This window comes from Symphodus melops (assembly GCF_947650265.1).
Source record: "Symphodus melops genome assembly, chromosome: 3".
Classification (NCBI taxonomy): domain Eukaryota; kingdom Metazoa; phylum Chordata; class Actinopteri; order Labriformes; family Labridae; genus Symphodus; species Symphodus melops.
The window spans coordinates 18841418-18985596 of record NC_136693.1 but is presented as its reverse complement, the minus strand read 5'-3'; the positions used below and the strand labels follow the sequence as shown (position 1 = coordinate 18985596).

Genomic DNA, 144179 nt, shown 5'->3' with positions numbered 1-144179 from the left:
GTTCAGCTTGTCTAAACATGTGTCGCTCATAGGGAATGTTCTTCTGAGGTGTAAAGTATGTGTTTAATTTGTCTACCGCTTCATCCTCTGCACCCTCCAAAGTGAAGAATATGTCCTGAACATCGGGTCCTGCTTAATGCAGCAATAAAGCCCTTTTCCTTGCAGCTTCACGCACTCCCGAAGCAGCTAAATAGAGTTTAAAACTATTTATCCACTTCTCCCAGCGAACTCCAATGTTAGCTGACTCACTCAGCACATCAAAGGGACCGACAGCCGGTAAACTTAGCGCCATGCTAGCTTCGTTCGTTCGTCCTCTTTTCTTCCCCACAGATCAAACTTCGTACACCATCAACAGTTCGTGCACATTACAGCATACCATTTTAAATCCTCGTCGCCATTTGTAGTGTTTTGACCGATATTAATGTTGCATTCACATTATATCCAATTACTCACACCGGGAGTATTTCACATGCTCCTTTATTCTCTTACATCCGGTATAACACCTCACGTCCGCTTGACGTCATCACGTATGTAAGCTGGGTTACTGATGGGTTGAATAATATAACTGTCCCTAAAGCTGAATCTATCAACAGACTGGAAAATACTAATGCAGCATAATCACGGCCGTGGTTCTATTCTGACAGACACACTGAGACTCTGTGCAGGCTGAGAAATAGACGTTTATTGATTGGAGGTAGAGCCCTTATATACAGTACAACAGATGTCACAAATTCCTTCCCACTTTAGATACTTCTGTACATGGCATGCAGAAACACATGACCTTTGCTCTTTGAATGTCATTCCTATATTTGAGGAACACTTCAACATTGAACTGTCTACTGAGGCAGAACCTTATACTTTCATGATACCTCATATATCGTGTTCCTTCTTCAAATATGGTCATAGCTTCTCTGAATAGATCATAGTCTGCTCACAGCAAAGTCTTCTCTACAAGATGTATCCAAACTGAACGTATCAACAGAAATTCGTACTATCAGTTACTATACACTACACCCGTAGAGCAGAAATCCTTCGTGCACTGTGCTTTAATGCTTACATGTGAAAACTGTGCAGGCTCAGTTGTTTAAGCTCTGTGCTTTAATGATTACATTTGAAAACTATTGTGCTTTTGTATTATGACTGTGTGAATGATGGCACATAAAAGATGCTTAAATTTTTTTGTAATTCTCTTTTCTCTCTCTCTCACACACACACTCTTTAATACTTACATGCAGTTAAGGCAGAGGCAGCATTGTATTTACAACTTGTGCAAAAATAAAAAAACATTGTAAATAGTGCAATAAATGCTAAATAGAGTGTATGGTGCATGATAAGCACTTGCAGACAAAAGTTTGTGAAGATGTGATGTGGACTGAACCCACTGGGCGGTCTGTGCACATCAGCAGATGCATGATGTCCATGATGATATGGGGAATGGTCCTGTGGCTGTGACATAAGGTCTCTCAACATGGACAACCCCTTAGAAATGGAGCTATGTATGTTCTTCATCTCACTTGTAAGCTTGTCCAGTTGCTGTCTATTGTTCTTCTCTGCCTCCTTGGCCAACTCCAACATTATTCGTTTGATTCGAAGGTCCTCTTCCACAGCCGGATCGGAGTGCAGCTTTCATTTGAGCTTCTCTCTCCTGTGATCATCAAGCCTTGCCTGATCATGGGACAAAACACAGATGTTCAAACTCAGTAACACTTCACTCATTCATGTGAGGCTCAACATCCACAATACCATGTAATGTTGCCGATTTCATACACAGTTGAAACCATACACAACTGAGCATTAGCAAAAGTAGGACTGAAAAGTTAGCTTAACGGAAATTAAGACCCATTGGCACACACAGTTTTTAATATTGCAATTTGATTATAACAGCGATGTGCAGCAGCACTTTCTCACACACACACACACACACACACACACACACACACACACACACACACACACACACACACACACACACACACCAAGCCAATGAGGTGTAAATACTTACTTGGAGCATGTTTCGTCTGGTGTTCACCACCTCGAAAGACAACCCGTTGTTGTTATCTGTATCATCTGAACTCTCTGGGGTCTCGGACAAAGGTGTTGAACTGCGGCTATTGGCGGCAATTTCATCTTCATCGTCGGCCGTCTCCAGCCCGGCTGCGATGGTCTCAGTGGCCGGTGACCCTCCCCAAATATGCTGGCACAGTTCACAGTAAATGAACACGACCTGCCCTTGGCCACTTCTCTTTCCCGTGTCCACCGCTTTCCTGTACTTGGTCCGAACCGCCTTCAATTTGGACGTGATTTGGGCCTTAGATGTGGCCTCCCCGCCGCTGTGGAAAGTCATCCTTTCCGCCCTGGGGAAACTGTTTTACGAAGTCTTCATGGATGTCTTTGTACTTCGACTGACATGACTCCAAGTCAACGTTTTCCTGGCATTTCGTGGTCTTGTAGTTGAGGGTTACACGGAGGAGCAATTCTACTTCTTCGTCCGTCCAAACAAAACCACGGGAAGCCAGAGTTGCAGTTGCCATTTTTGCTGCTATGTGAAATGAAGAAGAAATGTGCGTACATCCTTTTCTGGTGGCCTGAGGAGGATGTTGTGGTACTGTGGTTGCACTGGTGGGTGTCGCGTTGTAAAGCGCCACTGCCCACTACTGGCCGGCCTGAGAACTACATCGTTAGCTGGGGGGGGGGGGGGGGGGGGGGGTCTAAACATTCACAACAATAACATGAGAAAACTCCCACTGTCCCTCGTGCTCTGGTCTGCTCTAACCAGGTGAAAGCCATCCAGAGTTACAAGCGTGTCCGGAGTGAGTTCATTCAGCCACGTCTCCGTGAACATCATGATGCTGGACTCGCGGTATTTCCTCTGTCAGATCTTACATTCCCCATAATTAAAGTACCGTTTTTTCTTTTCCCAGCACTTCACGGCTCTGCATCCTCGTCTCTTCCTCCGAAGTTCTGCAGGGATGTCCGATCTATCTGCTGGATGTATCAGAGGCTTGCGCAGCACGATAAGTTGTTTGCGGGTGTAAACAATGGAGCCGTGACTGAATAGGCCTCTGTAGGAAGTTTTTAAAAGTCCACAGAAAAGGAAAAACAGCAACAAAATTTAAAAAAAAAAATGTATGTCCATGTTTGTTGTTAGAAGATGGAGTTACAAGAAAAGTAAAATCAGTAGTGTTTTCCTCATAAAAAAAGCAATTTTCCAATTCTTTATTCACCATGCCTAACTGTAAAATATCTACAGTTCAGCAAGTAGGATTTCAGTGCATTAATCTTTGACTTGAAGCAAACATGGGCTATCTCTCTGAGGAAGGAGCTCTTCTCTAGATTACTTGTCATTCATCCAATAAATAGTTTAAAATGCTTATTTTTAACATGCAACTATAGCAGAAAACTCCTAATTCTCAAATCCAGAACAATTGTACCATTCATGCCTCTATCCAAACTGACAACAGAGGAAGTACAACACAGGAAAGCCTCTAGAGAGGAGGAAATAATGTGAAAAATAAACAGCTTTATGTCCGATCGGACACAGGTCCTAATTAAAGTTGATTTAAAGTAATCAACAACGACATGGACAGTTGCTCTTGAAAGTTATAATCAGCAACAAAACCGCCCTGAATGTCCTCATTTGTGTAATCAACAATGACATGACTGGTGACTTGTTGAGACCGCGAGACTGGGCCAATTTTGAGAACCACAACACTTTAAATTATTAAATATTATGGCTTCACTTTTGGGGAGTGTTTGTGCTGTCAGATTGTATTATGTCTATGTTTCATCCTTGCAAGGAGATGCAATTGAGTATCTGATATAATACGCTAACTTGTAATCTGTTAACGCAAGCTTGGATTATTGCCCACTTTTCTTAGTAATATTAGCAATATTTTACAGACATGTTTACATGATTTCAACAATTCCCAATGTGATGGTCGCAACCCCTATTTGGCACTAAAAAAATTACAGGCTGGCTGTGAGAAAAAAAGATACATTTAAATTTCATATTTTTTTGTCTTCACTTAATTTGTTGCTTAACAAATAATTGTATAAATGGATAATGTGTTTGCACTTCATTGTCATTGGAATACTTTCACGTGGTGATTACAATTATGGTAATCATACATGCATTCACATAACTTTGGGTGGCACCTTGACACTTTGTTTCTGCCTTCCTAAGATTGAAGAGGATAACTACTTCTCAGCAGGGCAGAAAATAACATCACTTTTATCAGAGAACACCTGTATGTGATGGAGAGTGATTTTGTCAGTGCCTGAGCTACATTATTTGAAAGACAATGAGTCAAAGAAACAGCACGATGCAGCAGATTGGTTTAATTAAAATTGGCATTGGGATTTCAGTTATCTCGCTCCTTTGTGGACAATTTATCTGTCTCTCAAATACAGCATCGACTGCAATAAAGAGTTTTTGGCGTAAACCCATAATTTTAAACCGTGTGTGTGCAGTAGTGCATTAGAAAGTGTAACATTTGTCTTCGTTGAAGTTTCAGGTTTAAAATTAAGTTCCCTGTCAGCTCTCACTCCTTCAAGGTAATATTTTTGGTGGCGCTTGGGGCTTATTAAACCTTGGGGTTTGACAAGAGGACGAGGTATGCATATATCAAAAATGGGATTGGGGTGTTTGTGTGCGGTTGTATGTATGTGTAAGAACTCCATTGGGATAAATTGAGAGCAGCTGAAGGCATAATTGCATGGTGAACATTTGCAATAGAGAGCTAATTTGTCACATGCAATAGGAAAGCTTCTGTCTCCTGGCCGGGTGGCCTTATTATGCTGATAAAGCCCCTCATTGCAACGCTGAATCAGCTACCTTTGGTCCAGGTGTTTCCCAATTATAAAAAATGTATTTGATTTGCTTGACTTCAATTGCTTTGGTGAAAGGAAATACACTTTTAACAAATATTTTGTCAACTCTAAGTCTAAGTCCTTATTTTTTATTCTGGCCAAGTTTTCATCTCCGAATGGATCTTTCTTGCTTTCATAAACTATTTTTCGGCTTTTATTTTTATACAGTATTGTAGTATTGACCCACAAATGAGACAGAGAGACGTTAACTGGGGGAACTGTACCTTTAAGAGAGAGTTGTTATGTTTGATGGGTTCCGGTTAGCAGGGCATTACGTTTTTTTGTTGTTGTTTATTTGGAAATATTTTATTTGTAAACATATACAACCCATCACATATAACATAACTTTTCTTAAACCAAAGGGTATAGGCTGAAGCTCCAGGCTTATTAGCGCCTATCCCTCTCAAAATATTCAAAACAGTCAGACAGTGCTCAATGCTCTTCTAACAAACACTTGAAACAAGTCATAGAAGTTGATTTCAGAACTTATCTATGAAAGTAACATATTATTTCTTAGGAGCGTTTTGAATCCACTTATTGTTTGAATCAATTTGAGATCTGTATGCAAACAATTCCATAAATTCACTCCTCTTACTGCTATAGTTCTACATCTAACATTTGTTCTTACTTTGCGTTTTTTAAACAAACACGTTCCTTTTAGCTCATACTTACAGTCACGTTTTTCAAACACTCAAAACCTTATCAGGCAACATATTATAATATTATTTATACATTGTCAGTATAACCTTATAATCCACTAAATCATGAAATTGTTTTTTTAGTTTAATTTTAGGAAAAAATCGTTCGTGTGATCCCTATATTGTGATCTTGTGATAATTCGTATTGCTCTCTTTTGTAAAATAAAAAACGGTCAAAAACGTTTTGACCTCACTCGCTGTACAGTGTAAGGAATGAAGAAAAGTGGAGAATAAAGTGATTCAACGCATCTCCGTCTCGTATCCTCTGTCACAACCCGGCTCATAGAAAGTGACAAACAACAGATGACAATCAGTTTTGCCACAGAAAATGAACAATTTATTAACAAAAACGTGCCAATTAACCAAAATGACCAAAGTTATGAGGTGTGTTAATCTGTATAATCAGTAGTGAGAATGTGGGTGTATGAAAGGGTTATGTGGTGGAAGATGTTGAAGTGTACTAACAAAGAAAACTAAATCATGAACAAGCATCGGTCCAGCTGAGAGATCAGAGAGAGTGTGAATGAAGGCTGCAGCAGGTCTTTGTAGGCCAGAGTGGACCAGACCCAGGTGCCTCTGATCCTGCTGATGAGGACAGCCAGGACACACCTCCTGCAACAGACGGCAACCTGACAGAGACCAGTGGCCATGGCCAGGGTCACACACAGTATTACACATTTTTCCAATTTGTTGTGGGGACCAACATATTCGCTGCCTAGTTATGTTTAGAGACATTTTTTTCTAGTGAATAAATAGCTGTATTGATTTAAAGCATGAGTCATCAAGGCGATAAGTGTGGATGTTTGCAGCTTGCAAAGTGCACATGCACCAAATGAACCACGGTTCACATCCTGAGTCCTGTTTATTTCAAGTGCACTCATCAAAAGCACTTTTTATTTTTATTTTACAGGCGCTATTTTGGCTGCATTTGGAGCGGAAACGATTTGATGCAAATTTGCGACAATAGGCATCAAGGGGTTAAATTTGACAGATAAAATGATTTAACTTGTTGGACTAGCCAATAATATCTATTAATCAAAAGCTGTTACATTTTCTGTGCCACACAGGGTCAAAATTTTAAGACAGGATTGTAACAACAATCAAATTGTCTAATTTGAATTGAGAGGTTCTCGGTTTAGCTGATGTCAAAAAATGTGACCTGTGTAACTACTGTGTTTAGAAATAGAGGATGTAAGTATGGGATTTTTTGGGGAGGGACAGCTTTCAAACACGACAATTTAGTATATCATTATATTCTGAAATTAAAAAAATGACCAAAATTCTGTCAAATCTAACAGATCTCTGACAATTGTACATTTAAATTGAAAAGTGAGCTGGCGGAGATCACAGCCGCCCGGGGCTACCTGGTTGAACCTGCCAGTGGCTCATGCTTGTTTTAAATTAAAGGGATTCTTCACCCGTTTGCATTAAGCTTTGCATCATTAGAAAACATGATAGTATAGTTGAATCGTCGTTAATCCAGCCTTTATTTTGCCCTGAGACGAGAACATTATGTTTTTCTTTGCCTGAAAGTTTTTTTAAGGCTGGCAGGGAAGAACCGCATGATGGTTCATCATGTTTTCCACCCCCTGAAGCTCCAGACCGATCACAGATCAGTGGGTTAGACCTCACGGCCAGAATCGAAACTTAACGTCTAATCAAATGTTGGTGGCTATCTCTACGTGCCTCAACGACGAGCAGAGGCGAGACGTCCTCAACACATCCTTCAGAATCTCTTAAGTGAACTGGAAACGTCAGCCAAAGCCCGCGGGATTTAACGGCCATCTGTCTGTAGAGTGACTTCTTCCATTTTCTTTCTATTACTGATGTGGCATGCATAGTGGCCTTCAGTTTGTTCCAGCATCATCACAATGCTCTTCCCTGTTAATACGTAATGCTAACGGTGTGCTCAATGTTTTGTAGATAAGTTGCCTAACAGTCTACTGCCACTTTCTGAATTTTGTCATGCAAGGAGAGCGACTGAGCAAAGACCGTCATGTCTCGATAGTAGTACAAATTTATAAACTGTACTTGGACAGAGGCAAGTATTTTGACGGTGTTCAGGTGAGCAGGCATTGTTCCGCTTCATCTTTTGACGACACCAAAGCAGCTGCAGCCATCAATGGAATCTGAAATGCCATACGTTTTTGTGCAAATTCCCTGCTCCGCGATGCTGTCTGGCTGTCACGAGGTTGTGATTAAACACACCCCAAGGACTATGACGTCATCGACATGCGCACCCGACCTGCTCAAAAACATGAATCACACAATTTGTGTGTGAATAGGCAGGTTAACATTGATAACAGCTTACTTGTACTTATACGTTACATGCCAACTTTGCTGCTTTACTGATGGCGACTGTCACTGTGTCATTAGAAATAGTCAAGTTTTAAAACATATTATTCTGGAGCAAACTAGTTTACATTGGCTGTGCAGCCCACAGCCAATGTAAACATTGCATCGCGTCAAAATCTCTAAGACAACTACCATAGACAATGAACCAATAAGGGACTGGGGAAAAACACAGACTAAATCAGGGGTGGGCAATTATTTTTTACAAGGGGCCACATGAGAAACTCACATTTTGTCAGAGGGCCGCACCAACAATAACTTAAACTCTGCTCAACGTTCTCTTAATGTAAAATACAAAATGATATATTTTGAACAGCTGGTACTGGCAATCGGAAGACTAAAAACAGTCTGTAAATATTTGTAGAAATAGACTTTGTTATATTGTGGCGTACAGGTCAAATAAGAAAATGCTGCTATAGATGTAATAAACAAAAAAAAGTGAAATGTCGTGACATTTATTTATAACTTTGTTATCTTCACAAGCAAAGAAAAACTTTATAACAAGTCCAAACAATAACTTTGGTTATTTTTCATCTCATTCATTCACTTCAGTGAGAATAATCCAGTACATCTTTATCCAGTCTCTTAGTCTTTAGTCTTGTACACATTGGTCATTAATTACCTGTTTATTTTTAGTTCATTGTTATTATTTAATGTAAAATTGTGAGCACAGGCTACCAAAAATAAATCAAACTGAGAATGTTTGTGCACAAAGAAGACAAGCATCTTCTGAAAATTATTATAGTCATAGTCGGCCGCTTTGTCCTTAAGCTGAAACTCCAAGTTTGCAGCGATGTCCTCAACCCGCCTCCTCACAGTGCGTTAGGAGAGTGGCACGTTGTCAAGTGCTCCTTTTTCTCCGTCAGTGCAAAAGAGTCCAATTAACACTCCTTAATAAACTCTCCGTCAGAAAAGGCCTTACTGTTTCCGGCGACTCGTCCTGACGGCTGCATCTCTGGCTGTGTAACGTTTTGTAAAAACCCCATGTTAGGTTTGCAGCTTTGCTAGCAACGTAGTTTACCTTCAATCGCACGTGCACTGCGTCCGTCCATACGGAAGTAATACGAACATAGCGCCTTTCAAAATAAAAGCGTCAGCGTTGTATTGCATGCACGGCTTAAATATACAGTAAATATTAATTTATTATTGGCATCGCGTGGGCCAGACAGGGATGCACAACGGGCCGGGTGTGGCCCGCGGGCCGTAGTTTGCCCAGGTCTGGACTAAATAGACGGTTAATTGGACACAGGTGAGACGAACGAGACAGGTGAGGACAATCTGGGTAATGTTGAGTTAAACTCTATGCCAGCAGTTCAACTCCCTGAGTTGGTTGATGCAGATAAGAAGACTCCGGAGACAACAGTGTAGATACACAAGCTTTAATGTCGCAGTTTGCAAAGTGCGGAGATCACTCTTACAGAGATTACATCTGTTCAGCACAAATCCCAGAGAGATCTGCCTCTCACAGTTTCTCTATCTACCTTTGTACCTTTTTGTCTATCCCACCCTGTCTCTTCCTGTTACCATTTATGGATTTTGTTTTACTCCCTTTAAGATAACTATGACCTTCTTTGGGATTGACCTGGACACAGTGATTTTCCACTTCTATCTTCTAGCTGTCTCATCTACACCTGGAATGTTGAACCGAAACCTCATCTTTCGGTGACCTTCCACAACTGTGCCCTTAGTACATGCTTCTAAATATGCTTCAGTAATCAGACAGGAGGGAAAGAAAAGGAACAACGAGCACAGGACCAGACCACTAGAGGGCAAGTACAAAGTAAAACTCAACACTGACAACACCACCAAAACCAGATGTACAAAATAAAACAGGAAACACTAAAGATTAGACTTAAAACACAACACAGGAAATAAACTTACAGGCAACAGGGAAACACACTATAGACTATAGTAAACACAAGACTACGAAACATTAAAACACAAGGGAAACAACAGAGCACTAAGGAAAACATGAAAACTAAAACAAGACGAAACACAGAAACAAAACAAAACCATGACATTTTTGGCAAGTGGTGAAAACGTACTACTTGTCCATTCCTTGTTTGGATTAAAGAACCCAGTACTAAATAATAATTAATCATTTTGAAAGAAAAACTAATGAAGTACGTTCAGAAGTTTTACTGAATCTCCAAACTAGTTACCTGATAGCTTCGAAGCACTAGCTCTGGTGGGTTGTGTCAATCTGGTGTTCAGTGGGAGAGGCCTGCCACGCACGAGTTGTATTTGATTCAAATAAGTTTAAAATATGTTATGTGCTTTTTCTTGGTCAAGAAGGTACCAAATTTAAAAAAAAATTCACAGTTCTCCTACAAATTTGACCCAAATTTACTACAGATTCATGTTTGAAAGGGTGATCCCTTTAAACCATGCAAGGCTAAGTACACATGGCCAGTGCAGTGAAACTGCAAATGGCTCATTAAATCAGTTATAGTATACAATTGTTAACCTTCAGCTAAAGTTGGAGATAAACTAAGGTGCCTTCAACAGACTGAACAATTGTAACTGCTGCACTGACTTGAGCATTAACAACTTTTCTCTGGTGGATGTACTCCACTTAGTGTAGATCGTTGAAATATTTATTTTTCTTCTTCAGACAGCTACTGTCTGAAAAACGACACATCAATTTAAAATCACCCCAAAATGTGTTGTTTTATGTATACGTCTTTTTAAAAAAACGTGTTTGCTTGTAGAAAGGGGGTTGTAATGCAATAGAGCAGGAAGTGGATGATCCTGTGTACAGTCCTTTGTTTACAAATGTCTGATGTACAGCATTAGCAATTTGCTTAGTGCTGATGCTGAGTGTGTCGGTAATCTAAAAATGAACAATCACAGTGACACTCTCCTCAGTCTCATTGTATAACTGCCTTGCCTTTTGTTAGAGCTGCAAAGTAACAGGACAAATCATTTATTGAGAATTATCTGCTCAATCATATGCTGGGGAGAGAGTAGGGAAAGAGAGTACGAGTAAGTGTGGCCAATAATCGACATTTTCATCAAAGGACCATGGTAAAAGAGATGTTATGTTTCTGAGCAACACACAAAGCATGCACAAACACTCACTAACAAACACTCACAGGTCCGACCAAGAGTGGGAGATGCTTTTTCTCATGCTGACTTATGTTTTCTCTGATCCCTCATAGTCCTCCATATTTCAGTTACTAACTACAAAACATCTCTAAAGCTCCCTACAGAGGCCTACGCCTCCAGTCTCACAGGGATCACTCAATACTATATTCTCAGTTTAGAGCTTGTGTTCTACAAATTCCCCTCTCTTGCTCTTATTTTTGTTGTAATTGAAATAGAACTTAGTTTTAATTAACATGTAAAGTAGAAAAGATCTGGTATCTAACCTTAGAGGGTTAAATGCTTGATCACAAAAGTGCACATTAGTATTAAAAAAATAAAAAAGCTAACATGCTTGCAGGTGAGTTAACAAACTGAAACCGACAAAATAGTTCCCCTGCTGACATTGTCCACTTGTCCACATCACCCCATTCTTCACTCCACTCATGTTGATCCTCAATAGATCAGTTTTAGATAGCCCTCTGCATGTCTCAGTCACTCACCAGCAGACTGCTTGACATTGTATGCTCCTTGCTGAAGCCAAAGTCAGGTTAAGATAACACACTTCATTAGTATTCATGTGTAGGAGAGCTCAACAGAGCTGAGAGGTTCTGTACATTTGGCTAAATCTGAACTCAAAATAATAATGTTGAAAAAACCTGAGACCTCATCTTTCTGTGGCCTCCCACAACTGTGCCCTTAGTACATGCTAAGTACATGCTAAGGGCACAGAGTGTGACCGCTCTGTTCCGTCCTTAGACACGGTACACTTCCTCAGCTTTGGCACACTTCGGAGAGTTGTGCTTGGGCATAGTACACTTTAACTCAGCTCAATTCAACTTAGCTTTATTTACATAGCACCTTTCATATATAAAACATGCAGCCCAAAGTGCTTCACAGAAGAAAATACAGAACAGAATGTTAATTATTTGTATTGACATTAAATAAAATGAGATTAAAAATAATAATAATACATGAGTTACGGATGAGATGTCAATATTAATGCCTTTCAAGATGACTTGACTTGTAGGACGATGAACATGTTGAGTGAGGTTAAAAGATGCCAATAGATAAATAAAGTCCAGGGCCCTGATTTTAAAGGGGTTGTTTACATGACACAGTAAAAACGAGTACAGGTTGTTCTGATCTGAAAAGCAAGGCTAAGTACTCAAAGGTTTGAAAGTTACCAAAAGAGCATGAGGTGCAGTTAAATCAACTCGAGAAAAAATTGTTGATCCCACCTCCTTATTTGTTTAGTCACTTTAACTTTGTACCCTCACTTTAACTTTGTATTTTTAATCTGCACTCTGTTTATATTGTTAATACTGTAATCTAGCTACCTCATAGTAATTTTGCTACTTGCACTACTTGCACTATTGCACACTACCTCACTTTAACTTCGTATTTTAATCTGCACTCTGTTTATATTGTTAATACTGTAATTTATCTACCTCATAGTAATTTATCCACATTCTACCTCAAAGCGAAACACTCACAAGTGCCTTGTCTGTCGATTGTCTGATGTTCGTTATTTGTTGTCCAAATGTCTTTAGTTAAGTTATTTGTTGTCTGTTGTTCGTTATTTGTTGTCCAAATGTCTTTAGTTAAGTTATATTGTTGTACAGTATTGCTAGTTTTTTTTTTTTTTTTCTTAGTGCTCTTTTATGCACTGCAGGTTTGCACTGGGGGGGGGGAATGCAATTTCATCTGTGCTGTATGTTTAACATGTGGCATATTTGACAAATAAAGAACCTTGAACCTTGAACCTTGAAAATAAAAAAAATAAAATCAGGAGGGGAGGTCTCTGACAAGGTGGCAGACGCGGTTGAAGAAAGCCAGGCTTCAGTTAAAGATAAATAGCTATGTCTAGTCCAGTAATAAAATCGTGTATTAAAAAAAAGTCATCCTAGAAAAGGATATTATGTTTGAAAGTGCCAACTTAACCGCCTCAGGTGGCCTGACCGTCAGCGCTATTTGGATGAGGTTGCCATCATTTGTGATAATAGTGTCAATAGTGACTGTAAATTGCCAGGGATAGAGAAGGAGGGGCAAGGGGTGCCAACCTGGCCAGGAGGACCAAGTGTCAGGAGCCCAGACTGTTAGGGTGAACGTCTATCTAAAAGAAGGACACCTGTTCCAGAAGACATTCAAATTGTCAATAAAGCCCATATTATGTGCTGTACAAGAGGACAGCAGCCAAGAGTGAAGACTGAGAAGTTGGCTAAAACAACCAGCTCCACGTCCTAAAGTTGGAATGGGACTGGGGATAAAGACAGACTTCCCACTGTGGGGTGGGGTGACATTAGCATAACAGCATTAAAGAAGTGCACGTTCTTATGACTGACTTTCGGAAGAGGGCTGAGAATTCAATAACTTCGGCGGCTTTTGGAGACGTGGAGTTGCCTGGAAGACAGTACCTTCAGCAGCCAAAGCATGGGTGGTCACACCGGTGATGAATGAAGCTGATCCTGTGACGATTCTTTGAGGTTGCCCTGGAGTCCACAGTGTAGGACCAGTTCCTGGGGACAATGTGTGGTGGTGGACAGGGCATCGGTCTTTGGAGGTAAGAGCTGCTCAGATGACATGGGAGGCATGCCTGCTTCAGAGCAACGTCTGACGGCCTCCTTAAGCATCCTGCGGCGGGAGGAGGGGGTCATTGTCCTGGTGGATTGGGACCATTTTGGGACCTATAGTGCCTCTTTATCTGTCTGAGATTTCAAATCTGACGGCAAGGATGAAGCAGTGCTTGATGACGGGTTGTATATAGCAGGAGGGGTCATTTTCGGTTGGCCATCACCAGAGACAAATGCATAGCGGTTGGTGACATCCAGGCGAGCTGGTGAAGAGACATTTGCTGGGCCACAGGCCACTACTTTAGACCAGGATGCCTTTTGGTTTGGGGTTGAACAGGAGGAAGGCCGAGGACAAGTAGACTGGTCCCAGATGAACGTATCATGGAGTGCAGAGCTCAGGGTCAGTAGTAAATCTTTCTTCTGGAGTTTATCTGAGAGCCGTCAAATGCCTTCCTTAAGGTTGGTGACATTTATGTTGGCTTTTTCAAGGAGAATACAGTCTTTAAAGGGCATGATGAAATTGTTTTTAGCAATTATTGCCTGTCGGCTCATGTGTTAAGCAACCACGGGAGAGCTACAAGTCCTCATCTAAAGTGGTGAATCCACTGTGCTTGTGCTTCATGCACCAGCATAAACAAGGTTCCTGTTCATGACTTGTGTTCCGCTCTTTTAGAAAAAACTAAAAGGATACCCTTCTTCCATGCTTTCACTGGCTGTGAAGTTGTTTCAGCATTCCGTGGAAAAGGGAAGAAGTCTGCTTGGCAAACCTGGGATGTACAGTATGTGATGAGGCTTCCAATGTCTTCAGCAAACTCAGCCAGTACCCACCTGTAGTGGATAATGGTGACCTGAAGATCTTGGAGAGGTTTGTGGTTATGATGTATGACAGATCCAGTACAGCTGAGGGTGTTGATTATGCAAGGTTAGACATGTTTGCTTGGAAGCTGAGACCATAAGAAGCCCATTCCTCCAACCCGAGCTGCACTGAAGCAGCATGTTAAGCGAGCGTCAACCACAAACATAGTGTCCTGCCGATTGGGCATGGGCTAAGAAAGGAGATATGTGGGAGATAATTTGGACAGAGCTCCCACCCATTGCAGAGAGTTGCCAACAGACCAAGTGTGGTTGCAAGTTGAAATGCTGTGGTCGCTGCAAATGCTACAAGTTTGGTTTGACCTGCACAGCACTGTGTAGCTGTAGATGTGAGGTTTAGAGGTGCAGTGAACCCATCAAGGTAGCTAAGACAACAGGTAACAAACAAGTTTAGGTCTAGTGCCTACATGAACATCCAATAATAGAGCAAACTGATGGTGGCTATGATATGTGCACATTTACCTTAATTATTATGATTTTGGGACTGATATAAATATTTTTTGTAATAGGGAAGCCAGTGAGTGAGTCTATGGTCCCTTATTTGGATTATATGTATTTATAAATGCATGATTCGACACCAACATTTCTCAAATCGGACAAGTTTTTGAGTTTTTATTGTAAAGTGCGATATTTATGTACACCCAATGGCGGACATCTTGGAAAATGGCCACCATCTCAAATTTTTAGGTGGCTAACGGGTTTTATCAAAAGACCACTTTCTAAGGAGTATGTGTGCAAATTTTGATGCTTCTTTCCGGAAGTGAAGGATTGTTGCAGCTATCTGCCCTACTATAAGGACCAAAAGGTGCTAGTGCATTTTGAGGGAGTACAGGGGGGAGGGGGTGGGTGAACATGGAGAACGGAGAGGATGCTACTTTCAAAATCATGCTCGTTTTCGAAAATTACCAACCCTGCCTTTAAATTCTAAAGTATGCTCAACAATCTGCCCTTATATTCATGTTAGCATAACTTTGAATATCAAATCAAATCAAATAAACTTTATTAATCCGGAACTTCGTTGCAGGGAAAGCGCCAGAACAGAAACACAAGACACAACCCACACCATTCACACATTAAAATTCTGATGGTCATGAAGTCCCTAAAAAATAGCTTAAAAACAATAATAAATTAAAAGCAATGGTAGATTAAGAACAATAGGTCAAAAAGTGATCACATTCAGCCATTTAACAGGCGGATGGATGTGGGGAGGAAGCTGGAGCTGGCCCTCTTTTTCCTCAGTGGGAGCGCCCTGTACCTGCACCCTGAAGGCAGCAGAGTGTAGTGAGGGTGCAGGGTGTGTGAAGGGTCAGTGGAGATCTGGGTGCCTTTGCTCAGGACTCTGGTGTTGTAGATGTTAGTGAGTGACTGCTGTTCCTGGCCAATGAATTTGCTGCTTATTTTGATGATTTTACTAAGAGTGTTGCGGTGAGTGAGAGTGAGTGAACCAAACCAGACAGTGATATTATAGAAGCAGTGACTTTGGCATGTCAAATAATGGATTGTTCTCTAATTTTGATCTCCAGTTGTAAATTCATATGCCCGTGTTGCATTATTAAATTTCCTAATTTCAAATTAAATTAAACCTGTCTGGATTATCATCAGTCTGAACGTGAGTAAAGGTGAATTGAAAGGCTATATGGCTGTCAGCACAATGCAGAGACTTAAACTCAAGCAGCAGTTCAGTATCAGACACACGCCATGGGCTTCTTTTGACCGCAATCTATTAAAGCAAACCTACCAACATGACTGTCAGTGAAATCAATGCCTGAAGAGGAGATTACATTGGGATATAAGGTACAGGAACAATGGTTTTCATGTGAAGGTATTGGGATTTGGACTGACTGGTGTAATGAAAAGACTGAGTAAGATAACGCCCAGCTGTTGTGATGATCTTGTGGCGATCCGCCAGGAGGAAATACCTTTTCCCGTCGGCTCCACCCCTGTGACGCGTTCCTCTATGGCCAATTAGCTCCTAGTAATAAAAGTGAGACGTACACACCAAGATGGGGCGTCCGTAAATCCCGGTTACCGGTGTTGTAGTCCGCGGCTGCCCCAGCCTTAGAGAAAAAGTTTGTGTAAAGTCATTCCCAGAGTTTCGGGTTCATGCTCCTGGTTCTGCAATCGTGCCTCCTTTCTGGCTGGAACTAAGGGAAGGGAGAGTCGCTGAGGCGGGACGGATCCCTGGTTTCTGGAGGTAACTTCGACCTGTCGGAGTCCTTTCTGTTTCTTTATTTTGATTCGCTGGCCGTCACGCCGAAGATCTTAATGTGGGTTAAGAAGAGCGAGAGCTCACTCGGGTTTTTTTTTGTTGTTATTAGGGAAGGTGCAGTCAAAGATTGACTCACTCACAAGAGAGCCCGCTCTTGTTTTTTTTGTTGAAACTAACATTTTGAAGAACTGTGAAAAGACACTGACTTTGAGTTATTTTTGCTGGACTTGAGACATTGTTCCTTTAATACATTTCTGTTTATTCTCCATCTCATGTCTTTGTGTGAAATTCTTGTGTTTGTGTGTATTGTTGATTTTGTTAATATGGAGTTATGTCTAGTTCTACAAAACTAGAGGATAGCTTTGTGGTGGTTGAAAAAAAAATTATATAGAAACAAACTTGTTTGTTGTCGGTTGAGATACCGGCTGGCACCCCAACAAAAAAAAAGACCCCTTAAAACCGCTACAATCTGTGTGATTAAGAGCTTTCCAAAACTCAATAGAACTAACATGTTATATAGAAATGCTTATTGCCTGGAGGTTTTTGTAAAAGCCTGTCTGTTGAATGTGTGTGGGTAGGGGTGCTGGATGGATGGGTGTATTCTCATCTCACAGCAGAAAGCTTAGTGTCCTGGCTTTTTATGTCTTTCACAATGTATGTTGAACATTGAAAGGTGTGGGTGTAAAATGAAAAAATAAAAATCTATTCTCTGACACTAGGATTACAATCTCATCTTCAGATTGTAAAAGTAAATCTATTATATTCACTTTCCCCATCAGAGGGGCTATAAGTTGCTTCCAAAAATACTGCATTTGTAGCCATCAAGCGAACTGCAGCCTAATGATTTATATATAGCTACAAGTTACCTATATGTGACTTCTTACATGTATAAATTGTTGTTTTTATCACCCACTAATAAACAAATGTTTTCATTGTTTCATTTCAATGTTTTCATTCATTCATTCAGGAACACCAGTCTTCCTGTCTGAACTTACACTGAGCTCCATTTCAATCAGGAGAGACTTCATAGAGAATGAACAATTATTTATTAACAATGAAATGTGCAAAGTCTTTTGGGGGCTAGACTCCATCATGACGACTTCATGAGCTCTAAGGGGTAATGAGGCCAACGCAGGATAGGATGCCCCCTATGGAGTCTAGACACTGGTGGTGGTGAAGAGGATGGAGGCTGAGAAGAGGAGTGGGTTTCAGCCTGGGCCTGGACTCTGCTGAGCTGGATGGAGGGGACTGGGGTGGAGGAGGGTTGTGGCGTATGCCTGAAGCAACAGAATGGCTGTGGAAGAGAGAGAGTTTTTAAACTGTTGACAGCAAGCCATTGATTGGTAGAGAAAGTTCGTTGCAGAGTCTGGTTGGTTAATTCCGGGATGATACACACCCAAGATCAGCTGCTCACCAGAGAGAGAGATAGAGGTGGTAGTAGTAGGGGGTGTGGTTTAAGAATGAATGTAGAGGTTAATGAATGAATAACACCAGTCTTCCTGTCTGAACTTACGCTGAGCTCCATTTCAATCAGGAGAGACGTAATAGAGAATGAACAATTATTTATTAATTAAAAGTCTTTTGGGGGCTAGACTCCATCATGACGACTTCATGAGCTCTGAGGGGTAATGAGGCCGACGCAGGATAGGATGCCCCCCAAAATAAAGTGAGAAAGACAAAGGTAGAATCATTATTATAGGTTTTATAGGTTTTAAGGCTGTCTGGAGTCTGCGGGAAACAATTTTTATGAGTTAGATGATGAACTGTGATTAATTGTTAAATACGATTAGAGAATATTCACCCTGTGTAGTTATGGTATGGTGACTTACCTAATCATGCGCCAGTCTAGGTTATTCAACTGACGTGGCTTTGCATGACCCTTTAAGCTGCCCTATAGTCGAGTGGCATGCATGTTAGGCTCACCGGCCACAGACATGTAGCCCGGCACGGCTACTGTACCTGACCTATAGCCATCTGGCCTGGCGTGTAATGGATCTGACAGGCCCAACACGTGGCCAGCATGACTGCTAATCTGCCCTGTAATCATGTGACCTGCATGTAGGATTCAGCGACCACTGACGTGGCCCGGCACAAAAACAAGGATTGACCAGCCGCCATCCGGCCTGTGCATCTTGGTCTGTTGACCTACACGTGGCCTTGAAGACTGCTAGCCGCCCTTAGTCATGTGGCCCGGCACGTAGGATTCGGCGACCCCGGACGTGTGGCCTGGCATGACTCTTAAGCCAACCCTGTAGCCATCTGGCCCGGCGTATCTGGGGTCTGCCGAGACCTGATACGTGGCCAGCATGACTACGAAGCTGTCCTGTGGTCAGCTTGGTAGCCCGGCATGTTGGGTTCGGGGACCACAGACATGTGGCCCGGCATGACTCTCTAATGGTCTGACATAGTAGCCATCTGGCCTGGTGTGAAGGGTTGGGTTTTTTTTCCCAATACCCGACACATGGCCAGCACGACTGTGAAAAGAAAAAAAACACTGCAAAGGTGACTCCCGTGATTTAGAAGGAAATTAGGATTTGACATCAATAGAGAACCAACAATTCACCACCACCAGTTGTATGTTTCCTTACCAGTATTAAAGGTTTTCAAGATCTTTGGTTCGTGAGAACAGAGTTGATGTCTAGGCGAATGTAGGAATTGAAGGCAGAAGAAGACCATCGTCCAAGTTGCTGGAGTGAGGATGACGTCAGGCCTTGATTGGCCGCAGTTGTAGCAGCACCTATTCTGAAAGAATGCCCTGAATAATGCTGCGGGGGCAAATTACATCTGAGGAGTACTTGCTTAAGGTGGAGAGTAAACCAAGATTTAGATAGAGATAAGTTACATGGTGTAATGAAAAGAGGATAAGTTGGGTTACACTGAGGCCTTGTTAGGATGTAATTAATCATGGCTTTAACCGGACAAAATTGGGTGTCAGTGCGAGCTATGATGATAGAGCAGGCACCTCTGTTGATTTAAGATTAAGGATTTAATGACTAGCTTGAAAAGTCAAATCGGAAAAAGTAATGTGGAGGCTGGGGACGAAAGACTGAGATGGTGTAGTAAATTCGCCTATTCTGAGGAACCTGTAAAAAGCCAATAGAAAAACAGCCTCCAGCAGGGTGTCGACCTGGGGTGAAAAACAACAGTTTCTTAAAACTGAAAGCATACAATGGCGTATAGAAAGAGTTATAGGTCGTCGTTGATTTGGAACCGGAGGAAAATCTTTGGAAATGCCTTTAAGAAATGTTTTAATAGCAGGATTGGAGAATAAGCTAGGAAATGAGGGGTCTTTACATCTTATGTTAAATTGAATTCCTGCTACCTCTGATGTACTGAGGTTTTAAATGTCTGACATCTGTACAAGAACAAATGAAAGCACACATGGTTTTAACGGATACCGGAAAAATAGGAATGCACATTGAAACACAAAACTATATTCCAAGCAAAATCATATGTTTTCAGTGTGGACGAAGCTAAACCTTTCCCCATGTAATTTCTGGCTGAATCTAAAAGTTGCTGCATGCAAAACTGATTTAGAAGATTGATAGCTGGTGAAAGGGAGGCACCCGAATGGGTATTAGGTTGGCTTCTGGGCAGAGGATCCAAAATTTCTGAAATATGAAACGGGATTTGTGATGGTGAAATTGTGTTTAATAGATGACCAGGTAATGCTCCTCATGAAAGGCACGATATCGGATGCAGAGGAGCGCCCTCTGTTAATGATGCTGACTACAACTTGATTGTCACATGACACAGATATGCGTTTCCGTTTCCAGTAGTGACCCCATACATGACAAGCGACTGCGATGGGGTAAATTTCATACAGCACAGATGACGATTTTAAACCTGAAAACGAGTGGGGCCAGTTACCAGCGAAACGTTGACCTTGAAAGAATCCCCCAAAACCTACAGATGGAGCTGCATTCGTGAAAAAAGACAAAGAATCGGAGGAAAGCACCATGTCATCATAGAAGAAAGTGATGCCATTCCAATTATCTAACAGGTGCGACAAGAACCTCAGGTCGGAGCGGCATCCTTCATCTAGGCAATCATGCAGATTAGGTACTGAGGAGGCCATGTCCAATAAACACAAAATAAAAGAGTGACCCTGAGGAATGACACGCATGGCATAATTGAGATGCCCGAGGAGGGAGAGCAGTTGCCTTTTGGTAATGGTTTTTTCCGTGCAGTGTGATTTTGAGATTTCTGATCCGCTGCAATTTCACGAGAAGAAGTAATGCTTTCATGCTGAGAAATTCTAAACAGGTGTCGGGCCCTAAAGTTTTCTACTCCGAGAGGGGAACACCGAGAGACTGAAAACAATTTTTTTAAATTTGTTTAAAGAGGACCCTGATCCATCGTGGGGAGGATCTACCACGAGGAAATCGTCGAGCAAGTGAAAAACGTAGGGGATCCTGATTTTGTTCAAAAGGATCCAGCAAAGTGCTCCGGATATCTGATGAAAATGCTCGGACTACTCCTGCACCCGAAAGTCAGGCACACTCCGAAATAATAATTATTCTCCCACCTGATGCCGAAGAGAGGCCAATGACTTGGATGAATGGGCACGATTTTAAATGCGTCTGTGATGTCTGCTTTGGAAAGCCAGGAGCCCTGCCCGGACATTTTTATTAGTTTTATTGCGTTATCCACTGATACGTAATGGAGAGAGAAAAGCTCTGGGGGTATGAGACCATTAACACTGGCAAAAGGGCCGGAACGTGGTGCGGACAGATCAAAGATGAGTCTTTTCTTCCTGGAGTATTTTCTCGTGGCTACGCCCATCGGGCTGGTGCGAAACACGGGAAAAGGAGAGGATTTTTTAGGACCTATGACGTATCCTTTCTCGACTTCTTTTTTTTACATCACAACTGTCACCTTTGAGCACCTGACAAAGTTGTTGAAAAGTGAAAACGGCAAATGATTCCATTTATTAAGACTGCTTTTCCTTTAACAATCTAAGCATTAACCCAAATACCAAAGAAAAAAAGAAGTCTGTCTTGGTCACCTTAATTGAATCAGTAATAATGTTAAGTGAGTGTCCTCATGTCCTTCTATGCTGTTTTTTATATTGTTGCTTGTTTTACTTGTGCGTTCATATTTCTTAGTTCAGTCTTTAGTGTTTCCTGAGTTTTAAGTTGTAGTTCTGGTCTTCAGTGTTTCATGTTTTACTGTGTAGTTTTCAGTGTTCCCTGCCTGTCTGTGGCTGCGTCTCACTTCCCTTATTTGCATCGAGTGTCCTCCAAGTTGTCTCCTACACTTGTGTCTTAGTCCCGCCCACCAGAGATGCACGGAGGAAAAAAAGCCGAGGTGAGAGGACGGAGGAAAATAGTTTAAAGAGACATGAAACGTTGTTTCCTCGACAGCATCACATGACGACGACATCAGCTGATCACGTTCAGCTGTCAATCAGCCTAACAGCTGTTTATGTCCACACAAACACGCATTGTATTATTTCTAATCAAACACACGCACACTGTATTATTTCTAATCAAATACACACAGGTACTGTCACGACTGGACACAGGGAACTAGAGCTGCAGCTATCGAATATTTTAGTAATTGAGTATTCTATCGAATATCCCGTCGATTAATCGAGTAATCGAATAAGTCATACTTTTGCTTAATTAAGGTTTAACTCGTCTTGGGTCGTCCCTACAAACCTGCTTCTTTGCAGTTACCATGGAAACGCCTGCTTGTTACAGCCAACCACCTCTGCTCTACAGCTGCTGCTGATGCTCACCATATTACTGACAGGGTCCCAAATTCACTTTCTGATTCACTGGTCAAGGCGGCAAGTAAATTAAAAATACAGGCCAAACACGTTTTAATGGCTGAAATAACAAATACTGTTTTGTGTAGCCTACACATCTGTTACAGTACATTTAATTGAGAAAGCATTATATTCTGTTGAATCAATCACAGAATCAATCATTATGTCAGATAAGGAAATTGAGAAACTTTAAATATATATTTGCTAAATTATTATTCCACAAACAAGTTCTGTCTTGATTTAGCTTTGAAGACATTAGACATTTAATATTATCAGCCTGTATATTGTTAAAAGTGTATCACTGTCTGCTCCAGCAGCGCGCTCACAGACTACAGAGACCATAGACGCGTCTATGAAAGAGACTGTGAGAGGACGTTGCTATCGTTATGTCAGCTGCAAACACGGAGAGAGTGAACGGAGAAAAGCCGACCGTTTGACCGGATCACGTGTTCCCGACTGGGTCGTATGGATCACGGATCAACTGTGTTCTGACTAAAAGTTAAAAGGGGCACGCCGCGCTCGCGTGTGTGCGTGTTAGCGCTGAAAAGAGGAGCAGGTAGCTGCAGCTACATTAAACGTGTTTTATACTCATACCAAAGTTTTGATGACGAAAAAAAAAAAAACTTAACGAAGCCTCGAGGCAGCGAAAATTCCTCGATGAATTTTTGTAGTTGAATTATTCGAGTTATTCGAGGAATCGTTTCAGCTCTACAGGGAACCCAATAGCTAGTCGTCAGGCAGTTTCAATCCGTTTAATCAGTCCAATAGTCGATCCAAAAAGTCCAAAAATCCAGGGCAAAAGTACAATGACGGCGGGCAAAAAAAGGTGGTCAAAAAACTAACAAGGTTCAGATCAAAATAGCAAGACAGAATAAAGTGCTGGAACGCTGATACTATGAACGAGACGAACTGGCACAGAGTGAAGGGGAAGCAGACATGAAATACTGAACAAGAGTTAACTAGACACAGGTGAGACACATCAGGTAATCAGCAGGCAGGGAAACACTGGGGCATGCAGCCAACAGACCTGAAACAAGACACAGGGTAAGTAAGGAAACAGAAATAAACAGGACACTTAACCCGGGGATGTGACAGTTACAGTGTTTAGTCTTACCTGATAAGTTTACCTGATAAGAAACACCTGATAAGAAACACCTGAAGAACAACTTGCAGTCTACTCATAGCCAAAAGGACAATTTCTACTGACTACTTTTATAAACAGTGTTAGGAATACTGAAAATTATTGATTAGAATCTATCTTTGTGCCTAGTCTTTAACATACCAGTTATCTCAAATAGCTGGTGGCATGGCGCAAAGTACATCAGTAGGTTAAAACGTACGGTCACTCCATCTAACTTGAGTCCAGTTGTGGGTCAGCCGCAGTGTGAATCTAGCAATGTTCATAGCATGTTACATTTTGCCCTACTAAATGTTAGGTCTCTACAAGGCAGGTCATTTTTAATGAATGATTTTATTATTGAAGAGAATTTTGATGTTATGCTTTTATCTGAAACTTGGTTAAATGAGAGCAACAGTGCAGCAGCACTTGTTGAAACAGCTCCTCCACACTTTAATTTTATCAGTGAAATTAGAGAGTCGAGGAAAGGAGGTGGAGTAGCTGCTCTGTACGATAACAAGTACCAATGCAAACAGTTGTCATATGGGAAATTTTGCTCTTTTGAATATATTGCACTCCAGCTGAGCTTGCCCTGTTGTGCAATATTAGTCACTATCTACAGACCACCAAAGTATAACACAAACTTCTTTTACGACCTCAAAAAACTACTGTCTGCTGTGTGTATTGATTATGATGTGTAGAAGTTGTTGTTATAGTGGGTGATTTCAACATTCATTTTTACAATCCAAGAGATAACAGTGCAAAGGAACTTGTGAACATCTTGGAAAATTTCGATTTTTCCCAGCATGTAACAAATCCAACACATAACAAGGGACACACTCTGGACTTGGTTATTTCAAGAGGTCTTATGGTTTCTGATGTTGTGGTGAATGATGTCGCCATCTCTGATCACTATTGTGTTTCCTTTAAAGCTTCCATCTTAGCTGACTGCAGAGGAAGCAATACAGAACTGATCAGAAAACGTTGCATTGATGACAACACATGCACACTCTTCACTGAGGCATTCATTAACACACCAGCTCTGCACTCAGCTCCTGTCGAAGACCTTGTAGATAATTTCAGCACTAAAGTTCTAAATAATATTGATGCCGTTGCCCCAGTCAAGGCCAAAGCTGTCTGTGTAAAGAGAAAGCCCCATTGGAGGAATGGGACACTTGTTACAACAAAGAAAAAAGATTGTAGACAAGCTGAGCACAGGTGGTGAAAAGTAAACTCCAGGTTCATAATGACATCTTTAAAGAGACGCTCCGCTTGTATAACTTAGAACTAAAAAGGGCCAGACAGTCCTTCCTCTCTGAGATAATCTACAAGCACAACAACAATGCTTGGACTTTGTTTAGTGTCGTGGACAGACTGACCAACCGCTCAGCATCAGTTCCTGCTGAACTGTTATCTGTAAAGGCATGCAATGATTTTGCATCGCACTTCACCCAAAAAATTGAACAGATCAGACAGACAGTCACTCAGTCTACTACAGGCAGCCTGACTGTAACTCCTGTACAACCTAATGAAAACACTTTAGCTAACCTGACACATTTTCACCTTCTAGATCCTGTAGCATTAACAGACATAGTTCAACACCTCAGGTCCACTACATGCAGTCTTGACATTCTCCCAACAAGCTTTTAAAAAAATGTTTTTAACCGTGTTGCACCAGATGTATTGCAGATAATTAACAGCTCTCTTCAGACAGGCACTATTCCGAAGTTGCTGAAGACAGCAGTGATCAAACCCTCCCCTAAAAAGAGTAATCTGGATGCTTTATCAATTAATAACTACAGACCCATATCAAACTTGCCTTTCTTAGGTAAGATAATCAAAAAAGCAGTTTCTGTGCAATTTAACACTTTTATGGTACAAAATAAATACTTTAGTGTTTTCCAGGCTGGATTCAAGTCAAAGCACAGCACTGAGACTGCTCTTATCAAAGTGCTAAATGATATCTATTTGAGCAATGATGCATCTAAAGTCTCAGTTTTAGTGCTACTGTATCTTAATGCTGCATTTGATACGGTGGACCATAACATACTGCTGGACAGACTTTGAAAACTGGCTTGGAGTTTCTGGAACTGCTTTAAATTGGTTTAAATCTTACTTGCAGGACAGGGACTACACTGTGTCTGTTGGTAATTATGAATCTGAGCATGTGAAGATCACCTGTGGAGTTCCTCAAGGTTCCATCCTTGGGCCGCTTTTATTTAACATCTACATGCTCCCTCTTGTTCAGATCATGGAATATTATGTTTCCTATCATAATTATGCAGATGACACACAACTCTATATACCAGTGTCAACAAATGACCACAGTCCCTTGTATTCACTGAGCAAGTGCATCAACGAAATCATTGAGTGGATGTGTCAGAACTTTTTACAACTGAACCCAGAAAAGATTGTTTTTGGCCCCAAAGATGAAAGGTCAAAGGTCAGTGCTCGTCTTGAATCCATGTCCTTAAGAACAACAAATCAAGCCAGAAATCTTGGTGTGATTATGGACTCAGACCTGAAATTCAACAACCACTAAGATGGTAACAAAATCAAAATCAATATCAAAGGTTTTCTGACCAAACAGGATTCAGAGAAACTTGTTCATGCTTTTATTTTCAGCAGGCTGGATTATTGTAATGGTGTTTACAGGCCTTAGTAAAAAATCTGTCCGACACCTGCAGCTCATCCGAAACGCAGCAGCCAGAGTCCTCACCAACACAAAGAGGGTGGAGCACATTACACCTGTGCTTCAATCACTGCACTGGCTGCCTGTGTGTCAGAGGATCGACTTCAAAATCCTACACTGGTCTATAAAGCATTAAGTGGTCTTTGCCCAAAATACGTCATGTCAGATCTACTAGAATATAAAACATCCAGACCGCTCAGGTCCTCAGGAAGAGGTTTACTCAGTGTTCCCAGAGTCAGAAGCAAACAAGGTGAAGCAGCTTTGAGTTACTCCTCACCTGTGGAACAAACTCCCTGAACACCTGAGGACTGCTGCCACACTCAGCTCCTTTAAATCAGGCCTTAAAACTACATTATTCACTCAGGCTTTCCATTAGAAATATATAAGTAAGAATGTGTTACAGTAAGGCACACAGCCTTACTGTAACACATTCTTCCTTTTTTAATAGTTTTTAACATTTTCATCAAACTATCATCCTCATCATCAGACATTCAAACAGTCTGAGGGATGATGAACAGAACATGAAGTATGTATTGATTTGGTAGAAGTTATAGAGCTTCATATTTGGTTTTTAATCTTCACGTCAGACTCTTTTTAATCCCAGCTCATCACAGAGCGACTCTTTACAAACTCACTGATGTTCATCATCTGTTTAAATGTCTGACGCTCCGTTTAGCATCTTTTTAATGTCCGTCTTTTCTCCGGTATTAACCTCTGCTTTCTGTTTCACCAATTCTGATCCTGTTCAGCGTCCAATCAATAAGTGATATACCAGAAGGGGGCGTGTCTGTCAGTGAAAAGATGTCTGTGAAGTCGGCTCTCGTGTCTCCTTGATCCTCTCTCCTCCGTTTACTATCAGAGCTTCGGGACGATCCTCAACATGGCAGGCCTGGAACTACTTCCGGTTCGGCAGAGGAGCGAGGACCGAGGAGACTGCAAATAAGGGAAGTGAGACGCAGCCTGTGTTTTCCCTCCTGCCTCGATTACCCTGATTGTCCTCACCTGTCTTATTAGTCTCACCTGTGTCTGATTATCCCCGTCTATTTAAATTCTGTGTTTTCCTACCCTCTCATCGGTTCATTGTCTAATGTCAATACTACAAGTTGGCTGGTTCCCTGTGTTCTCTGCTCCCTGGATTTACACTCAACAAAAATATAAACGCAACACTTTTGTTTTTGCTCCCATTTGTCATGAGATGGACTCAAAGATCTAAAATTCATTCCAGATACACAATATTACCATTTCTCTCAAACATTGTTCACAAATCTGTCTAAATGTGTGATAGTGAGCACTTTTGCTTTGCTGAGATAATCCATCCCACCTCACAGGTGTGCCACATCAAGATGCTCATCAGACACCATGATTAGTGCACAGGTGTACCTTATACTGCCCACAATAAAAGGCCACTCTGAAATGTGCAGTTTTGTCTCACAGCAAAATGCCACAGATGGCGCAAGCATTGAGGGAGCGTGCAATTGGCATGCTGACAGCAGGAATGTCAACCAGATCTGTTGCTCGGGCATTGAATGTTCATTTCTCCACCATAAGCCGTCTCCAAAGGCGTTTCAGAGAATATGGCAGTACATCCAACCGGCCTCACAACCGCAGACCACGTGTAACCACACCAGCCCAGGACCTCCACATCCAGCAGGTTCACCTCCAAGATCGTCTGAGACCAGCTACTCAGACAGCTGCTGAAACAATTGGTTTGCATAACCAAAGAATTTCTGCACAAACTGTCAGAAACCGTCTCAGGGAAGCTCAACTGCATGCTCGTCGTCCTCATCGGGGTCTTAACCTGACTCCAGATCGTCGCCGTAACAGACTTGAGTGGGCAAATGCTCACATTCGATGGCGTCTGGCACGTTGGAGAGGTGTTCTCTTCACGGATGAATCTCGGTTTACATTGTTCAGGGCAGATGGCAGACAGCGTGTGTGGCGTCGTGTGGGTGAGCGCTTTGCTGATGTCAATGTTGTGGATCGAGTGGCCCATGGTGGTGGTGGGGTTATGGTATGGGCAGGCATCTGTTATGGACGAAGAACACAGGTGCATTTTATTGATGGCATTTTGAATGCACAGAGATACCGTGATGAGATCCTGAGGCCCATTGTTGTGCCATACATCCATGAACATCACCTCATGTTTCAGCAAGATAATGCACGGCCCCATGTTGCAAGGATCTGTACACAATTCTTGGAAGCTGAAAATGTCCCAGTTCTTGCATGGCCAGCATACTCACCGGACATGTCACCCATTGAGCATGTTTGGGATGTGCTTGACCGGCGTATACGACAGCGCGTACCAGTTCCCACTAATATCCAGCAACTTCGCACAGCCATTGAAGAGGAGTGGACCAACATTCCACAGGCCACAATTGACAATCTGATAAACTCTATGCGAAGAAGATGTGTTGCACTGCATGAGGCAAATGGTGGTCACACCAGATACTGACTGGTTCTGAGTCCCCAGACCCTCAATAAAGCAAAAACTGCACATTTCAGGGTGGCCTTTTATTGTGGACAGTCTAAGGTACACCTATGCACTAATCATGGTGTCTGATGAGCATCTTGATGTGGCACACCTGTGAGGTGGGATGGATTGTCTCAGCAAAGCAAAAGTGCTCACTATCACACATTTAGACAGATTTATGAACAATGTTTGAGAGAAATGGTAATATTGTGTATCTGGAATGAATTTTAGATCTTTGAGTCCATCTCATGACAAATGGGAGCAAAAACAAAAGTGTTGCGTTTATATTTTTGTTGAGTGTACTTTGTTTTTGTGCTCATGGTTTTTTCTCGTTTGGATTTTTTCTTTTAAGAAGAAAGTTTCTGTTTGTGTTTTTGCCTTTTAGTTTAAATAAATAATTTTCTGCACTTGGGTCCTCCTCCCTGACAAAACACAACTCAAATAAGTGTTCAAACTAAAACTTTGATATTGTCACACCCAGTTTGAGTCAGTGTTATCCGTCACACGACTCAGAGACAGTGGCTACGGTTACATGGACACAAATAATCGGAATAAAAACGCTGCATGTAAAAAATGTCAATCAGAACAGAATTAACACAATGCATATACATTCTCTACAGGAGATTTACAATCACACATTTGTAATAATATTTTATGTTGCTCATCATGAACTTATTTATTGATATTTATTTATTACACGTATTTAAAGCATTTTCTATGGCACATGTTTTTAAAGCAATCTTTCTCTCTGAGCAACAGCTACAGTTTAATTAATCTAAACAATACGATTATAACATACGATCACAAACAAAAAAACCACGCTGCTGAAATGGTTCAAATGTCTGAAAGGAGCGTATATTACAAAGTTTACATTATATTTAAACTGTGAGGAAAGAAATAAGTTCCATTTTCAGAGTGTAAAAGAAAACAAGGTTTAATGTTTTTACGGGTCATTTGTGATGATTATTGACAAAAACAGGCTGAGATGTCACTTCTTTTGAAGCTTCCAGCAGATATGACAGGTAGGACCAGTCTGCGCATGTCACAAGTGTTTTATTTTGATTAAATGCCGATGAATGAACGCGCACGGCATAATCTGATCATGTTATTTAGCATCCATGTTAACGGAATGCCCAATCGGAATGATTTCAATCAGATTAAAGAGATTCTGCACATGTAACTGCAGCGACTAATTGAAGTAATTTAATAAACACGATGCGGTGACACGAGGGATAAATAACGTGCGGAAGTCCTCGCTCAGCCTTGTGAGGTGAGAGGGTGAAATCCTAGTGACAATCCTGAACGCGTGAGGTGAAGACAGGTAAGATGAGCAGCAGGCAGACAGGAACGTGAAATGTAGGGTGGATCCTGAGAGCAGGAGGAAGTCTGAGGCGGATAGCAGAGGAGCTGCACCTGGAGACCACACCTGCTGCAAATCAAGACCAGGGGAAGGAGACACAGCAGGAGCAGACAGTCATGGGAAATTGTTGGGACAGACAACACACACAAGTAGGAGGGAACTAACAAAACCAAATCATGACAAGTTAAGCCACATGGAGGGTGGTGATTGCATTGATATGGCAGAATTTTAAAAGTCGCATGTTCCTAATTTCCTAAGCCAGTGAAAAACCTGCTCAAAACAAATACTTTCTTCAAAAACAACACCAACTGTCTTTGTTGGTGATATTGGAGATTTGGCATAAGTGATGGGTGGGCCCATAAGAGAGAAGTATGAATAAGGCTTGTTGACAACAAGTAGTTTAGAGTCAAAGTAATAGATCAAGGACGAGCTAGTGTTGTGGCAGATGTCCCACCTCTGGGACCTAATGAGGTAGGCTTCTTGTGGATGCTGTACTGTATGTGTTGTTTCAGGGTTCACAAACCTTTCTGCTTGTGACCCCCAAAATAGGGGGGCCACAGACTGGAGACCCCCACTGTCCCTGCGCGCTAGTTATATGCCTTAACCTCACGCACACACCCACACCTCTGAACTGCTTCTATAGTTATTCAAACAATAGAAAATTGAACAACATTGAAATATCACCAAGCTATTGTATTTAATTATTGTTAGTTTAGATTAACGAATATGGAAAAAAGAAAATGTTCTTTTATTTTATGAATTTAATAAATATGACATTTTTTGTTTACATTTGTTTGATTACGTTTTTGGATTGAACAACATATAATATCTTGAATATCATTAGATCAGCTTCATTAGATGAGAAGGTCATTAACTTTTCTCTTATTGTGATATATATGGCAGATGAAGGTTACAAAACTATTTTCAGGTTAAAGGCCAGATGTGACATACCTCACAACAATCATTTTGTAAATTGTTTTCTGAAAAGTTGTTCTTGAAATGTATTTAAGGACATTGTTGTTTGAGCATTAGAATTTTTAAATGGCTTGGATTTTACCTTTAGTAACAAATACAAGCGCTTGGCTTATTTTTCCTATGTGATGACCTGGCACATGGCCATCTTGGAAAAGCTGTCTTGGGAAACTGATTCACATGATCTGTCACATGACCCCTCCAGGATGTTCAATGTGTCACTTTGGTACTTTATTTGATAAACTGAACGATAAAGTTTGATAAGAAACTAAGAAACTCCAGAACATTTAAGGAGTATTTGACACCTGTGTCACTCTGGGTTCTTATGGGTTGCTAATTTGTTGTCAGTAGATAACTGATGGCTTCTGGAAGTTTCAATCCACATCGTTGCTATGTGGACTGTTTTTCTGCTTAGAGCCATAGCATGATGATAAGTGATTAATCAATACTACTCGGAGTACAAAAGCATTGCAAATGGACATCAGAATACTACTGACATGTGGTCTAGCTCCAATAGATTCTGCTTTTGTATGCAGACTGTATAAAAATGGATTATGCAAGATTTGTTTATTTTATTTTTCTTTATTTCTTTTAAAAATTTCTCATGCATTAAAGATTTGTGCAATGTAAGTAAAACAAAAAACATTGTCCTGCATTGATTTGGTGGGGGACCTTTTTTCCACAAGGCTATGAAGAGCCTCTGTATGGATGTGGAACATATAGGGGAGACTTCACCTGGACACAGTGATTTGACTAAGGACAAGCTCCTTACAATTTACAGAAAGGAGGCGGAGAGGTGATAACTATACACCAGTCTCACCTACAGGATATGTCAGAGGAGACTCCAGTCTGCAGTGTAATTCATACACGAATGACAAACCACAATATTGAAGAGTGTCATTACGGTTTTAGGATCGAATGAATCTTTGCATCACAACTGTTTACCCAGTTGATTTCTTTAAGATAAAAATCGTGCTAACTTGCATAAAGAGCAAAAAAGAGTGTGACCAATCCCAAATGCTCACTCAAAATGCATGTAGAGACGCATTTTAATATGAGTTGCCTGATCACCACAAGACACGAGAATGCAAGGGGTAAACAGGGCCTGGAAGATTGAGTTCAATCATATGCAACTTCTTCTTCATCAGATCTTTCATCAACTAAGGAGGATCTTCTGTTCAGTTTTTCGTAAAAACTACAAGTTGAAGTGTCCCTTTTTACTGCAGAGAAACCCCTTACAAAAGCGTTGTATTTTGAGTTTCAATGGACTGTTTTTTAAAGGCCATGTGACGCACATAAACTAAACGGTAAATAGCTATCATATATAATACACACTTTGCAATAAAGACTGTGTTTAATGTTTACAAATGTCAGACAGGATTAGACTTCAGAAGTCTTTTTGAAGACCTCTTTTGATGTGTTGTTTCTGTTTTTTTTTTTACATCTTTATTACCAATAAGTATGACCTCAAAGCTATGAATCATCACCTTTGTGACAGGCTCTTTATGAGCTTCAGAAAAGAGTGACATTTATGCAAGGCATCTGTGTTGTATTGTACATTAGACACATTCAAATGTGTCTGCCCTCTCAACAGTATGAAGTGGGATCTATTGTGATGCCTCGTTATGCCTGAGATTAGTTTGTGATGTTCATTCAAGTCATTATTTAAAAGGGCACACCAATGTGACCATAACTGAACCACATAATATGACTGCTTAGTTAAAAGGGGGAATACATATTTTCTACTTACCAATCTTCTATAGAGCAGTCATGTACCACTCTACCGGGTGAAGGTAAAGTTTCATTAAGGTATAACAGTTTACAATACTTTTATTAAGCTTAGAAAGCCCTTACAAATATAACCGTTTTCCTGAATAGGTGAAAATAATCCCCCCTTTTGAGTTTTTTGGTTTGGCTATCGGCCTATTGTATCATGGCTTCTTACAAAATACTATACAAGGTGTGTGTGCACCTTGTTTAGACCTGTATTCAGAACATAGAACATAAAAGTCACAGTCAACATGCACTTTCATGTCAGGCTTGTTATGGTGTTTTGTGGTAACGGAGCAGGCTATGTTTAGAGGAGAGATATAGGACCTGAAGTGCTTCCGGGCATGATGTTGGAGAAGACAGAAGACTACAGTGTCTTCAGCTAATACAGATGGGTTTTAAGCTAAAGGTCAGGCTTGGATCGACAAAAGGTCAAATTCTCTTTGAAAATGTTTGTAACAAAAATCTTGAATATTATAAAATAGTGAACCAGATCAGGACACTGAAGACATCACTGTACATGTATGACCACACGTTTGATGAGGAAATAATAAAGGAATAACTGAGGTAAATTATTTATATACCTTTTGTGAAATAGGACAGAGATTTGAATGAAGTGATGGTCAGAGTCTGTAGCCTAGAACCATGTTGGAGAATGTCACAGCACTTATGGCACAGAGATGGATGTTAATGTGACATTTCAACCAGTAAACACAGTTGGATGTTCTGACCTTCAACTTACGGACAACATGTCCTATATAATAGTCCTATAAGAGACAATAAATAAATGTCTGCCGTTATTAGCATGTCTTCACACTGTCTGTATTTTATGGAATCATAGTTTGCTTCAGTTGTACATTTAGTAATAGCATTACTATGTTAAATATGGCAACTTCTTGGATCTTGATGAAACTCTTTATTAACTGGATTAAACTTAAAATGCTATTTTGTTATTCAATTAAAAAGTAGAATCAAATCAGGACCAAAATACACAAAGTTTTTATAATGTATTTTTGCTTGTTCCAAGGATACTCAAGAGGCTATATGTACAACGCTTCACCCACAAATTGATTTACTGAAATTGTTATTGCCATTTGCTGCATAAAGTGAACCTGCAAAAGTGCTCATGTACAATCTTGATTATTCAGTCAATGATTGATGAGACTATTGTTTGAATGTTTTTCCTTTCTTGTGTTTTTTGTGCTTGTGTCAGTGCAGTGAGATGGACTGTAATTGTATGCTATCAGTACTGAGACCTAAGTGCTGTATCAGTTTTGCTAAAGTGTCTCTATTGTCGTGGCACCAATTTTATGCATAGCTTGTAAAAAAAGGTATCGTATAAGGAAACAAAACTCATGGGGGTTTCATGAATTATAAACTTTCATATTTAACTCTGTTGTAAAATCCTGATTTTACACGTCATTGTCCAAAAACCTTAGTCTCCGATAGCCAGCCTTTAGCAGGTTGACACTACATTTTGTCTCCTTCAGGCTAGTGGCAAACTTTGGCTGAGACACTCTGTTCCTGAGACAGCAACATAATGGTTTCTGACAGGGTGTGTGATTTCCTCAAAGACATTTAGATATGGCCCAGGTCTCCTAAGAGCTAAAGACAGGATTCAATAAGTAATGCCCCAGCAAGTCCCAGCACCTGGCGATCCCTGTCACCCTCTGGCTGACTGTAATCATTTGTGATAGCCCCCGTACGATAGCTGGCCTCCCAACAGCACATGTTTCACTCAGGCTTTTAGACGGGCATCAGAAGGCATTACCTCCACTGCAGTAGACGGGGGCCTACTGGCCTAGATGCGTGAAGCCAGGGTGAAAATAAGACATTAACTCTGTAAGCAGAACAAGAATGCTAAGCTGTTCTGTGTGGCAGCAGGGCCTATTATACAGAAATACCAAGGACTGTAAATCCACCAAAGCTCAGGATATATCAATCATAGCTATTCAGACATTTAATTGTTCAGATCTGAAATAATGTAGGCTGTAGATTACTGCATTACATGCTTAGGGATTACTTTGTGACAGCACTTGAATATGTGTTCATCCTTCTCTCCTGCCTGTATTCTAACTTATTCTCCTTTAATTAGTGGGAAACTGAAAGGCATATCACATTCTCTACGTTTAGTGCTATTGCATGGTAAATATGGCTGAAAGAATGAATGAATTGACTTTATTGTCCTCTTGGGGAAATTCTTTTCCACAGCACGACTTACTGCCAAACAGACCCGTCCCACCACAGAACATACACATACAAAACACTGAGTATAACGCAGCGTAAGACAGAGTGCGGTCTGTGCTGTTGCAGAGGAAGATGCGCCATAGAGGCTGTAATAGCTCAGCACTGGGGAGCTCGACTGTTTAATGAGCAGTCTTTCCTTTTCCAACACGATCAAATCAGAAGTTATTTTGATTTTCCCTCTTGACCTCTATTCCTCTCGGAAACAACAACGCAGCAGGTTTTTTTTGAAAAGGCTTTTGAAGAAGCAGAGACATTCAGGAAAGCTTTGAGAAGAGTGGATAATCGAAGATGCATAGGAGAAAAGAAAGCACTAGTATTGTGTTCTGACAAATGCAGTAGTAATAATGATAATAGCGCAAATATCTGCATAGACAGAAAGTGCCATTGGCAAAAATAACAATTATCAGTTCACAGAAATTTCCTTTTGATTGTGAAGTAAAAGTCATAGACCCAGAATGGAAGTCTAGGTTGATGTTTGACTCATATTGTACCTGTATTTTTCTTTTATTGTACACACATCTGTCTGAAAGTATTTGAAGAGAGCTAAGGGACTTGCTCACGACTGCTTTTCTGAAATAAGATCTGTGCTTCCCTGGTGATAGTCCAATGAATATAAATCCAACACCAGCAGAAGGTTAGCATAGCTTAGCACAAAGTCTTGAAACTATGTGAGTTCAAAAATGGTGTAGTGATTTTTTTTTTTTTTTTTTAAAGATTTATTTTTGGCCTTTTTGCCTTTATTGATAGAGTCAGAGGACAGTGGATAGAGTCGGAAGGGGGAGAGAGTGGGGAGAGACATGCGGGAAAGAGGCCACAGGTCGGACGCGAGCCCGGGCCGCCCGCGCGAGGAGCAAGGCCTCGCAACATGGTACGCGCGCGCACGCTGCCGCTGCGCTATCGGCGCCCCCCGTTCTTGATTTTGTGCTGGTTGCCTGCCAACTGTTTGAATTTTATAATATATTCATAGGGTGTTTTGTAAAGATTAAACAGATAATGGGCTGCTGTCAGGAGGATTTGTTATTTTGGAAGGGCTGACTGTTTGCATCTTTTTATTGTCTTTTTAATGAGACATGTTCACATTATACTTACTGTAGCTTTACGTTTAAAGGACACACATATGAGTTACATCCAAAAATGCTAAGAACACAAAATAATTTCCAATATTTCAAGTGTGCCCAGCAATACTAAAAATGCTAATAATTTAAGCTCAACTTTATTTTAAGTGAGAAGAAAGCATTTCAGCACTTTAAGAAAGTATGTTTTTTTTTAACGATAGCAGCTGTTCAGGGTTTAAAATCTGTGTCAGCAGCTGACTTAACAGGAACTCCTGTTTGAAACCGCTGAGATGTGCTCTCTTAGATGTGGCTGCAGTCACGACGCTTCATAGCATAGCAGCAGGGGGTGGCACCACAGGGGAAAAACACATTGGTTGTCTGGACCAAATCCACAATTTCCCAGTTTGGGATCAATAAAGTACATCTACCTATCTATCTTTCTATGTAACCACTTCATGTGCTGATAACATCACAATCACAGATCGCATGTGTTCTATCAAACTAATATTGGTGGTAAGGGAGGAGAAGTAAGTTAGGTTATGACATGTGGAAAGTTAAGTGAAGGGAGGCCAAAGCTGGTGACATTTTCATAACTAGACATTTCACTTACCAGACTCTAAATTTGTACCTACCTCTGTGGCAACGAGCAGAAGTTTTAGTGAGCTTTAAATACTTTTAGATAACACTTGTTTGTCCAGAACAGAAAGTACATTTTAAGAGTTTCTGTTGCCACATCCCTGGTCCTCTCACATGTTCCTGTTAGTGACACAGACCATTCACAGTCTCCTTTGCCTCTAAGTGGCTCCACTGGAGATTTTGTGGGGCTGGGTGTCACGCAACAAGAGCAGTTCTGAACAGTTGTTGAGGAAATTACAGCTCATAATTTATTTGACGTCATAACTTATATTCTATTGACTGATTTGGGCATTCAAAGTCTATTACTTCTCGTACCTTATGTAGAGATTTCATACAGTATGTATAATATCTATCTTGAGCTTTACATCTTAAACTGTTATTTTTTTAGACAGCAGGGAATAACCGACCTGTACACCAAATCAGTCACCTTTCCCCCCACTGGTAACAGGGAATGTAGGGATCTTGCAGTTATTCTTCAGATATATGGTACACTTTGTAAAAAAGGCAGGTTACTACCTGAGGACTGACAGGGGTGTAGAGATTCAGCTCAGCAGGACTGTGAGACAAAATGCTTTCATGACACCTGCTGGTGTAGTGTTCTTTCCAGACTCTATTCCATTCCGTCTCCCATCATCCATCCATCAAACCCAGCAGTAGATGCTCAGAGCATAGCCACTCTACATTTGTCAGTGCCCATCAGAAGTGGTAACATTCTCATTACATGCCTGCTGAACCATTTGAAGACTGAAATAAACTCTGGGAGTGTTTGAGAAAATGTCACAAAGGATCAAATGTGGCAGAGCATCTCAGCAAGATTTAGAAAAAAAGAAGAACAAGAAGAAGTAGAAGAAGAAAAACAGGAGGGATACATCAATACTTTTCAGTTGAATGCTTCACACCTGGTGTTGTGCTGTATGTCATGTTTGTTCCCCACTGATTCAAGAACTCCTTGTGAAAAGACAGCTGCCAAAACCAAGATTCTTAGGAGATATGGAAGAAGAAAAGCAAAGAGGAGAGGAAGAAGCTGAATGTTTGGCAGCACTTTGAGTCCAAGACAAATGTTCCCAGTGGGACAATAAAGTGTATCGTAGATAGCAAGAAAAAAAGCAATAAGTAACTAGGAGAGTCTTTTTTTAATTCCTTTGCCTGTTAATAAGACACAGAGGGTTAAAGCAAAGTGAAACACAGAATAAATAAAAAAGCAATTAGCCTCTTGTTTTTTATCAAGGTTCGGTTTCAACGCCAATTATGTATTTTAAGGCAAGCTCTTCAATTATTAAATGTGCAGAAACTGGTACAGATTGGGTGATTAGCAGGAATGAAGCAAACATTAAAACCATGCTTTTGACCAAATATCCACAACTGTTGATATAATAGCACTGCACGCTTGTTTTCTTTCTCATTTATTTATCACCATACCCAGACACGAAGGACACTTTCCCTACTGCAGAACTCTTGGTCATGATTATTTCCAGCAGCGGAATTTGTATTCTGATCATGATGTTTGATGTTCTGAAGTCTCAAGGTGTAAAGTGTAAAGCATGTGTGAACATCTGCGTGATACCATGGAAAAATGAGAGAATACATTTTTTCACTAAATCTACAATTTATCCAAAAATCATATTTTGAAATCCAAATCAAATGGGCATTAATGTTTTTCCTCCCAAAGGCTTGACAATAATAAAACATTTTGACCTGAAAAAAATGGAAACATTGCATGAGGTTTTTTTTTTTATCATCTTCACAATAAGTGAAGTCTCTACTTTGCTCTCTTCTTAAAGTCCCTATTTGATGTAATGTTCTTCTCACTATCATTACAACAAAATGGGGTTAAAAGCTGATAAAATCATAAAGTACCTTGATTTTTCCTTTCAAAGATCCACCATAAATAAAAAAGAAAAGAAAATGAAGATATCTTTCACATGAGGATTTGCAAACCATATAAATAACAAGGGTTTGGACGATGTACACTTTCCTCAAGGCTTCATCAGCAAAAAAACCATTCCTGGATTATTTTACATTTATCCTCAGCACAGTTTAGTGCATCTAGAATATAAAGCAGTGGGTTTTATGGCATACTATATGTTCTATAGCCTTTGTGTTCATTGTTAAATTTTGTCTGCCAATACTGGTAAGTTTATGTCCCATAATGTAATCTCTCAGTAAATCATATAATTGTAATTTGTTGTAAAAAGGAATAAACTGGGGGTTTTATCTTTGTGTATTCAAAAGTAGTTGGTTAATGAGTACACACTGACGTTGTGGTGTTTTTTTTCTGAAATTACCATATAACCTTTCAAACTGTATTTTTTTCTTTACCGTGTTTTAGCCATGTGTATTAAAACAAGGTTAAAGGTTGGCGACAGTGATGCTACGTCCTTTTTTTCTTGACTGTAACATTCTTATGTTGCCTGATCTGAGATTAAATGTCGACTATTAGTATATATTTAGTTCCACCAACCAGTGGATTCCACACTTACAGAATTGTTTAATTAATTACCTAGACAACCATGCTTATAAATTATCTTGTGTGTCTATGTGTTCATGTGTTCTTGAGTGATGATACACACATCACACACACAACACAACCAGAGTTCAGTCCAAGATTGCAAATTGCAAACGATTCAAACGCGTTGCTTCCTCTCTGCACTCATTGGTGGAACCGTTTGTCTTTGTTATCAATCTGTTGGTTCAGTGGATTCTCCTCCTCGTCTGTTTGTAAATAGCTGCGCTCCTGCTGCCCTGGAGACAGACACACACCGCTTACTCGATCCTCGCATGGATATTTCCTCGCTCGGACCTCTCTCTGCCCAATCCTAGACGCTGTGCGCAGCGTTCAGTTCTCAAAGAGCTCGAGAACACAGCAGATCCTAGTCGGTCCTATTCCTCTCTCTGTGTGTGTCAGTCACACAAGAATGGATCTACCTTCTTAGCAGAACACAAGTCTACCTCAGCAGTTTGCAAGTTTGGCTCTCGTTGAAGAGTGAACAAAAGCGGGAGGCTTCTTCCCTCCAGACGACATCCCCTCATCTCCGCGCATCAACTTGGCTGTCAGAAACCTTCACGATGATAGCAATCTGTCTACATTCACGCGTTCTGCTCCTGCTTTGTTTTGTCTCCTCTGCAACGTGCAATATGTTTGCCTTCACCGAAGAGCCCTCTGAGAGAGCCGGGAAGGCAGACGGGTATTGTAGTCGGATATTACGGGCTCAGAGCAATCGGAAGGAGGTCAACAACGAGTTTCGTCTCCGCGTTGAGGGAGATCCGGAGAGCTACCAGCCAGGGAGCACATATAGAGGTTGGTCTTCATGCGCGAGATTTACGCACACTGCGTTTGTTGGCACTGCACTTGTAATTTCCTTAAATAACTTAATGGTGGGCAATGCAAACTTTACACTAGTTTTAATCAACTTTACGAAGGAGGACTCCTTATTTAAATGCCATTAGAGTTAACTAAAGTTGGTTAAAAAGAGAAATCCTCCATACATATGGGGAAATGCACATTTTAAATGGTGGGAACAATTCCCTTTAGGCAGATGACAATTAAAATTAATCACTTTAAACTATTTTATCTTATCGTAATTCTCTTTCATTGGTTAAAATACATTATTAAAAGGCATACGTCCCCGGCTTATGGGAGTTTAAATGTAAAGTTAATGGATACTGTTAATGAACATACGCCATCTGCTCTCGTTGGCCAATTCCCCCAGGATAAACTAAAGCATAAATAGTCCAAGCATCCAAAGTCGAATAACTGCGGATGCAAAAGTAATAACAGTCCCATGGAATCCAAGTATTTCTAATTAAACCTTTCATCCAGTCTAAAAATAATTAATTTATCAGTATGAAATTTTGAAAGTACGACAGTTTCTGATCACATTGACACTTGCGGGGAATTGATTTTGATTTGAACATGAATAAATGTAAAATTATATTCTATTAGATTGCAAAATATATTAAGCATCTAAAAAAAAAAACCCAAAAAACAAATGACCAGGCTGCGACAGAAGCATTTAATCATGTTATCTCCATCTTTAAGAACAGGTGAAAAACTTCAGCAAAAAAACAAAAAAACTAATACACTTCAGAATACATTACCCTTTTTACAACATATGTTTGGTAAGGAGGGAGAATTCTTCCAATATCGATGTCTTTCACTAGATGCCTGTTCTCAATCTTGTTTGCTTCCGTAGTGACTCTGTTTGCATCCAGCCCCTACTACTTCAGAGGGTTTACTCTTATTGCCCTAAAGGAAGGTGCAGAAGGAGACAAGGATGAGGACTACACTGGACATTTTCAGGTAATGTAACAGCGACAAATATGAGCAATTGTAACCCCCCACTCACACACACATTAGTATGTTCTTTTTTTTCCCAATAAATGAACTCATCCTAATCTAGCCACACGCGACTTTACTGTTATATCACCCCTATCTTTCTGTTTGACAAGCACTGTGCAGGACTTGTGTGAAGAAGAGAGTGAACAAAATAATCAGATCATACAGAAGATGGGCAGGTTGGGGCTCTTAACACATTTTCTTTTGCACAGCCTTTCTGTCTTCACATGTCAGAGCATGAGTATTCTCACCTCTCCTCCTCTAATAGGCTTGATAGCATACAAGGAATACTCTCAGAACAGCTCCCACGGCCATGCTTTACAAGCCTGTGAACATGTGGGTGAAATTTGAGAAGTTATATCTATTTGTTTGTGCTCGTATGTACTGTATGTAGATGAATGTACAGGTGGATATCGTGAAATATTACAGGGAAGGTCCACCTGGAACAGGCCTATTGTAGGAAGTAGCCTACGTATAATATTAATATTTACATTTTGATTATAATATTAATATTATAAATTATTAACTGTTATGTTGTTGTAGCGATAACATTCACAGTTAATAACCTGGTTGCTGACCTAGTTTTTGCTTTACCTCACTTTCCTATTCACTTTTAAATCAATTAAGGACAATAAAACTTAAAATAACATAAGAAATTGCATACTCTAATTATCAAGTTTTATTACCATGAAGATGAGCATATCTATATGGTTCGGTTTTAGTTAGTAGCATTGTGGTGTGACTATGTTTCCTGCTGTGCTGAAGATTTACTGGGATGCCTTGAAGCACAGATGCAGAGGTGTTTAGGGTTTCACAAGCCATCTATCACAACAACAGCAGTCGAGTTTCATTAACCTTTAAATCTGAATATAAGTTGCACCAGTATATAAGACGCACGTTGTTTTTGTAGGTCTCTCAGAGAGAAAGAAGGATTAAACTTTCTTCTTGAGTCACGATTTCTGTCATGTTTAGTAAAGTCAACAATTTGCAGTTTTTCAGATCACTATGCCCTGCAAATGTTTATTTCATCTAAGTCAAGGCTGCAATTTGAAGACATTCATAGAGATTCCAGTGCCCAAGATCACATCCCTTTTCAGCAGACCTAAAAGGACTGGCAAACAAATTCACGGCCAGTCCTTACCATTACTTGAAAAATTTAAATTTTTCTGTAAACAATCTTGTCAGATCAGATTTATTTTCCTTTGCAATATCACTATATCAAGTACACACATATAACAAAAATTACTTTTAGTAAGTGTGGAATGTGGAAGAGTAAAGGCAATATACCATGATAAAATATATTCCTGATGAAAAAAGAATCCAAGTCAACCAAGACCTCAGCCTTTTTGCAGCCCTTCTCTTAAAGCTGTATTTTTACATAGATGCAGACCTTAAAAAGAAGAAGTTGCTTAATGGTTTTAACAGTGTCTGTAGAGATTTCCTTTCAGAATTGAACCTGTCAGTTTCAGTTCTTTCCCGCATAAAACCTTATCATTTTATCAAAGCGAAAGTATAATGTATTGGGAGGTTTACTGAAGCTTCCACTTTGCTGTGGCACTCTCAGTGAACCTGAACCTTGTATATGGGACAAAAACAAAAAAAGTCCTGTGCACCTCATACCTAGTTTCCCAGAGTAAACAACAAGGTTTTTCTCAGCTTTATTTGTCCTTGCAATTGATTTCACGCTGTTGTTCAGTGCCGGCCTTGAGCATGCACCTCAGCCATGTGGTGGTGTTTTGCATGGTGCGATGGTTTGCTAAACATCAGGAGCAAAGAGTGTAAAGCACCACATCATTTAGTCAGTCATGTTCAGTCACTTTCTTCCACACATGGAGGAGGCTAAGTGCAGTTGTACACAGAGAATCATAGATGTGTTTGATAGATGTTTGATCGCAGCCCTTAGATGTTAGCATCAGAAGTAAGAAGAATAAGTGTGTCATTAGTGAAACCTGCCTTTGATTCGTCTCCAGCCAGCTAAGGTCTCTTTCACAGCTGCAGATGATCACCTGTCTTCTTGAAAGCCCCATGTGACAGTGCAGTAAAAATAAACTGCTGTCCAAAGAGATATCCCTCTACCATCACTAGCGCAGTTAGTCTTTCATGATTTATATATTTTTTGTGATAAAACACAAACTAACACACATACAAAAACACAACCAAACACACCAATTCTTCATTTCTGAAAGAGCTCTGGGTGGGCGGGCTTCCGGGCATTGAGAGAAAAAAAAAAAAGAGAGAGAGAAAAAAAGCCGCAACCGAAGACGTCAGGCTTTATTTAACATACAGCTCATTTGAAATCTGCTGGTGTGCCCCATCCAAGCTGTCTCTGGACAGCTCTGCTCTTGATGAAAAGCACTTTTATTGAGCTTTTCTTGGGGAGGTCGGGTGCCACTGTGTGCATTTCTGTGTGTGTGTCTCGTTGTTGGTTGGAGATTAAAACAGATGGCAATAGTAGTACCGTCTGGCACGACATCACATCTTAGCAGGGAAAAGTGAGAGAACAAGAACAGGCAAATGGTTTGTCTGAGAATTGAAATCAGTGTCATTCGGGTGCGACATACTGTATGGCATGATTGTCAGTATAATAAGCAGGTCTACAGACTATCATTCCTCAAGGATGAATGGATATTAGAGCAACAAAATGGCTCTCACAAGTAACCTCTTTGCAAATCATGCGATTTGTATTCATCATTCCAGAGTCCCCATTTTATTCAGGACTGAGCAGCTGTGGTAGAGACAAGCTCTGACTCAGATACAACAAATTCTTGCACAGACGAAACTCTGTCTTTCCAATATAGACTCACAGTTTTTTCTTCCTTTCACACATATTGGCTGCTTTTGGTTGAACATTTATAAAACCTGAAATAGACACATATATTGACGACAGGTCGACAGGTCACTTTGCAGCAAATTGGGCACTTAACTTTTGCAGATGGTGTTAAATACATTTCCAGGAGACTTTGCTTTGCTGGTTAACATGTGTTGCAGTCAAGTCAGGCTGGCCACAGGATGCCTGTTAGAAACCATGGGAACATTAGGGAGGGGGGAGTAGTAATCTGCCAGTCCAAGATGGGCCGCACACATGCATAGCACTTCCACAAACACACAGGTCCCAGGCTCTCTTTCTCCCCTTCTGACTGATTCCAAACACACACACACACACACACACACACACACACACACACACACACACACACACACACACACACACACACACACACACACACACACACACACACAATCCACTTTCTGAGGGGGCTCATTCATAACATGGCATGACAAAGGAAATTCTCTGCTGACAGCTTTATGGAGTGAGAAAGTCCTCCGACTTTACTGCCCTGATGTCACTTCCTATCAAACAGATCCTTGGTCTCTGGGCAGTGAATATTAGCCTGCCGGCTGTGCTCCCTCATGCAACCAGCTCCAATCTTTTCCCATACAACTGAAATCAATGAGATGCTTAATGTCTCAGGTGTGTACTATATGTGAGTTCTGCATGCAGTTGTGCTTGTATTTGACTTTTTACCCTTTAGCTCCAGGTAAAAGCCACCTTGAACCAACAAAACTGATACACATTGTTGAAAGTGAAAGAACAGCACAATGTGTCACCTATTCACTAGTTTGGATTAATTGCTTTGCTGTTTGGTGTCAAATGCCTCAATCAGCTCTTTTTTGTACTTTAACACATGGACAGAAGCAAGACTTTTCACCAGGATTGGATGTAAGAAAATTCCAGTTACTAGCACTATGTGGCCAACAGTCACCTGACCTACCTTTCTTATTCAGACAAAGCTTCTTGCTCTTTAAAAGTTGCACTTGTAAGTCTTTTCATTAAGGTAACTTTAGTTAGATGATACATAAATAACTGTTAAATAATTTCCCTCTGACTTCAACTGTTTCAATTCAACATGAGCTTCAGTATCTAGAATAGAATTAAGAATATGTTTTAAAATCAGCAGCTGCATTCAATCAAATTCAATTTATTTAAGTGAATTGGTTATTGAAGTCAGATTTTTTATTTCACCATCAGTAAAAAAGTTTTCATCTGCAGAAAACCACAAATGATCTAAAACCGACAGCCTGCCCTTCTGTAACAGCATGCGAGGAAAGCTAGATTTAGCAACATTGTAGCATTGTTTTCATATGGAGTGTCCTAGCTGCCCACCAATGACACAGTGCAATTTGTCACACCACTTTTACACTGACTTGTATGGCGTTATTATTGTGCCACATTGGCGAGAGGCCGAGGAGACAGTTCTGAGAGCGCAGTGGCCCTCTGCGAGCACATATTTTCATTTTGAACAGCAAATGTATATCTGACCAAACCAAAAACATGATCTATGCACGCTCAACTCTTTGCACACGCTCTCTCAACCTCTGCTCCGTGTGCTCATGATCAGCTCTGCGCTCAACACAGCGTCTCTGTGCTCTCAACTTGCACCTTGCGCTCTCAACTTTCCTCCTGAGCTCGCTGGAGGTGGCACACCCTCATTAAAAATGAAGCCAGCAGAACCAGCCAATCAGAGTGGCTGTTTACATCCAATTGCGTAGCTTCCAACGGAACTGATGTAGTAGTTGACATATATATATATATATATATATATATATATATATATATATATATATATATATATATATATAGATATATATATATATATATATATACACACACACACACACATATATATATATATACAGTACATATATATAATATATGTACTGTATAATATATGTATGTATATATTGTATTAAATATATATTACACATATATTTAACATATATATGTTTTTATATATCTATGCTATCAACACCTGCTTTACCAATAAACACAACTTGCAGGAGATCAGTTCTGTTGGAAGCTATTAAACAGCCATTCAAAATTACTCTCCCCCCCATCTCTGATTGGCTGGTTCTGCTGGCTTCATTTTTAATGAGGATGTGCCACCTCGAGCAAGCGCAGGGGGCAAGTTGAGAGTGCAAGATGCATGTTGAGAGCACAGAGACGCTGTGTTGAGCGCAGAGCTGATCGTGAGCACACGGAGCAGAGGTTGAGAGAGCGTGTTGAGCGCGCATAGATCATGTTTTTGGTTTGGTCAGATATATATTTGCTGTTCAAAATGAAAGCATGTGCTCGCAAGAGAGCCACTGCGCTCTCAGAACTGTGTCCTCGGCCTCTCACCAATGTGGCACAATAATAACGTCATAGACTTGTTTTCTGTCGCTCACTAAGATGTACATGGAACGAGCACGGACACTCTATTTTCTCACTCAACAGGGCTGGTTAGCTTGTTTTATAACGAGGAGATAACATCACATGAAATGGAGAAACAAGAGAAAAACTTTATTTCGGGTTAGGGTTAAAACACTGCAGCTCGTGTACTGACTAGAACTAGGAAATGGGACCACATTACTCCTGTTTTGGCCTCTCTGCACTGGCCCCCTATAAAATCTAGAATATAATTTTAAATCCTTTTTCTCACTTACAAACCTCTACATTTAATGACAAGCTTCTGAGTGTTAAGATTTGCGTCAAACGCTTGTCAATACAGAGCACCACACATCCGTTTGTCCACCTTCAATACAAAAGCACTAGCTTTCATATTGTTTGAAGGGGAAAACAGTCACTGTAATTTTTAACTTAAAATTCCTTTATGTGTCTCAAATGTTAAATCCATGTAAGTTTCCATTGCTTATCAATTGCTTAATCTTTTTGAATTTGTTTTTGCTTTACAGATAATTGATGAGGAGGAAACACAGTATATGACCAACTGCCCCCCTGCTGTGACAGAAAGCACTCCTCGCAGACGCAGCAGCATCCAGGTGTTTTGGACTGCGCCCCCCAGTGGCTCTGGCTGCGTCCTGCTCAAGTATGTAGGAGACATAAGCACTAATTTAATATATAATATATTATATAAAGGCGGAGGTTTAACTCCCAAGAAACATTTCATTTTTGATAAAGACCGGTCCAGGCTTTTAACAAATAATCAGCACAATGACCTGTCGTTAAATGGAAGTTTACGTAAATGTGCTTTGTAAGGTGACTTTGAGTGCTTTACGTAAATGGTGCCATTAATTAAAATGTATTTTTATTTATTTCATTATCATTATTATTGTGAAAAGTTGTGATGGACAGTATCATAATCCAATCCAATTTTATTTGTTAAGCACTTTAAAACAACCACAGTTGACCAAAGTGCTTTAAAGAGGAATAAATAAAATTCATAACAGCTCACATTAAGTTAATGATAATGTATTAGTTTCAGCTACATTGTATTTAGCAGATGCTTTTATACAAAGCCATACTACACAAGCAAGGATATAGGAGAGAACAACGTCTAAGAACAGCTTTAAGTATGAGGCAATGCACAACATTGACAGCTGTTCTTGAGAGTTCTATTCAGCAACAAACCCATCCTAAAAACTTTCAAACAAAACCATCATTGTCAAATCAGACTTTTCATTGACAGAGCGTAGTGGGTGGGAAGGAGTGAAGATGTGGATGAGAGAGTTGAAGTTAGAAGGAGCCATAATTGTCACTGTTTTCTAAGCAAGCAGCAACATTTTAAGCTGTTATATACTAGGGAGGGAATTCAAAATAAAGGGATTGTAATCAATGAACACAATTTTACATCACTTATCTCTAAGATCTACCCAATCAAGGTCTGATTCACCAAGGATGTTTCACTTGTGATAAATTCCAGCCAGAAACACTGTCATCTAGAGTTGCAGCTCAGTTTGTTTGTGGAGAACAGCTGTCAGTAGTTATATTGAAATTTACTGTATTTTCCGGACTATAAGTCGCATCAGTTAAAAAATGCATCATGACGAGAAAAAACTAAACAAAACATTAGTCGCACCAGACTATAAGTCGCATTTTTATTTCACAAAATCCATGACAGAAAACAGACATTTAATCTGGAAATGCAAGTTATTCAACTACACAATAACAAACAGAACAACAGTCTAAATAGCTGCCCGTTATGTTTATGTAACACATTCACAGTTAGTCAGCTACACAATAAGGACATACAAACAATAGGCTAAATTAACATAACAAGCTAGCGAGTCCACTAAGCTCTCGATTCCACATCACTGAATCCATTTAAGGCTTCATCTTCAGTATAGCTTCTGAACAGCTCTGGAGAAAGATGGCGTCTCTTCTTCTGTGGAGCCATAGTTGTCACAACCCTAGAGCGCCCTCTCACGGCTGTAGATGGTAATGTTTACTCCTTGGTTCATGTCAGTCAGTGTGCATGTAGCCTATATTTTGATATATAAGTCACACCTGATGATAAGTCACTGGACCAGTCAAACGATAAAAAAAGTGTGACTTATAGTCTTGAAAATATGGTAATATTGAACATTATATTATATTACTTTTTTTGTTTGCAAAGACAACAAAGGAGCAGAGTTCTGCTGTTCAGTTAGAGGTACATTTCTCTCTTTGAATGTTATTCAAATAGAAGATGGTTTCTAACTGTCTCATGTGCACTCGTTAAGCAGTTGAAAAAGTTATACATTTTATAAATTTCAGACTATTCAATAGTTTTTTTGAAGTTGACTCACACTGAGCTAAGTTTAAGTGTTAATATTTTGATTTAAACTGACACTACTCCTTGGGATTTTGAGTTGTACTTTTATAACACATCAGTTCCAATATGTCCAAAACATTTTGATCCTTACCTGACTTCATAATAGTTTGTTTACTGTTATTAGTTATGCAGGTGATTGACGCCAACCAATTGTGCTGCTGTGATTCTTCTGAGCTTTCCTTGGATTCACATACAGTCATATTTAGTTGACAAATTATGGCAAGAAAACCTTTTGTTAGTCCAGTGCTGTGGGGAAATAAGATGGAACCTTGCTGGGGTAAATGCAACTTGCAAATCATTCTGATCAATACATTATTTCACTGTTTTAGTACAGCCTGTTACTTTGCTGCCTCTTCTACAGTTTTGTGGTTTTTACGGCGAGGTGATATGAGGTTGAATATCTTCGTACAGAAATGCATGTCATTATGTGACCTTCACCCTGCCAGAGTGTTACGAGTTTCTCTTTTCTGTGTTTCTGAGCTTTCCAATTCTCTTGTGTTTATCCTCCTTGAGTATCTTCATGACCTGCCTGAGCTTTCGTTGACTCTCTTGCACTGATGTGACATTGTGCTCCCTGCTCTCTCCAACTCCCTTCCCTTTTTAATCCATCTTTTCTTTGTTTTCATCTTCAGTGTGTGTCATAGTTTTCTCAAATCAGACAATGTTGTACTTCTTCACTTCTCATTGAATGCAGGATAGAATGTGATGATTTGAAAGTGCAGAGATGTGGATGTAATACCAGGGTGCAGACAACAGGTGAGGGAGGGAGACGTGTGAGAAGAAGACAGTTGAAAAGAGATTTCTCTGAAAGTCATGATTACAGGCTAGGAGTGTGTTCTTGAAAACTGTTCTTCCCCTTTCTGGCAGTCACAAAGATGCCAAGGTTTTCGTGTGCCTTGCTGCTGAAACACAAAAAATGTCTTCATAAGACTGTCGTGATGAAAAGGTACAATCCCTGTATCTCACTTTACAGTTCAGCATTTTAATATGAAAACTGTTTAGACGCGAAGACTTTTTACACTATTGAGTTATTTTACAGCCCTAACCATAATTGGTAGGTGGTAATACAAATACTACTCAGTCAACAAATATACACAGCAAAGAACAAACATTATAATGTGAAATAATATTATAGATTAGCCTAGCTTAGATAGGTAAATGTTATTACCACCACAGGCAGGGTTAATGTTTGCTTTTCATTTCATTTCAAATCCCAAAAGAACTGCCCGTTGGTCCGCCTGCCTGTAAAATATGCTGGTTATTTAAAAAACGACATCTGGTTTGGAAATTAGAAGTGTGTGTGTGGCTCAAGTACTGTATATACATATGTGTTTCTATAAGAAAGCTCCAGTGACTCAAATGATGTCTCGGGAATCTTGCTTCTTCCCAGTGGTTTGCTGCAGTGTAATTGACAGGCAGTCACCGTCTTTTAGATGGAAAGACTGAGCTTGGTGGTTTGGTGCATGATGATAGGGTCAGGCAAGGATGCTCATTCAAACTGCTGAACTCTCAGCACCGACTTTGAAAGTTTAATCATCGAGTCCAGTTTATTTTGGGCTTTCTTACATTATATGCCAGAATCATATCATGCCAAGGTTTCTTTCACTCTATTGCTGGTATCATACTTTGGGTTTGTGCAAATGTTTTCTACACATTGCAGCAATCAGAAACCAAGCTCCTCTAGAGGAAAATCTATGACACGGGTGCTGTTTAACAGAAAAACACAAGGTCCACAATGGTTTTAAGGTAGTTTGAGAACTTGGAAGAGAGGTATAAAATTAATGACAAGACTAAAAACTTCTCTTTAACAGGCAGAAATGTTCCGCAGTGACAGAACAGCCATCTACTAAACTGCGCTGGGCTTGAAAATGGGATAGGGTAATTGGATAAGATAAAAAATGGGATAAAGAAGGACATGTTAAATATAATAAATATATAAATAAAAATCATAAATACTACAAAAAATGCTCGCCAGAGCAGAGACAAGTAAAATTTGAATACATCCGAAAGGTGATCCTATCAGGGATGAGATTGAAAATTATTTGGACACGTCATCCACCCTTAAGGAGTCCCAGAACCTGTCCCTGGTAGACCCCCTCTGTTACTGAGTCTGTTCAGCATACATTCAAGATGCTGTTTCAGTCATTGCATTAACCAATTCTTTCATGTGGTGCCTGTGAGGTTTTCCAGTGTCTTAAAATAACTCGACAGGCTGTTATTGTACCCACCACGATCACACAGAATTCACCCTTGAATATGTTGGGTCTGAGATTGGTCCTCCAGTAAACACAGCACTGGATTAAAAGGAATTTGTGATTTAAACAAACTACTCAATATATGAATGACCTGAGCAAATGAACAAAGCTTTTTTTCAAAATCCATCCAAGCGGTTTTATCTTCTGTCGCACTCCAATATTTTGCTATTTTGGCCACACCGAAAGACAGATTATACAATCTTGGGTCGGTGAGGCTCAGCCCTCCCTTCTCCATATGCGCACTTAACTTTATTAGTTAAATTCTTGGCCTTTTCCCACTCCATAGAAAAGTCTGTATCATCAGACCGCTTAAAAATCATGGACGGCATTTTGATGGGCAACATCATACTAGTGTTATTAAACTGTGGTGCAATTACCATTTTTAGTTTCTTAACTTTTCCCAACAATGTGAGTTTGAGCTTCCCCCATTTATAAAGGTTTGTCTTAATTTTCTGAGAAGTAACGGGTCAAAATTCAACATTACTATGTCTCCTGTGTCCTGAGCAAGCTTAAGTCGCTTTAGGTATATACACTATTTTAAACCAATTCATAAAATTGGAGTTAAAGTCAAAGTGAGACATGGTAGTGAACAAAACAATGCCATTCCACCTTACCAAAGGCTTTCTCTGCATCAAGAGAAACGGCCACAATTGGAGTATTTTCAGATTGACTCAGCCACAGTAAGTAATAGCCTAACATTGTCAGTTGAGATCCTATTCATCATAAATCCCACTTGGTTAAGGTGGATGATGTTCAGCAACACCCATTGCAAACGTTTGGCCAAAATTTTAGTCAAAATTTTACAATCAAGATTTAGTAAGGTTATATGTCTAAAATTAGCAGGGTCTGTTGCATTAGGAATAAGAGAGCTCACAGGTTCATTAAAGGTGGAGCCAAATTGTCCCAGATCAAAAATCTTTTTACTATTAGGTCAAAAATAACTATGAAAGCTTTATGATATTCTACCCCGAGTCCGTCATAACCAGGTGACTTCCCATTTTTCATTGAGGAAATTGCCTTCCTTATTTCATCCTCTGACATAGTCTAGTACATCGACTTCCTCAGGTTGTAGCCTACATCTATTTTCGAGAGAAACTGTTATACGTCTTCTCGTGCAGTGTTGGAAGCTACAGAGGATATGCACAATCTTTCGTAGTATTGTTGAAAAACTATATTTATTTCTTTATTTGAGAAAAACTCTTTATCACCCTGATTTATAACTGGTATTATATTAGCAAGTTTTTTTACTTCATCAGTCTCGCCAGCAGTTTTCCAGTTTTTTCTCCTCCTTCATAAACACTCATTCTTAATCTGTAAAGAGCATATGGTCTGAAATAGCTATTGCATTCATAGCACAGTTAGCTACAATATCTATTAAAGAAGAGCTTATTACAAAAAAGTCCAGCCTGGAGTATGTTTTGTAAAAGTGCGAGAAAAAGGAGTAGTCACGCATAGTCGGATTAGTTAAACTCCATATGTCTCTTAGTCCTACAGAACATCACCACTCAACATAGAGCTCCTTAGTCAGGAGAAAAGGTCTGCATGAAGTCCTATCCAAGAAAGGATCCACAACTTCATTAAAGTCACCGGCAAGATCAATTTGGCCAGCAGTGTCTCCCAGTATCTTATTAACCTGATGATAAAAATTGGAATCTCCCTTGTTGAGGGTGTAAATATTACACACCACCTTCATCCCCTCTAGTATGGCCTCAACGCACACAATCCTTCCTCCTGTATCTTTAATATGCCTTGTAAGAATGAAGCTGATATTCTTAAAAATTAATTAAAATGAGTACACACACTCTAAGCAACCAGCATCCGAGTATTGAGACTCCTCCCCACCTCCTGCACATGGGATCTATCTCAGTTCAGATCCAAGCAAACAAACCTCTCCAGTGTTTACAACAGTGCACCTTGCTTTTTTACCTCAGTCTGCAGCTTTCCCGTGCCCATGCTCGTTGACAAACTTCTCAGTTGCTGCAGCGGTGTTAAAGCGTAAGCTTTTCCCTATGAAGTGCAGCATCACGTGAAAGCCTGTGTGTATCTTACATTAAGCTCATGCAATATGCGCATCACAGATGTAAAGGCTTTCCTTTTCTACGTCAGCTGCTTCGTTATTTCAGGAAACAGAGACAAACGCCCCCCCCCCCCAAAAAAAAACAACAACTTGCTTTTCTTTAGCTGCATTAATCACCTTGTCCCTTGCTGACTGCCTCAGAAAACGAATCAGAACTTGCCTCGTAGGCTGATCTGTGTGCGGCATCTGAGCTAGCTGCCTATGCACCCTCTCCATCTCAAACTTGTCGTCAATTTCAACACCAAGCTCTTTGGTTAGAATCTTTTGTACACAGTACAGGTAGTGTTCCGTTAAGCCTGGTTCACACGGCAGGATAATTACGCCGATTTTGGCCCCGATTCTCCCCTTCCGATAATCTTAAGGACGCCCCGATCATCATAAGATAATCTTATAAGATCATCCTGCCGTGTGTGGTGTGTTCAGAACGCTCTCGTCTCGTCGGAAGAATGTCGGGACCACTCCGATCTCAAATCGGGGATATTCAACATGTTGGATTGTTTTGGCCCGATCTCTCATCATGTGTGGTGTTTCCCCTCCGAGGAGAAAACGAGCACGAGCCTGTTGACTGTGACGCGTAGCCAATCAGAAAGCGAGGTGACCTTATTAGCGAAAACACCGGTAGCAAAACAACTGCTACTCACTTCCATATCAACATGTAGCAAGTACAGCTCATGCTCCCGTTGTCTCCACTCCTTTGACCGACGCCTCTTTTTAAAACGTGTTTTTTCAGATAAAAACAGCACAAACGATCCCTATTACATCCTCTTTGTCCATTTGTTGACTCTGGAATCACGTTTGATCTCGAGAGGTTTTGCGAGATTTCCAGTCTGATCGGGGGACGTTCACGAGTGAAATCGGCTCGTGTGTGGTGTGTTGATGTTGCCGTGTGGCCGCACACCACACACTGTACGACCGAAACTGTAAAACCTCCGATTATTTATCACCATGTGTGTGGTCTCTAAAGTTTGGGAAATCTGCCGACAATTTTAAAATCCTGCCGTGTGAACCAGCCTTAAGTACCAAAAAGTCTCTTTAAATCCCACCAACCTCACGTTATTCCGCCTGCTATGGTTTTCAAGGACTTGCACTCTGGTCCATAGGGCTTCCATTTGATTATCCGAACTCCTTCTGCCTCTTAGCAGCCGCTCTGAAGTTTCTTTCACATGTGCAATGTGTACTTCAGCCTCCCCCAAGCGCTCCTGCATGGCTGTCACCGCTGTACTCAGCTCCATGCGGCCATCTTGGTCGCTGCACGCGACCAAGATGGCCGCTGCAGGTTGGATTACTGTAATTGTCTTTTATCAGTGTGCTCTGCTAAGTCTCTAAAGACTCTAAAAGAGACCACATGTTTTGGCTTCCCTGCACTGGTTCCCTATACAGTCTACAATATAATTTAAATCCTTTTCTCACTTACAAACCTCTTAATGGTCAGGCACTCTTTTATCTTCAATAGTTAATTATGCCGTACTACCCTTCAGAACATTATGCTCCCAGAAAACAGGCCTGCTCATGGTACCTACAGTCTCTGAATGGACAATGGGAGCAAGAGCATTCAGTTATTAGGCCCTACCATAGAATAATCTACCAGTCAAGGTCAGGTAGGCAGACACACTGTGTACTTTTAAGAATAGACTTAAAGTATTTATTTTTGATAAAGCTTATAGTATGGATGGTGCAGGTGTAGACCAGCTCCCAGTTATGTTGTTATAGGCATAGACTATAGACATAGAACTCGCACCTGAGCTCTTATCTCTCCCTTTCTCTCTTATGAAAATTGTATTACATTAATTTCAATTCTTAGCGACTAACCACATCTTTTCCTGGCAGCGCCTGAGCTTGCATGTCTTGTAGGTTCCTCAGAATTGTTGGTGTGTGACCCTAGGCCAAATTTGAAAAAAATGTCCCCACTCAATTAAAGGGTTAGGTTTCAGTCCAGAGTTATAAGTATCCATGTTTATAACTGGGCTGCTTCCTATGGTGTGTGAATAGTTCATGCATTTTGAATGTTAAATTTGTAACTGTCAAGTGGGGCTGTGCAATAAATCTGCCTCTAAATCTGACTCTAAATCTCTAAATGTAATTATAGAATAAGTCTTTAAGTACACGGGCCATGCATTTACATATTAGCACACAACTTGGAGAACCCTTCATACTTCTGCTATGTATTTATTTGTCAATTTGGAATGTTCTTTCAGCTCTCATTGTTCCACTTCTCTGTGGGGGGGGGGGATTTTCACTCTCACCTTTGTTCTTAATTACATTTTCAGCTTTCTGTTTAATTGGACTGAAAATAATTGGCTTCCATTCTGCTCATTAGGGGGGAACTTAACCATAAAATCAAACATGACCTGCTATTGTGTGATGACAAAAAGTCAAACAATCGTCAGCAGGAGCAATTTTTTGCAGTATGTTTGTTTTGGCTGGGGACCTGCTGGTTGTTCCACAGAAACAGAGTCACTCAGAATATAATCCATAAATTGTGCTCCCCATTGAAGTTTCCACTATCTACAGTATCTTTCCATTTGTAGGTCGGAAGCAATTTATTTGTCATCTCCCTCTGGCGTGCGATATGGTGGATAGTGCGATGTGTTCTGATGGGCTGTCTGTGAGAGACAGTGTATCTGTGATCAGAAGAATGTCAAAACCATGTGCAACTGTCAGAAAGTGTTTATCTCCGTCTGCACAATGACAGCTAAGATCAAGGAGAGCTTTGATGGAACTCTGAATAGCCATAGAAATTAAATAGAAATACACATGCTTCTTTGCAGATGATAAAAGTATTGTTTCTTTTTGCAAAGTTTATAGCGAAAACTGACCATTTTCTTTTTCTTCAATGAAGTAATTTAGTTGTAGAGGGAGCAGTTAGGAAAAAAACTACAAAAATGTTCTACAAGAATACAAATGGAAATGTAGCTATAGAATAACAACCTTTTTGGCTGCTTTTCTTTTTAACTATTCTTTCTTTTTTTTCTTCTTTTTGTTAACCTGCCACTCATGCATACAAACTCCCTCACATACACACCCACACACATTCAAATCAGTGCACTCTCTGGGTGATTGGGATCGGCAGTGGTGTCATTCTGGCAAAGTGACATAGAATTTAAATTGGGTGTTAAATAAGCATTGCTCTGCTTGATCGTCTGGCCAGCCTAGGAAAGTAGGCAAGCAGTGAAGCAGAGTGGGCTGCTCCAACTCAGGCAGTTATATGAAATTGGGGTGAGATTGAATGAAAGTGTGAGCATTAAGAGATATACTGGCCGTGCCACTTACCTTCAATCATTTTATCAACATTATGAGAGGCTGATTAGGCCTAATACACACTTGCCCTCTCTAAAACCTTCTTGATCTAAACTACTTACCATAATGACCTCTATTGTACATAAGGCCTGCACGATATTACTAAAAAATGACATTGCAATATTTATTTTCCTTGCAATATGTATTGCAAAATAAAAAAAAGAAAACAAATCTTTCTCTTCTCCCTGAACGGCTACCTTATCGTGGTGGGGGAGTTTGAGTAGCCGAATATTCCTAGGAGCAATGTTGTCAGGGGCTTTATGCCCCTAGAGGGGCTCCCGAGTCAAACAGGTCCTTGGGGATGTTTCAGACCAAAAGCAGTTCCCCAGCTAAGTTCCCCTATGAAAAAAAACAGGGACCGAGACGCCGTCCGGCATAGCGCAGCCAGGGCCTTACCTTGGAGCCAGGCCGAGGGTAAGGGCCCATAGGAGAGCGCCTGGTGGCTGCGCCTTTACCCGTGGGGCTTGGCTCGGTGGGACGTCGCAGGCCCGTCCTCCTGTGGACCCCCCACCCACAGCGGAGACCAAAAGGGTCAGGTGCAGTGTGGATCAGGAAACAGTCAATGGCAGGGGCCTCAGCGACCTGATGCCCGGACACAGCTTCTGGCTATTGGGACATGGAATGTCATCTCACTGGGGGGAAAAGGAGTTAAATCATTAAGTCTAATTTGTTTTCAGTTGCCGATTAATATGGATGTAACTAAATTATTGCTAATTTTGAATTTCCAATTCAAATCTGCAATCTTGGAACACAGAAGACATCACTACATCACGTCAGGAGCTTTCTACTTCTAGTATGATAAGAGGGCAAATGGATGTTTGATGAATATGATATAGTTTACGTCTTTGACTCTGAGTGAAAATAGTCTTGTTAAAGGAATATTTTGGTATTTTTGAAGTGAGGTTGTATGAGGTAGTTGTCAATAATAAGTATGAAGCCACAAGAGATGCCAGTCTGCGCCGCCCCTAGAGAGACCGCTACAGCTATACAGACAGGGTTATTTGCTCCACGTAGTTTAGCTAATTTTAAGAAAAACTGAACTCCTAAAACAATGTTGGGTATGCTTTATTGAAGAAAAATCAAAATGCTTTACTTTTGCACTTGAAATCCACTTTGTTTTAGCACTATACTTTAGCTAACTAAAGCCACACATTAACGATTTTGTAAATTGAAATTTATGGATGCCAAAGTATATTTCAGATGTGTTTTAGCTTAATTTTTCATTTGTTCATTTGCATGCACGAAAGAGTGAGAGATACAGCGGGGGAGAGCGCACTAAGACACTCCAACGTTTAGCCTAGATTACTGCACAAACGCCATTCACCATGCACACTGCTTTACTTTTAGTACAGTAGCACACAGGTGATCCGTGATCCATATGGACTGGTCAATTGGTCGGCTCGATTTCACTCTCACCCTGTCTAGCATAATGATAGCAGCAAAATCTCACCTGCTTTGAAAATCTCCACACAGATTAAAGCAGATTAAATATGTTTATTGCAAAACTACATTAATTAAGAGTGTAAAACATAATCTATAGACATATAAACTATAAAAATGTATTAAGTTAATATATATATCATAACTCATAACAAGGTTGCAAACCTAGGTTTTTCTTAAGCTAACTTTCCTATTCTCATGAATTGATGTTTTTTTTTTCTATTTTGCTTTTACATCAATTAAGGACACCTAAAACTTCAAACATAACGCAATGGCAAACTGTAGTCATCAAGGTTTATTGCCAAGAAGATAAACAAATCTACATTGTCCTGTTTTAGTCAGGAGTGTTGTAGTGTGACTGTGATTTGCTTGAATGTTGCACTTGATGCTTGATACTTCTAGAAACCATATTGATTTTTAAGGAGGATTTTAATTGTAAATTCTTAAGTATTTATTAAAGATTCCCCCAGGAGGACGCTGCAGTCTTACCTGAACCTAACCCAAGTCCAAGCTAGCTCACATTTTTCCCAAAAGAATAGTTAATTACCACTTACCTTGGTAAGCGCATCAAGCAGTGTGACGGTGCAGGATGACGATTTACTGGCATTTCTCCAGTTCGCCTGTAGGGGCGCACATTTAGGAAACGGTCCTATGGGTCATATTATGTGACAGACGACCTCTACGGTCGTATAGGTTGGAGGACTTGTTGAAGTTGACACCATATTTGCAATATCTCCTTGTTTTATGCAGTGCGTGGGTCTTGCATTATGCCCATTGTAACTTTAAAAACAGTATCGAAACGAATTGCATTGTTTTGTTCAATGTAGGATTTCAGAGATGTACATATTTGATTAAGTTACATAGCCAGCTCAAACCTGTTTGATTTTTCCTTATAACATTGGGAATTTAGGGAGATAAACAGCTTGTCTTTCTTGAAAACAACCATAATGCATTAATTTCCTCCTTTAATTAGCATATTATTTCCCCATTTTGCTATTTGTATTCTCTTGCTTTGAGGAACCAGTTCTGGGATCAGCTCAGCTTAACAGCTCAACTTAGTTTGATACTTCAAAATGAATGGCATCCAAACAGTCCAGCTGGAAAGGGCCCACCTGGATCAGACCCTACCCCAACATGTCCCTCCAGCATTTCATTTGTTGGGTTATTTTATCTCCATGGAAATCTTCATACAGCAATGGCTGCTGTATAAGCCATTTGTGGAAGTGAGGGGCCCGGAGGCTTGTTTTCTGTTGTTGTTTTCTCAATTCTGTTGGACTCTGAAAAGGATTGTCTGAAGGCTGATTTACATGTCAAGGCCCTTCTCAGACCTATGTTCCAAACCACCCAGAGGAACAGGCCTCTTAGACAGCTCAATCTAGAGGAGCTGCCAGGCCCCATATTTGACAAACATTACTGTTTGCCTGTCCATCAGGTCTTATCGACATAGTGGATAGTTTACCATTTCTGTTCATTTTTGCAAATTTTACAGTTGAGGTGCTGAACAGATATTCTTAAGTGCAAAATTACTCTTTTAGTTGCAGCCTTTCTTTTTCATCTTTTTCTTCAGCTTTCCAACTTCTTATTTCTTTGTACGCGGGTATCTTAGTGCTGATGCTTGCTTTTTTTGGTCTTTGTAATAGACACTGAATGCCTCAATCTAAAAGACAGCAATTTCCCCATGGGCTCTGATACCTGCTTTAAGGAGTCAGAAAAAACAGGAAGATGATAATGATGAATACTTGCACATGTTCCATCTACCACAATCTACTTTTCAGACTCTATAACCTCATTTCCATCAAGCGGTTCAGTTCAGTTAGCCTCGGTTCAGCACACAGTTTGTGGCTTTTCCCGAGACTAAAGCCGAAAAAGATCCCCAAATTACCAACTTGTACTGTCCTACTTTTTGGTACCCTTCTTTTGGGGTCCCTAGTTTATCGCTCTGACCCTAAAAGGTGGAGCTAAACACTGCTGTCCGTTGATTGGTCGAAAGAACTGTCACTTTCCGTGTGACAGCGGCAAACAAAACCCCACCGTGTTTAAATGCCCAGTTGATTGCTTTTTCGGCTGTTTTCTTCTCGCGGCACACAGCCTTCTCTAAAACAAAGCTTGATTGAGTTTTTGTAACAAAGAGCCGCATGTTATTGACAAAGTAGATTAATTCATTGATGTCTTCCATCGTCAGTTCTGTTCACTGTGTCACATTTTTCTTCCTGTTGAATATATCAGTGGGGTGGCTGTTAGCTATTAGCTGCTATGATGTTACACTATTACGTAGCTGATGTGGCTATCGGCATCTGACTTACACGCCACCTACCGAATAGGGCATGGTTGGCTGTGGAAACGCAAACAGGATCAGGCTTTAACAAACCAAACCATACCAAACTGTACTGATCCATACTGGACCACTAGGTGGAAACGGGGCTTCTTAGATCTTAAAAATGCAGGATTTTTCACATTTTCTGCTTTCTGCTCTTTCAGTTTAAAACATTTAATTTTGCTGCAATATTTCACATTCTTCAACCATCTCCCATTGTGATATTCATGCTTTGTTTTGCCTATAAATATACATTTGCACTTTGGGGCTGCCCTCAACAAACTTCAATCCTCATTGCATCCCTCACTTGTTGTTCTCTCTGCATAGGGCAAGCATTGTGCAGAAGAAGATAATCTATTTCCAGGATGAAGGCTCACTCACCAAGCGGATGTGTGAGAAAGGTGGGTTTCTTTTATTGACATGGAATAAATCATTCTCCATGAGTTGCTTATTCTTTCGATCTCCCTGCTGCTACTCTATTTCACTCCCCCTGGTCATGGCTTTCTTTCATTTCTTTATTTGATGCAGGGACATTCCTCTCCCCTCTTATACTTTGGCATGTGAATTATTGTAAATGAGTGCAACCCCTGGATGTGCATGACATTGGAGCCACACTGAGCAATAGATCAAACAAACCATGCTGCACATACTTCCCATTGCTCATCCCCTCCCCCAAAACACACACACCCACAACACACCACCACCACGACTGGGGGCCACTCTCATCTGATTCTTTTATGTAAATGAGAAACCTCTGTTTTGTATCTTCTGATATTTACTTCCTCTCACTTCTCATCTTTTCTGTACAGAATCAATGTATGGGGACACTACAGATAAACCTCTGCTTGAATGTTGTGCCTGTGGAACAGCAAAATACAGAGTCACCTTCCATGGAAATTGGTCAGAAAAGATTCATCCCAAAGACTATCCACGTAAGTACAACATCGCTGCCCTTTGACACCACAGATGGTTTGGGATAGTTGTTGTTTTATGACCTTAATAGACCAAGAAAACAAAGTCAATGTAGACCTGCCAAGTGCATCTTCAGGCTGGTTAAAGCCCCTAAAAAGCACCTACAAAGCACACATAAAGCATGGGTAACATCATTGGTTTTATTTTCTGTTCAAAGCCAGTGCAGTTCCTTGTTGTTTTTTTTTGTTTTTAAAAAATGCTTTCTGCATCAGATGTTTTGTTTTTTATAGCTTTACTCACAATACTGTAAAAGTACACACTTTTAACCGGAAATCAAGATGGACTGGAACTGCATAACGCTGTTGCTATTGCATATTTGCTAAATTAAAAGTAATTTTAAGCCACAGAGTGATGTAATACAGGCTTCAAGGCAGGGTAGTTAATTTCCTCGAGATACATTTTTTAAGATTTTGGTTGAAATTGTCTTTTTGTCCTGACAGAAATTAATATTTTATGTGCTCTGAAAAAGAAAATTAGAAAATCTGTCATCTGTAGCAGTTAGCGTGTTAAACTTATGCACTCACTTCGAGTTTTAGAATCCAATCATGCTTCCCTGTCACCCAGCTCGTTCTCTACCCCATGCATGCACAAGCCCACTCTATAAGCATGAGCTGAAATCTGCTTCTGGACCAATGACGCTAGTACATCTAAGTGAGGGGTCCAGCTTTTGAGGGAGAACAGAGGGGTGGGTGAAGGTGGAGCACGAAGAGAGGCTTTCATAGTCATGGTAGTTTTCAAAAATTACCTACCCTGCCTCTAATACTAAATACAGAGAGAGTGCTGCAAAATTGTTTTTGTAAACTAGTAACATCAAGCATCAGTAAAACGAACTCAGAAATTTAAGTTGTGGGCGATGCCAGTGGAACAAATGACAACTTAACATGGGAAAGGGGATTCTCATATTGCCTACTCTTTTTAGGCTTATTTAGACTTTAAAATTATGTATAATTATGGGCGTGGTTGATTGCCATCTGTGTATCACTAGCTGTCTGCTTGACATCATCACACATGTTCTAGTCACTCAACTTACTATCTTGGCCATGCTTGTGTTGTTTGTGTCTTTGTGAGACTTTAACCATGCATGTATGAGTAATTGAAATCGATTTTCAAGAAATCTGTGCCCCTTTCTTTTTTTAGTAGGTAACAATCTTGTATTACTTTTTAATTAAACACCAATTAACAGGTATTGGTGACAGATGGAACCATAGCTTGCTAATATTAGTTATTTCAGTGATATCATCATATAAGAGATAGAGCCAACATGTTGTTCTTTTTCACTGCAGTAAAGCATAACTGATGTACACTAATAAATCATTTTACAGAACTTCCCCAGGGGATTAATAAAGTATTCTCATTCTGATTAATTTGACCGTTTCTTGTAATTAACACGCCCAACTCTCGCTCAGCAAATGAAGGTTTGATAAGTTCCAAAGCTTTTCTACATTTTGTCTGGTACACTGTTAGCACCACATTATAGGATAAAATTATGCCTTTTATAAAAATGAAGTTTATACTTTTGAAAACTTTATTATTGGTTTTGCTTATGAACGATTGGGCTAGAAGGCTTAGAGCCCCTGACTGGGCTAGAAAGATGGAAAGTATGGAGAACAACATTGATTTTGATCTTTTAATAGGATTTGTTGCCAATAGCAAAAATATAGATAATCTGAATCTCATCCTTTAATCTTGATTGTTGTACCATAGCCCCAAAAAGGATATGTTCCCAGTATGTGGGTGGTTTAGTCCCCATACAAGGCTAAATAGTGGTGTGGGTGTTGCAGAATGTTACTAATGTTAGTAGTGATGTGTGTATAACCTTGAGCAACACTATCAGGATGTGAATGGATTTAAGGATTACTCTGCCTCTCTTGTTTAAATCAGGCCCTCGGCAGTCAGATCAATACACTGATAGGACTGGAATAAGATAAACCCTGAAATCAAAAGGAACCCTAATTTACTGTCTTACAGAGGGAGTAGTTGGTTCATGACTCATTCTTACACACAAGTACACAAACACACACAAGCCCAGATAAATCAACTTTAAAGAGGATGGGGCAAGCTGTGTATTTCTGTTTCTGTTTTGTTCATTCACAGAGTCATTTCCTAGGCAACCAGTTATTATAATACTGGGACTATAACATTAAACAATATTATTCAGTGAATACAATAAACATTAAATTATCTTATTTCTTATTTCACATATATGACCTTTATAATAATTCCCAACCAAGTTTCCAAGTGAAATAGTAAACTTCTCACAACTTGTTTTCTGCTGCATGCAGTTCCCTATTTTTGCTGTCAGAGAACTAACACATGTTCAGGTTCACTAGAGTAGGAACAGTAGACCTTTGTTTTGACAAACATATTGAGACAAAAAAATCAATGTAAAACAGACCACAAGCCCTTTTTTCAATTATTCCTAACAATAGACTTGACAGTTCTATTTTCTTTCTCCCTTTTGCCAGTTGTGTTAGTATTGCAGCCTTCATGGCTATTAAACCAATGCAATTACAGCTCAGTTAAACATAGACTGTGTTACTAGAAAAAAAATGGCCTGGTTGTTCAGGCAAAGTCTGAAAACTTTCATCCATACAGCTATTATCTTTATTACGTACCCTTATTTAAGAGATCTGTAACTTAAAATTTAAAAATAAGCAGTTGTCCATTTTTTTGTTTGAACACTACAGATCCCAAGTTGATTTACTGACATCGACACAAAACAAAGCTAGATTAGTGGCACGGGATGTCTAATGCATGTCACTCATTGTCTTAGTCGTGGGACAGAAATGCTTTTGTCTTGTCAAATTTAATTTTAATGCTTTATAGCTTTTTGTGGATAGCAACTCAAAAAATGTAAGTCTAGCTTTAGTCAAAAGACATCATACGAGATCATTATATTCATAACCTTTTCACTCTTTAAAATAATTTAGTTTGAATGATACAGCTATCAGACATTTGTATCAATGTGGCAGGTTAATTCATCTGTAAAATGTATCTAATTGTCAACAATCACAGGGAGCCTATTATTATTGTACTATCACTTTATTTAAATGACTTGTGCATTCAGTGTGGTAAGAGTGGACAACCTTTGCCACAAATAGCCTTTGAATATGGTAACTAATAAAATGATACCATAAGTCTGGTTTGGCAGATGTTAGCCCTTTATTATGTCAGCTTGTGCTCTCTGTCCCTCTGCTTCACAAACACACACACACACACACACACAAAGTCTTATTGCCACACCTGCTTGTATTTTGACGGACATAATAACCATAGGAAAACATTGTTATGTTAAACTGCTGCTGCTGACTATAGGTTACTAGTCTGCATTACCTGCTCAACAATTTTGCTGCACTTTTCACTGTTAAAGCGAAACATGTTGTCTGTTAAATATTCCTGTTTAGTATTGGGGTTGTTCTAAATTCCAGCAGTACACCACTGATACCTATTAGGGTTTGTAGAAAGGGCTATATTCTTTGGAAAGCTCTTAAATTGACATAGATCAAACAGAGCATTGAAACATACAAGCAAATCAGCATATCATGTCACTGCCAGAGGTAGGAAACTGCCACAGATCTGAACTTGGGCTCTTATCCCTGCCAAACTGCATTATAAAGTGGAAGACTAAGTCTAGGTTGTGCCCACCTCAGGCCAAAACAGCCAATGATGGATATAAATCAGCAAACAGCAGCCATAATGCTAAAGCCACTTGAGCTTGGGACTCAGTCCTGCCTGTAATGGGGGAGACATTTCTGAAGGCTAATGGTTTTTAATGTCATGAAGGGCCTAAGCAAACTATTCAACCATATGTTTAAGATAATATTAAGATAAGGTTAAATTGGGTAAAGCTACCTATCTCTGCAGTCTATACTTTATCTTCTATTAGGGCGTCTGTGGCTCAGTTGCTAGCGTCAGTCAGTCTGAATTTCTAAAAAGCACTTTGAGTTGTCAGAAAGCTAGAAAAGCGCTATACAAGCTCAAGTCCATTTACCATAAAGTTATAACCATAGTTACACGAAGAATCATTGTGTCAGGGTTTTTTCATACAAAATGGCACTAACCATTTTTTGTATCATGTAGTCAGTGAACATCCCAAACTCCTGATAATTCAAATTCTAATTTGATGAGACATCCGCGATTTGTAGACATCTGAAATCAATGTCATTGAACACAGGTTTTGGCCACACTTACTTGTTGAGCTCTTCCACTTAACAAGCTGGATAGATGGATTGGTAGATGGATGCAATAGCAATAAGTAAGGCCTTTTACCTGCTTTTTGTAAAACAGAACAATGAGTATGGTCTTTTTACCTGCTACTATGTAAAGCGACTTGAGATAGCCCTTGTTATTGAACTGGCGCTATAAAAATGAAGATTGATTGATGAATGAATCATGGATGGAAGGAAGGAAGGAAGGATGAATGGTGGGATGGAAGGATCTGTCTGAGCACAATTTAATTGCAAGATAGTTTTGGAAAGGTTTTTTTTTTAACTTTTCAATGTCAGTGAAAATAAATAATAAAGTTGTATATCTTTGAAGAGCCTCTGCTACAAAGTATGTGCATAGTACCTGTACAGTAAGAACTGCAGATTGCAGTGGTCACTAACAAGCCACATATCTCGGTAAATTAACCAGCCAATTTGGCATTCTAGGAATAATGATGGCATTCCCTGTATGATGATGGTTCCTAGACTATGCCTCAAAGTACGTATATACAAATCTAAAAATATGTATTATAAATAACCTGTGGACAGACTTACACTTGGAAACCAGCAGAAGGCAGAAAGGGTGACTTACAGAACTGCAGGGTAAGAGCACAGAGGGTAGGGAACTAAGATATGAGGCAGACCTACTATCAATTTTGGTGAACCCACCTTGTCTTAATGTGTGGGAAAGTTGTTATTGTAAATGATTGAAAGACTATGTTGGGGCTGTAAAATCATTGCACACTCAGGGTGATGTAGCTTGATGTGAATCCAGTCAAGCTGCATAATGACATACTAGGAATGGGAAGCATATGACAGCAGGGGAGATAATGAGAGACCATGAGAGAATCATTTTCAGTGCTGGTGATTTAGATATGACAGACCCTGGTGAGATAGATTGAATTGCCAAAAATGGCTTGCAAACATTAAGAAGTCTATTAGTACCTAATAAACTGCTGTACTCTGCACTTTACTATGCTGTACATAACAAAATAGAACTTACATTTCTTGTAAATGAACTGCCTCAAGTTTCTTTGTAAAAGGCAAATGTTAGCTTTATAGCCTGTGCTGTAACTTCTGATGGATCATTTTGAAGACTAAAACTGGTGCATTCTCATAGTGCGGAGTAGTACAGAGCTCCACATTCCCCTTTTTCCCCTTAAATGGAGGATCAATGTGAAAAAAGTACACTGGTGAATGTTTGCATCAGTAGACAATATATTGGGATTTAACCAAGGCACTTTATGTCAGTAAATATCTTGCACCAAAGAATCCTGTTGTTCTGTCAAAGGCAGAGCTCTCCTTTCACACCCGGACTCTCCTTTCCCACATGCTATCCCCTACTCTCTTTCCCAGGGTTCCTTCTCTTTCCCCTGTCCTATCAGATAAAGGCAAAAAGCCCCAAAAATACATAATCATGAAAGGGGTCAGATTGCGGTCAGGAATGCCTGAAATGGGAGTTTTGTCAATCTCACAAGAGCTAAAATGATGTTACTCTCTGCAATTTGGTCAAGTTAGAGGGATTACTGACAGTGTTTTGGGCTGTTTTGGCCAAATAAATGGGTAATATCCAGTTTTTTATTTTGTTGTTGTTCTCTGCTGTGATGCTGTTTGGTGTTGATGATGAATTAGAAGAGCTACGAGTTATTTAATGAAATTGTGGCTTTTCGTGCAGGGACATGAGAAGTAAGGGCACTGAGGCTGCTGCTGCAACTCTAAAGTTAGGCACCATAACAACCATCAGCAACATTGAATCTCACTAAGAGGTGGCCTTTGACAACAGGCTGATACTGTCTAAACAGCTCCAATTTTTGATGAGTTCAGATTTATTTCACCTTTATTGTTCATGCTAAACTATAAACTGTTTATTGGACAAGTCTGATGTGCAAAACAGTGTAATTATCCCAAAGAGTTAAATAATTAATATATGAATTTGCACAGTACATAGTATAATGTTGTCTTGTAGGATGACTTCTTGAAACTAAAAACAGGCAGCAGGTCACTCAGAGAGAGAGCGAGGGAGATGCAATGATTCTTCTACGCTTCTCTACAGTTGATCTTGAGCGATTATTGAGATTGCTCTGGTGTGACCAAGGCACTATGCATTGTTTATACTTTCCATAACTTTTTGGTCTTCATATGTACTTTACAAATGAACCACTGGTCAGCAGACTAATTCACCACTCAATCCACACATCATAATAGAAATCTCTAGAGCTGTGTCTCTCTGCTAACTCAATTATTCCAGAACAGGTTTTTGTCCAACAAAGTATTTCTAATGTATTTGTTTTATTTCACCAGGTCGTGCCAATCACTGGTCAGCCATTATTGGTGCCTCCCACTCAAAGAGCTATGTGCTATGGGAATATGGTGGCCTTGCCAGTGATGGAGTAAAACAGGTGGCTGAGCTGGGTTCCCCGGTCAAAATGGAGGAGGAGATCAGACAAAAGGTAAGATTCTTCTCCACAAGGAGTTGGCTGATGTGTTGTTTGTGTTGTACATAAAGTACAATGGAATATAATCAAAAGGTCCTCCTGAGGCCTCCAGAGGATTTTCCACGGTACAGGCACACCTTAGATCAGTATAATATGACAGTGTTCAGTGATGTTTTGACATATTCTTCAATACTGCACAACATTCATCCTATTATGGTCCCATTGAGATTGGAAAAGATGATAAAGCAGTGTGTACTATTGGCTTAGGGAGCTATAAGTTTCTACCTTGGAAAGATCCATAGCAAAGGACATCAACCCTATCGTCCAAAAGTGGTCACTTCTTAAAATAAATAAAAAAAATAGTCCAGAATTCAGGTCTTTACATGTTGAGCCCACGAATCAATGGGTAACATCACTATGGCTACATCCATTTGCTTATAATATGGATGGCACTTGTATGCCTAAGTGGATTTTTTTTTGTTTGTTTCTTTTTCTACTTTTACTCCCTATCTCCAACTTGCTTTTGCTATTATTTGTCATTTACATATACTTCCTTTTAAACTAATTCTCCCTCCCCTCTTGGTCTATCGTCTCTCAATTATTTCCACAAATAGCACAATACATCTTTTCCAGTTCTGTCTTCTCCATAGCTCTCTCTCTCTCTGTCTCTCTTATCCATGCTGGCAGAGCAGATGGTCCTGCAGAGTGCTTATTGTTGGCTAATATTGAAGACCTGGAGTCACAGCAGATAATGAGACCATAGTGTGAGCAATGGGGTCTCTGTGTCATTGCCGCCTTCCCACTGCTACTAGAGCACACTCTTTTTTCGTATTACTCTCACATCTCTGCCTAGATTATTAGATGAGCTTTTATTTTGAAACTGCCCTACATTAAATTGACCCTAAAGTGAGTGTGCTGTAAACATCAATTTAAAAATTAACTCATAATTGAATGTTGTGTGTGAGAATTACACTTTAAATTACTTTTGACAAACTCGGTATAATAATTTCATTTCCCCCGTAATTGATCTTGTCTACTTCCCATGTGCTCAGTTTTGTGAAACAATTAGCATGTTTCCATGTGTAGGCTGAGAATGATTTAGTGGGCCAGGTGTCTTTGCTATTATTGTAAGCAGATACAGAGAAATCATTGCCCTGGTGGAAATGAGACACTTTTTCCAAGAAGACTGATTTCATAATCACCAGGTTTGGCATGGCTTATGGTGTAGTTGTGGTAGTTGTGAATAACCACTCAATAGAGATTTAGAATAGGCTGACACATGAACAGGGTGATGATCAATATAGACCCTGATTAGTCTGATACGAGAGCGCTGCATGAGATTATTTATTGCCTGAAAAATGCAGATGAATAATCAGCCGTGTCAATTTTTCACATGGCTTAAGTCGTGCCATGAATGCACATGTATTTGTCAATTTGTGTTTTGTACATGAACAATTAGTATAATGGCACTGAGCCTTATGCAATGTGGTTTCTTTGAGGTTGCGTTTCACAGCTGCTGTGAAACCTGGTGGCTATAAAGATCTTTTGTAGGCTAAGACAGCAACTGCTCTTTTTTTTACAACAAACGGACAACACACAGAATCTGTCAATGCCCTTGAGGTAAGTACTGTAGGGCTGCGTGCAGGAGATTTCTTTCAGGCCATGCAGAGTGTCTTTGGTAAACGCTGACACAAACAGAAAACTGATTCTCTTGTGTTTCAGGCGGGCCATCGGGGGGAGCAACTCACGATAAATGCTATATTGATATTCATATCCAGACCCTAATCCAGCTGATGGGGTGCAGCGATAAGAGTGTTCGTACAAAGTTTGGAGAGACAAGCAGCTATATAGCCCATACAAACATCTGCACACACACACACGTACCGTATTCACACCTACTGCATCCTGCTTATGTCAATTGAGTGGTTGATGGCTTTATTTAGTTTTTCACTCTTTCGAAGCACAGACAAGGGTTTGCTGTCTATTACTTTTCATCTGATGTATGTGAAATGTTACATGTGCATGTCCTTGGGGAAAATACATTGAATTGCAGCTTAAAGGAACAGAGAGGAGGGGTTGTTGTTTGCCTTTTAATGTTGTCCCCTTCAAATTATTATTAGATATAAAAAAAGAATTAGAATGTTACTCACTTAATTTCCTGACGCTATCCTGTCCTTACAAAAACAAGCCTGCTGTTTGGTAAGCTATTTAACGTATTCTTCCTTGAGACTGGCTGATAATAAAAATGTGATTCCATGTCAGAGCATCCTCAAACACAGCCTTCACCCACACAGTCTCAGCACCTCTACACAGCACAGATGTAAGCATGGCACCTTACCACTCCACGTATTGAAACAGTCCAAGAATATAAGTGTGAGCATTGGTGTCATTGGTTATATATTCTATATATATATTTAAATCAACAACATAAACTGCAGCACAGGGTGCATCAAATGGTGTTTGCATTGGATTTGTCACCAAAGATGCAGATCTGACATTGCTGTTTTCTGTGTAACCCTCTGTCAGGGAGTGCATTGTTTAAAAAAGATGTTAAGTCTTGAGGTTCAAGACATAGTAGAGTTTAAGAGTGTAATCAGGGATCCTTTTTTTAATTAATAGTTTTGCTTGACTGTAAACAGATGTGCATTACTGTTTCATTTACCAAGTACAATTGCTCTTATCAGGGCGTGATCATAATTCCCCTTCCCCATTCCCCTGCTGGCTGGCATGGCGACACTGCTCAAACTACTCCAGGACTAACCATGCCTAAGCACGTTACCTTTTGCACATAGCGTTATCATAAAGCATGCTTAGTTTACAAATAGGCGGAAATTGAAAATGGGACACATGGTCCGTGTTTTTACATCGGAGAACAACAAGGAGAAAATGAGCTACTTTGTGTCTTATTTTGAGTAATGTTAGTTAGATACAGCAATAAAACTCTGGATTTCTCTATAATGAAAGCTGTCAGCGTTATATACCCGCATGCTCGTGCATTAACTTTACCGTGCCGAAGCACGCCTGTCAAAAGTGTGCCAGAGCCAATGAAGTATACTGTGTTGAGCACGGGACGGAGCTGCACTGGTCAAACCAACTGGACTTTAAGGTTGATGTGTTCTTAGGAACGGTGTGGAGTGCCAGTGTGATTGTGCCCTCAGAGAGCTTGGTAAAACTGATGCAGCCTGGGTCCATTCTTGTTGTCCCTCCTTTCATGTCTATGGTGATTTTTATATGCATTGAGTCATTACAGAAGCTCAGTGTGTCACGAATGAGAAGTTTAATAAGACTCTCTCCATGGACCAGCTACTAAAAGCCAAGGCCTCAGAAGGATTATGACATCTCCCATTTCCTCCTGCAGCACAGGAGGTTTTTCACTATTGCACAGTATGGATACTTTCTAAACCCTCTATTATACTAAGCATGCAAAAGAGCAGAGACAACACAAGTCAGGCTGAAGGCAAAAAAGACACATTACAGGTAAATTGCAGGAAATACAGATTTCATATGACGCTGCAGTTTTAGAAAGAATACATGACAAACTGTAAAGAAAGGGAGTCCTGTGGCACTACTAGCTTAATTTTTCGAATTGTTATGTTTACCAAGTCTGTTTTTTCATCCCAATTATCTTTGCAGGTTGCAGAAAGCTCTTGAAGGATGTGCAAAGAATTTAGTTTGCACGAACAACAGGTTTGAATAGTTAATCCTTCTCCCTCTGCTCCTCTCCCTGTGCACCCTGCAAGGATTCATATGATAATTTTGTAGTTCAGTTGTCGGGAGAACAGTGAGGTCTGCCATCTGTAAGTGGGAGGTCTGCAGTCAGGAGCGTGGGTAGAAAATAATAGATTTGCAGGTTCCTTTGGGTCTTATGACTCTCACTCTCACAATGAGCAGGTGTGCATGTGTTTGTCTTACACGGCCACTTTCACCACACAGAAAGCTGTCTCATTTGGTCTTTTGTGAATACCTCTTCTATTAAAGTTGACAAGGCATAAATGTTTACAGCGTTTATTTTATTTAAAGAAAATGTTTAATAATTCAGTCAAACCACAGTGTATTGTTTTAATTCCGGGATCACTTGACAAAGCTTTTTTTCTAATCAACTATGCTGTCAGTGGCCATTACTTTCAAGTTTTCTCCAAGACAGCATGTTATTTACTTTGTGAATATTTGCTCTTTGTGATTTTGCATCATGGATTCACCCTATGCAGTTTAAATAAGCTAACTTCCTGTTAAAAAACACTTTTCACATTTTGATAATGAGCGATTGTAATGCATATATCGTCTTTAGGACCTTTATGAGGCTGACAGATTAGAGAAGACTGAAAGTTATTTTCTTGCATCATTATGTTTTATGATGTCTTCCTGAGTTCAAACCCTTGATTAAACAAAGAGATGGAACTATCTTCACCTTGAAGTCCTTCAGGTCTTTCAACAACCACATTTGGTTCATTCTTTTCTCAAGCTAATCATCTTATGCATGTGCGTAAAGTCTGAACATCTTGTGGTCCACAAAGTATGCAACCATGTATGATACATCAATGAAATTCACCCCCTTTTATCTTCGATGAAAGGGCGTAGTTCCTAATTACGCATGCAAAAATATTCCTTTTACACTGTAATGTTCTCTGTGATTATAAATGTTTGTGTTTGAGACAATATACTTATACGAAACAACGTGGAGACACATCTTCGACCCACCCTGCCCCTCACGATTGACTGCAGTGTATAACTGCCTTATAAACTTTTAATTTGTTTCATTATTATACATCATACAATTTATAAGATCGTATGCTCACCGACAAATGAGAACAAATGGCTCTCTGAGAGGGGTCAAGTTGTGAAGAGGCTGTGAGTTTTAATGTTGTTCAGATTCACTGCATTTTAGATTTTTCCCCTCCAGTGCCCCTGAGCTAAATCTTTCCTCAGCCGTGTTACATTATAATAAAGCATGGCAAGGGTTCTGAATTGACCTACCCATTAGACCCTATTAAAAGATGCCATGCACTGCATCCTTGCCATGGGAGTAATGATCTTTTAATTCAGAGTGGATAAAGTGATTTAAAGCACAAAACGTAATGCTGTTGTTCATAACATTAAACATTAAAAGATATACCTCAACGTTGTATGTGGAAGTTAAATATGCTGGAGTTTATTCTTGAACAAGTAAACTTGTTTAAATTCAAATGATATCATTCCAAACAAAGGGACTAAATGTTTTCCTTGCTCTGCATTGAGACTAAAAGGAAATCACTTTACGCTTCTCAAGGTTCAAGGTTCAAGGTTTACTTTATTGTCAATTCCAAAATATGTCAGACATACAGTGAAATCGAAACTACGTTTCCCCCCTCCCCACGGTGCAATGTAGATGAAAAAGGCACGGTAAGAAAATAAATAAAACGAGGTAAAATAAGATAAATAATATTTACATTAATAAACCTAAATGTGCAAAATGTACAAAGTTAAATAAAATTGAATCTAAAACAAGATTAGAAAAAAAGTGAAACTTGAGCATGCGTGCAATGTGCAATAAATGTCCAGAGTTCTGTTTCAACGTTCAAACAGGAGGAGGTTCTAACGTACAGTGTTCATGGGGGCAGAGGGGAGGGAAGGGAAGGAAGAGAGGGAAGAGAGGGGAGAGAGTTCAGCTGACAGCTTGGTGGAAGAAGCTGTTCCCCAGTCTGGTAGGGCCGGCCCGCAGGCTGCGGTACCGTCTCCCCGATGGCAGGAGGTCACCATGGGAGCAAGCCCTGCTGACCAGCTCCTTTTTCCTATCACTTTCACCTTTAACCACTCCGTGGGAGAAACTCACATTTCCTTTCTTTTGAGTGAAGCGATGCTTTTCAGCTCTTTCTTCTTCAAATTTCTGTCTTAACATTTTCGGAACTATGAATTTCTTAACTCCAGTTAACTGTGATGGCCATCAGGTTAGTCTAGAGTTGGAAATTGAAATATCAAAAGACTTAATGTTTTTTTGGTTTGATCCACTTGGAGCTGCTAAGACGAGGACACAAACAAACTTCGGCAGCCACCGCCGTCCATCAACACGTCAACGCTCCGGACCTCGCTTTTACCTAGCTGGCTACGGTAGCTGTCTGGTGAGCAGACAATAGTGGTTGACCCAAAAGAGATTTGGCAGTCCCTAAAGCTAGACCACTTGGAGAAGTTTGAGCAGACAAGAAAAGAGATCTTCTTTCTGTGTGGGTGTTGAAATAGATTGGTCGTGTCAAACTCAGAACCTGAGTCTAAATTTCTAATCCCAAAATTCGTTAATTGCCTTTTTCTTCTTTAAACGTTTTCTGCCATTTCAAACCTTGTTACTACATCATGTAACGGCACCATTGTAGTAAAGATAGAATATAAATATAATGTTCCAATATAATTTTGTTTACATAAGAACCATATCCTCTACATATATCTGCTTCATTTATATACATTATTGTTCTCCAATAATATATTAAATTTGCACATACATATCAGAGCTTCTTGTCCATGTGATTAATGACAGAAAAGTTACTTTAAAAGTTCAACTGATTGATTGAGTAATAGATTATTACAGTTACTGTTTATTTTTCACCATTAAAACAATGGAGGTGGTTCCCCTTTTTCTATTCTAATGTAAAAATTATGATATATAAATATCTTTACAAATTAACATGCTACAACAATTAACCCCAAGTTACTATTGCTGCTTCATAGGTGGTGTGTGAATGTGTATTGTAAAGGCTGCTGTGGAGTCACACTTGCTGGCCCACTGTTTTCTGAGGGACTATTTATATTATTACCATTTATATTATTTACAATACGGTCCACACCAACACTTGTTTGGGAAGTTAGGTGATTTATTTTCAAGAAATGTTAACATAATAATTCACTCATAATCTATTGGATCTTTATTGATTTTCTGTGTCTGTGATTGCCTTAATGCTTTTTTGTGAGCTAAAATTTGTCACAGCCTCATGTGTCTTTCTGTCCTAGTGCTCATGCATGGGGTCAGGTTAACCACAGTAGGATAGCTATTAGCTTTACAGGTTCTTCAGTGAAGTCTTGACCCCACCTTTGTATCCCACGTTGCCAAGCCATGTGCACAGTGCCAAACCTCAGTGGGCGTAAGAACCTGGAGAAATTCCCCTGCTGTCTTCTCTGCTCTTCACCACTCTCCTTCTTTTTTTTTTTTTTTTAGGGTAGCTTCTTGGCTGGCCTCTTTTCTTTTTTTTTTTTTTAACAACATATCAACGTGGGAATAATTCTTTAATTTCTATTGCCCTGTCAACTGTGCTTTATAAGCCCCACAGAGATATTTGTGTTCAGAAAAACAAAGCACTCAACAAAACGTAATGCTTGCCTTGGTTCCCAGGACTGATTGCCGAAATCAGGAAATACTGCCAGAGGCAGGCATATTTTGAAACGTCATGTGAGTTGGCCAATATGAGATTTGTTAAGCGTGCGTGTGTGGGTGTGTGCACATGTGCGTAGTTTGGTCACAAGAGTAGGAAACTCAGAAAAATGTGTCCACACTAAGAGGATCCCATTTTATAATTGTCCCCATGCAGGTTTTTCAAATAGCAAATGGCTATGTTTGTGATAAATATGTATGATTGGTCGGCACATTCATGCAGGTTAGATTGTATGCATGTTTTTTTGTGTGTGTGTGCGTGTGTGTTTGTGTGTAAGGTTGTGAGTGTGTTTGTGTGCAACCCTGTTGACTTAACCACTCTGTAGTGCGGCTAGCTCAGGGCTCAGGGTTACATACACAGTCACAGGGATGAAAACTGGATTAATATGGAATCTCAGATATCCTAGCTGGAGGCAGATTTGATATAGTCATCCCAGCGTCCAGAGAATGAACAAAATATGAGAGGGGTAGCAAAGCAGTCAAAGTACAGAAAAACACACATTGCTCCTAGCCTTGTTGTTTCTGCATCAAATCATCAAGGGTTGGAAATTTGCCTCGTTTATCTTATTTCCCACAACTTCTTCTCTGATTAATTTGTCTATAAGTTCCTGTGAGTGTGAGATGACACAGTGTATATAAATGAAAATGATAATTTATGCTAAACAGTGGAATGTTTTTGAGTTAGTGTTGGATCTTTAATCTCAGAGGGAAATCTTTTCTCCCTTTTGTTTGGGAATAATGAAGCCTGTGTCTACATTTCTAGTACTTTGTGTGTGAATGTTTTTGAGTTTTGAGAAGTTAACTAGATATATCAAACCATATTTTTTATGGTTGACTGACACTTTGATAATCCTAGGTCTGGAATGAAAAGGGGATAGAGTGTTTGTGTGGATATCCAAAAATACAAGGTGTTAGCATGTTCAAAGTGCCTGCTCAACTGCTAATATATTTTTTTGAGTTGATAGCACACTTCACTTTTATCCCATCAATGCATCACATTGATTTACTCCACACTTAAGCAACATAAAGCTGTACTGAAAAAAAGTTGTGTACAGGGGCAAATCAAGGTCAAAGTGAAAATCCAAAATTCACATAGAACGGAAATGCTGATTATCCTGAATGACATTCTGGGATTTGGATTCAGAGACATCTTTCATTTTTTCAATAAAAATATCTCCATAAGATCAAGGCCAGCTAAAGACGATAAACTTCATGATAAAACTATGTGATCTTTTATTCATAAGGTGGCCTTGACGGATCTGTTTTTTTTAGCCATGACTACCTGCTCTGAAGCCCCCCCCCCCTTCACAGCAATCTGCATATAATTTGGTGGGTTTTAGACCTGCAGTGTGATTTCCTAAGCATGGGTCAAACAGATAAAGAAGACTAGGCATGATTGACAGCTAAGTACACAGAAGAGCATTTCATCATGGCCACACACAAATTAAACAAGACAGTTGAAACAAGTTTCATACAGTTTCTGCAGTCTTAGTGTTCGGCTGTGTGCTGTAGTCTGGTGTATAATAAATACTTAATCAACAAAACGTTTTATTTATTTTGTTACCTTTTCTTTTCCGTCACATTTTTAAGCCTACAATAGCTTTTTCATAGGCTTTGGAAAGACCACACAGATTTATTATTAAGAAACTAATTGTCTACTGCTACAGCTTTAGCTAATTTCAGGTTGTGGTTTATTCCATTACTTTTAGTGCAACATCTTTCATTTCCAACCTAGCATTATTCTGCTTGGAATGCATTAAAAAGCTCATTACTCTGTGTATTTGTGTGTCTGTGTTTGTATTTGTGTGTGTGTAAATTGAAGCACTCGGCAAACAAACAGCAATAATAGTTACTCTGTGGATATCATTCCTCTGTGCCTGCAGAGAGACATAACAAAAACAACAAATGTGTGTTATTGGCTCAGGCTAGTTTGATATCAGATTATGGGTTTTAGGAGGAGTGAAACTGGCCAACTCTTGTAGAGGGGTATTGAAAAGGAAGTTTGACAGCAGCATCAGAGCCATGTTAGTCCTGAGTATTGTGTGTCCTCATAAATGCTTAAACGCTAGTCAATGAAGAGAGTGTCGGTTGGCCAAGATTAGTTGTGTGATTTCAGGAAAAAAAAAAAAAAAACTCAAAAAGCATCAAGTTCCTGCAGCTTGTCTGTTATCTGTGCTCTTCTGTGGTTTTATTCACTAAGCATTCCAGAAAGGTGGACTTGTGGGCCACATATTCATGTTCATGTGATGATAGGTTATCCTCCCCAGTGTGTAAGTCTTGAGTTAAAGTTTTTTTTAGCTTTTTAGATACAACTCTTTGCATAGCAGAGTATGGGTTCCCTGCCTTGAAAATAAAGCATCTTTTTTGTTTGTTGCCTTGCTTTGTTGGTTGTTGGTTTGTTAAAACATTCGTTCTCAGACCTGGAACATAAATCATTTTCAGATCTATATTCATATTTTTGAATTAATTTCATACATCCAATGGGCTATTGGCTGAATTGACAACAAACAACTCAGAAAGAAGCAGACTCAGAGTCCTTGTTTAGAAGCTGCTTACAACTTCTTGCATTCAAAAGGTAATGGGAATAGTCTTTTTGTCACTTAAACGCAATCCTTTATACAGGACACTGTGTGTACATTATGTCTTTTTTTGTTGCTGACTAAAAATGTGTTTAAGGATGTAAGTCCACTATCTTTAATGGATTCCACTTAATATTCCTTCTTCAGTGCAAGATAAGGTTTATGGTGTTTCAAACATCAGAAATGCAAGAAAAGTTCCTGTATCTTTTATCTGTTAGGGAAGACAGACACAAATTATATATTCTGACAGGAGTCATGTGACAGTCTCTGAAGTCTTGCAAAGTATCTATGCAAAGTCTTTTTTTGCCTTTAGCATGTTTTGTTTTTGTTTTGTATTTACCCCTCAGAGGTAATGCAGAGTTAATGTCTCTTGTGAGTTTCGGACTGAATTAATGCATTCTAATGCATAGCTGCATGTGATATACTGCTTTAATAAAGTTGATCATGATGTCATGATGCTGTACAGTATAATAAACCCACTGGTATGGCTTTTATTTAAAAGTTTAGGGCTCAATTGCTGTATCTGTTTTCTTACCAGTGGTGGGAAGTATAAAATGCCCACACACTCTGCAGTGCAGCATATCTCTTAATGGCCACTGACCTCCTTACAGAGAAAGGATCCTGGAAGCAAGAATGCAAGTTAGTAAAAAAGAACAAAAGCTTCGAAAGCGACTGACAAACTGAACTGGGTCATCAAAGGCAGTTACCTCAATTCATCTCTAATAATATCCCCTCGCCCTGGGCCCAGGTCTGCTGCAGCTGCCTGTATGATGGCTTGGGCTGCTTGATGAATGAGAGTGCCAGTATGCACTATAGGCTTCCAGACTGCGCTGCGAGGCTCAGAGATTGCCACTGAGGACAACCATAGTCCGCAAAGCCCTTAAGAGGAGAAGTCAGTGCTTACAAAATCATCTACCTTAAGCATGGGCGATTCTCCTAGCTGTCACTGTGTTCCCTCCCTCGCCTGTGGGATTCTCTCCTGTCCTGTTCTGAGCATGATTGGTGTGACGGAAGTGGCTTCACCTATGCAGTATCTGAGCTGCAGCTGATTCTGCAGGGCAGGATATGGGAATGTCAGTGGAGATTTAATTAACACCTGAAGGCTGTGTAAGCCTTTACGCTATGCGCCGATAACAGCCAGCCTGCATCCCTTTGGAATTTCTTTTTTAATGTCTATTAATAGATGGAGTACGTGCAGGGAGAGACAGATCAGAGATTCCTGAGTAGAACTTTGATTAGAACATCAGAGGAGCTGCTACTTCACCGAGGGAAAAGGCTCCTTTAGTCAGAGGACTGAGGCTTTGGCTCACACAACTCTTAATTTTGGATAATTGCAGCATACTTGGGAATATTTGACCAGTTTAAATACATTATAGAATAATCGCCCATCTTTAGACAGGACAGGGTCCTTTTAGTCACTAGCAAATTGTGCAAAAATAGAAAAAAAAAAAAAACATCAGTGTATATTGAATATTAAGGTTTCTTTTTATTTGTGTCAACACTTATTCAGTATCTCAAATTGCACTTAAAGACTGTCATTAAGTAACCAAAAAAAACAGCTTCTTAGTTAAAATTTGATGCATTCCCAATGATATATAAAATTAAATGTTCTCAGAGTATAAATAACATTTCTGCATAGCTCTGCACTCAGAGGTAATTGGCTTTTCCCATTAATTTTAATGAGGTTAAAAAAATACCAAAGCGCTTGCATGGCAATCAGCTCTAATGATCTATTTAGCATGATTATGATATGGCAGATATTTTAATATTCTAAAAAAGCAGAAACGTCAGCTGTTATGGCTTCACAGGGATGTTTTAGCACTATTGCAATAAGTGTATTGATATTGTATTGGGACCTAATCATCTGTGCTACCTCATTGTTTTAAAGATAAGAGAACTTGAATAAACATTATGATCATCAATACTGTTTCATGGAGTCTCAAACCTCCACAGTCTCTGTTGTGCAGCTGCCCCCCAGGGACAGAGTTGACACTGATTCATTTAAAATATATGCTTAGTTTCAAACATGAAACAGCTGAACACACGCACGCACACACACACACACACACACACACACACACACACACACACACACACACACACACACACACACACGCATACATAAAAGGGATATTTTTGTTATTTACAGTAACAATGTGTTGCATTTTAATTAGGTCTACACAGCAATATCCCTTTAGTTTAACCCTTTATAAATCCTAAACAAAATAAATATCACAAACAAACGAAATATACATTTTGAGCCACCAAAATGTAGTCTCTTTAGTCTCTTTTTAATCTAAAACAAACGTCTTTTACTCAGCCTGACGTGCGTCGCAGGAGAGGATCAGAGGAGAGGAGAATCTGTATATATTCACATTACTAAAACCTTTTTGACAGAAGACCAGTTGTAGTTTATATTCTTAAACAATATTAAAGATTTACTTTGAGTAAAGAAATGTGAAAGTCCTGTTCTTTCTCTGGGTAAGCCAGAACAGATCGCAGACAGAGAGGAATTAGAAAGTCAAACTGTCTGGTGTAGTTGCATTTGTGGCAACATACTAAATATTGAACACTCATGCAAGCTTACTGATGTGCACACGCGTACATGCCTGAGCACCTGAGTGTTTACATGTCACGCAGAGGCTTCTTGATAATGAAGCTCCTCTGACCAAAGTAGCTTCAGTCTCGCCACACCTGCATCTACATGTGACTAATACTGTATATTTATTTTTGTTAGGTGTCATGCTGGTGTGGCGTAAGTGTGCATACACTATAAAGTGTGGCGTAGCTGTAGCGTGTGCAAATGTGTTAACACGTTAACGTGTTAAGGTGCATCATGCACACATGCGGATGCGACTTGTGCATTGTGGCTGTGTGACCATTCTAAGTCTATGGAAAATGTGGGTGTAGTGCACACGCCGACACACACACACACACACACACACACTAACTCAGATTTCATACCATTTCAATCAAAGCTATGTATAGCCCTGATAGGAAATTACAGTGAAAATGAAAAAGATGAAATGTTACTTTGTGAACCAGTGAAATAATGAAAACAATGCTAGACACATTGAAGTCAGAACAATCCTTTCCATTTGTTCAACTGCCCATGCTGCTGGCAGGAAGACATGATTTGACAGCTCTTATTGTTGTCAGCTTTGAAAGCTGGTAGGTGCCTGCTGAGGGCAGGATGGTGTATTCACTGCTGAAGGGTTGACAAAGATCAGCAATGATTTGTCTCACCAGAGATGAAGTGCTGTGTTCTGAAAGTTATGTGGTATTGAGAACAAATGTAGAGCTTTTGCCGGCAATAGTTGGTGTTATGTTTGTTCCTTCTTTTTAGGACTGCCCCAGCATAATATATTGTATGTTTAGGTCTTCAAATCTTTATTGTGTTTGGGGATTTGTATCAACATTCAATGAGAACTGTATAGAAAAATCTGTCATCTGTGGTTTTCCTCAGTGGCTGTAGTGTGAAACAATGAATTGTTTTCCTTAAGTCCTGTTTTCTAATATTTCTGTTTATAAATAGATATTTTGTCTGGTGTTTAGAATCAAGTACTCTTAAATTTAGGGTTTCATCATCCTGAATGGTATATTGTTGTTCTGAATATTTGTTAATTGGTCATCATCAGCAATTATTCAGCAGAAACTTAGTGGATTAACTTCACTGTCGTGTTGTGGTTCTGGCAATAAACAATGTCATCATCAACTGCTGATAGCTGTAGCTAAAAAATATTGATAACAATGAAAACAATGTGTCTTTTTAGCACCCTTTGCCTGTTTCTTTTTGTTCTGCTCAGGTAAATTTTACACTTTGTTACTTCTATGTGCTTTTACAGTTTAGGCCTGTAATGCACCCCTACGCCTTGGTACACATTGCAGGTGTTGTTCCTATTTTTCACTCGATTGCAGTGTTGTCTTCACAGCCAGCATACATTGTCTAAACAGCAATTGAACTTCTGTCCCTGTTAAGGGCAAGATGTCTTAAAATGAGGTGCGGTAATGGTGCACTGCTGGTTTGTCCTATCTTTAGGACACAGAAGGAGATTGTGCCTTAGACCTCCAAGACTTGGTCCTAAGTCTAAAGTCCATGGCCCAGTATTCGACTCCAGTTTGAGGCAAGCTCTCCACTACAATGCACACTCATTCCTTAAATGTGTTCTGTTGAACACACAAACACATGCAGAAGCACAAACTCTCAGGTTTAATGTAAAAATGATGTATTATGATCTTCAAAGTACAATTAGGAGCATAGCATACTCAAGGGTTCTATCAGTACATAAATAAGTAAATGTTTCCAGTATTAAATGTACAGCACATCATAAGACGGACTTGATGCATTCAGCACTAATTGTTCCATCTGTTCTGGGATTCATTTAAATTATGCTTAGCATCAATATATTGAATACAGTTTCCCATAGTGTTCTGTATGTTAAGGGCACATTGGAAAGACAACAATTAAATAGGAGCACCTGGCTTGTAGAGACAGTAAAGGCTGACACTCTGATTGGTTTGATTTATATGTGCTCAAAACAACCCTATGTATAATCGAGGGTCTTAATCCAAACCTTTTGTATTGAGCACCACATTTTACTCTGAGGAGAGTTTGTTTGTAGAGTTATGAACATATACCACAAAATCTGCACGTTTCACCAACTTTCACATGTATACCAAAATTCCATAGTACTCCTTTAAATCTGTCAGTGTACTTTCTTTCAGCCAAATGTGCATTCATGGCGTCTCCACCATATCTGAGGGGGTTGCGTCCTCCTCACCTTTTATAAAAAGCAGTAGTAGCAAATCTGTTCACTTTATCAGTAAGATAATACCCACATACAAGCAAACCACTCTGCATTTTCCTGGCTCCAACGTCAGCGACACAGATGTCCAGCTTTTGCTGAAAATGCATGGTGGGCAAACAATGTCGGCTATAAAGACTGGTTGAATTAACCTGTTTCAGTGTATGTTTTAATACTTCAAATTTCTTTTGTTTGTTCTTTTTATGCAGCTGCTTGTTGCCAATGTGATTGTGCTCTCTCTTGGTTTTGTTTGTGTCGCAATTTCCACACAATTGACTCACGTGTTTTGATAAAGGATGCCGTGAAACTTTTTAAAGCATGGATCCCCCAAGGCTCAGTTAGGAGAAAAAAAACTGCTCTATTATTCATTCATTTTTCATTTTTAAACATTTGTTGTTGTTGTTGTTTTTTGCCTTTATTACTCTCCCTGTAAGTCTGAATTTCTCTCTCCCTCTTAGGCAAGTGTAATAGTCGATTAAACTGTCCTGACCCCTCTTAAAACAAAAACATCCACCAAGAAAACAATATGCCTAATAAGAAAACTTTATGATTGTGTCACAACAAATGACAATTAATCACAATCTGGATGTTTAAATGCTCATATCGTTTGCCATTCATACAAGTGTGTAAACAAAACAAAATAATGTCTTACAAAATTATTTACTGTATCAACTTTACATAAAGGCTACTTGCATAGGCTAAAGGAACTCTGCAGGGCTGAAATGAAACAACTTGCCAGTCGACATGTTAATAAAAGTATTCAATGGTTGACTTCATTTTTGTGTATAAGACACAAACGGGACAAAAAGACTAGATCAGAATCATAAAGTACTGCAGAAACCCCCCAAGAAATGAATAAATGACCAGAATGTGGGAAAAGAAATGCAAGCTGCTTAAAAAATACTGCTTAAACGTATGAGAAATGCACATGCCTTCTGCAATATATTTATTTTCCATAGTAATTATTTTCTTATTTAGTTTCTGATTTTTGAAATCCTAATTTTTTGCTTTCATAATATACAGAAGAAAGAGTAGTCAGTGTGCAGTCTTCCGTGTGTTATGGAAAATTTTACTCCATGTGTACTATATGCATTTCACAAAGGTCTCATATAATCTGTCATATAAAATGTATCTGAAATGTCTTAGAATACTATATGCACAGCCTATAAGGTGTTTTGTTTTCCATCATTTCTCACCCTTTATTCTATTTCTCACCTTTTGTACATATGGGAAGAGTCACCCCGGCTCTTTCTCACTATATTCCATCTCCTTCTCAGCCTTGGGAGATGGGTAAATATTCACGTAGGGTCTTTTTCTCACACAAGGAGATAGATCGTGCCCTGCCAGGTGGGCAGTGGCTCAATATGGTGATGGGGAGTGCCCTGTGTAGTGTGATGGAAATGTAAAAGTATTCATGTTTGCCTTTTCTCTTCTCTCCTCACTGTGGGAGAGAGGGGCCTTCGAACGCTGATTCTGCCTTCGAATAAATGTTCATTGAGACCTGATCGATCTTGGGGTTCTTTTTTTGAATAGATCTTCCCACTCTTTATATTCACTCTTTGGTATTGGAAAAAATTCCACAACACGTGTCTTGCAACAGAACATAATGCAGTGTAGTCAATGATGGTAGACCGTGTCGACTGTAATAAAATACAGTGAAGGAGGGAGAAAAGTAACCAATCTAAAAATGTGCTAGAATGCACCAGAATGTGGGAAATTCCATCTCCTTCATTCACATTTTTTTGAGGGAGAGAGACCACCCACCAAAACATCCCTCCGCACACATTTCAAAAGCTGCAGATGCCCCTGGACTTTAGTTCAATCTTCACTAAGTTGTATATGCATTTAGTCTTTTATTTATTCTTAAAAAAACAATTAACACACATTTTCTGTAAGATGATTATTATTATCAACAGAACAGTAATGCATTATTTATGAGGACTTTGATTTGTTCTTTGTACATGGTCAACACACACATTCTAACTGTGTGGCTGCCTTCTTTCTCATATTCAACCATTACAAATGTCAGTGGAGCAAGCAGGCAATATTACCCCTTATTAACAGTGTTACGCTGTTCACAACCATTTCTTATTCACCATGATGCCAGTATAAATTCACTTTATTGCCTAACAGAGAATTATAAATGCTAAACCAAGCATTGCAAATGACAGTTCACTGTGCTTGTCAGGCCTAGATAGAAATTATTCATGCAATATGAATCTTTTCCCTTGAAGATGAGAGAGTATGTCGTCTGCTCTGCTTGATGTGTCTTTTCTAATGATTACAAGCAGCTGTCTGTTCTGGAAACAACTCCACTGAGCTTTTTTTACCCCCCATAATGGCAGCTGGTTTGTTTGAATGAGGGAATGTTAAAAAACAAGAGAAACTTCAAATGCACTTTTTACATTTAGAGTATATTGAACTTACAGGAGGAAACAAAGTCTGTCCACAGATTGAGGAGGATGGGGCTTCTTTTCAACTATTTAATTAAACAGACGACATCCTCACCAAACAAAAGATTTAGTTAAACAAAAGGCAAAACAAAAACGTACTCAAAATAATAAATCCAAAAAAACGTCCAGAAAGGCACGAGAACAAAAATCCTAAACCAAGTAAATCCAGGGAGCAGACGTTATTGACAACAGGTGCACATGTTGAATAAAGATCACATTTTTTCATGGCCCTGAAATGAAAACATTTACGTTTCACACATGACTCAAAGACAGCTCAGTTTTAAGTGTGGTTACAATTAGAAGTGACACAAGCATCAATTATTCATTCCATGAGGGTCAGTGAGTCATCAGTAGACTTTTATTCAGCCCATAGAGTCACAAGTACTTTCACTTGATGCTGATATCAGACAGGCATGATATTTCTCTTTTCAAGTTTATCATCATTATTGCAATCAGTCAGGCTCTTTTCACAGTATTTCTCTTTTTACGGATGAGTTGAATGGTTGAGCGGCCACAGTAGTTGCTGGCTTCACTACTCAGCTACCAATGGTCATAAGCATGTAGGTGTGAGGTCATAGGTTAATGGATGTTTTATTAAGTTTTTGCTGCACTTTTTCCTTTAATTCTCCAAACTCTCTCAAAGTTCTTTTTATTCTGTTTCTTTTTTGTTCCTAATGCTTAAAGAGGTCATCTTTTATTGCCCCTTATTTTCAGTTTACATTTATTTTCTTGTATTGTGGTCAGTTTTTATTCACCAATTTGGGTTTTTAGGGTGGCGGAAGGTTGAGAGCTCGATCCCTAGTTGAGCAAATTTGTCACTAGAAACTTAATCCTGCATTGCTCCCACTGTTTTTGGTGATGTCAGTGTGTGAATGTCACTTCTGGTGCATGATGCTACTGAGCAACCACTGCTTTTAGTGTGTGAATAGGTATGAATGGGTAGGTGTGACATATAATGTAAAAGTGTTTTGAGTAGTCAGAAGAATAGAAAAGCCGGACAGAAGCTCAAGTCTATTTATCTTCTTTTGTTCTGCAAGAACTTTATGATTCTTGTTGAGTCTTGTTGTCCTGTTTAGTGTATTTTACACAGTAATGAATAATGCTGCTTTAGAGCTTTTATAAACATGTGGATTGGGCCGTTGTTTCTGCACTATTCCAGCCATGCAGAGTTTCAAGTTAAGTATAGTGCTTATATCATGTATGACCATATTTTGTTTATGCATCCTTTTAAGAATGGCATCCTGAATGTGATTAATTGAATTTATTTTCACTGTTTTTTTCAGGGTTGTTCTTGTTTTAAGAGAGCTTATGACAGTGTGATGATTATTGCAATTGTGTTTTCGAGAGAGCGAGAGACAGAGAGAGAATACAATGATGCAACTGTTTTTGCATTTAGGCACAGTAGTAGTTCTGCCATCGGTGGGTTCTCATTCAAAACAACAACAAAAGTTGACATTGAGGCTGGCAGGGAATCATGGGAATGATTCTCTCTGTTATTCCCTTCCTACACCTGATGAAAATGAACTCTGAGTTGACTGTAGTTAAGATGAACAGGCAAAACCAACCTGAGCAAGAGAATATATTTATCGAAGTATCCAAGTATAATTTACTTTACATTTTTATCACAGCAGCACATACAGCAACAGTGTGGCAGCTTTCAGTAGTTATTTTCACTTCCTAATCCAAAACATTAGGTTTTTCCATGGCAACGATAAACATGTCTGTCATGGTGACTCTCTCATGGTGGCCACCACAACAACATATTTCCCATTACAACAAAACTCGGACATCCATCACCCCTTCAGAGACACCTCCACAGAAAGAAAAAGATGCTTTTTTAAGTACATGCGGTGAAATAAGGCTGCACAAACTTTTTTATTGCATAGCTTATCCATAACATTAGCAAATGGACAGCATCCTGGGCCTCCTTCCCTCTCTTCCATGGGGGGCAGAATGCTCCCTTATGTTAAATTCCTCCAGGTTTTTGGGAAGCTGCACGTGGTGCCTTTAGGTCTGCTGTCGCTATGCACCCTCTAAAGGTGGCTTAGCAGCTAGATATGAAGTGGCAAAGGCACAGTACACTCAGGATACACTCAGGCATGGCCATGGGCTCAAGTCTGGATTGTCAAAAGACTGTCAGGACCAATGCCTCCTTCTCAGGTTGGGGACGAGTCTGGCAAAACAGCTCAGGGGCCTGCACAGACCACATTAACATCATAGCTCTGCAGTGTTTTTAGCCATTGCCTTAGAGGGAAGCATGTCCTTATGTGGTTTGACAACATCCCAGCTGTCTCTCACATAAATCATCAGGGGGGCAACGTCCGCCCAGTTGCTATGTGTGGTCTGGGAACTCTTGACTTTGGAAGGCCCCCGCCTAGCCAGTCTGAGGACAATGTACCTACCCAGAGAAAGAAACCAGGTGGCCGATTTTTGGTCTCATGGCAAGCCTTCTCCGGGGAACTGGAGTTTGCATCCAGAGGTGGTGCTCAGCATCTGAGACAAGGGCAACAGTAGACCTTTTTGCTTCAAAAGCAACAACTCAGTTCCCCCTCCCACACAGATGTGAACAGCCCTCTGGGTCAGGTCACCTTGGCTCACAACTGGCCAGGGGGTCCTCTCTATAGCTAGTTTCCACCTAGCGGTTTGCCGTGTTTGTCTTGGTACGGCACACATCGATACACATACAAACATATCGATCCGACCCTAAAAGATGTCCGTTGATTAGTCAAAAGAATCATCACTTCCCGTGTAAAAGCGACAAATACAACCCCGCCGTGTTTAAATACCAAGTCGATTTTTTATTCGTCTGTATTTCTCCTCGCAGCACACAGCCTTCTCTGAAACAACGCTTGATTAAGTTTTGTAATAAAGGGCCACATGCCAGTGACAAAATAGATGAACTGCTGGATGTCTTCCAGAGTTGGTTTTGTTTGTGTCGCGTTTTTCTCCTTTTTGAATATATTAGTAGGTTAGCTGTTAGTGATTAGCTGCTATCATGTGACGCTATTACGTAGCTGACGCGGCTACCCGCATCCGGCTTACACGCTGCCTACTCAATAGGGCACGGTTGGCTGTGGAAATGCAACATCCATCACCTCTACAGAGACACCTCCACAAAAAGAAAATAATTCTTCTTCAAATACATGCGATGAAATAAGGCTGCACAAACACATTTTATATTGCATTCTTCCTGACGACCAGAGGTCAGTAAGGACAGCAAGTCAGCGCTGACCAGTCAGGAAGGATGAAATAGAACAAAAGTTTAGTACGTAACTGTGGTTCTATGAATCCTGGATGATTGCCAGAGCTTCTGACCTGTCGGGTTCATCAGGGGTCACTGGTGGCTTTGTTTGTACTTGACCTGTTATTACATCATTCAGTGCCTAAAGCACCGGCACCATCCAGGATTCATAGAACCCTAGTTATGTAACCTTGGTTTTGACATCACAGTTTTTATATCAGTAGTCATAGAACATTTAAGAAAGCTGTCTGTTACAATATGTTTTGATTTATTCTGATACTCTGGTGGTTTAGAATTTTGCTCAGTAGAAAGAAACAGATTACAATTCAAAATCAATCATCTTCAAACATTTCTAAAGATATTATACTCATGTGTTTTTGATGGGTTTAAAAAAAATGAATTACAACCTGAATTACAGTTGGAAAGCAGACATTCCGATTTATCACTTTGATGCAACGTCGTCTACATGCAAACACAATGTTCTTCGCAAATATGAGATTTACTGAGGTCCTTTTTATTACATTAGATAAATAGATTCAGAAAATAAAATGCTGGTTTGCGTCAGAATATAAAAGATAGAGAGGTTGAATAGTGCATCCATTAACTGCTGTGAACATTCATACTCTGATGGTTGTTGCTGGGGCTAAATTCAAGTGAAATGAAAACAAAAACTTTACCAAATTAAATAAACTCAGAAAGGATTTTATAGACTAGATTACGGCATTTTATGTTATCTATTAACATTGTCTCACCTTTATAACTTGGTTGAGATGAGCCCATCTGTCTGACAGCAGCCATCAGCCTGCTGCAATCCATCGCAATAATTGATGCTGCAAACAGATTGCTTTGTGTTGGTGTACTGGTCAAACAAGCATACACACATGTTCAAACACTGACATGAACAGATGTTTAGATTCACTTACAGTGTGTGGCCATGTTGGCATTTAAAATCTGATTAATGCATGAGCAGGCATGTAATCACAGCAGCCTGTCAATAAAGGCTTGTGCAGCTGCAGCACAGATCAGACATGAATGACATATGGAAATGCACGCACACACAAACATCAACAAGCACGTAGAAGAATTTATCCCCCAGCGATAGATTCTTTTTTTCCCTGACAGCACCTGTGACAGACAAGACAACACGTGTGTCAGTGTTCTCTCACAAGTTGAGTTTATTTTTAGTGGTCTTCGCTCTGAAATCTGCCACCTGAGGGGTTGAATGCCAAGCAGCATTGCATTCACGAGCAATCAGAGCAATGGGTGCTATTTTATAGTGCCATCTGGAAAGATATTTTAAGCAAGCCATACTTTGAACTTTAATTTCATGCATAGTTTTTAAAAAATTACATCAAAGGACCAATCTTTTTTGGCCACCTACACACAGTTTCTATTTGGAAGAACAGTTTATCTTAGTATTGGTAAACTGTGTCCTCGATAGAATGTACTTTTTCATTATTATCATACTAACCCGACCACAGATTCAGAATTAAATTTAGAAGCAGACTATTTTTGATGTGACCAGATTTCAGATGCTCTGAAATGTGTATAAATTAGTCCTTATTTACTCATGACTTTTTTCTTAGCTAAGTATATCCTTGGGAGCAAAAGGTTCCTGGGGTATGGTGAATAAGCCCATTTGTTCTGGTAATGGAATTAAAAGAAGGACTGTGTGGGTTTGCTTATGGATAACCACATACAACTTGGGGCATTATCTAGTTGTAGCAGTATATAAAAACTTTACCCTCTGTCCACCTTTAACTCAGTTCATTGCTGAGTGTGAGGGACTACAACAGGGCTCTTCCATCCTAGCAGGGGAGACGCACAGTCTAGGTTAGGAGGCTGATGCAATGGACTCCCATACATGCTAATAAAAGACAGCAATTCAAGGGCAAAATCGAGAATAGAGAATAGCAAAAAATCATATTCTATAGCGCATAACCTGCAAAACTGGCATAACTTACAACATAGACAACAGCCAAAACAACCTTTTATGTAATACTCAACAGCAGATTCTAAATGAATGAAAATCGGTGCTACTCGAGGGTACATTGAAAGTACTCCGAAAGTGACTTGGCGACTCTCCACCAAACAGATTAGATTCCGTACTTTGCTACTCCATTGTTTGACTCTAACTGGCAACCCTCCTGTTCCCATTCCCAGTCCCTAGAGCCTGATCTCTGCTGCCGCCACCAGGCTATTAATGAGCGGCTTTGTCCAAATGAGTAACCAAATCAACACTAAAGCTTTAAGCTGAAATACATTTGACAAACTTGAACATGTTGAAAGAGTTGAAATAACTTTTACCATATTAATATACATTATGCTCATATTTCTACATTAAACAATGTTTGAGTAAACACTTTTTGAGCACTTATTTAGCTGAATCGAATCAATCTGAGCTGTCATGGGGCAAGAGCCAGCAGGATACACCCAGGTGTACAAGGTGTTTTTTAAACAGCAGCAGATGTGTTGTGCTTGCAGCTCCTGGACTAGCCTATACTTTTCCACATTCTGTCATTCCTGAGGATTTCATCAACACACACACTCTCCTTCTGTGATGCTCATGTCCTCCTCCCCATTAGTAGAAAGGTCATAGTGTTCTACTGAATACTGGACAGATACAATATACTGTGCATCCAAAAAGCTGCTTTTTTTGTTTGGTTGCGTGCCTTTGCTTTTTTGCTCATGTGAGCCCCCCTTTTACTCTGTGCTATATCCCCCTGGGAGCAAAGCGCACGCAGCGTCCCATCCAAAAAGCCCTTAACCCAGTTATACGTTCATCATTTATTTTGTTTTTAGGGACTGCATGACTTTATGGGTTATTAAGTGTTTGTAGATACTACAAGTTTTCACCACAAGCAAAAACACCTAATTGTTTCTATTGCAAAGTTCAGCGTCTTAAAGAGCACATCGCCTGAATATTTTATACAATATCTCACCTCAAAGAACAGTTTCTTTCTTACCTCTAAGATAAGCAACTACAGTGTTTTGTTTTTTTTTAACAGAATGTTCCTCTAATGTTGCCCCTGATACAATTAAAGGAGGAAATGAAAGATCATTTCTAATAAATGAAAATGTGAAGAAGTTGTTTACTGGGCGGTTCTTTAGTTGATCAGACCCATCTTTTTTGGATCATTAGGATGGTCTATCGGGTGCAGATGAATTGATTAAATCAGCAGTTAACGAAAGCCTCAACAGTTAAAAATAAGTGCCCATTCTCAGTTGCAATCTGAGCATCTATGTCAATGTACAATAGCAGGAGGCTGGGCAACTTTGATTCTAATGCACAGCATGAGTTAATTTTTTTTCTGGATCAGCGCATTGTGGGCCTGATTTACTAAGATCTCAATTAAAGAGTACTAAATTGCGTGTTCATTTCAAAAGTTTGCACGTTTGGCTTTTGGGCGTTTTGCAGGTGATTTACTAAGAACATTTGCGTGAATGACGTCAGGTGCAAACCTTGTGGAGGTGGTAGTATTTCTGTCAGGCTTTTGCGTGTTCTACTGTTTTACGTCACAGAGAGTTTGGACGGAAAGCTGGACGACTGCAAGCGCAAAACAGGTATTAGTGAGAGGCAAATGAACTGTGGCACTGGTGCGCAGTGTGTGTGTGCCACTCGAGCCATCGTTGCGCACCAGAAGCTGGTCAGCGCTGTGTCTGATCGGACATAAATGCCATGGCAACAGGTACTGAAGTTGGGGGTACAAGCATGATGAGCCCCCCATTCAAGCGTCCCACAGCGCAGCAGCACGGGAGAAGGATGTCGAGTGAAGAGACGAGCGCGCTCTGGAGCGCACCAGAGACGCGCAACCCGAGAAAAGGAAATGCCCAGTTTAAAATGGAATGTTGGCGAGAAGAGGGAAATAGGACGACATGTCAATGTTGAAATTCTTTAGAATGCAGACGCTGTGAATGTTCAGTTATAGTTTAATCATGGCGTTTCTTTTAAACTATTATTGAAGCAAGGCAAAATGAGGGTTGGATTCACGACCATTCAACACTGCTACCATGTTTCTAATGATACACAGCTTCATGTAAATGGGTGAAGTATCCCTTTAACTTCTTCACATTTTCTCCTCCCAGTGTTTTGCACGCTGAGGCAGAAACGCCTCGTTTTGCATATTCATTAAGGCAAACGTACTATTTGGACAATACGTGTTGTTTTGCTCATATGAAAGACGCAATCCTCAGTGCACGCTGTCAGCAAATCAGATAGCATATTTTTTGCTGGTGGTATCAAGTTTGCACACGTTTTAATACATGCAAACGTTTAGTAAATCAGGCCCTGTATTAGCAGCTTGAGTGCCATAAACCTGGAATAAAAGCTGTATGAATAAGTAAGTTAATAAACAACATGTGTAAATGAAAAATCTTGTATGGTATAGACTGTACTGTTACAAGTAAGGTGCTCCCTAAATTCCATCAGAGCTAAACCACTACTACAGCTTAGCCAGTCTGACTATTTGTACTTGCTTTTAATTCCAGTGTGTAGCCTCAGGAAAAGTTCTTCTACCATCAAAGACATGGCCTGATGGTTCCTCTCTTTAGCTGCAGGACTACTTTGAGAACCAACTGGGATATTTTTGAACATCAGGACCTCGAGGAGTACACACCAACTTTTCTTATGCTACATCAAGCACTGGATGGACACTGTCAATGCATTCGGGTCTATCCCAACCAGAAACCCTGGATCACAAAAAAGTTTGATGCCCGCTCAGGAACAGGAATTCTTCCAGAGCTAACCTGAAAAGAGGCATCAGAAAAACTAAAGCTGGCAGAAGATTGAGGACTACTTCCACAGCAATAAGATTAAGATTTACTCGGTGCCTTGCACAAGGGCACCTTGGCAGTGCCCAGGAAGTGGCACCTCTCCCAGACCATTCTCCATATTTGGTCTGCAAGAGGACTTGAACCGGCCATCCACCAGTTCCCAACCCAAGTTCCTACGGACTGAGCTACTGCCGCCCAGCATGACATAGGTGTGGCAGGGAGTTCAGTTCATCACCAGCCCACCTGACCCACCTGGAGCAACAGGGGGGCTATGCTAAGCTGCTCTTTTGTCGACTTTAGATATATATATATTTAACACCATACTCTCTCACAGATTGGTGACCAAACTGACATACCTGGGATTGTCTCTCTCCATCTGCCTCTGGATCAAGGACTTCCTGTAACAGTGATCGCAGAAACTAAGAGTGGGCCCCCACATCTCCTCAGCCATCAGCCTCAGTACTGGGTCCCCACTCGGCTGCGTGCAGAGTGCACTACTCTGCACCCTCTACACCTACAACTGTAGTCCCACCTCTGTTTGAACTGCAGCCTCACGCAGGAGTTTCAGGACAATAAAAAAAAAAGATATACAGACTAAAAAAAACTGTTTCTACCTGAGGGTGGTAACTTCACTTAACACTGCATAATATTGATTGTACAATCTGTATCTGTACCCCTGTAGAATGTAAAGGAATGTCAATGAAAGTGTAATGTGTTTTTTTAGAATTTTGTAAACCTTAAGAAAGGTTTCTTGCACTGACAAATTTTGTTGTACTTGTAAAATAAAGATATTCTATTCTATTCTCTTCCATCTTACAAGCCAATTATAAATGAATTTATATTATAGTTAATACTTGTGACATCTTATTAATGGTAATAACATCTTATTTATGTTTACGACTGGTATATAAACTATGAAATATAAATAAATATAAATGTGTTTCTAATAAGAGAAAAAAATAATAAGTGTGTTAATTTTTATTATCAACACATATAGCATTATTGTAATATGGTTTTAAAAGTGACTTATTACCTATTAATTAATGCTTTTTACAAGAATAAATAATATAAAGTGCTACAGTGTAGTTAAAACATTGAATGTTGCACACAGCCGGGTACACTATTACACCTATCCCAAAAAGTAGCTTTAGAACAACAGAAGAAAAAAAGAAATTCTGTTGTTCTTGGAATGAATCTTGTGACCCCCTCTCGCTGTCTCACAAGCCCCCACGGGGACCTAACCCCCACTTTGGGTACCACTGCTCCAAAACACTGCTGAACTCAGGATTTGTTTGCAAGGGCTAAAGACTTCTGATATTGACACTAAGCAGCATGTTTCTTGTGATATACACAGTAGGTCTAACAGTAGTAGCTAAATAAAGTTTGGGTTACCAATTGTTAAATTCAGTAGTTTTTTGGTATGGCATCATAACAGCACCAGGCACAGTGACTCTTCTTGATTAAAAATACATGATAAAGTTATTTGTTATCATGACATTGATAAATGTGGTCTTCTTTGATGGATTGTTGTTTCAAAATAGACATGCCACAGATGTTGTGTGATTGTTTAGAACATTTTAATATCTCGTACTTTGTACTGTGATTGAAGCCGTGGTGTTAGTCCAGTAGGGCAGATGTTCCTAGGTGCTGTGGTCTGACAGTGATTAATGAAACAGTGATTGAGAGACAAAATCATGCATCAATATAATATGAAACAGATTGCCTTTCCCTTTGATTACATTTAGGGAACATTCTTATAGTTATTCCAATCCACCACATCGGAACATGATTCAAAGCCTTTAGACAAAGATGTTACTGAAAAAAAATAAGAGTGGTAACACAGTGGACATGATGGGTTTTTTTTTTTTGCTTTTGTTGGACTGAATTGTGTTTCCCTCCATCAGTTCAAGATGGCAAAAAAATCAGCTGTGGACAAACTTGAAGAGAGGATTGTGATTGAAAGCATATTCATCCTATTCAACGATTCAATTACAGTAAACTCCTCTATAATTAGAACCTTGACATTTTAAATCAGGGAGAAAGACACTAATAGCTCAGTATAAAAACAATAAAAGATAACCTTTTAGTCCATTCTAAAGAGGTTCTAAATGAGCTTCTCCTTGTGCTCCAATCCCACAGGACGCTAGAGAATTATAGATGTGCTTTCGCTCAATATTCAATTAAAGGTAATGGCAGGCTCTCTAACAATATGAATACAGTCATTGGCAGGAAAAAGAACCCGGTGAGTTAAGGGGGTTCAGCTATAGACATTTCTGTCATTAGTGAAAATTTGAAAGGCAGATGGTCGTTTGCCTTTGATGTTGTCTTTGAAATTATGTCTCTCATCCACCTAAGGGGAAACAGGGAAAGTATTTAAAACCATGTTGTCAGTCATAAGTCTTTAATCGCTGGTGTGTTTTGTCCAGTTTAAAGCAAACAAATAGATTTTTAGTTAGTGGCCTGTTAAAGGGAAAGACACGATGGTCCTCACCCCATTATTTAAAAACTTACCTCAAGATAATATCAACATTAAGCTTAAGATGTCTTTATTGTCACTGTTCAAGTACAATGAAATAATGTTGGAGCAAGCCTGCAGATGCTTAATATGAAATAAATGTACAAATATATAAAATACTAACACCACATTTACTCATAAGAAATATGGATATATAATGCAATATAATAGACAGTAGGGCAATATATAATACACATTATGCAAAATATGCAATGAGAGTAATATGGGGGTTATGCGCGTTCACCCTATCCAAGCATACATGTATGACATGACCACTCTGACCACTACTGCAGCATGCACCAGGCGGCTACTTGGAAAATTGTAGGAGAAAATCCAATGGTCCCGGATGAAAATCAAGCTGAGCAAGTCGCAAATTATCTTTATAGTCAAGGGACAGCTTGAAAACGTAAATTTCTTCATTGATGATGACCCGATACCGACAGTGTCTGAGCAACCTGTGAAAAGCCTAGGAAAATGGTACAACACAAGCCTCAGAGACAGAGACCAAGTGCAGCAAATAGGACATCACCAACAGTCTGGAAAACATCAGCAAGACCCTTCTACCAAGATCTGGTTGCCTGTGCCCTGTGCCCAAATCCAGCAACTCTCGAGCACATCCTGACTATTGTAAGACCAGCCTCACACAAGGCCGCTACACCTGGAGGCACAACCAGGTCCTCAAGGATCAGGCAGCAGCTCTTGAGAACAAGAGGATTGCAACCAACTTGTTGCCCCTGAGAGCAATCACTTCCATCACGGCCCCAACTTTCATCTGAGAGGGACAAAAATAGCCCAACCATCCCCCGATTAAACCAGAAGATGGACATCTGGTCATGACCCGGGACTGGAAGATGTTAGTCGATATTGGCCATCAACTACAACAACTTTCCACCTGAGATTACAGCCACCACCATAAGGCCAAACTTGGTACTCTGGTCCCCACTGAGGTCCGTCTACATCACAGAACTCACAGTCCCATTGGAGAATATAACAAAGGAGGCCTATAAGCACAAGAAACTATGCTAAACAGAAGTGGCAGCAGACACTCAACAACGAGGATGGAAAGCAAAAATCTATCCAATTGAAGTAGGATGCAGAGGTTTTGTGGCTTCTTCCACCATCAGGCTGTTGAAAGACCTTGACATCCATGGACAAGCTCTGCGACAGACAATTAGATCAGTCTCTGAGGCGGACGAAAGAAGCAGCCAATGGATCTGGTTCAAGCGGAAGAACCCTTGCTTGGCTCAAAGAGCAACAACATAACACGCTCACTAATCCCCCCCACTCCATCCCCCACTCTATTTGAAATGCTGAGTGGGCTTTTCCAAGCCAGCACTATCAGCCATCAGTAAATAACAAGGAAGCGACACGTCACCGACCAGAGACAGCTTCTCCAATCCCCAATATGTCAATCTGTACTCCGGAGCTGGGATCTTTCAAGCTAGCAGTATCAGCAATCATCAACCACAAGTGGGCCTATCAGTGAAACACCGCTGAAGGAGGGTGCCCACTTGATGACCCTTATGACGTTATCAACCCTCTCCCTCACTTAGATCCTGGATCCTCTTCCTCCCCTCACCCAGCTCCCAACCCTCCAGGAGGAAGGTGAACAAGGGGGTTTAAGCAGTGGTGAGGTCAGCTCTAAGCTTCACTCAGGGAAGAGGAAGTCCCATGACTTGCATAGTCCCAAACTGCATCATTTAAACAACTAGGCAATTCTCATGATTGGGCATGAGACACAAGCTTAGGTTTGATCATCCTGTAGCTGGCCATCTTTGATGAGGGTGTCTAATGTTAAAAGGCCAAAACACCCCGTGACTCAATGGTACATTACTGATGATTTGTCCTGTGTTTCTTAAGAGTCCTGGACTCTTTCCTATGGGTCCAAGTCCATGACCTACTGTACCATAAAAAATGATTTTTCCTTACCCGTTTAATCATTTGTATTTGTTAAATTTGTTGTTTCTTAACCTCCTGATAATAATAAGACCCTGACTATTTCTAGTATCGGTACATTTTGGGTTGCGTGCATGTTAAGCTCTTTTGGTCAGTTGAAGCTGTTGTAAATGTGCTAAACTTGACTTGAGTTTTGCTTGGATGATTCGTCTGTCCCACGTCTCTCATGCCACTTTCAACATCGAGGCAAACCTCATGTGTATGAAAAATGACCACTGTGCAGCACAGTGCTGTGGTTTTGGATGTGGATGTGTTAAGGAGATTAAACACTTTTTGTGAGTTTCAAGTTTGTTCTTTGCAGTTGGTAAAGTGAGTGAAATAAATTGAGAATTTGGTCTTGCTACTAATGAATGAACTGGATGAAATGATGCAAAACAGTCGCACTCTGTAATTGAGAAATGCATTCAGACTCTTGGGATTCCATGCCTAAGTAATGATCTGTCGCACATTTTGTCATTAAGCCAATAAATCTCTGTTCCAGAAGTCATTAAACCTAACTACAAAATTGAGTGAAGTGGAAATGTGAGTTTATGGCAGCAATTTTTAATATGTATCGATTACATATGGGCACATCAAAGGATGACTGCTGTCACACTCTCAAAAGAAAACATATAAATGCAAAAAGGTGAGACACTGTAAGCAGTAAATATCTCAAAATGAATCCAATTAAAGTATTTGAAGAAAAGGCCAAGTTTTGCAAAATTTTGCAAAATTCCAGTGTTATATTCGTATATTGTAAGTCAGACAATTACATTTTATTTGTATTGTTCTAATTTATAATAAATATTATGTAAAGACTCTTAACAAAAGAGCAGGGCCCTGTTTCTGAAGACAGCTCAACAAACTCTCAGTCTAACCCTGAGATCTGATTTACCTTCTGGTTGGTTCACTTGGTGTTCAGCTTGTGCAGCATGAGGACAAAAGCCCAACATTAATGGAGCCCAGATACTACAATTCACCATGTCAACTAGTGACAAAAAAGAGATCCTCATACTTTAACCATCTCAAATTATAACATATTTACGCGGACATACGGTGAATATGCACGGTCATTAGAAAGGAAAAAATGTCCAGCAGAAGAAAAACAACAAAAACTTTAAAACAATTTAAAATGTAATATAAAAACAAACTCATGGAGGTATTTGAATCATATGTTTCCCCTCCTCGATGCGCATGTTATGGGTAAATATAAATAATGGCACGATCCTATTGTGGCTAACAGAAGAAGTCAACTTTTTGTAGCTAATTAGTCTATTATTTCCTGGATGATTTGAAGCTCACGATAAAATCATCTAGCACCCAGACAAGCGTTCCACCTGACCAGGATTTACTGCCTAAAAATATCCGTCCCGTTGGATAATTAGGTACCAGTACAACCCCCAAACAGCTACTACACTACTGTTGGTGCTAGGTGGTATGAGTTGTGAAGATCAGTTTCTTTTTAGTATGCCATAGTGCGGTGTGTCCATGCTTACCTCCGAGGCTCATGGGCCGTCGTGAAGAAACCTAATCAAAAAAGAGGATTTCAGAAGATTTTATGAAATTTATTGATAATTCAAAAAAGGTGAAAAATCTGACAGTCTTTTAAAACTCCAATACAAATCAGTATAGTAAGAAATTGTAAAAGGAAAAACTAAAAGTTAAAAATAAGATATTAAAAGTTTAAAACCAAGTGCCTGAACTCTAAATTTTTTCAAAAGTTTCGGTCTCAGAGCCTAAGTCCCCAAAAGGGGATTTTTTTGGTTCAGAGTGATTTAAACGACAACAAAAGTAAAAACTAAAATGAAATGTAATTTCCATTTTTGTTGTTGTGTCATATAGGCCTGTTTTACGTAAGTCTTATGTGTGCTTTCTAAAATATGAACAGCATGCAGTGAGGATTTTGTCTTTCATATGAGTAAAACAACACATATTGTCCATTTAGTACGTTTGCCTTAAATAATATGCAGTATGGGGCATTTCTGCCCTAGTGTGCAAAATACTGGGAAGAGAAAACGCAAAAAAGTTAAATTAGTACACGCATTGTGATTTACCATGCCAGGAAAAAACTACATTGATTGTGACGGTGTCTGAATTTAACACCTTTGAAAGGAACGGTTAATGCTGGAGTCCAGTGTTACACACATCAGGCTGCTGTTATTGGAGTTAGGAGGAGACATAGGCTCAATAAAAGAAGGGTAAAGATCATTTTCTCCCAACATGTTAAGATGTTTTGAATGACTTATTATTTTTTTATTTTGATTCAATTATAATTAACAAAGAAAAACACCATGATTAAACTCATATTGCTGAACTTTTGCATTCTATAGAATTCTAACATTCCCCGTTATGTTTTCCTATTTCCCTAATTTCGTTAACATTACATTTTAAATTGGGCATTTCCTTTTTTCTCATGTTGCACGTCTCTCCCCCATCTCATCTCCTCCAGTGCGCTTCTCTCCCTATCGCGCTGGTCTCCTCCATCTACAACCCTGTACTGCTACTCTTTAAGACGCTTGTATTGGGGGACCTCACCACTGCTTATACCCCCTTATTCTAAACCTCTTGCAAGGCCATATACAGTTGTGGTCAAAAGTTTATATACATTTGTAAAGAACAAATTGTCATGGTCATCTTGAGTTTCCAGTAGCTCTTATTTTTCTGTGATAGAGTGATTGGAACACACTTTGTCACAAAATATATTAATGAAGTTTGGTTTGTTTATGAATTTATTATGGGTCAACTGAAAATATGACCAAATCTGCTGGGTCAACAATATAATGCCAGGGGCATTTTATGTATGTATTGCTATTGGTTACTTGCTGACTGATGTATGTTTTTATATGTGGTTTTGTTACCTTCCAAGAGACAAGGGACTGCAGATATAAATTAGCCTAAGGCTAACTCTGGTACAATACATCAACTGGTTACATTTATGTTTTTAAATTGCACATGGTCCCTTACAAATAAAGTTGAATTGAATTTGCTTGCTTCTGTTTTAGTGAGGGTTATTTTAAGATTTATTTGTATGCTTTTATATAGACAGGGCAGTGGATAAAATCAGAAATCAGGGAGAGAGAGAGCGAGAGTAGGGAATGACATGCAGGAAAGGAGCCACAAATTGGACTTGAACCCCCTATACAGGAAATAATTTCTGAATCTTTTAAACAATTCACCACTGCACTATTTTCCTATTTAGTCTCAGTCTGTTTTTTAATTTGTTTTGTGTTTGTTAATATTTAATGCTTTACTTTCTAAATAGAGAGCACAGTTTATCGAAGAGACATTCCTTTTATGTGTGAACCTGGCCTGGATTCTGATTCCAATAACCTCTCAGGAAAGGAAAAATAATCCAAGCTGTTGCCTCAAGAGAAGAAACAATTTCATCAAAGTGTTATAGAGATGTGAATCTTAGTATCTACTATGGCTTCTAGGGGGAGAAACCCTGCTTTATTATCACCTTTTCTTACCTTCAAGCAGAGCAGAATGGTGCTTACGTGTAGGTTAGGCTGGTTCAAAAGGGTCTATTATGTATTGTATATGTGCTTTTAGGTTTCGTTATTTTTGGATGTTGCTGGGCAAAAGGGAGAGAGTTAGTCAAAAGACAGAGTGTGAAAGAGAATGAAAAAAAAACTAGGGATGTTTCAGGTTGCAGGTGCAGAACATGAAATGTGTCCTTTTCCGCATTTATGAGTCTCATCTTGACAGTTCAATTTGTTCTGCAAATGGCTGCCAAAAGACTAAATTGTGGGCGAAGGTCTTTTTTGGCTCGCTAGCTGGTGATCCTTGTCACCGTCTTGGATGTGAAATATCTGTTTCTCTAAAGGTCTCACAGCAATATTTGCCAACTCTATTCCTCATCACATGCATATATCGAGGCTCCATTCTCCTCAACCTCAGACTTGGAAATTGGATGGTGAAAACCTCTGTGCTTTCAAATTAAAGAGAGAGAGACAGTCTGAGGAAAAGAAAATATCCAAGCTGCTTTGTACTCTCTTTGTCTATATTTCTCTGCAGCAAATGAACAACTGCAATGCTTACCAGGCCTTTACAATACAAATGTAACCTATATGTACTGTATTTTCAAACAAGATTAAGATGTTGCCCTGAATTGAATGGTTAAATATGTTATATATTAATATATTTCCATTTGAATTCAACTGAGAAAAGGAACCAAGAGTTGCACCATAGCTTTTTTTCCCTCAATGTTTACTCTTGTCATTATTTTATCAATGAGAAGTTTGCAAGATCCGTAGTGAAATTATGTAAAAGTGATTGAAATGTTTGCTGATAAATGTTGAACGTTCATTAGAATGCAAAGTAGCGTGAAGAAGAATAGTGCACAATGCACAGCTCATCAGCTTCATCCTTGAATGTAACATAGGATTAGTCTACTGTTCTTATTATGAGCCTGTCATATTTGCTGCTAAGAAATTCAATCACACAGAGTAAGAGGTAGGGATGCTGTCATGTTGGTTACTGGAACAAGAAATACTGTTAGACCACATGCAGGATACAAGATTTCTGACATTTTTGCATAAACTGTTGATCGTTTTCCCCCTAAATAACCTGTTAAAGGCAGCGTTGATAATCTTCGAAAACTAGCATGATTTTCTTCATTCATTTTTTGGAGCACATGAATTAGTAACTTCTGTCAGGAGCTAAAAATATTAAAATATGTTGGGGGCGCAGCGCTAGTGGAGTGGTGGCAGTGCGCGCCCCATGCATCAAGGCTGTAGTCCACACGCAGGCGGCCCGGGTTCAAAACCGGCCTGTGGCTCCCCTCCCGCATGCCTCTCCCCACTCTCTCTCCCCAATGTCAGCCTCTGTCCACTTTCCTCCCTCTATAATAAAGGCAAAATGCCAAAAATAAATCTATAAAAAAATATATATCTGGAGAAAACTACCAACCCTGCCTTTAATGAAAAACGGCAAATAGCTGATAGCAAATAACTTCCACCAGATACATGTGTGCATTGCATGTCTGCTTTGGTCTGTTATGGATTCATGCTTCCTCGTCCGTCAACACCCATAGTTGGAGTGCAAAGACAAAGGAATTCCTGCGGTAATTTTACAGATGCACTTGCAACAGTGCAAGATAATACAATGTATGTGGTATAAAACTGTATGAAAATCCTATAAACACATGAACAAACGGTCATTGTTCTGAACCGTCAAAACTGAGTGTTTTATCTTGAAAATATACCCGATGCAGTACAATGGTCATTAGTTTTAGTCACCTTAATGAATTCCCTACACGCGTAGACAGGCCCAATGAACAATTGAAGATGTTACACTTATTCATCATTGCAAACCTGCTGTTGTATATTCTTATTAAATCCCTCCCACTTCGAATGCCAAGGTTTTTGATGGCACTCGGTGTGGCAGAACATCCACTTGAGCGCACAAATGGAGTGGGATTAAGGGATTGGCGATACCAAACAGTTTTAATTCGATGCATTTCCAATTTTGTAATTCATTGTTCCAACTCTAACGATACCAACACTGATACTGATTATTTGTTAAATTATTGATGTGATATATAAAAATAATGACGATTTTTAGAGAATAAAAGAAAACAATAGTAACACCTGAAGTCAAACCAAATGGCACACAATGGCCATTAATAACAAATATATTACAAAAGTAATTATGAAGTCAAATCAATACAAATGGTTGTGCTACAAATGTAAAATAAATGATTTCAAAAGAAGTAAATTACATGGCTCACAATTAAATACCAAGAACATTAACATTTGTATTTCTTAAATATTTCTTAATCTTCTTAAATAGGCCAGGAATTTTCCAAAACACATTTTTGGAAAATCCTGTATGAGAGCAGGGTCCAGAATGAGTTTATGGGAAATCCTAGAGCGTTCCTCAGGGCCATGACCTTGGCGCCGGATGTCCAAAAGCCTCTTGACTGTAAAGGCAGGGTGATTGTCAATGACCGAGGGAGGGCGGAGGGGGGGAAGAGATAGACTTGAGCAAGGACACATAAAGGCAGAATGGACCTTTAGAGCTGGAGTGATCAGTCTTTCAATCTCATAGGGTCCAATAAATCTTAGAGCCAACTTACAGGAGTGGACTTATAGAGGCTGGTCCCAGGAGGAGAGCCAGACTTTCTGTCCAGGTTGTGGGAAAAGGATTGCGGTGTCTGTCTGCGATCCTCTGGTTTCTTGCTGCTGTTGCGGAATGGAAATATGTGACTCCCTAGCAGAGGAAGAGGGGGCTGGGAGTTCAGTGGGAGCACTAGCAGATGCCATTAGAGCAGTAGAGGGAATTGAGGAGGAGAGCTAAGAAGTTACCTGGGTCAACTGAGTGCTGAGTTCAGATACATGTGTGGAGAGGTCCCGGTGAGTTTCCATAATTGTTTGTGTTTTATGATGTCCAACTGCAATGCCTTTGATGCATGTATGTATGGATGGCTGAATGGCAACCAGTTAAAGACTGAGTGGAGGAGACTGATGGAAATAATCTGGTTCTGTAGGCAGACAGAGGGTTAGTGGGGTGGGTTGCAGGTGAAGCAGACTGGAGGAGATGACACTGGTGGCAATCTGGACAACAGTAGAGAAAATCTGCTAGAACTCACTGGAGAAAACCTGAGGAATAAACTCTAAGAAATGTTAAGAGCAGCCAATGGTAGCAATCACTTCAGTGTGCTGAATAGGATTGGCGGAGACACAAGGAAACAAGAAATACATAGGGAAACAGGATCACAGCTGGAGCCGCGATAGATAAAATGTTCATTTAGATGTCCTGATCTTCTTAAGTCTACATCAAAAGGCAACTTTTCGGGGGGCGCCGATAGCTCAGCGGCAGCGACAGCGCGCGTACCATGTTGTGAGGCTTTGCTCCTCGCGCGGGCGGCCCGGGTTCGCGTCCGGCCTGTGGCCACTTTCCCGCATGTCTCTCCCCACTCTCTCCCCCTTTCCGACTCTATCCTCTGTCCTCTCAATAAAGGCAAAAAGGCCAAAAATAAATCTTTAAAAAAAAAAAAAAAAAGGCAACTTTTCTTTTAACATAATGAATTGCACTTTGTAAAGAACAGTTAGGCTAACACTTCCTGTTATTTTATATATTTACTTCATCTTTTTTAATTACCTGTATTATTAAAATTAATATAATTGTACATCACTTCTAGGGAGATCAAGAAATTTACCTTGACTGTCAGGAACACACAAAAAATTTCAAAATAAAGTTGAAGGATCTTCCGCTTTAGAGTTTCATTTATTTAAAAAACTCTTTTACAGGAACGCACATAAAACATTTGAAATAAAATTGGGAAGCAATTCTGTTTTAAATGCTTCAAATGTCATTTTTTATATGAACATAAATACATTTAGATTGGCATGATGGATCACTGTATGCCAAGACTACCCTAAATAAGAACAGTTACTTCCCCCTGGCTGTCACTCTGATGAACGCTAAATAGTGTAACCCTGCTATCAAGCACCCACCACAATTGAACATGAGACTATAAATATTTTTATTTTCAATAAATTAATCATACTTAAATATTGTCCCAGGTCACGTCCAGTCCTGACAGTGGTGGTGTCTCAGTAGAGGTCTTCTGCCAGACCGCTCAAGTCAAACGTGCAAGTTATAAAATGTTGTAAAGGAATCATAAGCAAAACAGTTATTTTATTTTAAATATTTAGAAAACTTTTGATATTGATTTTAATTTTGTTGAAAGATTGTCTTTCACCTTTTCATCTTGCCAGCATTTATTTTAAGCCTTACTTTAACCTTCTGGGCCATAATTTTCATTTCTCCCTTGTTAATGTTTTTTAGCCCTGTAGCTGCATTGTCATCAGAGCTTTTGTGAACTATTTTAAGCCGTGGTTGTGGCATTTTTGACCTCCTACTATCTTCTCCACTGCCATCATGATTTAGAATAGATTAAAAATTGAAATTTAATGGAAAGTCTTCAATTGATCCTTTTTAATTATTCACCTGTAAAGTTTGGTTCAAGGGTGTTGATTATTCTGGAGAAATAGATTGAGTTTCTTTGTTTCTGTGTCTGTCCTATCTTTTGTAGGGGGATGACGTTCTGACTGTCATCAAAATGAAAGCACAGTGGCCAGCCTGGCAACCACTCAATATGTAAGTAATATATTGTGATTATTACAAACCTCTTCACACATCTTTGTACCAACACTTGATAGATCTTTATTATTCGCCTTTACTAGCACCATGTACGTTAAGTATCCACAATGGACCAAAGCGTTCCCAACCAATGTAACCCTCTTCATAAGAGAAAACCACATACAGCATATGGCACATTAGGTTCTGGTGTTCTTGGGCTTCAGATATTCCAATAAAGAAGTTTGTATCCAAAGTTGGATCCAGAGCTTGCTGATCAGTGAAAAAAATAGCTCAAAGGTGCCCTGAAACTGCCAGCGACACCATCTTTGGAGTTTGTATGATCATTTAGTTCTTTATTCATGAGAGCCATTTAATCTCTTATTTATAAGAAAGACAACAAACTTGTTGGCTCAGCAAACTCTGATGAACTTGAGTGGTAAAGCCTGTGTATTGTTGTTTTCCCACCAACAAACCAAAACAAGGGGTATGAGTGAAGAAGAAAACAGCTGGGGAAAAAACAGTGATAACCACCAGGGCTAATTAACATACTCTGCTGAAAAGGAAACCAATTTATTGTTTTACAAAGTTATCGTGTACAGCACATGCAGGTTTTCATATCTATTATGCTGGTTTTGAGCAAGAAAAGGAAAGATTTATAGTGATGACAAACATGGACGTTCCCTCCCTATGGACATTTGGAGCCAGCTGGAAATGTTTTACGGTTCTTGAGGGGGCTCATGAGTATGACAGAGCTGTATTAAAATGTTAGAAATTTTTGTTTGAGTCAGTGTGTTTCATAAATGTGTGTTAGTATGTTTAACATGCGCACTATAGAACCTGACCGATATCAGTATTAGGGACGAGAGAAATCTGATGTACTTGCACACCTTGGTTACTCAACATGTACTTGTACACCTCTTGACACTCTGGAGAGTGATATTGCTTGTTGTAATCCAAGTAAAACCGAACTGCTAATACAGTAACATTGAAATTAAATTCTGTTTGACTGGTGAATAAATCTATTTATGTCGGCGCATATCTGTGATAAAATTAGCCAATTCCAAGAGTCACTTGATACTTTAATATTGGTCGATATTATGAGCTGGCCAATTAATCGATCGGGCTCTAGTGCAATATAGCCTGCTGATTTGGATACAGATTTTGAAATATCTGTTTGATGTGTTGAGAGCACAAAGGTTTTTTGGTATTTCCATAAGCTTGAAGAAGTATCTATGCTGGATTTGCGAAACCTGGAAATGTTCCTGTTCTACAGTAAGTGTTTAAAGGGTCTACAGATATGTCCACTGTGTGTTTCTAAGTCACAGTTATGTGAGGGTGGGTATTAAAAATCTAAGCCTATGAATCTGTTGTTCTCCTGGTCAGCAGTGCCACACTTTAATGTAGGCGTGGGCCTGGAAGAACTACCCTCCCAATCCAATTTTTTATTTGAGCTTTTCTTGGAATGGAAAAGTGTTAAACCATATTTATTCAAGCAACATAAAACAGCCAATGCAATGCAGCCATGGCTACTAGTCATGTGGCTACTTTTACTCAATGCATCCAGTTTTTTATGTTGAAGAAGAAAACCTAAAATTCTATTGCATTAATTGACTAGCTTTATTATGAAGACTGATGGGGCATTCAAAAACAAACTGGTAACGGTTCTCTAATCTACATCAAGTTTTTAACTGACATTTTTTATTTAAAGTTTTAGATTCAGTCATTCTTTGTTTTGACAAATGGGGGCTAAAAGACAGCAAGAGAGAGAGAGAGAGAGAGAGAGAGAGAGAGAGAGAGAGAGAGAGAGAGAGAGAGAGAGAGAGAGAGAGAGAGAGAGAGAGAGGAGAGAGAGAAAAACAAAGCGAGAGAAAGGAAATGAGCAGCCGTGAAGATTAAGGACAAGATTTAATGAAGCTTCTGAGAGGCCAGGGACTTAATTACCATGGTAGTGTTTTATTTTAAGTTTACTGTGTATTTTAGAACTAATATGTGTACTTAAACTGCACTCTGTCAGAGTGCCTCCTCTCAAACCATGCTTTACATTTAATTTTACTACTAAGATCAAAATGATTGCTGGAACAAAGGGCAAGACAGCTGAGATGTAGGAGAGGGAGGGGGAGAGGAGGAAGGAGAGAAGGAAAGAATGAGGCTGAAGATGTGCCATTATCACACTTACAACAGTATTTCTACACCACAGACTCTCCTGAGAGCCAACACAGCTGAGGAAAAGAAATCAACCTGAACACTGTATGATTTCTTCAACGTCATTATCTATCAAGATGTTTCATGTTCATTGAGCTTTGATATATAAAGACACCTAAAGTTAAAAAAAAAAAAAAAAAAGCTTATCAAAATAAGGGAATGTCTGTAATAAATCTAGGCACAGGCCAATTAAATGGAATGTCAAAATATGATGAGATTTTTTGAGTAGATTTCTTTGATGGGCAGGCCTGGGTCGTTTTGGGTAGGCCTATGCCTCTGCATATGTGCCAGCAAAGATTCACACTCAATGTGAAATGTGACTTATCATGTAGGTGAAACATATCAGCTTGGAAGTGAGCAACACTGTAGGGATCATAATGATCACTATGGCATTTTCTTCCCCCCAGTGTAAGAAATGGCCAAGAAAAGGTCATGCTCTTAACTTGAAAATCTTTGGAAATCATTTCCATTGTAATTTTTTTAAATTGGCCGGGGATCCCATCATGCTGCATTCATTGGAAAAAAACACACTTTGATATGATTGCTATCTAAATGACTTTGTACCTATGGAAATGAGGCAGAGGCTGAAGTGATTCATTCCTTTTCTGCTGAAGTCAGAGGAAGTGGAGGCACACTTAAGAACACAGCTTGGAGATGCATTTGCTGAAATCAGGGATGAGCATTTTATTCAGAAATTGACATTTAACTTTTGGTTTTTGAATGGGGTCTTTCAGAGTGGTGTCACCAAGGTAGGTGTGCACTTTGAATGGCCAGCCCCTGGGAGAGGGGTAGACAGGAGAAGAAGTGGGGTTCTTGAAAAGAGGCTCACGGACTCTGGCAGAGCCAGTGCTCTGATGTGGAGGGTGGTGTGAGAGCCGGCGTGTTTCACTTTTCAAGATTCTTAAACAACAAAGCCACCTGTTACCTTTTTTTGTTCCACTGTATCCTCCCACTATCACACTTCACAATACAGTATAATGTTTTCCTCTTTTAGTTTCATCATTGTACACATTTCTCCCCCTTATAATGGATGCATTCATGACAGTTAGGGTTGCTGCATCTTCCAAGAAGAAAAATCAAGATCACTCTTGCAGTGGGACTTTGACAGAGCAAATGTTTACTACCAGCTATTTAATTTAAAACTTAACTTGAACTTCAAATAAAGACATGCTTTTGACACTTCGTAGCATATAGGGGAGGATTAGGAGAACACATTTTTAATTAAATAATGTATTCCGTCCTTCTGTCTTTTTCATAGTTTTCTCATGAAATCAAAAATATGTTTTTATTATTTTACGGGACGAGTGGTAGCCACGGTATCCCCATGACAGTCGTCTGGCTCTTTGTTGTTCCCCTTCTCTTTCAGGCATCTTCCTAATAGAGTAAAACATACTTGGTGTCCTGTTGGGGTTTTTTTTCAGTTGCAGCAAAAAAAAAAAGAGCTGGTTGTCAACAGAGTGACATAAGGAGCTTTTGAAGATGAGAATATATTTGTTAATAAGCTGACTCTTTTATTTCTCTCACATTCTAAACTATAGTGTTGAAAGTTATAGTTTGTGTGAAGTAGTGTGAAATACACAAATACTTCTGGGCTTACTTTTGAGATAGTTTCTTTTCTACCATCTGCTCGATAATTTACAACTTTTCAGTAGAAATATGAACATAGTTCCTCAAGCTTTGAGTGAGCTGTGACTAATAGGAATGACCTGATTAGCCGACTAAATGTTGAGAGTTGGCACACTAGCCACTGTGTATCCAACACAAAAATGACTGGTTGGTTAAAGTAATTATTTATAGTTTATCAAGTCAGGATGAATGCAATGTGAACCTGCTACTTGCCAAGGCTGTAGTTCCAATGAATGGCTACTGCCAAATTGCCACAGTGCTCTACTACCAAAATGTAAACAAGCAGTATATAATTTGATCTACAAAATGAAAAAGTTTTATGAAGGGGATTTAAGGTTTAACTGGAAAATCAACTTGAGCAAAGTCTAACCACATGCATGTGGATGGGTTTTTTTAAGCTTTATTTTTGGGACATTCATTTATTCAACTGGAAAGAGACAGGAAATGTTGGGAGGAGATAGTGCCACACCCAGAATGTACTCATGTAGTAGGCCTGAGTTTTTTTGTATACATATGATTGATCAGTCAAATTAGTATTTTTCTATTACATTTATTAACAGCTGCTTTAATATGTATGTTGCTGCTTCTTACATTAGGTTTTTAAGGTTTTATGAGTTTGGATGAACAGCACTGTACTTATGTCTGAGATGTAGTAGAGTAGAGCTATAGGGCCTGATTTACTAAACGTTTGCGCATCTTAAAACTTGATACCACCAGCAAAAAACGTGTTATCTTATGTACTAACAGCGAGCAGTGAGGATTGCGTCTTTCATATGAGCAAAACAACACGTATTGTCCAAATAGTACGTTTGCCTTAATGAATATGCAATATGGGAAATTTCTGCCTCAGCCTGCAAAAACTGGGAGGAGAAAAAGCAAAGAAATTACGTTAGTATAAGCAATGCGATTTACCAATGCCTGGCGCAAATTACAGTGATTTTGACAGTGTCTAAATTTAACACCTTTGAACGGAACGTGTTAATCCAGGAGCCCAGTATTATTCAAAACAGGCTGCAGTTAGGATGAGAAGTGTTAGGCTCAATAAAAGGAGGTGTAAAGATCGCTTTGTTTCCCCCCACACATTTTAACATGTTTTGATTGACAGAAAAAAAAATTATATGCATTTATTTTTGATTTTGCTTGAATAATAGTTGCAACATTGACATTTATGTCGTCCTATTTCACTCTTTTCGCAAACATTGTATTTTAAACTGGGGATTTCCTTTTGCTCGGGTTGCACGTCTCTCCGGTGCGCTCTTTTTGCAAAGGCATTTATATCCAATCACAAACAGCGCTGACCAGCTGTCTGGTGCGCAGTGATCCGAGTGGTGTGCCTGAGTGCCTGTGCCACATAGGACACAGCTCGTACCTCCTGCGCAATGTATGACAATTCATTCATAATATGAAGGGAAGAAAAGAGAGGCCCTTTTTAATGCCGTGGTTTTCTGATAAGACAAATGTTATTTTTGTTATATTAGATTTATCTCGATTTAGATTGGGACATTTGTAACACCTGATCAGCAGTTAATAGTTGTGCTTAAATTAAAACTGTTAGATACAAAACTAGAAAGGTTAACAACTTAAAAACACATAGAAAATTAGAGGCAGGTAAAAGTATGGTTACGTCAGTCAACTAAATGACTGAAGAGGAGATGCTATATAATTACAAGTAACCAGAAAGGTTAGCACATGAACAAACCACAAACACAAGCATTACAGAGGGGTTATTTCATATTTTAATGTCTACACTATGTTTTGACCAGGCTATCTCTGTCAGTTACCTTTTTTAGAGCCCAGGTAGCTGTCGAAAGCAACCCTCAGACTTGTAACACTCACTTAGCCAGAGACCCAGGAGAGGCAGGTCAAGTTGTGTTCTCCTTCTCACTGGTAATTATTAGTAAGGAGAGAATGTGGGCAGGAGAGAGGTAGCTGAGGTCAAATGGATTTATATACTGGCATCATTATGGCAGAGAAAGAATCACTGCCTAATTGTCCATGTCACTACAGGAATCTTCTCACTCCTAATGAATCTTAAATTGGCTTGGAAACTTTGTCTAATTAGTGGAGCAGTCAATCATTTGCCAAGACAGATGGATGAAGGTTTGTGTGTTTCGCCCATTCCTGAACAGAGCAAATTCAGTGTGAAGAATGATAGAGTCTAGAATATGTCAAATTAAAACCATCCAGTCACTTTGATTTGTGGGCACTACCTTATCCTTTTCAAAGACTGAGGGAAATTTTGAGCCTTCATGAGCTTTATCTCAATTTGACAATTTTGATTTCCTTCTTTCTGCTTATTTTTTACGATTGTCCTATATATCACTATCAAGCTGAGACACGCTTAACAACTGCGGCTTCCCTGAGGCCATACATTTTGGTTAAATCAGTGAGGCGTGTAGGTGTGTGGAGATGTCCCAATGGGGCTTGGGACTAATAAAACACACATTTCATCTCTTTATGGGCGGCAGTAGCTCAGTCGGTAGGGACTTGGGTTGAGAACTGGAGGGTTGAAAAATGTGTGTCAGCTGGAGAGGTGCCAGACCACTTCAGTCGTGCACTTGAGCAAGGCACTGAATGCGTGTATTATACTTGGGTGGGCTTTTTAGGGCAACTTGTAGGTGACACACAGAGCTTTCAAAGTTCACAATGGGCAACTCAATGAATCGTTGGCTTTATTTTGGTCAATGACACATCTGTTCAGTCTTTTATGATTCTTGTAACATTGAACTCTCTCTCCCCCCTTCTCCTCTGCTCTGATACACTCTGACCTCTTGCTCTCTCTTACTCAGACGGGCTGCCCCCTCTGCAGAATTCTCAGTCGACCGGACACGTCACCTCATGTCCTTCCTGACCATGTTGGGCCCCAGTCCAGACTGGAATGTGGGTCTGTCTGCTGAGGACTTGTGTACTAAGGAGTGTGGCTGGGCCCAGAGGGTGGTCCAGGACCTGATCCCCTGGGACGCAGGCACTGACAGTGGGGTGACGTACGAGGTCAGTGAAAACACTCATACATTTAGACTTTAAGTACTAGTAGTTTTCCTTGCAAACATTTGCTTCCGGCTCCTTATGCGAACGATCATTTTATGTTTTATTTTGTTTCAACTGAACCACATGAGTCGTATTAAAATAGTTGCATTGAGGTTGTTGTTGATCATCATTTCAATTATAATTATGCAAGGAAAAAAATGCAGAAAACAGCAGAGTCTGTCTGAAGTCTGACTCAGCTTAGGTCATAACCCCACAGTCCTGTACCAATTACAAACTTTTGCAAACTAACTTTTCTCCTCCTTCTCCCCTTGGATCACCTTCCTCCTCACTCCCATCACCAGCTGAGTCTTCCCCTTCACACTCTCATTTCAACCTTGTCATTAAACCAAACTTTTCCTCTTCATCTGCCTATCTGCTCACATTCCCAATCACTCCCACTCTCACCTCTTAACATACAACCAGTCTGCAACAATTCACTGTCATCACTCATCCAATTGTACTTTAACAGCCTTCAATGTCCTTTCTCCCAGAGACCCTGAGGTGCTGTCTGCTGTGTGCTCACTGTCTCCAATCAGCACTCACAGATTTGTGTGTGTGTGTGTGTTGTCCAAACTCTATGAGGACATGCGTGAAAACCTTTGGCTGATACTCTATAGACCACACATGAATTGGGGTTTCTTGATCGTTTTGGTCCTCAGGAATCTTTCTGCAATTTTGTTTCTCTCAAACAAAATCTCACGCACTCCTTTGTTCACCACACCACATCTTTTTTTTGCTTCGACTAACACTTAAGGAATGAACAAGGGAAACTCAGGGACATTCAGGAACCTTCAGATTGTGTTTTGACTACTCTCGACTGACTGTGTCACATGGACACAGTGTGTGGTGTTTTTTCTATTTCCTGGAGCAAACACAGCTTAAGCTTAAAACAGTTGTGTAAAGTGTAATGCATTTATTTTTTGGAAAACTCCAAAAGCAAAGTTCAACTTCTGTAAATGTGCAGAATATAAATTACATTGACACATAATGCAAGGCTGCTGCGTTGAGGTCACAAGGACACGTTATCTTGTAAAAACATGAAGTTGTTGATTGTAGAATGAGTGTTTGATTTTGTCTGCTTATCAACACTGTCAGCTACAGGAGTGGCTGTGATGCACTGCAGCTCATGACGCCAATTTAATTGCTCTGAAACCCCTCAGGGCACGCCTGTCGCAATTAGCATCAAACATAATACCTCACCAAATTGTTTATTTTTTTTCAAATCTGAACATTAAGCCTTGTTTAACATTCTATTAGAATAACATATATAACGTGATTTTCACTGATGTGTGATAAATATCCAACAGTCTGATTTAAAATATAAAGAAAATGCTTTTTGTACCTCCTGTAGCTGCTTGAGAATCATTCAATATACAAGTTTAATACAGAAAGTGTTTAAGTATTTTTTATTTTCAGGAACCCAGTTTGATAACAAAACATATGTGATTTTCAATGACATAATTAAACCAACAGCATTCCTCAAACTACAGTATGTGAAATGTGTGTTGAAATATTTAGCTGTCTAAGCTTCCATTCTGCTGATGAAAAATGTAATCAAATTGGTATTTGTTTGAAACTTTTTCATCATTCTGAAAGTTGACTCTCATGCACAAGAACTCTGGTCAGTTGAGGATAGTTAAACAGGCTCTTTTGGCATTCGACAGGATTTTAGCTCTTCTAAAGCTAAGTGCCATTACTTTTCCCATATCTTCTTACGGACATTCATTTCCCCCTCCATGTCTCACACACAAACACAAATAGTGGTGTTCTATTCTTTTTTTTTCTGGGTGTCCTCAGTGGGGGGTGAAGGATGAACTGGTCGTCTGCCTCCAGACAGCCTCTGGCGGTGATGCTTTTATCAACCCCATGCTGGCAGACCTCCACTGCTGACTAATAAGAGCATCTCCCATATTAACTACTGCACTCCTACACAGCTGTTCTCTGACTTTGTGACTTGTGTAACTTTGGGTGACTTTGTGCTCATTGTACTTCCGCATGGGGGTATGTCAAACAGGCCCTGTGTTTTATTTAAAAATCTTGACGAATTAAAGCTTTGTGTGCTTTCTTCTCTTCCTCTTTTTTCATTTTTTTATAGTCTCCCAACAAGCCCACTTCTCCCCAAGACAAGATCAGACCCCTGACAAGCCTAGATCATCCACAAAGTCCTTTCTACGATCCTGAAGGGGGCGCTATCACTCCTGTGGCCAGAATGGTATTGGAGCGTATCGCAAGAAAGGTCTGTCTGTATTACATTGTACAAATCAGCTCCTGCTGCAAATAAAGATCTTGTACAAAATTAATCATAAGTAAGGAAATTGCATCATGTTGTATTGTAGCTATATCAGATAATCCCAATCAAATGCAAAAAAAATAAATCGAAATACATTTAATCCAAACAAAGCTTTAAGCCATGTGTGTTACTACAGACCTGGACAGTGACCTAGCTTTTTTGTTTTAACAAGCAAAAAGAGATTATTTGTTTTTGTGCTGTTTTTTTTTTATTATTATTTTGGCCTCCCTGCAATTCATTGAAGTTATATACTCATCCCACAATCACTGCGGTCCTCATTCAGGCATAGCCAGCTCCGACCAGTGTGGATGACAGGAACGTAAGGAATACCATGGAGACTGCAGATTTTTTCCTGCATGTTACCCCTAATGCTCTCTTCTTTATTTGCTGAACGAAACATAAGTGCAAAGTTTAACGTCATAGAACTAGCACCTTTTTAATATTTGCTATGTGTAGTAAAGATGACTCATAAAGTTTCGAAAGCAGACACAGAGGACAGAGAGGCCTGCCCTTTTGCTTTATCGCTGCTCAGCAGGCACAGGTAGCATGCTGAGTTTAATCCTGTTCATCAATACAGGGATTGATTGGTGTCGGATGTATTTTCTGTATTTACTGTGCATGAGATCAAAGCTGTTTTTTCACAAGATGGAAAAAAATATTCGGAAAAAGTTAAACGAAATAAAATATACGTTTACGAGAACAATCTGTCCCAATAAACCTTTAGTTGTTAGTAAGAATAGCTTATATGTATTTATTGTTTAAAATACATCCAACAATCTTTCCACAAAGGTGCTAAACTATATTATAAAAAAGACGTTATATTATTCAATATATACACAATGGATTGTTTCTGGTGAAATAATGACCTGGCACTTACCTGCAGATGGTAATCAATCATCACAAGTGTCAACAATAAGACATCTAGAATTCTGTATGATACGTAAAACCTCACGTGTGGAGGGATGCTTCACAAAGCGTTTTGGCCTATTAAATAACAGAAAGCATAAAGGCATAATTTGAAAGCATCAAAAGTATGGCTGTCAATAAATGTTGCTCTCCTTGAAATATGAATTACCCTTATTAACGTGATAAAATATATACTCATGGGTGCAAAGCAGAAAGTCCTTAAAGGTTGGTGGTGATTCATTGACATCTAGTGGCAGCTCTGGGGATTTTCTCATCATTCCTACACAAAGAACATGCATGCATGCACACGCACACACAACACAACACATCCAAACATATGCATATATGTTATTCTTTCTGCTATATAGACTCTTTGCGCCTTATATATTATGTGGGTACACAGATGGCTTTGAGAAGCAAAAAGAAAACCAAAGCCACAGAAATCTTACTGACTGCTGGACTGCTTCACAACATAACTCTGTATGTGTGTGTCCACAGGGTGAGCAGTGCAACATTGTGCCAGACAATGTGGATGACATTGTAGCAGATATTGCCCAGGAGGAGAAAGAGGAAGGTCTGAACCCTGATCACATTTCTGCCTCTCTATCTCTTTTTTTCTGCTTTGTTACACAAGATTAAAAGCATTGTTAAAGGCGGTCAGCTATTAAAGTATGTGCACACCCTTTTCAATCCTGCAGATGATACTCCTGAGACGTGTATCTACTCCAACTGGTCTCCATGGTCCGCTTGCAGCTCAGCCACTTGTGAAAAGGGCAAGCGGATGAGGCAGAGGATGCTGAAGGCCCAGTTGGACCTTAGTGTGCCCTGCCCGCACACCCAGGATTTTGAGCCCTGCATGGGGCCTGGCTGCAGCGATGAGGGTCAGTTTGTACATAAAGACTGAAGGTTAATGTGTTTGGGAACAAATTAAAGTGTGGATGAGGACTTAAAAATCTGCTGAATTAATGAGAGTTTTTTTATGTTTGAAAGGTTAAGCCTCCACCTCAGTGAGCTCTTTTGTCAACATTTAAGACTAATTGCTTTCATAACTGTGATGTTTTGACATTCAATAAAAAGCGAGTGTATGTTTAAAAAGCAGCTTTTATTGTTAAAGGGCATTGATAATACACAAAGGACTATATCGCGGTAATTAAGTGAGAGCAAAATGGGAGGCAAAGAGCGCACTTTGTTCTTTAAGCAGCCTTTCAAACGATATTGTAATTCAAATCAAATGCCACAAGGCCATTCAATATGTTTTGTAAGACGATAAAGACTAAGTCAGTCAAACCACTTTACTTCTTAAAGGTTTAGTTTCATTTCATTTCTTTCACTATCTTTTATTTTATTTATATATTTCTTTATGACTTGTTCTGTTTTTTGTCTCAGAAGTGGCAGGTTGGGTTTTATATGCTGATGAGTCAGTCTGTCACTCTGTGTTCAACATTTTTGGCAAATCCAATCATTTCTGAGCCTTCCCCAAGCACCAACACAGTCATGACAAGGTCAGACCGTGATTCACATTTACTATTCCACACAAATGAGGAAACCTTTCGGACTCGACTATTTCAGAGATTTATTACTTTTGCTTTATTTTACACTTGGGTGGCTGTGGCTCAGTTAGTAGAGTAGCCTCTCAACAGTAAGGTTGGAGGTTTGATCCCCAGCTCCGGCAGAAACATGCCCAATGTGCCCTTTGGCTTGTAAATGTATTTGAATGGGCTAGTTATGGACTGTTTACATCGTAACCACTGCCATCAGTGTGTGAATGTGGTGTGAATGGGTATGTGTGACATTCGATGTAAAAAAGTTCATTTAATTGCAGAACTCCCTTACTCATTCATCAAATTATGCTAAATATGACAACTTGTAGATTGTGATAGTGTGATGTTTTTTTCTATTTACACAACACAGTTTAAGTTTAACATCATAAAGTCTAATGCATTTATTTTTGGACAATTCCAAAAGCACAGTATATCTGTAAATGTACAGAATTTAAATGACTGTGACATGTAATGCAAGGCTGCTGCGTTGAGGTCACAAGGACACGTTATCTTGTAAAAACATGAAGTTGTTGATTATAGAATGAGTGTTGTAATTTTGCCTTAAATATAACAACTTGTAGCTACAAAGTAAAATATGTGGCCAAAATAAAGCAATATGCAACTTTGACACAACGGAGCAGCAGCAGTCCAAATTCAAAAGACTGGAGATAGCTGTGAATGTTCATGTTCCTCCAAAACTTTTCATTGTCTTCCCTAGATACACAGTACAGAGATACTTCAAAGCTAGCCTATTGGTGACACAGCTACAACTTCTTCCATTATCAAACCGATAATGGTTTGATACCTTTAATTCCTGCATATTGACTCTAATGCCAACATGATAAACATCCCGTCTGTTGGTGGAACTGCAAACACGTACCTTTTTTACTGTCAGTGAAATCTAAAATGACAGGCACAAATGAGAGAGCATTTGTGACATCCACCATATGTAAAACGTTCTCCTGTATGTCTCTTTCATTTGTCAATAGATAACAAATATATCTCAGTAGAGTAAAAAAATAGGTTGTTTTGTGTGGATGTGATCCTGAATATTTGATATGGGACCACATGAACAGCGATTTCTGCCTGCAATTCATTCTAAATTTCAAAAAATACTGAAAAAATGAATAACCACTTGGGAAATTCTTGGATAACTTAAAGAGCTCGTCATACAGATAAATGCATATACATGTCAAACATTAAAAAAACAAACAAAAAAAACCCATTGCTAATTCACTTCTAATCTTACAAACGTTATGTGTAATAAAGCAAGGGGAGTAGTTGTAGTCCAACTTAAAGTTGGAGAAGTGAAATTCGATGCTTTATTTTCTTAACTAAATACACAGACTTCATTAAAAGGAACAAATGGGTTCCTGAACACTGTTTGGAACTAAGAAGCTACCAAGAGAGTTACAGTTTGACTGTTTCTATCTTAGTTTTTTTTTACCCCCATTCCTGATAAAGTCAGCAAGTGATTTGATCATTCTGTCACAGACCTTTATGAGATAATTAAGGGGATGTACTCATGGGTCAAAGTGCCAGAAACTAAGACAGATACATGTTGCAACCTCACTTTTATCCATTATTGTCATTTTTCTGTTGTTAATGATTAGGGCAGTTTATTTCCTTAAGTTCATAAACCACAATTAGGACCTCAGTTAATTCCAGATTTGACTGCTTTTTTGAGAAGAACTTTACGTGTCTTACTGTACATGGCCAATTTATTGCTATTACTGTAGGTGTCAGGTTAATATCATTGAACTACCTTTGATCATAGGATGTCAAATTAACACACTTATATTACATTGATGTGCTGTTATCACTACCTGACTTTTTAGTTACCTGTAAGTACATTAAAAAAACAGTACTAGAGTAAAGCAAAGCTGCAGTTGTCAGTGAGGTGCCTGCAGTGCCTGAAACATAATTTATACCATACATACTTTAGAAGGGCACATTCATTTTGTGCCAGAAGAATTTAAGCCTTTAGTATAACTTTGGATTTCATTTTAGCTCAAATAAAAGTCACTAGAAACGTTTTACTTTTACTATCTTACGAGAAGAGATACAATAACAAAGCATTGTAAGTTTAAGGCTGCACACCAGGTTAGCATGGGTGATTCATTTAAAAGATAACAGACAACAATAAGTGCCAAAGGAACAACAGCTTGAAAAGTAAGTGATATATTTTACACAGATAAGAAGTCTCAGGCATTGATAAACACTCAACAACCACACCCTCACTAATAAAAGTGAAACAATGCAGAATAAGTTTAGTTAAAGCTAAAATGGTGAAAAATCCTCCAGATAGACACATTTGTATTTGACATGTGCTGTCCAAATCCTCTTAGTCGTAAGCTTCTGTCTACACTGATTTTCTTTGTCATAAAACAGAGTTCAATACCCTTAAAAGTGGATCATCTTTATCAACTTTTTATTTAGAAGTTTCTAATGGGAACAGATCCAGGAGTCGATGGCAACACATCAAACATACACATAAATATGGTATGAGGTAATAGGGTTGTGTGCATTTCAAGACGTTGTCACAATCACTGGCCTCTTATGAAGCCCGCTGACATCTTCCTTTTTGTCCTTTGACTCTTTAGATGCTTCCACCTGCATGATGTCAGAGTGGATCACCTGGTCTCCCTGCAGTTTGACCTGTGGGATGGGCACTCGTTCCCGGGAGCGTTATGTGAAGCAGTTCCCTGATGATGGCTCAGTCTGCACCCTTCCCACAGAGGAGACTGAGAACTGTGTGGTCAATGAGGAATGCTGTGAGTTTTTCCCCTTTATGTCACACCTGCCAACTTACACTACAGACCTCTTGTCTTTTTTCAATTGTACACTAACGACCATTCTAATGTCATTTGAAATGATCTAATTGTTTCAGCTGCTAGCAGTTGCCTGGTTACAGAGTGGGGAGAATGGGATGTCTGCAGTGCAACTTGTGGCCTGGGCATGAAGAGGAGAGAGCGCATGGTGAAGATGCCTCCTGCAGATGGCTCTGTTTGTGGAGCAGAGGTGCTAGAAGTGGAGAAGTGCATGATGCCAGAATGTCGTGAGTGGCAGAATCTTCAGGACAACAACTTTCCCTTCACCTCCTACACTTAAAGTCTGGTAGCCTTACTGTAGATCCATGGAAGCACCACTGATGAGACATTACATTGAACTCTCCTGCAGAGCCCTTTTGTCCTTTTTCTACTCTAAGAATGAATAAATAGAAACCAGTATAAATGTGTTTCTTCCATGACTATCCATAATTTTTTTCCTTTGAAGACATAATGTTGACTACAATATTAAAGTACTTACATACAATACTAAAGCACTATGCCATATGCATGACTGATTGATTCTTTCTGTGAGCAGACACAATCCCCTGCATGCTGACACCCTGGTCAGACTGGAGTGACTGCAGCGTGACTTGTGGAAAGGGTTTGAGGACACGGCAGCGCACGCTTAAGTCCCCTGTGGAACTGGGAGAGTGTACGGAGGAGTTGGAACAGGTGGAGAAATGCATGCTGCCAGAGTGCCGTAAGTAATGCAAATCTCTTTATCCACACCCACACACTGTACATGTGTGTACGTGAAATGTAAGGTCCCATGTGCTTTTTCTGGTTTTATATGCTCTTTAGTGTGTTTTATAGGTGTCTTGTGCATGTTTAGGCACATCTATTTGCAAAAATTTGAATTCCCCTTCCACCTCCTGTTAGCTGTAGCCCCCTTGTTGAAAATGTGTGTTGTGACATTACAAGACAAAGATGCCACTGATCCAAGCCCATTGGCTCATTGTAGCATGCACAAGCTCCCCTCAGACTGACTGTAGTATTTCCAATATGGTAAAAGGGGCGAGACATGTCCGAGAACAAAGCCGAACAACTGACCAATTAAGAGACAGCAGATATGCCGACCAATCTGATCAGCACAGGTGGGGACCCTTGGGTTTTTGGGTTTCTTTTGTTTTTTCTCTTCGAGGGTTGTTCTGAGCGTTAGAAATTCAGGCAGATGAGAGAGCTTGCATAAGCGGCAATACATGACACTTTTGTCGAACATTAGCAATTGTGAATGAACTTTAGTAGACACATAAGTGAGATCTATGAACCCCAAAAAGGCTTAATATGAGACCTTTAATGAAAAAGAAAGACAAGCTCATGTTTGATATGCAACCTGGTGTCTTCATGCAGATGAATAAAGCACCGAGGGAAGACACTTCACAGTGAAAGTGAGGAGAAAAGCAATGTACTGTGTGTTTTGTATGAGTTGAGATAAAATGCACATTTAAGCAGTTTTGTGCTGCTTTCTAGAAGACAAGAGATGATAGGTTTAAATGCAGTATTCATATTTAAGCTTGAAAACTACTTTTTTATAAAGACTTATTTTTGGCCTTTATGCCTTTGTTATAGAGGGGAAAGTGGATAGAGGCGGAAATCAGGGAGAGAGACATGCAGGAAATGAGCCACAGGCCAGACACGAACCCGGGCCGCCCGCGTGAGGACTGAGCTACCGCTGCGCCACCAGCGCGCCCAGCTTGAAAACTACTTTTAAGCGCATGAGAGATCTTACATTACCATGATGTTTAAAAACAAGTTTAAATGAGCCAACCTTGAAGGTCATAAAGACCTTAAACATCTGTCAGGAAAATGTGTTTATGGTCAGTTATTTTAGAGAAAAAGAACGGTTATAAAAAAAAGACTTTGCACAATTTTGGTTACACTTTCTATAAAATCTAATTCAATGCATCATTTGTAATAAAAACACACCTTGTGTTTTTTATTAATACAATATTTTGGGTGATTCTATTATTTGCTTACTTTTAAAACAATAAAACTCAGGTATTAGCATTGGCTTAGAGAAGTCAGCAATCATGTGAACTGGTGCTTTTTAATATTTAAAAGATTTTCCTCTTTGCTTTGCACAGAATCTTTCAGCTAAAATTTGAGCAATACACTTTATAAATTAAGGTTTGGTCGCATTGTTGCCCCATAATTGAATTGAAATCATACTACTCTAAAAAGTAAACAATTAAAATAACTAAAAAAAGATTGTAATTTATGAGTTAATCCATGTTGCTATTGTTTTAGGACTTGGCCTTCTAACTATAAACTAGACTGAGTGTGATTCTCTGCAGAGGTATTAGTTGGCATTAGTGGTGAGGATGCTACATCAGAGTCATTTACTGTGACTGTGTTAAAAAATCACACAATTTAAGATGAAAATAGTTATATTCCCTGGACTCTGCTTTATCTGTAATTCAGAATTATTGTGAATTTAATAAAAAAAAAACAGAAATTGCTATGTGTCACTATTGCCTTATCTGTTTTAATTAACAACAGCTACATTTCTCCCAGGGGATCATTGAATTTTATCCTTATCCTTAACCTCATTCTGTCTTCACTATCTAGTATCTTCATTGGTAACAACTCGTACTTTATCTTTACTCAGACAACTTCTTATATACTCACTTGTATTATCAACTCCTGTCTCCTCAGCTATAGATTGCATCATGTCAGAGTGGACAGAGTGGTCCGAGTGCAACAAGTCCTGTGGGAAGGGTCATACAATCCGGACGCGCATGGTAAAGCTGGAGCCTCAGTTTGGTGGAGAGCCCTGTCCTGAAACCATTCAGAGAAAGAAGTGTAAGATCAGGAAGTGCAACCGGGGACAAGCCAACAGCGATGAGAAAAAAAGGCGCAAGGAGCAGCGGGACAAGAGGAGGAGCAAACAGAGTAGAACTGAGGCCAATTCTGAGCATCCAGGTCAGTATCTACCCTTATCAAATTCAAATCTATATTATTCATGTAAAAAGATTATACCATGGTGTTTGTAAGCACTGGATTGGGACTGGCTGCCAATGCCAGGTTAGATACCATACAATGAACACGTAGTGCTGGCCATCAACTCGCTTCTAGAGCTGCAGCTGACGGTAAACACGACTAATATGGGTATAGTGTCATGGCTTTTTAGCTAGCATGTTGGACTGTCAAACATACTATCTTTGATTTATATTGAATGCAAAAGGGTATTAGCTTTGAATTTTGCTACCATACTGTTAGCTTTGTTCCTCATACCTAAGCCAGTCTCATGAGAAATTTCTCTTGTTGCCAAGTCATATCAAAGAACTGTTACTTTAAGAAGTGAAGTTTCATTAATGGGATATATTTCATGGGAGGATTTCTGCAGACATTACTAGGGAAATGAGTTGATGCCTGAATAATTTTGAAAATCACACATTAATCTGACTGTTCATTTTTTCTTTATTTTTAGGGTGTAAAATGAGGCCGTGGTCGAGTTGGACAGAGTGTACCAAACTGTGCGGGGGAGGTATTCAAGAGCGACTCATGACAGTGAAGCAGAAGTTTAAGACTGCCCAGCTGTCTAGCTGCAAAGACAGGAAGGAGATCAGGGCTTGTAATGTGCACCCCTGTTAGGCAGGAGTAGGATAGCGGGGTTGATGTGGGGAAGGGAGGGAGGGATGACAATACGGCTAGGAGACAGCAGGGCATGGCACACTGTTGCAAAATGATCCAATGCACTCTGTTTAGGGCTGAAGTGGCACGAACATGAATCTGTATTTGTTAAATCCAGAGCTGAATTAAAAGATCTGACTGGAACACCTTGCGGATTCTTATGTGCTTTTAATCTAGCTCTGATACACATACAACTCTTTTTCAAGATTACTGTAAACATGTTGTGGTATAATATATCTTAAAAATATGATTGATAAATTGATTTAATTATAAGTTAAAGAACTGTTATATCTTGTTGTATCCTTGAGTAGTACAGTATATTCCAGACTTTACAGCACAGGTGCCCAGCCATTCCAGTGTGTTATATGCCTTCAGTTATTCAGTTGTTTCTAGGACACAAAAAGCCCAGTTGAATTTTTACCCAGCTATATTGTTGTACACGTAGAAGCATCATGATTGAGATTGATGATGATTTTGAGCATTATTAGAATATTTTGTAATTTTTTTTTTTGCTGTTGAATTTTTTGATAAGAATGTGTCCCAAGATTCTTACCAAAGTCTTGTGTAGATGTTTTCTAGCTCTCTTATCTCTCCTTTTCTGTTTCTCTGTTCCCTATAACATATTAATATTTTGGAATAATATCACATTTACAATAAAGGTAAATGTGACAACTTGTCATCTGGATCTGTCTTTTTATTTGGATGTAATGGGTGTAACATGCAATGGTTTTCACCTCTGCTGCCACTAGATGGCGATAACCAGCCATGAATATTTGCATCCAACAAGGAAATTGGTTGTTCTTCAGACTGCTTGTTTTAATGTGTCCTTCCTACTTCTCTCTGTACTCCTAATATCCACAAGGGGGCATAAATATTAATTTAAGATTTTAAATAAGAGTTTAAAAAATATAGAAGGTTATTTTACTCACTTTACTTGACTCAATTCTCATTTGTGATATAGCTTAAACTTGAAAATGTTTAAAACTTAAAGAATGATAGGTAGCTGAAAATAGTTCACATTGTGTTGTGCTATAATATGACACATCTAATAGTCCAATTCTACAAACCTGGGATACAGCCCTAGCCCTCTATACAGAAATAAAGGGTCTTCAAAGGTCTTTTTATGACTACACAGAGCGGGTGCACACTCATTAAAGAAACATGGAGGTTGGCGTTTTATATACATATAGGCTGATATCTTGAAGATTCTGCCCCCCAGCTCTCTGATGTATTGGGTGGGGGAGGGGATAGTGTCAGGCCTTTGGCTGTGTAGCTCTGGGAACAAGGGTAAAAATTCAATACACACATCCCAATGCCATTCCTGTTTCCATGCCAACACAACCACACTTGGAAGGACTCTACACACCTCAGAGGAGATTGAAACATAGAAGGGAAATTCTTACAGCCATGATTGAGCAATTAAAACAGAACCGCTGTGGAGACTGACAAGAGGAACAAGGGCTAAAAAAAGGAAAGGATTCTCAGGTCTTTTTTCAAATTTGCACGTTATGTGGTTTGTAGTGCTGGCTGGCTGTTCTGCAGCATAGCTGCAGTTTAGAGATCAGCCTGAAAATCCTCTCAAACATTTACATGTCAGACCTGCCATGCCTCACTAATGTAATAATGAGTTTTCCCTGTCTGTAAAAACAATTATATAGTAGAATTATTTTTTGGGTGCAGGCCACAAATTCCTCCTGGGTGACCCCTCAGACCTCATTCTTGTTTTGCCAGTTTCTCACTTCAAAAGTTCAAAATCCTTATAAGTCCTGACCTTTGTAATTGCGGCATCCTAATTTAAAACTGCCTTAGACACAAAACTGTGTGGTGAAAGCTTTTCATGGTAAACTGTGTCATTAGAAGTATTACAGAGTCTATTCAGCTCATTGAATGTGGAAACCACTCTCTGTAATCGTTGTCTTTTTTTTTTTGGTATCGAGTCATTTTAGGTTCTTTATCAAACCACAGCGCCTCATCACAAAAAAAAACCCTGCACACTAGGTTTTAACATTGGAGGAAATTTTCTTTAAAGCAGACTCGTGAACTATAACAGGGAGTGATGGAGTCAAATGTACATACAATTTAAAAATTGTTCCACCAAACAAAACATTTCCAACAAACCTGCTTCATTGTTTCATAGCAATATGATGACAATGTTTGGGGGAAGTTGTTACATAATTTATTACTCCAGCTTTTATACGTGTGTGTTGCCATGAATAAATCTGACACAACAAACTTGTATGCAAACATTTTTGGCTGAAGAATGTGGCTGTCCACCTACAGACATGATTACTGCAGCTGTTAGCTCATTTTTTAATCAAGCACACTCTCTCACTTCTCCCTCTCTCACGTCCTATAAATTAAAATCAATCTAATATCTATTAAAACCTTACATAAATACAAAGTAAGTATTCAAACTGATGTATAACAGCTCAATTCGTGTTTAACACTGTTATAAAATGGATGATGTGAAATTGGTACGTCAGTGGCTCAGTCCTTAGGGACTTGAGTTGGGAACCGGAGGGTTGGCGGTTCAAGTGTGGACCAAAATATGGAAGTCATTGTGGTAGCTGGAGAGGTGCCAGGGCACCTCTGAAGCACTGCAGGGGTGTCTCTGATCAAGGCACTGAACCCCAAAACTGCTCTGGTGCGCTCTCAGTGTGTAGCAGCCCCCACTCAGAACATCTCTCCACCAATACATGTCTACAGGTCCTGTTTGTGCATGTGTGTGATTCACTAAAATAACAGTGTAAACCTGAATTTCCCTGTGATAATTTCAAATTCAAGTTCAAAAAAGGAAATATGTCTCATGAATTCACAACCAGAGCAGTTCAATGACCTCACGCTAAATTCTATGGATTAGCAGCAGAAATATATTCTGTATGTAGTTCGATTATGTAAAGTGGATTATTGTTTTCCCCTTATTTTGACATTTTGGTCTGGAGGCTGTGTGGCATAAAAGAGAAAGGCTGCATGGAACTAGGCCAGTGGGTGACTGAGTCGGCAAATTTATCCTGCTTTGGTTTGATTTTCCTTTGATCTTTTTTCAAGTGTGACAATGCATGTGTCAGATATGCACATATGCATTGACAGAACAACAAAATAAATGGCTGAAACAAAAAGAGAAGTCTTTCAATTCTATAAACAAAGGAAGACATAAAGGTACAGTACAGCTGCCCTACTTCATGGGCCAGGCAGGCACTTCCTCAGCCAAGAGAGAGACAGAGGAAGCAAAAGATTTCATAAACTAATAAACCTCAGAGGGAAAATCAATATGGTGGCTCGCCCTGCAAAGGCTCCTTCTACAAATTTATAGACCACAGCAACAATCAATGTCCCGAGTTTATAACCTGTAAAGACTTTGAGCAGGGGATCTGTGAAATGTCAGTTAGCATTAGAGCATGCTCAGAATATTTAGTTAAATTAACAATTAGCTTATCTCAGGCAAAGCCAGGGTTTTTCTGATTTAAGTTTGTAGCTCCAGGCTACAGAGAGCCTCCCTGAGGGCATGGCTCATTATCTGGCTCAACAGTAATGCATGTTTAAATTCTTAACTAATATGGCTATTCTGTTTATTTCTCTGCTCATGTTTTCCCTCCTCTTTTTACTTCTATTTAGTGCTAGCAAAGATTTGGAAACCTATTCAGCAGTGAGCATATACACAATTATTTCCCTGTCATGTTATCTTCCTTTTGCTACGGAAGTGCATCTGGCACAGTTTACAGAGTTTTCATTTAAATTAACTGGGATCCACAGTGACCACAGTAATGCTCTAAAGACACACTATAAGACTTCATGACTGCCTAATTGCCATTGTAAATAAAGTTTGAGTGGGTAATAAAACTAATGGAAAAAAGAGAACCCTATGACATAACATTATAATCAGATATGTTGAATATATGAGGATTAGTCCCAAGTAAGAGGGGAAATGTTAGTCTCTCCTTCATTCACTAATTTTATCTTAATGACACGCAATCTCAAAAAGAAAACATTATTTATCAACTGTATTCAAGAGGATCTTAATGTCTCATGGAACAGGCTTGAAACTCAGGTAGGTGGATGATTTTCCACCCACTTCATGACAGAATCTTTATTAGCGCATCGTCGTGATAGATTGTAAGTGTCCTTTATACTTTATCATGCCACATGTGCATGCACATGGTTTGCCTGATACTCTCAAGTAAGCGTCAAACTTTGGTGTTGACAAATGTACCCAATGCAAAGGTGGAACATTTGCAAGTATCCAATTGTCAGGTTCCAAAATCCCAAGTAGGCCTCATGTTAAGATGATATTTTTACAGTAAGAATCCAGACTTGTCCAAAGACATTTGGTCTGTTGGGGCTCAAAGCTGGAGGGGAATCACAAAAGTTCTCTCTGCTACTTCCCGCCTACAGGTGGGACATTGAAAGTTCATGTAAAAATGCGCTGTTTGGATATCAGACGGTCTACACATGAGACAGAATAAATACACAGAATAAAACAGGTATGTTTAAAAGGAGCTTCATAGACTTTCAAACACATTTTTTTTCCAGGCACACATTCGCAAACGACTGAAAACGGCTACACAACCTACTTTTGGGTCCCAAACCACTACTAACACTACTCTAAAAGGATAGTTCAGCTATTAATCAATAATTCTCCTTCTTTTATAATGAACATTTTGTCTGCAGTATCACAGGCAACCTCAACGTCCGTTTTAAGGCTTACTGTTTTGCTTACCATTAGATAGCTATTAAATTATAAACAGCTGTTGTGAAACTCTGGTATTAAGTATTTACATCTTGTTTCAAACCACATTAAAATGTTGAAAGTGTAGGATATAATGACACTTACTGATATTCCAAGCTGCATTAAGGTAATTAAATTGGAAGTTCTACTGCCTTATATATTAGTCCTATATGTATATATATTCAAATTAATGCCAGGATGTTAAACAATACAACACACATTAGTAATTAAGTATGTGCTGTTATCTCCTATGTTAATTTTATAATCTTCCCTAATGTCTCATTATGTTTTGTTTTTCAGAAAAGAGATTTCTTGTTTTTTCTTGTTGGTGGGTCCATGTGTGGGTGTGTGCACACAGTATGTTACTGAAGCTACATCCAGACACAACTTGAACTCAAAGCTCTTACGAGATCCACTAATTTGTTTCCAGATTGGCCTTGATCACAATGAATCAGTAGGAATTGCAGAAACCAACAGATCGATGCATCACTGTCCGTCTTTGTCTGCATTGTTGGAAGGGAGAGCTTTAGAAAATGAAATCAGGTCATCAGCAGACGCTTGGCAAGTCTCTAAAATAAAAGTGCATGAGAAGAACAATTAAAATAAAAACTTGACCTCCTCGTTCAGTTATTTTTTTGTTGTCGATCTTACAAACAGTTTGGATAAGTTGTCAGGTTGACAATCAGCTATTATGTTCCTTGGCAAATACACCTGTAGTTTTAAATCCATTCAGTGATTTCAACTCATAGACTGTAAAAATGAATGGACAAAGCCTGAGTGACGTAACCCATCTGTTAATGCAGGAGGCTCTGGAGTTTCATGGGCAGTCTAACGACAGGCTGAGAATTGGAGCTGAGGCTGGTTTTAAGCCTCTTGAAACCGTTACGTGTCCACCTGTCAATCAGGTCAGCTATGCGGCGAACTATGGATAACGCGAATCCTTCATAAAATCAAAACGGATGCATTATTAGAAAAAAAAATCCCCCCTCTGAATGCAGGGATTCACACTCAAGCATTGGCTTCCTTTTTCGACACTGGAGGTTGCAAACTTCCTACTACTATTTCAAACTTCGAAAAATGTTTGAGACCTGACAATTATGAAAACATTACGTTTCCTCACTTAAGATGTCAACACATGCTTGGATTAACTCTTAAATGTAGACCTTTAATAATTCTCTATTAGTCTTGTAATATTTAAAACAGATCAAAACAGACTAAAATGGCAGTTTAAAAAAATGTGAAGGGAGAGAGAAAGCTGGCTCCTACTTGACACTGCATCAAAAATGTCTCAAAGATTAAATAAAATGATATTTGACAACTTAAAATATTATATACAACAACATTAAAATAAAACACAAAGAGAAGTGTATCCTATTGTAGCTATCTTACGCTTCTTCCTGTCTATGAATCTTAGTTTTATTGCAAAAAAACAGATAAAGAGTTTCCGGCCAACAAGTTACACACGTGCAGATGCATGGTTTCTATGAGTTAAAATTGGCATCCAAATCAAAAAAACATTGAAAAGCAAGAAACGAATGCAATGACAGAAAAGTGTAGCTAAAAACTAAACAACATGTGATTACAGCACACAATGCTAATGCTACCTAAACATAGCTAAATTCCAAAACACGTGTACAAAAAAAGGGGATATTGTAATGGAAATTGAGCGACGTAGCGTTCAGCCATTTAAGGTAGCAAATAGAAAGAAGCTTTTTGTGTGAAGGAAAAGAGAACACAAATATTCCTATGGCTAGGAGGATGGCACAGATTAAAAAAACTCATGATCCTCCAACAAGCCTGTGTTTACTGTTCTACTGGTCTGGACTGATTTGTTTGAGTTAGGTAGATATAAACGTGGCCTCTGGCCTATGGTTTAGCATCACACAATTATCAACCCACAGAGATGTGACGGCATTATAGGTTAAGTGGCAGCAGAGACTTTCTCTCAAATCTCCATCAACAGGGGATTCTCGTTCCTAAATTGATTCTCTGTAGAAGACAGAGCTTACAGGTCTGACATAATGTTTTCGGCAGCACTATGGTTTACTATAGGGCTCCGACCAGACTGCGCCTCAGTTTGTGTGAGCAGGAGAAGAGAAGACAGATTATCTGTGAATCAATGAGAAGGGCTCAGTAGAGGAATGACCTGTTTATACACACTAATGACTCCCTGAGCTGTAGCAATGCTTGTAATGGTTTCTCCTAATGTTTTTTGGCAGACTCTCACACACGTTCTCTGTCAAAGTAATCTGTAATATGTTTATAGTACATCCTCTCTTTGAGTCATGACTGTCTCCTATGACACCCTATGTTACTATGTTGCAAAGCCATGTTTTTTCATTTGCCCAGAATGAACAAACAAATCAAGAAGTTTGTTCATCTTTTTTCTGACTTGTGGCCACAGTGATTTATTGGAAAGGCAGTCTCCAATCTCACTGATGGTGCACCAAATTAAACACACTGGTGTTTGAGGCAAGGCTACTTTTTATTGCTTTTACTTGAAAGTGTAGCCATGTATATTAATTTGTAAGTGTGTGTGTTTGGCTACTTCACATGGAGAAAAAGCCAACTATTGGATAAACAAGCCTTTATAAATCTGGCTTGTATATAACAGAATTTGCTTCATCTTTAAATACAAGTGAATGTGCCATGATGGTTATGTTATATTTCTACACGTTTCATTGATTTGCACATGGGGATTCAGATGTTGTAGATGAATTTGAAAAAAAATGCACCTATTCTTATATTATAATTTTATCTTTGAATATGTTCATGCCTTGCTAGTACTCCGTGAGGCTAATGAGAGTGTACAGATGTAAATGAAGCATGAGGAGAACTTAATGGAATGGCAGGCCATCTTGTCAGATCCAGAAGGTTTCAATAGAGTTGGTGGAATGAATTATTCAGACATGAAGCATCCTCGAGCACACTGAAGGCATGAGCCTCAACTGAGACATCAGATTGTTCTATCTGATGAAAAATATTTTGTTGCTGTGGAAAAGATGCCTTGTCAAGAGTGTACACAAAGGAGACAGGTGGTCTTTTTACATCATCAGCATAGAAAAATAAAATGTTTCCATGAAATGAAGGTAGAATTCTTCCTCTCTGGTTTCCAGCTGTTGAAATTGTAGGAATGACCAAATTACTCATTTAGTGTATAATGAACAAACAGTGTTTACAATAAGGTTATTACAGTCAGTAATAACATGCCTCAGTTATCTTTATATGATGCCAAATGTCAAAATGATGGATTGTTGGAGTTTTTTCTTTCCTGTGGAGAGACACAGTTGGATCGTTTGTCATGGCTATTTGCATCTTAACAGGTTCCACCGCCCTGATGACTAACACAGTTATCATTTGATAACATTGTGCTTCCAAGCCACACGCCAAACATGCTATTTCTTAATTAGCTTTCTTCTGTGTTGCTAAGCAATCTCAACAGTAACAGCCAATACAAACCAGAAAATAATCACACTTAATTGATGAATCCGCCTCAGTCACAGACATTTATTTATTTTTGTTACAGTGTAGGAGATTTCAGCTTTTTGAAGCTATCTGAAGCATGCAGGCTGAAAAGGTATTCATTCTCTGCTTGGAAATGTATTGCTGTAAATGCATTGTAACCTTTAGATTAATATATGAAAGCCATTTGTAACATTATGATGATCCCATCCCATGGTCCCATCGAGACTTATTCACTGTATGGCTCAATTCCACATGGAGCATTTCTGTTTGGGTGGAGTAGATTTGCACTCTGATGGAATTTGTGGATAAATCGGGTTTTCACACTCTCTTGGGGTTTGTTCGAGTTAAAACCAGGTAGTCTACCTAAGCCTAGTCCATTCCCTGCTGTTCTGCACCAGTGACACTAAAATTCAATACTTGGTGAGAGGAATAGTGATCAATCCCTCCACCTCAGAATGGAAACAGACAGTCATAACCAGAGACATAAGAGCTATAGAGGTACTTGCCACATGGTTACCATGGCAACAGGCGGTTCAGGGGGGGCATCATCATCGTTTCTCTGAGATTGGCTGGTGGTGGTTTGGTGCAATGGTTCAGCTCAGTTGGTTGTTCAGCCCTTAGAGAGACATGGGAAGTGGTTCTCTAGTTTTTCATTCCACTTTGAGCTGGTGGAGGCTGGGAAGATTTACTGGACTGTTGATCTGACAACAGGAAACCTGGGATAATCAGATGAGGCCTGAAAAAACCCCCCATGTGATTCAATTACATAATACCCATATCTTAATTCAGTAGCGCTGGAATATTATTCCATTTTTATTCACATATCTCTTGTGCCTGTTGTCCATTGTTCTCACATTTGGTGGAAGGTAGGTGTTAAAAACAGATTTGCAATACACAATCCACAACAATATTTATTATTAAATGTATCATTCAATGCATGACAAATGTTTATATTGGTACACTGTGTCCACCACACAGTGTTGAGACAATAAAAAATGTATAAATTCCATGTAGTTGTACATTTTGTAATTGCATCCATGTCATGTCTGCAGTATTCAGCCATAAAGCTTGTGCCCTCTCCATTCAGACCCCATGGGACACAAGTGCAACACACACAACAGCCTCACAGATTCCATCCATTAAAGAACTGATTTAGTACAGCTGACTGTCCCAGGGTACACACACTGTATGTTCAATATAATATGAGTCCAGAAAACATACATAATGCAAAACATGTAATATACAAACATTAACACAAATAGATGAATGAGGGCATGCACACACAAACACACAAAAGTGAACCTCGGCCCTGCTCCCTCGAGCCTCCTTACAGAGCCCATCACCAGAATGCAGTCTCAGAGAGCAAATTGCCCTTAGGTTGAGGAAATTACTCAAAGATAATCAATCGGAGGAATGCAAGACATTTCAACATGATAAGATTTTTCACAAAAGCCAGGCTCAAGAGAAAGCAATGCTTCTAAATAAAAGTATGTTTTTGTGCCTTGCCAGTTGTATGTCGAACAAATCAGATTAATCATATTATTTGACTTTAACAAGACGGAATACAATTCCACAATCTTCAAATATGGAGCACCTGGGTGCACTACTGTTATTTGTGACTATACAGAAAGCAATAATGATTAAGAAAGCCACAAAATTTCCAAGTACCGAAATGGTGCCATTATTTCAAATGTAAACTTATATTTCTCCACATACAATACCTCTCTATTTCTCTGGACCTGTGAAGAAGCATCAGGAATTAAAACTGTCTTTGCTAATATAGATATAACATTAACATTATAACATTTTCGCAAAGTACATTTTATAACAAGCAGCTGTTCGAAACCCAGTGTACAGGTCTTGCACAGTATTGCTATGCAGCAGTTAAAGTGCAGGTGATTACAGAGATATATTGTAGACTTGGAGGGAGAGCTCTATTAAAAGACTGAGTTGCCTGGCATCAATCCCAGTTTTATTTCTGTATTCTGAGACTTATTTGATAGTATGTTTCTCTGCTCCGGGAGTATTAATATAGTAAATCAAACATTTTGAATTACATGACTTTTTGGGGGGTAAAATACTGATCAGCACAGTGGTCAACAGTTGTTCACACTGTGTCTTGATTTTGCAAGTATGCCAATTTAATTTACTTCTGCCTACTGCAGACATTGTTTGAATCTAAGCCAGAAACTGTGTATTTCTTTTTTTTTTTCTTGCTAAAGTCTTTTTATAGGAGCGGGCCTCCCTCGAGCGTCGGCAGGTTTAGCAGGTGTTAACCTCTCTCTGGGAGGCTCCCTCCTGAGGCAACACACTGCCTAGCAGAGCAACACTTCTTATTCCCTGAGCAGCTTTCACTCTGCCAATCACAGACAGGTGGAGCTGATGGACAGGCGGGTGAGTCTCCCTCGGTCTCAAAGTAATATTACTTTCTGCTTCTTTTCAGCAAAAAAAAAAGAAAGACGGCACTGTCCTCTGATCACCACTTGTTCTTGCAATCACTTTTTATCTGCTAACTCCTGGTTATGTTTTTATCGTCTCTCTTGTGTGCTTGTGTACATCTCTATTGATTACCTCTGCTTATCCTTCAGTAAAAAAAAAGAAAAAAATGCAATCTCCATCACCACTAGATAATTAGACCTCAGCAGTAGTCCATCCAAGTTTCAAACAGGATACTGAGTGTCATCATGCCTCAAGGTTGTGTTTCATTCATGTTTTGCACTTCCACAGTAATTGAAATTTCTACAAAAGATAGCCCTCCTTGTGGCTCTTGGGGGAATACTTCCCTTGGAGGCCTGTTCTTACCATGCTGCAGCTGTAGATAGTATTGATTCTTGTTAGCCAAACAAAAAGCTTGATTTATTTTGATGGTCTGTCCCATGATTTGTGTTGCTGTTATTTTGTATACCTCCTGGGATATGGTTTATTCACAAGACTATTGTGTTCCATGCGCTATTTTGTTATATTTGGTTTTCCATTTTATTTTGTCTGCTTATAATAGTTCAATGTTCAAAAGCATGCTCTTTCTGTAATTTTTTTTTTTTTCAGACAAGTGCAGTAACTATAAATAATGTTTGTGTGAGGACAATTCTTACCTCAGGCCACAGAACAACTATTTTTGTGACTTGCAAAAAAGACAATGACAATAAAAAAGTGGCATTATATTTGCTTTGGGAGCTTGAGAGCGTGAGATGGAGCCTGAAATCACATCTCATTTCAAATAATATATGATGCCACTGGTGTGTTACATGCTGTAAATAAATAAAAACAGTGCAGCCGTACAGATTTGGATAGGATCTCATTTCACGGCATTATTAGATGTTAAATATGTTAAAAAAATAACAGAAGTCCAGCTGCCATGGGATTTCGTTTTCATTTTCTTCTCAGTCACATATTCACGATTCCTTCAGCTCCACATCCATGCAGAAGAGAGACCCACACAGCTGACCTAATACTCCACACTCAACCTACTGGAAGTCAAATGGACTATGTGATAAAAATATAAGGGAATCAATTTTGTGTCAGTTGCAGTTAATGAAATTCAAAAAGCAGGATCGGAAGAGAGAAAAAACTATTATCTTATTCAATGTAATTTAATTCTCTCTGGTTACAGAGAACATGGCGTGTGTCTCTGTGGTTATTTTTAGCTTCATTCACACATTATTTTGCATTCAGGCATGCAGAGAAGACTGTGGCCAAGCTTCCATTTGAGTTAACACTAAACCTTTTACAGTAGATGCTTTCATGGCTTATTAAATAACCTACTTTTTAATTAGAAAATGTTTGGTGGTGTTGCTATCTCCAGATCAGATGATTGGATTCACTTTTTCTTCATAATGGTTAATTTGTTGCACACTGTAGAATAAGTCAGATGTTTGAATGCATAATAGCGCAGAGTCGTGAAAGTTGTGCAAAAATGGTTCATTGGTGTGGTAGCTGCTGCTTGGACAACTTTTGGCCTGTTTGATAACTCTGCACTTTACATGTACCATTAGAGCCCTGCTGTTTAGCAGCGGGTGCCATACAGTACTATGTTGGCAGCATCATTACTCTTTAACCTCATGTCTTGTTGAGAATGTTTTTAATATACAGTATCTATCTGTCAATTCTAGAGTTTATTGGGGCCTGTGGCAAACATAAACTAGGGGCCCCTGCACCCATAATTATGTCTGTTAGTGTCTTGATGCTCTTCATCTTTCTTTTTCTTTTTTTTTTACACCCAGACAGATAATTCCTTTTCATTTTCCTTCATTGATTTAATAGTAATGAAGGAATAATGCATGAAATGCTCAGCAGGGCAACAAGAATGAGTGATCTAATGGGGCCCCATTAGGATGGTTTCCTATTGTTCTTACAAAATGTTCACATTTTGAGCTACTTCTGCAGTTTTAGGAGTGTCCGCCTTGGGGGGCCCAAAGCAGTTGCCGGCCTTGCCTGTTGACAAGCCGCGCTTTGAGAAGATAGTCCAAAAACATCAGACCAGTCTGACTGCTAATGGAAATGTTTACTTTTCTCACCTTTATTTTCTTAACACTGTACTTGAAATATTTGTTAATGGTTTCCACAAATTCATTCACTATACTAGTAGCAGTATAAATCTTATCTGAAAAGTGCACTGTAGAATGCCAAAAACAAAACAAATGAGTAATATTAACAATGAATGCTTTAAACTTTCAAGGCACTTGTAAGAACTTAAACTAACAGAAAACTTGATCCTGAAGAAGCCAAAACTGAGACAATCATTAAGAAATTAGGCATGACTGGGAAGATTAAATATTGACCCACAGTAGTTTGTCTATACAAAGAGTTGAAGTTAAAGTCAAGGCCTGTTTTTGATTTCAGATGATTGCAGATGATAGATGCTAATTTGACGGTTGTTGTCAATTTGAAAAAAAAAAAAAAAAGCCAATTTTCTGCCTTAAAGATTAGCAAGGTAAGAGAAAGGACCCTGGGACTTACAGAAAATACTGAATTGTAAATTACTTTTTTTTCCTGGTGGCTACAGTTTGCTAAAATGATGCTCTGACATAGCAACACCTTTTGCTTTTTGCTAGTGATTTTGTTAGCATTTTAGCAACTTGTCACAAACTGTGGCTTCACTTTGCCCTCTGGTTAGTGTAGTTCACCACAGACTGTGAACCTCTGTGACCTAATGTTGTGCTTGTATCTTGTATTGTAGATACAATCCTCTTTAAAATGATTTACAAAATGTATATCAAATGTTCATATCAATCAAGAACCACTCATCTATGATGCTCCCACTGTCTTACGCAGTATTATGCATACTGTGCTGCCTGCTCCAGCCCTTCACTTTTATTGAAACTAAGACTGAAACTTAGAGATTGTTTGTGTTTGTGTTCTGGCCTACAAGGTTTGGCTAATTAGTCAAATAAAACAGTAGGTTGCCTGCTGGAAGGAGCTGACCTCAGCAAGATTATTTCTGTCTTTCTCTCTCTGCAGGTCTAGTACAGTAGGATGGACCAGCAAGGCACATAGAGTTTTTACCTTCGCTCAGCAACAAAGTCATGGTATACTTAGGTCATACCTGTGGGCGAAATTCAACTTTATATTTCAGCTTTTGTGGTACAAGGCTTTTGTTCTAAGGACATGTAGAATCTCAAATAAATCAATAAGTAACAAGACCAGCTTGTTTAAAGCAAAATACTTCTTTATTCAAATTCATATTACTGCATGTCACTATCTTACTAGCAGTTACTAACCACTCCTTTTTCTGGGAGCTCCTGAGCTCTCATAGGTTCCTCGGGACAGTTGGTGAGGATAACCTATCCAAACAACCAATCCCCCCTTTTCTATCTTATCCTTGTTTCTGCATCTTATCCCATCTCCCCCTATCCCATTTTCAAGCCTATAGTGCAGCTTCAGCACATGACTGTTCCGTCATGAGCCTTGGTCTGTTTAAGATTTCAGTCTGTTAAAGGGAAGTTTTTTCTTGCCATGCTATGATGGATTAAGCTGGGCCGTTGTAATATAGCGTTAAGTATGGTCTTTTAACTGCTTTTTGTAAACAACGATGAGCATTGTCTTTTTACCCGCTCTTGTGAAATGTTGATAGACAAAGAGTAAGGTCATTTACCTGATTCTTGTCAAGTGTCTTGAGATAACACTTGTTATGAACTGACGTTTAAGTCAAATCATGAGCAATAAACAAAACCTGTGACACACTTTATTTAATTATGAATAAATATGAATTAAACATATAAGTCATTTAAAATCCTGAAACAATGTGCATTTTGTTTGTAATGCTTAAGCTCATGTGAGGAATTTAGACTAATTTCAGACTAAAATTGATACTGATTGTTCTTCAAGACCTATTAAATTAAACAGGAGCTTCAGCAACAAGATCGTTTATGTTTGTATAGTTTATTTCATAATGCTTTAAACAGCTGCCGTGGGGTAGGTGTCATATGAAGTGTGTGAAATGTTGTTCAAAAAGTCATTGTGTTTATTTTTCAATGCAAACATTCCTCATGAGTGTTTAAAGACAGCAGGATGAGATTTTTTTATTAGAAAACTAAACATACACGAGTACAAGATAAGATCAGAAATGAGATAAGAAGAATCCTTTTGTCAAAAGGGAACTTCAACATGGACACAAACGAGAAGTTCCTCACAGGTGCTTTAAAGTAGTAGATCAAATCATTGAGTTCATGAGTGAAATCATTTCAGTTTCTCAACTTTTGTGTGCTGTTGTGAAAGACCCAATAATGTAGTTCAAACTGCGAGAGAAAGAAATATTTTGACCTCCAATCCAGTTCAGGTTTTAATGCATGGGCTCATCCTCTGTGCCTCTGATGTGAAATGGTCATATTTTGCTGTGTCGCATTATTTGTTGCTAGCAGAAACTGAAGCATCACTGGCAATGCTAACGTTGCCACTTGCACTTGTGCTGGTATCATTTTAACTGGCTTTTGTTTATGTTGCGCAGCTCAACATATCTGCTATACAGCCACAAAACAATTTTAACCATCATATTTGCTTCCTCCCCCTGCCATGACAGATTTCTTTATCAACCATTTGATTTAACAAGAGGGATCCCGCACACCAACAGTAGTACTTGTACCCCAATTTGAGAATGAATGCCTTAAATCATTCCTTGCACTACATTCCTTTTTATTTTTACTGCCTATGAGACAAAATACAGGTTAACTCAATCTTGTATTGGCTGAATCTTTGAATATGCAGACAAAATCCACTTCTCATACCGGAGTCTAATAGCCTTGTATTGTATGTTTTCAAATAATTGGCTAGTAAATTTGATTCTGCTACATCATACTGCAACTAGAATTGGAAATTTCTTCAGAAATTTCAGTGTGAGAGCTGCAGCAGCAGCACACGCTGGTACGATTTATGAGCATTGTACAACAAGTAAAGCACAGTCTCATTTGCAGCTTTAATAACATAAGTTCCTATCAGGATTTGAACCTGTTAGCTTCTGGTTACCTGACTGACAATTTAACCAGATGAGCTATAGAACTGGTGGGACTTCAGAGAAGTATCGTACTTTTTAAATACTACCGTAAATTCCGTACTATTGAGCGCACCTGGATATAAGCCGCACCGGCTAAAAATAAGTAAATAAATGTATTTGTACATATATAAGCCGCACTTGATTATAAGCCGCAGGTGTCCACGCTATAACAAGAGCTATTTACACAGACGTAGGCTACCAGTAACATCCGCAAATACTCTCCCCCAGCGTTCTCTCATACAGCCACTCAACACGTTCTCGCTGGTGCATTCACTGACTCTCCACATAATCGGAATTATGAACACATTATCAACTACTGACTTTACAACATGAACCGTTACAATACGAAGCCTAGCCGACGGTGTCTGTAACACGGCTGATGAAAAAGATGACCGTAATATATTTCACAAGAAAAAGTCCATCCATTCACTGCCTCAGAATGACTTCATTACTCACTTCCTCAGTCTCTGTTGTCGCTGTCAGTGTCATCTTAACGTGCAGCAGCTCTGTTAGCTTCTTTGACAGCCAGGTCGATCGCCTTTAACTTGAAAGCTGCATCATATGTATTTCTCCGTGTGTTTTCCATCATGAGGGTGCATGCATGAAGCGCAAAATGACTGATATTAAGATCCGATGTGACGAAGTCAAATGTTTTTGCGGCAGAAGCTCATTGTCCCCCATAAAAAATCCATGCATTAGCCGCACCGGAGTAGAAGCCGCAGTGCTCGAAGTGTGAGAAAAAAGTAGCGGCTTATAGTCCGGAATTTACGGTACTTAAATTGAATACAGCTTGCAGCTCAAGATACGATCTGCAATATTACTTTCCGAAGGCTAATGGTAAACGAGTTATGGGTGCCTTAAACACAAAACTCTTGATGACTAACCAGATGGTGGCACCACAGGACCATTTATGAGTGTATTGAGCATCGTACGACAAGTAAACATGTGGCCAAGTTTGAAAGCCTTGAACACAAAGCAATTAATGACTGACATCATGGTGGCGCTAAAGGATCATTTATAATGAGCAGACAACCAGTAACCATGTGGCCAAGTTTGAAAACTGTAGCACTTTTAGTTTTTGAGATATCAGCTTTCAAGACCTGCTCCAATAGATATTTAACATTTTTAAAGTTCATTTAAAGTCACTGAAACATTATTTAAACGTTGAGAAAAGCAAAAGCCCTCACAACACGCAACCAGGAGCCGGCGAGCTAGTGAGCAGCTTTTGCGTTTTTTTTTCTCGGGAATCGAACCCAGTATCTTCGAAATAGGTGGACTTACCATCGGCCTAAGCCTTTGTGCCACAGTAAAGACTCTGCATGCACTTTCACTACATGAGCTAATGATGTCACATGGAGCTTGCAGCTTAAAACTTAAAATTCTTCAAATTATCAAAATTTTATCATAAAATTCTGAAAATATTTGTACAGTATCCTGATACTTTCCTGAGTGCTGTTGACAAGTTTGGTGAAGTTTGATCAAACATTAGTGAAATAATAAATGTTTTGCCTACAGTACCAATTACAGTAAAACGTTGAGAGCCGCTGCTCTCACACTAATAAAGAATAAATACTTTGAATAACATTAATAATAATAACACTAATGATGACACTTGTATATGTTCCTGTTTGTTTTTATCTGTGCCACGTGTTATTTTGAGTTAACTTACCTTTGCCTCACTTTCCCACCAGGCCCAACTGGTGCATGTCCTGTTCCTTCACACCTGCTTCCCTTTGACTGATTGCCCTTGTGACTCCTCTTCCTTCTGGTGCAGCTGTTCCCCATTGGCTCATTATAATACCTGTAACTGTTCAGCATACAGGATACTCTTTCCACAGGGACTTGTCACATCATCTAAGCTGCCTTTGTGGTTAAGCCTTTCTAATTACCTTGCATGTTTTCTGCTTATGTGATCAAATGTCGTCTGTCTGTCTTCTTTTTTTATTTTTTATTTTTTTTTTATTTCACTGAGTAATGTTTTCTGGTTCTACACCTCCCCACATTGTTTAAGAGATTCCTGAACATTTCAAGAACATTTCTGGACAGTTTGTACCTGAAATCTTTCTGATTTGCTTATTCATTCATGTTCCTGAAGTAGCGTGAAGTATTCCCTTTTGGGATAGATGCCATCTCAGAAGGCAAAACATTATGTAAAAAGTCTGCCTATTATTGCAACATGTAATTCAACATTTTCACACACATACATATAGCAAACCGACTATACTGAATGAGTAGCGGAAGTATAATATACTGATACCACAATCCTGAGGTTTTAAAGAGGGCCATGATTACCCTCTTTAACTCCAGTTGAACATACTGTATGTTAATCAATTATGACAGAGCACATGTAATCAACATATCAACATACTGTATGAATAACATATTAGTATCTGTACCTTCAGATATAAGGGATTTTAAATATTTCTAAAATATTTAGTTTTCTAATTTTGTTACTCAGCATATTGTACTTTTTTTTTATTTAGTCTATTCTATGCACAGTTTCTTTGGTTAACTCTCATACACTTACTTTGTTTGTTTTTCAGATATTTCAGAGCAATATGAATTCATAATTCAGCCTTGCAATGTATCAAACAAACTAAACATTAAATTAAATACATTTTATTTTCATCCCTTTTTTGGTTGTTAAATCGTAACTTAGAGCACTGCTGACAGCCGTGGATGATAAATGTTCTGCACGCAAATCCCAGTCTGAGGACCCTCTATTGTCTTTATGTGGAATACATGGATCTAGCCTGAGAGTATTTTTTCCCTCTTACTTACAGTCTTTCCTTATCTTCTCCCCTCCCCCCCCAAACACCTAACATTATTTTCTTCTTCATACACACAGTGTGATCATTCTCACACATTATCTCTCTGTCTCTCTCTTTTGCTCTCACACACACACGCAAATGCAAGCACACGTGTATGTACGCACACACACATACACACACACACACACACACACACACACACACACACACAAACACAATATCTTGAATTGGCTTTGCCTTTGTGCTTTTTTTTTTTTTAAACCCGTTGCTCAAACCCTAAAGGCCTATTTTTTAGCCTCAGAGAAAAATAGAGACAGAGAAAGAGCAGCTGCGATGAGAGAGAATTCCATTTTATCATCCTTCTCCTCCTCCTCCTCAACCACCTCCTCCTAGCCCAGCTCCTCTACGAAGCACACTTTGTTTGATTCAAAGACTGCTGAGAGGCTTGGGCAGCAGATGTGAGATTTTGTGGAAAATAACAAGTAATGAATCTCTTCAACACCCATCTCGTCTCCTCAGCGCTCTTGTCCCCAGATTGTGTCTGATGGATACATTTATAACAGCAGAGCCTCTTTTTTTATTTAGTTCATGTTTACACTCTCAAAAGATAAAAAGAAAAACGATTTTTGCATTTGTTCTATTGTAATCCAATATTTTATAGATTAACAACATGAATAACATCCAAAAGAAATTCATCAATTATAGTGATCCTGTGTTAAACATACAGTATATAAACCAACTGAAACGTCTTACAAAATATCAAACCCAACAGAGCATTGACCACAAGCCACCAAAGCCCTAAAAGGAATGAAACAGAGGCACATTCTCATTTAATGAAGATATTCTACAACAATCCCTGCAAAACCAGAGGTACAAATTCTGACCATTTCATAGAAGAAATTGAAAAACAACAACAACCTAAAACTCTACAAAGTAGGCCAATTTCAACTAAACAACTTTTAATCTAAGGTGTGCTTCAACCAGGGTGACCAATATTTGACAAACACATATACAACGGAAAAAGGCAGCCAAACACCTTCAACTGCAGAATATGTGCATAAGGGAAAGGATTTGGGGTATCTGAAGCTTGTAGTCTGATTGTTCAATAACAGTTTAGTGAATTTTTAGTCCAAACAATCTCAGAGAGCAAAAGAGGAAAAATAATCTGTAATACAATATAGGATCCCATCAGCGGTCATCTAACAATCATTAGGCTTTAATCAATCTCTATAAACAGATGTCTGTAAGGAAAGTTTTAAATTAATTTATTCAGTCATTAATCAAGTTCTTTTAAATGTACATTTGGGATTTTTTGTTAAACGCCATGCTCTCTCGTGTACATCAGTATGAGATTACTTAACTGGTTCCTGAAATGTAAGATTCCAAACATGTGAAAAAAAAAAAAAAACATAGTTCAAGAAAACATGTCCAAAAACAGATCACAAGTAATGTACTCTCCAAGGAAAGGCTGGGCCATTTTTAGTCTTGATGCTGACTGATTTCACTGCTGCCTCTGGCAAACTAAAAAATATGATTGTTTGATCTGTGCTGGCAAAAAATGGGAGTAAGCATGGGTCTGTGTTCAACCCTCTGCAATCTGTTGCTTAGAACAACCGATGTGGAAAGAAAATAACAAATTAGAGGCTCACACACTCCCACAGGGTGCAGTTGTTTGCTCCCTTCCTTTTTTTTCCACCTGGAATGTTGGCGTAATTTTTACACGATTTGCCCTACAATCATTATGCTGATGACACTGTACTTACTCCCTCTCTCTGAATCTCAGGTGTCATCACAAGATGTTGATTAATTCATGTTACATCTCATATCAATCCAAGAAAGACTTTTAGTCTGTCAAATTTCAAGGAAGAAGGCATTACTACCATAACACACATGGAATTAGAAGTAATTATTGATCAAGCCATTGACTGGATTGATTCATTGATCCAAATCATGCTTATTTGGTATCAGACTGGGAGTATAGTATTTCAACCCTGTGCACACAATGAAGATTCCTTCTTTCTTTTCCCTCTCAATTGGACCACCATCCTCAGTATACTTTACCAGAGCTTAGTTAAGCGTCACACAAGTCTTGAAAGCACTTATGATAAAGACATCAATGCATTATAATGTTTGAGGTTATTCTTCATTTGGGCTTTAATGCTCCTGAGTGTTCTTGCTTATGTTGTTGTACACCATCAAGCAAAAGAAAATGTGATATGT

At 39.3% G+C, this 144179-nt stretch overlaps 2 protein-coding genes across 2 annotated transcripts; one reads left to right on the top strand and one right to left on the bottom strand.

The window, feature by feature from the left end:
• Nucleotides 1–1461: 1461 nt before the first annotated feature.
• Nucleotides 1462–2372, bottom strand: LOC306820744 (uncharacterized protein). Its single transcript, XM_079338680.1, has 2 exons — nucleotides 2003–2372; nucleotides 1462–1665 (listed from the first exon to the last, which is right to left on the bottom strand). Exons 1-2 carry the CDS (start codon nucleotides 2342–2344, stop codon nucleotides 1627–1629), a joined length of 381 nt encoding a protein of 126 aa, XP_079194806.1. The 5' UTR covers nucleotides 2345–2372; the 3' UTR covers nucleotides 1462–1626.
• A 37018-nt stretch (nucleotides 2373–39390) lies between these two features.
• spon1a (spondin 1a) lies at nucleotides 39391–124188 on the top strand. Its single transcript, XM_079339352.1, has 16 exons — nucleotides 39391–40048; nucleotides 40944–41050; nucleotides 46820–46953; nucleotides 60389–60462; nucleotides 60871–60993; nucleotides 67540–67688; nucleotides 105409–105473; nucleotides 112073–112274; nucleotides 114406–114546; nucleotides 116005–116080; nucleotides 116205–116387; nucleotides 119651–119821; nucleotides 119938–120105; nucleotides 120414–120578; nucleotides 122534–122800; nucleotides 123309–124188. Exons 1-16 carry the CDS (start codon nucleotides 39817–39819, stop codon nucleotides 123470–123472), a joined length of 2421 nt encoding a protein of 806 aa, XP_079195478.1. The 5' UTR covers nucleotides 39391–39816; the 3' UTR covers nucleotides 123473–124188.
• The last annotated feature ends 19991 nt before the right edge of the window (nucleotides 124189–144179 follow it).

Coding starts and splice junctions, on each gene's coding strand:
- LOC306820744 (XM_079338680.1), bottom strand. CDS start 2,344: ATGACTTTCCACAGCGGCGGGGAGGCCACATCTAAGGCCCAAATCACG. Junction 1,666..2,002: donor CCAGACGAAACATGCTCCAA/GTAAGTATTTAC, acceptor TCCCATGATCAG/GCAAGGCTTGATGATCACAG.
- spon1a (XM_079339352.1), top strand. CDS start 39,817: ATGATAGCAATCTGTCTACATTCACGCGTTCTGCTCCTGCTTTGTTTT. Junction 67,689..105,408: donor AGGAGGAGATCAGACAAAAG/GTAAGATTCTTC, acceptor TATCTTTTGTAG/GGGGATGACGTTCTGACTGT. Junction 120,106..120,413: donor GTGCATGATGCCAGAATGTC/GTGAGTGGCAGA, acceptor TTCTGTGAGCAG/ACACAATCCCCTGCATGCTG.